General features: G+C 45.5%; 4 protein-coding genes, 1 non-coding gene and 1 pseudogene across 6 annotated transcripts; 5 read left to right on the top strand and 1 right to left on the bottom strand.

Moving 5' to 3' along the window:
* The first annotated feature begins 673 nt into the window (after nucleotides 1-673).
* LOC130838113 (carcinoembryonic antigen-related cell adhesion molecule 21-like) lies at nucleotides 674-5,500 on the top strand. Its single transcript, XM_057710875.1, is given in 3 exon segments — nucleotides 674-692; nucleotides 5,188-5,229; nucleotides 5,232-5,500. Coding segments are annotated over 3 exon segments (330 nt in total).
* A 46,063-nt stretch (nucleotides 5,501-51,563) lies between these two features.
* On the top strand, nucleotides 51,564-61,863 carry LOC130839064 (C-X-C motif chemokine 17-like). Of its 2 annotated transcripts, none has more exons than XM_057712892.1 (4): nucleotides 51,564-51,844; nucleotides 58,295-58,363; nucleotides 59,017-59,118; nucleotides 61,362-61,863. In XM_057712892.1, exons 1-4 carry the CDS (start codon nucleotides 51,769-51,771, stop codon nucleotides 61,457-61,459), a joined length of 345 nt encoding a protein of 114 aa, XP_057568875.1. In that variant the 5' UTR covers nucleotides 51,564-51,768; the 3' UTR covers nucleotides 61,460-61,863. The 2 variants fall into 2 exon arrangements, with proteins under 2 accessions (XP_057568875.1, XP_057568874.1); XM_057712891.1 differs by having other exon boundaries at nucleotides 58,295-58,375.
* Nucleotides 61,864-65,463: 3,600 nt separating this feature from the next.
* Nucleotides 65,464-68,062, top strand: LOC130838112 (Y-box-binding protein 1-like; annotated as a pseudogene).
* Nucleotides 68,063-69,352: 1,290 nt separating this feature from the next.
* On the top strand, nucleotides 69,353-72,779 carry LOC130838111 (hormone-sensitive lipase-like). The gene is made up of 6 exons (XM_057710874.1): nucleotides 69,353-69,412; nucleotides 70,315-70,405; nucleotides 70,491-70,636; nucleotides 70,832-71,017; nucleotides 71,209-71,503; nucleotides 72,577-72,779. Exons 1-6 carry the CDS (start codon nucleotides 69,353-69,355, stop codon nucleotides 72,777-72,779), a joined length of 981 nt encoding a protein of 326 aa, XP_057566857.1.
* A 7,940-nt stretch (nucleotides 72,780-80,719) lies between these two features.
* Nucleotides 80,720-119,142, top strand: LOC130838110 (carcinoembryonic antigen-related cell adhesion molecule 7-like). The gene is made up of 8 exons (XM_057710873.1): nucleotides 80,720-80,727; nucleotides 80,842-80,908; nucleotides 82,899-83,094; nucleotides 83,878-84,237; nucleotides 85,239-85,517; nucleotides 86,968-87,250; nucleotides 100,069-100,076; nucleotides 119,036-119,142. Exons 1-8 carry the CDS (start codon nucleotides 80,720-80,722, stop codon nucleotides 119,140-119,142), a joined length of 1,308 nt encoding a protein of 435 aa, XP_057566856.1.
* Nucleotides 116,592-116,716, bottom strand: LOC130839428 (U6atac minor spliceosomal RNA). The gene has a single exon (XR_009049830.1). It is a non-coding gene; the product is annotated as a U6atac minor spliceosomal RNA (small nuclear RNA).
* Nucleotides 119,143-144,179: the final 25,037 nt, after the last annotated feature.

The following is a 144,179-nucleotide window of genomic DNA, read 5'->3' as shown; positions in this document are numbered from 1 at the left end:
ACACCCACTTCTGCCTGGTGCCAGCCCACCCTGCAGGTCCACCCATGACCTAGTCTGCACTTTCCATCCCCTGTAAACAGATCACAAGGAATCCCCATGAGCGCATAAGTGTGGGTGGAGGAAGAGGTGGGTGCCATGGGTGTCTGAGCCACCTGCTGGGGTGTCCAGCTGTGCCCTCCATTCCTGCTTGAGCCTGATCTCATACACGCCTTCTCCATGGATGGTGGATGCTGCTGTGCGTGCCTAGCATTATGGTTTGGTAGCTTGACTGCAGCCAGTGTGTGATGTGCAGTTCAGGTCACAATGCACTTGGTGTTGGCGGCCAGGTGTCGCTGTCAGTTTGAACTTGTATAACAGAATATCATGGCTTATCAAGAACAAAACTATTTCTCGCACTTTTGGAGGCTGGAAGTCCCAGATCAGGGTGCTTGTGTGATCAGGTTCTGGTGAGGGCACACTTCTGGATTGCAGATGGTAGATTTCTCCTTGTATCCTCATGGTTGAAAGAAAGCCAATTAGCTTTGCCTTTTTCATAAAAGTGCACTGTAGTGGTTAATGTTCAACTTGACAGTTCTAATTAATTGCTCAGACAACTAGTAAAATATTATTTCTGGGTGTTTCTGTGAGGGTTTTTCCCGAGAGAATAGCATTTGCATTGGTGTACTGAGTAAAGATGGCCCTCACCAAAGCTAGTGGGCTTTTTCCAATCCATTGAGGGTCTGATTAGAATAAAAAGGTAGAAGAAGGGAGAATTTGCTCTCTTCTCCTGCCCTGGGACATGAGTCCTCTCTGTTTCAGGCCTTCAAACTTTTTAAATTAATTAATTAGTTAATTAATTGGCTGTGTTGGGTCTTTGTTGCTGCGTGTGGGTTTTCTCTAGGTGTGGTGAGTGGAGGCTACTCTTCGTTGCAGTGCACGGACTTCTTGTTGCAGTGGCTTTTCTTGTGGAGCACAGGCTCCAGGCGTGCAGACTTCAGTAGTGGCAGCACGCAGGCTCAATAGTTGTGGCTCTTGGGCTCTAGAGTGCAGGATCAGTAGTTGTGGCACATGGGCTTAGTTGCTCTGCCACATGCGGGAATCCTCCTGGACCAGGGCTCGAACCTGTATCCCCTGCACTGGCAGGCAGACTCCCAACCACTGCACCACCAGGGAAGTCCCCAGGCTCTCAAACTTGAACTGGCACTTACACCACTGGCTACCTGGCCTGAGGTTTGAACTGGTACTGCCAGCTTTCCTAGGCCTCCAGCTTACAGACAACAGGATCCTGGGACTTCTTAGCCTCATAATTGCATGAACCAATTCTTCACAATAAATCTGTTTCTATATATATCCATATATACCCTACTGGTTCTGTTTTTCTGGAGAACCATGACTAATACAGGCACTAATCCCATCATTAGAGCTCCACCCTCAGGACCTCCCAAAGACCTCAATTCCAAACACCTTCCTACTGGGATTAGTGTTTCCAGTGCACCAGGCATCCAGACTCCATGGGGGCCCAGTAATAAGACTAGAGCCCCTTTCCAAATGTCTGATTGCAATCTTCAGAAGAAGGCATGGATTTTCTTCAAAACGTGGAGTTCTGCACTGTGTTTCTCCTATTGGACCTTGTAAGATGTTCCGTATTGTAATATACTGGGTTTGAAACATGGACACTCTTACTGTCATTATTTTCTAAATACAGTCACCCAGGAGTTATTTAGAAGAACATTTTAATATTTACAACTGGGAGATTTTGGTGGAAGGAGGCTAGGGTTATTTCCTAGTATAATTCTTCTGTGGTTTAAATGGTTTATTTCTTTTTTATAATTTATAGCGACTTCCTATATGGCCTATTGCTTACTAACTCTACTGCTTGATATTAAAATGTATCTGCATTTATCAACACTTGATTTTACTTCTTCAGAATCAGTTGAGCATTAGCCAAGTCTGATTTCCTCTTACAGTAAGTTAAGGGTTTTTCCCAATTGTATTTATGAAACAAGGTTATAAGGTTTTAAAAATCAATTTCGGAGAAGTTAATTTGCGAACTGGGTTCCGGCTTCTCCATTCTTTGGCAATTGAATAAAGCTTGTTCTATTCCAGTCTCAAAAAAAAAAAAATTAAAAAAATCAATTGCAAGTCACTGACTCATTGCAAAAAATCCAACCGTGAACTTAAAAAAAAAAAAAAAGTATTGGAATTTAGATTTTTCTTGTTTATTTGTAGAGCCTTGAACCAGTTAATGCTCGTTTGGTTTCTAAATTATTCATGATGGGTCTAAAGTCAATTTCAGTCAACAAAGAACCAACTTTTAAAGCTGTTTAACTTCTGCTAGTTTGAGTTGCAAAGGTGGAGGGGAGAGAAAGGGGGTTAAGAAAAAGAGAGAGGAGAAAAGAGAGGAAGAGGGAAAGATAAAAATGAAAAATAGAAGCAAAAGAAAATTAGCTAAGAATGGAGAAGGAGAAAAACAAGAAACAGAGACACAATGAAGTTCAGGTTTGTAATATCTAAAGACCTGCCTCTCTTCTGGACATTGACCTCTAATCTGATCCCAGAACCATAATGATTCTTAACTCTGACCCCATACCAAGGCCACATTCTGGCCATAAAGATCTTTTCACAGTCAGTTCCTAACCCTGACCAGGCTAAGCCCTTAACCCTGACCCCAAACCTTGATTCTATTATTTGCACTACAGACTTGAACTTTAAAGAATCTAAAATAGTCATTCCCCAAGTGGACATTCACATCCAGATATGGTTTTTCATGGGATTACAGTGGGTGAGGGAGCCTGTGCCCTGCCAGCCTTCAACTTCCCCCTCTGTCTCCCACCCCCCACATTCTCTAAAGCCACTTACTGAAAAAAATCACTTCTTTGGTCTTCCATTCCTTTCACTGCCTCTTCCCTTCTTGGTCAAGCATCTTCAACTATCTGGACACTTTTTTTTTTTCTTCTATGTTTTCAACTTCCACTCACTCCTCCATGCCCTCTTTCCATCTCTTCTTTCTCTAAAATTGCTTTTACCAAGGTCACCAATATCTTCTTTTATTGCTAAACCTGCAAGGTGCTCCTCAGGCTAGTTTTGCAAGCTTTGACATGATATACCACTTCCTTCCTGGAATAACCCCTGTGAGGGAAATACAAGTTGAAAAAGAGAAGTTTATTTTTCCTAGGGCAAAAAGAGAAAGAAATTCCCCTTTCTTTCAGAGCATTTTCTTTAGAAAATGTATCATAGTAAATTCTTTCTCTGTCCCTTTGAGATGTATGTGAATCTGTAAAAAATCTAAATAAGACTCTTGCCAGCTTTCCAACCCAGGCAGTATCTTTCTCAAGGACCTGGGAGCTATCATCTTGAAAATGTAATCAACAGGGAAGATGGCACCCCATCTCCCAGTTTCTGGGGGAGGATAAGAGCCGAAATGAGGTGGACATCTCACTCTAGGTTGCAAAACTACCTCCAGTTATGAAGATGAGAGTTTATTTTTCCTTTGGACACAGCTAATTAACTGATACAGATGATCACCCCAATTAGCAGATGAATTTAGGGTATGTGACAAATGGTGCTGGTCAAGTTCTCTTACTTGAGGACTAGTTATTATTTATCTTGAGAACATGTATGTAGAGGGTTTTATCTGTCTGGCTATATAAGGGAGTGAGCTTTCTGTCTTTGCAATTTCTTAGCAGACTGCCAGTAGGGCACATCACATTCTGGTTTAATGCTATAATAAAACTTTTTTTTCCCCTCTCTTCTACTCTGTGGAGAGGTTTGCTGGGTTGAGAAGAACCTTTGTTTTTCTTTTTTTTTCTCTTTTACATTGAATATGTTTGACATATAACACTTCAAATATAAGGTGTATAATATTTTAATTTGATATATGTATATGATTGCCATTGTAGCAATATTTCACACCTATATCCCATTACATAATTATCTTTTCTTTTTAGTGGTTGGCATAATTAAGTTCTAGTCTTTTAGAAAATTTGATGTGTTGTCTATATTCATCATACTGTGTGTTAGAGCACAATGGCTTATTTACTACTTGTTGCAAGTTTGCACCCTTAAACAACATCTATCTTATCTCCCGAACTCTATCTCCTTGTTATGGACCAAGGTTCTTGGCCTCCTTAATCAATAGAAATTGATCAGAGGCCAGACAAGAAACTCAGGCAAGGTTTTATTGGGGCCCCTGCTGCAGCAGGGGGCAACAAGAGCAAGTAACAGATTCCCTTGCTAGCTTGCTCACTGAGGTGGGAAGGTGAGCTGGTGCCTTACATGGTGTGAGTGTAGGGATGTGTCTAGGGGTTAGGCCAGTTGGGTGGCCTGGTGGTTTGCCCACCCCTTAGGTGGTGTTGTGTGCAGGGGGCATGTGCAATACCCTGATTTTGCTCCCAACCCCCTGCTTTTGTTCTAGGCTCTTCAGAAGTGGCAGTTGGGCTTTTTGGTCTCTTTGTATCTTGTTGTCCAGAATTTGCCCCAACTGTGCATGTGAACAGTTATTTTTAGTCCCTTATAGTTACTTTGTATTTTGTTCCTCAAGGAGGTGTTTGTCCAGGTGCAAGCATTGCAGCATAGGGTCCCAGGTCCCAGCCTGTCTCCTCCTGGTAACCGCCATTTTTACTCTCTGTTTTTATGACGTTGGCTTTTTAAGATTCCACACAGGAGTGATATCATACAGTACTTGTTTTTTTCCGTCTGACTTATCTCCCTTAGCACCATGTGGTGAAGGTCCATCCGTGTTGTCACAAATATTAGCAGGATGTCCTTTCTTGTGGCCGAATAATATTCCATTGTATATACAGACCGCACCCTCTTTATTCATTTATCTGTTGATGGGCTTTTAGTTTGTTTCCTAATCTTGGCTATTGTGAATAATGCTGCAATAAACATGGGAATGCATATATCTCTTTGAAATCCTGTTTTCATTTCCTTTAGGTCTATACCCAGAGGTGGAACTGAGCGATTTTATTTTAATTACGTTTTCCCAACACCCCAACCTTTGAATTTCTAAGATATCACCCTGCTGGCCAATCCTGAGAGAGGAAGTGCAGACCTTTCCTTACAGATTATCAACGAAGGGAGAGTCACGACTTTGATCACAGGGTCAGGACCATCCTCTAGGTCACCTTTACAGAGCTAATTGGGCCTTGGAAGTACCTGAGATCTCTGAGGGAGGAGTATGGCCCCAGGACCCTGACCTATTCTCAGTCACTCACCTCCTCTGTTTCTCCACAGAATCAGTGGCACAGCCCTCATCCAAGCCAGCAACACCACAGTCACAGAACATAAGGACCCTGCCATCCTGACCTGCATCACAAATGACACTGGGATCTCCATCTACTGGTTCTTCAGTGGCCAGAGTCTACTGCTCACAGAGAGGATGAAGCTGTTCCCAGACAATAGCACCCTTACCATAGACCCCGTCAGGAGGGAGAATGCTGGGGATTATCGGTGTGAAATCTCCAACCTGGGCAGTACCAACAAAAGTGACCCTCTCAGGCTGGATGTGAAATGTAAGTGACCACTTGCACCATGCTACATCTTTCCGGGAGGATTACTCTACCAATGGTGTGCAAAATGAATAGAAGTCACAATGGGCAGACTATGAGTTAAGAGACCATTATAATAAACAGAATGGCAAAACCTTAATGGCTCCATCTCTGAAAAAAAACAATTAGTTTCTAATCCTGCCTGGCATTTACTCTGTGACCTTGCACAATCCTTTTTTTTTTTTTTTTTTTTTTTCTGGAACACTTTCTATACATGGTTAAAAAAAAAAGTATGTAAGATTTACCATTGAAACAATTTTTAAGTTTATAGCTCATTGGGGGGGAGTGAATTGGGAGATTGGGATACCAAATTGTATACTCTAAATATATGCAGTTTATTGTCTGTTAACTGTATCTCAATAAAAGTTCTTAAAAAAAAAAGTTTATAGCTCAGTGGCCTTAAGCACATTCATATTGTTTTAAAATCATTACCCATACACATCCACTACATTTTGGTTAGTATTTTTATCTAAACAATGTTAAGTCTTCCAGCACATGAATACAGACTGTCTTTCCAATTATTTACGTCTTCTTTAATTTCTTTTACTATGTTTTCTCCTTTTTAAAAGTTGTTTTTCAGTTTTTCTGTGTACAAGTCTGTCACCTACCTGGTTAAGTTAATTACTAAATATTTTATTCTTATCAATACTGTTATAAATGGAATTTTTAAAATTTCCTTTTCATACTGTTTACTGTTCATGTATAGAAATACACTGTATTTATGTGTTGGTTTAGTATCCTGCAGCTTTGCCAAATTTGTTTATTAGTCCTAACAGTTTTTTTGTGGGATTTTTAGGGTTTTCTATATAAGGTCATAGCATCTGCAAACAGTTAACAGTTTTACTTTTTCCTTTACAATTTCAATGCCTTTTCTTCTTTTTTTTCGATAATTGGTCTGGCTATTATTTTTAACGCTATTTCGAATAGTAGCGGCGAAAGCAGGCATCCTTATTTTGTTCTTGATCTTTTGTCAATTTTGTCAATCTTTTTTTGAAGAACCAATTTCTGGTTTTATTGATTTTTCTCTGTTATTTTCCCATCTCTATTTTACCTATCTCCACTCTAATTGTTATTATTTCCTTTCTTCTGCTAGCTTATGGTTTGGTTTGTTCTTCTTTTGCTAGTTCCTCTAGTTGTAAAGTTCGGTTGTTGATTTGAGATCTTTTTTAATGTAAGCATTTATGATTATAAACTTGTTACACAAGATTCTTAACTTCTCTAAACCTCAGATTCCTCCACTGAAAATTGCAATAAAAGTCTCTGCTTCATGGCATTGTTTCAAAGATTTAAACCTTTAGTGAAATGCCACACCCTTAGGAAATGTTCCATAAATGTTAGATGCTATTATTAATACTATTACCATTAGGCTCTATGAAATCAGATATTCCTAGAGGCAAGGACTACCTGACTCTAGGTCCACCTCTTATTAGCTATTTGACTTTGGGCAAGTTTTTCACCACTGGAAGCCTCAGGTTCTTCATCTGTTAAATGGAAATAATGTCAATCTGGCAGGGTTATTGTAGTGGGAACTCTAGGAACTTCAGGACCCAGAGGCCATAATTCAACCAGAGAGAAACAAAGCTGAGTCCAGTTGTTATCTATACGTGCCTGCTTACCCCACAACTCCTGTTGCATGTTTTCTGCATATCTCTGTTACTATGTAGCCCTTGTAACTCTGAAGCTGCCCCAGAGGCCCTAAGAGAAGAGTATCCAATCAAGTCACATGCTACCTTCTGTGTTACCTTATTTGGGGGACAAAGAAAGCCTAATTATAGAAAGTTAACAAAAAGTATAAAAGAAATAGCCCCACTTTGTTCAGGGCTCAGCCTCTGGATACAAATCCTCTGGGCCTATGCCGGCATAAATAAATAAATCCTCTGGGCCTATGCTTCCTGATATAGCCTCGGTGTCGCTTCACTCTGTTAAAATCTTGCAACACTGCTATATGAATCAAGTGAGATATATGTAAAGTACGCCTGTATACTCATAGCACAGAGCCTGGCACGTAATAAGTACTTCATAACAATAGCTAACATCAGCATTAATCTTCAAATTTGAGTTGACTGGTGAGGGCAACAGAAATAAAAAAAGAAACAGATGCAAAAGGTATTATATACTTGAGGGGGAGGGAAGGCATAACACAAAAGACCCATAGGGAAATGTTACTGACTAAATATGGGAGAGAAAAAAAGGAGTTGAGGAAAAGTTTCACATCTGGTATGTTAGTTTTCATTTTGTGAGATGCAGTCAAGATGGGATTAGATATACAAGACATTTATTGGGGAAAATGCCTGTGAAGGAAACTGGGGGATGAGTGGGAGGAGCCTGGGAGGGTCCTCAGACCAAGATGCATATCTGACCCCTGTGAAAAAGAAAGAGAGTGAAGGAAGTTTTAGATTGCAGCCCAGTTTTAGAGTGTCCGCAAAGCTGATGGGGAGTCCTCGAGCTAAAGTCACTAAAGGAAGAAGATCATTCATTTCTCACAGAATTGGGATTGATATCATATCCCTACTGGGATAGGGAGCCTGTGTGAAGGGTGGTCTCTGCGCAAAGGGGCAGTGAATTCAAAGGGCCCTCCATCAATATATCCCCACCACAAGACACTGGAGAGGCACACATTCATGGCTACCACACTTGATACCCAGAGGAAGATGCAACCATGAAAACGTGGGAAGTTATAATGTATAACAATGGCCATCGGCCCTTCTTACATTTGAAAGTCTTCAAAAATATCTGAAGGCAGACAGGACAGGTTAGAACTGAAGCAAGTCTGACCACCAACATAGAAATACACTGAGAGATAAAAACAAAAAATCACAGGGATATAGGCACCTTATCATCACACAGCAAGCTTCCCACAGAAAATTTCCTTGAAGGAACAATTAGAGACTACTTCAGGTTGACAGCTGTTTTGCAGAGCACCTCCCACCATAAAATAATGTCACCTTCATTTATTCTTCTCTTTTCTTTCCATAACAGTTGATTCAATACAAGGAAGTTCTTGTGGCCTCTCATGTGGTGCTATTGCTGGTGTATGACTGGAGTCCTGGCTGGTGTAGCTCTGGTAGCAGCCCTGGTGTATTTTCTGTATAAGAGGTAGACTAAAGGGTATGATGTCTTTCTCTTGTTCTGTTTTCTCCAAGCCTAATCGTCATGCTTGGGAGAGGGAAGGAGACTTCACCTCTGTCTCTGGCCTGGATCTGCTCCTCATTCTTCCTAAAGCCTTGCGTCTCGGCTCTAATTCTTATGGGTCTCTTCTTCCCTGGTCTTCATGCTTCCTGTGTGTCACTCTCTCAGACATGGTTATTCCCAACCTCATCTGGTTTAGAGGGGGCAGAGCCCATTATGTTCCTCTGTCCTCAGTCAGGAAAGCCAAGGTCCAAGAAGGAAAACTAAAGAGGAAATGAAAGGAGAAGCAGGAGGAAGGGAGTCTTGTGCTCTGTCGACAGTAGTAGCAGGAGAGGGGAAGGATAGGACAGGAAGCGAACCTAAGAAAAGCAAGAGCAACCAAAGGCCTCTTGGGCAATAAATAAAGTGAGAAAAAAGCCAGCAACTACCTACACAAGGGGAAAGGTATCAGGGTAGAAATAGGCTCAGAAGCAGTTGATGTGAATGGCCCTAGATGTGAACAGCCAGTAAAAGGAGAGGAGTAAACACTAGAAGAGATGATAGGCAGATTGAAGAAGGAGGTCCTCAGAGGAAAGAGGACCAATGAACATTGAGGAACCCCAAGGAATCATGCTGACAGTGTCCTTCCTAATTCAAGATGCAAAGACCCTGGGCCTGGGAATGGCAGTCACAGTGTCTGATATTTATTTCTGGCAAGTGACTAGCAAGATCTCACAGAGCACAGATCCTCAGACCACAATCACAGTAAGTGAACCTGCTCACTCAGTGAGAGCTGGTATGTTCCAACACATGCCCTGCCCTAGCAGGGATCCTGGATTCCCAAACATCTCCCTACCTTCTGAAGTATTAGAGGGAATCTCAGTTTCTCAACCTTAATTTGGCACAGGTTCTCGCACCCTTCATAGCCATGTAAGATTCCCCTGAATCACTCACCCTCCTGGGCCGGCAAGCCAGGCAGGCCATGAGATGGACATGTCTCCAGGAGCCATTTCCTCATCCTACCTCCTTCCCCCTTTTGCCTCTTTTACGGATGTGGGCATCTCCTTTGATGAGACTTTCCCTGCCTTTGGTGCTCTGGGCTGTGGACTCAATGTCCATCCGTGCCACTGTAGCCTGTTGCTGAGATGTGCACCTGGGCAAAACTCAGGCCTTGTGAACTGGAAGAAATCTTCAGAAGTGCGCTGAGGCCTCCCACCACCCCTCCTTGGTCTAATGCCCTGGGGTCTGGACCACAGACTGAGGGAAGCGAATTCCTTAAGTCTTAATCATGGGCCACCTCTCCACCCCACCCTCTCCCCACCTGCCACCTCCTTCATCTAGAAGTACTACAGCTTAGGAACACCACGTTCTGAGGCCATGAGTCAGGTCTGCATTTTCATGGGTTGATAACTCTACTTTTGCTTCCCCTAGTCAAAGGGGACTGACACTCTGACAACTCGCCTAACAAGGTAAGCACAGTCAGTTTCACTGGATCCTTTTCTCATGGAAATATCTCTGTGTAGAATGGGTTATTCTTTTTTACAAATTATTTTTATTGAAGTATAGTTGGTTTACAATGCTGTGTTAATTTCTGCTGTACAGCAAAGTGATTCAGTTATACATGTATATATTATTTTTTTATATTCTTTTCCATTATGGTTTATTACAGGATATTGAATATAGCTCCCTGTGCTATACAGTAGGACCTTGCTTTTTTTTTTTTTTTTTGCTGTGTGCGGGCTTTCTTTAGTTTCGGTTAGTGGGGGCTACTCTTCATTGTGGTGCACGGGATCCTCATTGCCGTGGCTTCTCTTGTTGCGGAGCACGATCTCTAGGCGCATGGGCTTCAGTAGTTGTGGCACATGGGCTAAATAGTTGTGGCTCACGGGCTCAATAGTTGTGGCTCACGGGCTGTAAAACACAGGCTCAATAGTTGTGGAGCATGGGCTTAGTTGCTCTGTGGCATGTGGGATCTTCCTGGTGCAGGGATCGAACTTGTGTCCCCTGCATTGGCAGGTGGATTCTTAACCACTGTGCCACCTAGGAAGCCCCAGTTGGGCCTTGTTTTTTATCCATCCTATATACAGTAGATTGCATCTGCTAATCCCAAATTCCCAATCCTTCCCTTCTCCAACCCTCTCCCCCCTTGGCAACCACAAGTCTGTTCTCTATGACTGTGAGTCTGTTTCTGTTTCATAGATAAGTTCTTTTTGTGTTATAGAGTGCAAGTATAAGTGATATCATATGGTATTTGTCTTTGTCTGACTTACTTCACTTAGTATGATAATCTCTACATCCATTCATGTTGCTACAAATGGCTTTATTTCATTTGTCGTGGCTGAGTAGTATCCCATTTTATATATATACCACATCACTTTTATCTATTCATCTGTTAATGGACATTTAGGTTGCTTCCATGTGTTGGTTATTGTAAATAGTGCTGCTATGAACATAGGGGTGCATGTATCTTTTTGAATTATAGTTTTATCTGGATATATGCCCAGGAGTGGGATTGCTGGAACACATGGCAACTCTCTATTTTTAGTTTCGAGGAAACTCCATATTGTTTTCCACAGCAGCTGCACCAATTTACATTCCCACCAACAGTGTAGGAGGATTCCCTTTTCTCCACACTCCCTCCAGCATTGCTATTTGTAGAATTTTTAATGATGGCAATTCTGACTAGTGTAAGGTGGTACTTCACTGTCGCTTTGATTTGCATTTCTGTAATAATTAGCGACGATGAGCTTCTTTTCTTGTGTCTATTGGCCATCTGTATGTTTTCTTTGCAGAGAATGGGTTATTCTTGAAGACACAAATATGAGATCAAGTTTGGGTCAAAGTTCCTCACTTCAGCAACAAACAAAGAAGTATTGCTTAATCATTCCCATGGGTCTAACTCATGTGAGAATGTTGACTTTGGAAATATCCCCATTCTGTGTTTGAATCTTAGCTGTGTCCTTGAGCAAGTAACTTCCTCAGCTTTGTCCTCTGTAAAATGGGCATGCTGCCTACTTCAAAGAGAGTTTCAAGGAATTAAATGACATGACAAAGGTAAAGGACCCAGCACAATGCCCAGCTCAAGGAAGGCACTAGATCATTTTCCTTCCTCTGCCTCCAATCTGACCCTGCTCTTACTGTCAAATGATCATTTCCATTCCAATGAGTCTGAGGTCTTAGTTCCTTTACTGTCTATTAATTTTACTGAATTTTCTCATCTTAACCTTCAACAGAATACACATATATACTTAAAAGTGCTTAAATCATATTTTAACAATCTATGAATTTTCAAGAGTTGAACAACCCATGTAAGCAGCACCCAAATCAACAAATAAAACATCATCCCCCCCACCAAAAGAAGACCTTCAGTTACTTCCTTTCACAGAGTAAGCACTATCCTCACTTCCAATGCACTAGATCATCTTCCCTGATTATGCTCTTACATAAAGGAAAGACACAGTGTGTCCTTACCTGTGTTTGGCTTCTGTCACTCAAAATTGTTTTATGATACTCATCCATTTCATTGTGTGTCTTTGTGGTTCATTTATTCTCATTGCTGTATCATTGTATTACATTGTAGAATTCCATAATTTATCTAATGATCATTCAACAGGATGTCAGCAAGCAGAGAAAATGCGTAATAAAAGCCCTTCTCTGAAGCTAAAAGTTTCAAAGTGGTGAAAGCATGTGATGCTGAATCACACTGGACAAGGTGAGGGCCTGGCCTCTGACACTGATTTAAATGACTGCTGTTCGTGCCTTTCAGATTGTTGAAATCGCATATTCTTCCCAGAACTTCAATGCCCAGGAATCAAAGAAACCAATCTCAGCCTCCCCATCCCCAACAGCCAGAGAAACTGTTGGAGAAATTTTATTGAGAAATTAAAAAAAAAAAAAGTAACGCAAACTGTCCTGCTCGCGGCACTGCTGACTTATTCCCATCCTTAGGAGATCCCTTTGCCCTCAGGGAAAATGGGAATCATGTCTTCCCTGCCCCCCACCTCAACCCCCTAATGAGGCACATCCTGGTTGCCTGGTCACAGCCCCTTCCTCCTTCAGTGTCAGTAGATGAAAAGGTACATCCAGGTGGAGGTCTGTAGGAAACTCAAGCTTCCTTGTCACTGAAATTTGGCAAAGCAGATGTTGGGAGACAGTTGCCAGAACCTCCGCCCCTCCCCATTTGCTGACCTAGACTGGTTTAAGTTTGTGTATTCAGAGCACACTCATTCCTTCCCACCTCAGTCCTGTCCTACTGGAGTATATAACTTGAAGTTGCCACAATCTTGAGAGTTATGTCCTTATGCATGTGCCAGAAAAGAGAAAAAAGGAAACGAAATAGCTTCTCTTAGCTCTTCAAAGTCTAATATGAACCCAACATCCACAAGAAAATACATATATAATCAATTTAGGACTGCAAATTCTATATCTTTTTCTACTGTCAGGATTGTCTACCTGCAAGACCAGGGCCTAAACACCTTGCTGCTTACCTAGAATACCACCGAGGCCCTCTGGAAAACTTTTCTTAAGAGAACCTACTACAAGCAACTAGAAAACTACTTGGCAAGATCAACTCTTAATAAAAAATACAAAAAAATGCAACTATAATAACTTTATGGGCCTTATCCCAGGAAATGCCCACAAAGGAAGGAGTTACTGCTTTATGGGACAATCAACTCTTTTTTTTTTTTACCTTTTTATTTTTTTATTTTTTACAATAAACTGCATATATTTAGAGTGTACAATTTGGTATCCCAATCTCCCAATTCACCCCCCCCCCCAACCCTCCCTGCTTGCCCCACTTGGTGTCCATATGTTTGTTCTCTATATTTGTGTCTCTATTTCTGCCTTGCAAACCGGTTGATCTGTACCATTTTTCTATAGTCCACGTATATGTGTTAATATACAATATTTGTTTTTCTCTTTCTGACTCACTTCACTCTGTATGACAGTCTCTAGGTCCATCCATGTCTCTACAAATGTCCCAGTTTCATTGCTTTTTACAGCTGCGTAATATTCCATTGTATGTATGTACCACATCTTCTTTATCCATTCATCTGTTGATGGACATTTAGGTTGCTTCCATGTCCTGGCTATTGTAAATAGTGCTGCAAAGAACATTGGAGTGCATGTGTCTTTTTGAATTATGGTGTTCTCTGGGTATATTCCCAGTAGTGGGATTGCTGGGTCATATGGTAGTTCTATTTTTAATTTGGCAAGGAACCTCCATACTGTTTTCCATAGTGGCTGTATCAATTTACATTCCCACCAGCAATGCAAGAGGGTTCCTTTTTCTCCACACCCTCTCCAGCATTTTCTGTTTGTAGATTTTTTCATGATGCCCATTCTAACCGGTGTGAGGTGATACCTCATTGTCGTTTTGATTTGCATTTCTCTAATAATTAGTGATTTTGAGCAGCTTTTCATGTGCCTCTTGGCCATCCGTATGTCTCCTTTGGAGAAATGCCTATTTAGGTCTTCTGCCCATTTTTTTATTGGGTTTATTTTTTTGATATTGAGCTGGATGAACTGTTTATATATTTTGGAGATTAATCCTTTGTCTGTTGATTCGTTTGCAAATATTTTTTCCCATTCTGAGGGTTGTCTTTTCGTCTTGCTTATAGTTTCCTTTGCTGTGCGGAAGCTTTGAAGTTTCATTAGGTCCCACTTATTTATTTTTGTTTTTATTTCCATTATTCTAGGGGGTGGATCAAAAAAGATCTTGCTGTTATTTACATTGAAGAGTGTTCTTCCTATGTTTTCCTCCAGGAGTTTTATAGTGTCTGGCCTTACATTTAGGTCTTTTATCCATTTTGAGTTTATTTTTGTGTATGGTGTTAGGAAGTGTTCTAATTTCATTCTTTTACACGTAGCTGTCCAGTTTTCCCAGCACCACTTATTGAAGAGGCTGCCTTTTCTCCATTGTATATCCTTGCCTCCTTTGTCATAGATTAGTTGACCATAGTTTATCTCTGGGCTTTCTATCCTGTTCCATTGATCTATATTTCTGTTGTTGTGCCAGGACCATACTGTCTTGATCACTGTAGCCTTGTAGTATAGCCTGAAGTCAGGAAGCCTGATTGCCCCAACTCCGTCTTTCCTTCTCAAGATTGCTTTGGCTATTCGGGATCTTTTGCGTTTCCATACAAATTGTAAAATTTCTTGTTCTAGTTCTGTGAAAAATGCCATTGGTAATTTGATGGGGATTGCATTGAATCTGTAAATTGCTTTCGGTAGTATAGTCATTTTCACAATGCCGATTCTTCCAATCCAAGAACATGGTATGTCCCTCCATCTATTTCTGTCTTCTTTGATTTCTTTCATTAGTGTCTTATAGTTTTGAGTACAGGTCTTTTACCTCCTTGGTTAGGTTTATTCCTAGGTATTTTATTCTTTTTGTTGCAATGGTGAATGGGATTGTTTCCTTAATTTCTCTTTCTGATCTTTCATTGTTGGTGTATAGAAATGCAAGAGATTTCTGTGTGTTAATTTTGTATCCTGCAACTTTACCAAATTCATTGATTAGCTCGAGTAGTTTTCTGGTGGCATCTTTAGGATTTTCTATGTATAGTATCATGTCATCTGCAAACAGTGACAGTTTGACTTCTTCTTTTCCAATTTGGATTCCTTTGATTTCTTTTTCTTCTCTGATTGCTGTGGCAAGGACTTCCAAAACTATGTTGAATAGTAGTGGCGAGAGTGGACATCCTTGTCTTGTTCCTGATCTTAAAGGGAATGCTTGCAGTTTTTCACCATTGAGAGTGATGTTTGCTGTGGGTTTGTCATATATGGCCTTTATTATGTTGAGGTAAGTTCCCTCTATGCCCACCTTCTGGAGAGTTTTTATCATAAATGGGTGTTGAATTTTGTCAAAAGCTTTTTCTGCATCTATTGAGATGATCATGTGGTTTTTATCCTTCAGTTTGTTAATGTGGTGTATCACATTGATTGATTTGGGTATATTGAAGAATCCTTGCATTCCACGGATAAACCCCACTTGATCATGGTGAATGATCCTTTTAATGTGTTGTTGGATTCTGTTGGCTAGTATTTTGTTGAGGATTTTTGCATCTAAATTCATCAGTGATATTGGTCTATAGTTTTCTTTTTTTGTAGTATCTTTGTTTGGTTTTGGTATCAGGGTGATGGTGGCTTCATAAAATGAGTTTGGGATTGTTCCTTCCTCTGCAATGTTTTGGAAGAGTTTGAGAAGGATGGGTGTTAGCTCTTCTCGAAATGTTTGATAAAATTCACTTGTGAATCCATCTGGTCCTAGACTTTTGTTTGTTGGGAGATTTTTAATCACAGTTTCAATTTCATTACTCATGATTGGTCTGTTCATATTTTCTATTTCTTCCTGATTCAGTCTTGGAAGGTTATACTTTTCTAAGAATCTGTCCATTTCATCCAGGTTGTCCATTTTATTGGCATATAGTTGCTTGTAGTAATCTCTTATGGTGCTTTTTATTTCTGTGGTGTCCGTTGTAACTTCTCCTGTTTCATTTCTAATTTTATTGATTTGAGTCCTCTCCCTCTTTTTCTTGATGAGTCTTGCTAGAGGTTTATCAATTTTATTTATCTTCTCAAAGAACCAGCTTTTAGTTTTATTGATTTTTGCTATTGTTTTCTTTGTCTCTGTTTCATTTATTTCTGCTCTGATCTTTATGATTTCTCTCTGTCTACTCACTTTGGGTTTTGTTTGCTCTTCTTTCTCTACTTTCTTTAGGTGTAAGGTTAGATTGTTTATTTGGGATGTTTCTTGTTTCTTGAGGCAGGATTGTATTGCTATAAACTTCCCTCTTAGAACTGCCTTTGCTGCATCCCATAGGTTTTGGGTCATTGTGTTTTCATTGTCATTTGTCTCTAGGTATTTTTTGATTTCCTCTTTGATTTCTTCAGTGATCTCTTGGTTATTTAGTAGTGTATTGTTTAGCCTCCATGTGTTTGTGTTTTTTACAGTTTCTTTTCCTGTAATTGATTTCTAATCTCATAGCGTTGTGGTCAGAAAAGATGCTTGATACAATTTCAATTTTCTTGAATTTACCAAGGCTTGATTTATGACCCAAAATGTGATCTATCCTGGAGAATGTCCCATGTGCACTTGAGAAGAATGTGTAATCTGCTGTTTTTGGATGTACTGTCCTATAGATATCTATTAAATCCAGCTGATTTATTGTGTCATTTAAAGCTTGTGTTTCCTTATTAATTTTCTGTCTGGATGATCTGTCCATTGGTGTAAGTGGGGTGTTAAAGTCCCCCACTATGATTGTGGTACTGTCGATTTCCTCTTTCATAGTTGTTAGCATTTGCCTTATGTATTGAGGTGTTCCTATATTGGGTGCATATATATTTATAATTGTTATCTCCTCTTCTTGGATGGATCCCTCAATCTTTATGTAGTGTCCTTTCTTGTTTCTTGTAACATTTTTATTTTAAAGTCTATTTTATCTGATATGAGTATCAGTACTCCAGCTTTCTTTTGATTTCCATTTGCATGGAGTATCTTTTTCCATCCCCTCACTTTCAGTCTGTATGTGTCCCTAGGTCTGAAGTGGGTCTCTTGTAGACAGCATATATATGGGTCTTGTTTTTGTATCCATTCAGCCAGTCTGTGTCTTTTGGTTGGTGCGTTTAGTCCATTTACATTCAAGGTGATTATCGATATGTATGTTCCTATTACCATTTTCTTAATTGTTTTGGGTTTGCTTTTGTAGGTCCTTTTCTCCTCTTATGTTTCCCGCTTAGAGAAGTTCCTTTAGCATTTGTTGGAGGGCTGGTTTGGTGGTGCTGAATTCTCTTAGCTGTTGCTTGTCTGTAATGGGATCCTTGCTGGGTAGAGTATTCTTGGTTGTAGGTTCTTCTCGGTCATCACTTTATTTTTTTTATTTTTATTTTATTTATTTATTTATTATTTTTGGGGGGGCACAACAAGTTCAATCATCTTTTTTTATACACATATCCCCGTATTCCCTCCCTTCCTTGACTTCCCCCCCCTCGAGTCCCCCCCACCCTCCCCACCCCAGTCCTCTAAATATATCATGCCACTCCCTTCTGGCTTGTAGAGTTTCTTCTGAGAAATCAGCTGTTAACCTGATGGGAGTTCCCTTGTATGTTATTTGTCGTTTTTCCCTTGTTGCTTTTAATAACTTTTCTCTGCCTTTCATTTTTGTCAATTTGACTACTATATGTCTTGGCGTGTTTCTCCTCGGGTTTATCCTGCCTGGGACTCTCTGCACTTCCTGGACTTGGGTAGCTATTTCCTTTCCCATGTTAGGGAAGTTTTCAAGTATAATCTCTTCCAGTATTTTCTCGGATCCTTTCTCTCTCTCTTCTCCTTCTGGGACCCCTATAATGCAAATGTTGGTGTGTTTAACATTGTCCCAGAGGTCTCTTAGGCTGTCTTCAGTTCTTTTCATTCTTTTTTCTTTATTCTTTTCCGCATCAGTGATTATCACCATTCTGTCTTTCAGGTCACTTATTTGTCCTTCTGCCTCAATTAATCTGCTATTAGTTCCTTCTAGTGTATTTTTCATTTCACTTATTGTGTTGCATATCTCTGTTTGTTTGTTCTTTAATTCTTCTAGGTCTTTGGTAAACTTTTCTTGCAACTTTTCGATCTTTGCATCCAATCTTTTTTCAAAGTCCTGGATCATCTTCACCATCATCATTCTGAATTCTTTTTCTGGAAGAGTGCCTATCTCCTCTTCATTTAGTTGTTTTTCTGGTGTTTTATCTTGTCCCTTCATCTGGTACAAAGTCTTTTGCCTTTTCATTTTCTCTGTCTTTCAGTGGCTGTGATTTTCAGTTCCACAAGATGAAATAGCGCTGATACTGCTTGATTCTGCTGTCTGCCCTCTTGTGGAGGAAGCTGTCTAGGAGGCTGGTGGGTGCTTCCTGATGGGAGGGACTGATGGTGGGTTGGGCTGGGTGGGTGGAGCTCAGTGACACTTTAATCTGCTTGCCTGCTAATGGGTGGGGCTGTGTTCCCATCCTGGTGGTCGTTTGGCCTGAGGTGAGCCGGCACTGGAGCTTACAGGCTCTTTGGTGGAGCTAATGGTGGACTCTGGAAGGGCTCACGCCAATGAGCACTTTTCAGAACCCCTGCTGCCAGTGCCCCTGTCTCCTCAGTGAGCCACAGCTGCCCCCCACCTTTGCAGGCAACCCACCAACACCAGCAGGTAGGTCTGGTTCAGTCTCCTATGGGGTCACTGCTCCTTCCCCCTGGGTCCTGGTGAGCACACATTTTTGTGTGCCCTCCAAGAGTGGAGTCTCCGTTTCCCCCAGTCCTGTGGAAGTCCTGCAATCAAATCCCACTGGCTTTCAAAGTCTGATTCTCTGGGGATTCCTCCTCCCGTTGCTGGACCGCCAGTTTAGGAAGCCTGATGTGGGGCTCAGAACCCTCAGGACTTCTGCGGTATAACTGTTCTCCAGCTTGTGAGTCACCCACCCAGCATTTATGGGATCTGATTTTAACGCGATTGCACCCCTCCTACCATCTCGTTGCGGCTTCTCCTTTGTCTCTGGATGTGAGGTGAGTTTTTTTGGTGAGTTCCAGTGTCTTTCTGTCGATGGTTGTTCAGCAGTTAGTTGTAATTCCGGTGCTCTTGCAAGAGGGAGTGAGCGCACGTCCTCCTACTCTGCCATCTTGACTCTTCCGGCAATCAACTCTTAACTGAGACAATTGCTGGGACTTGGGAAAGGAATCAGAAAGCTACCCTTCAGAGATTATCTAAATAATCATTAAAAAATGCACAATTTGTGGTACTGAGTTTTTCCCCTTCCTTTTGAGATATTCTGCCATTTTGATGAGAAAGGGGTTATGTTTAATTTCCTGTATAAGCCAATCTGACTGCCTTGGGTGAAAGAAGCCACCAAAACCTCTCAAGTCCCTCTGTCAAGGACCTCTTCAAGCCTTTTATGTCAGAGGTTCCACATAGAAAAGAAGAAGAAGCAGTTTTCTACATTCATGGCCAGAAATGGATCTCACTCAGTTTCTAGGCATCTCAGACCAATCATCAGCACCACTGCATTCCGTGTTTCTGCCTGTGCATGTTCCATCTGCCCCACTCACCTTCTCAGGAAACCTTGGCCTCTGCTAAGGTGTGTTTTGTCCTTGAGAAGCAGGAGCGCCCTGAAGGGAACACAACCACCCACGCTGTTGCCATTGTTTACAGCCTAGAAAGCTGCACTGGTGCGGATGCTCCTTAGGAGACAAGGGGAGAATTATAACTCAGCCCTTGGCTTCCTGAATAACCTCTGAAGTTTGTTTTCTCCCATGGGGTCTATGAGACCCAAAGTGTCAGCATAAAAAGGAAGGGCAGGAGAAGGAGAGGCACGTCTACTTCCCACCCAGCTGCCTTCTGCACAGATGGAATCTCCTTGGGGCTGTTGAGAGAAAGCTTTTATTCCATATTCATTACCTGATCTCATGCTGTGTGGAACTGGCCCCCTCAAAGAGGGGGGGTTGGGAGTTCTCCGTACTCAGGTACCTCTTTCAGGGTTTTCTAACCCTGACACAGACTGTATATACCTCCCACCATCCATGCTATTCGGTGTAATTTAATTTTGCCCAGCTAAAGCCACTTCTGAATTATTTGTAAAATTTGCTCTATATTTACGATAAAAATCACATCTCAGACATCAACATGCTGCCTCACAGTTGGCACTATTTTCTACAATGTCTTCTTTACAGGCAGAAGAAACAGATTTTGCCTAACTGGGAGTCTGAGTGAGCCTGTTTCTAAGTCCACGGGTATCTGATATAATAATCGAGAATTTGCTACATTCATTTGCACACCTGCTAACAAAGTGAGCCTATCTGCAGCAACAGGCCACAGCTCCAACTGGCCTGGAAGAAACTGCCTGTCTTCCTCTGGGAAAGAAGATGGTTTCATGAGTAAAAGATCTCCTGGCCTCTTTGCTAGGGACAAATCACACTTCCCACACAGATGGCTCCAGTGAATCAGATGCAGGAATACAGCTTTCACTCCAACAGTCTCCACAGGTTCAGGCGTATAGAAAGCTCTAGCACCCTCCCTCCTCCTTGTACCCTGTTCCCTTTTCCTGCCCCTCAGGGGTCAGAGCTCTTCTAACCTGGATAACCTTCATTTATTAATTCCACCAAGTATTAGCCTGTTATCTCATTCCCTTCACTACCAAGCAATTGAAACGTGTGCTGTCTTTCTCCTTCCTCATTCCCTGATTTCTCCTGGCCTCTGCAGCGGTGCCTCCGTTCCCCAGACTGCTGGAAGCAGCAGAAAGTCAGTACCCATCTCTTGGCCAATTCAAAGGTACTTTCACTGTCCTCATGTTGTTCACTTTTACAGCATCCGGGCCACAGAGAACTTTCTCCTTCTGGACATTCTCCTCCTACCAGCCCCACCTGTGCATTGCACCCCCCACATCACATTTCCTACTCAGACCTGCTTGTCTTGCTCCACACCACCCTCTTTCCACAGCTTCCATGACCTCTCCGCAGGTGGCTCCATCTATATATCTAGCCCCTACTACTTCCCAGAACTCATGACACTCACATCCAAATACCTTCTGAAATTATTCCCCATCTGAACTGGCTTTCCCCCACAGCTCACTCATTTCTCTCAATGACCCCACTTATTCTTCAGCCCTTGTTCTTTTGTTTCCCATATTCGATACATTGTCAAAGCCTGTTGATTCTTTTTAAACTTCTCTCAGTTATGTGGTTCTCTCCATTCCCATATACCTACATAACCCAGGCCCTCAACACCTCTGCTGGAAGTATTGTTTGAATTCTGGTCTTTGGTCTCTGCTGATATCATCCTTACACACCCCTGCCTCGTTAACCATCCTAAAAACTTGTTCACTTATGCAAGAGCCTACAGTGGCCTCCTCTGGCCTATTGGAAAAGTTCAAATTTCTTCCTCTTTACTAATATTTCTTTCTTTCCCAGTGTAATTCCTCCATTCTAATTAGATCTATCTCCTTATCTATTCCTGCTCCTCTACCCCGTACACACATAGAATCCTTAGTTTCAATAATATGCCCGAAATCCAACACCAAACAGGGCAGAGTCCTTTCTGTTATCTCACAGAGCAGTTACCTACACCAGTCATCACAAGCAACAATTCCAACAATGGGGAGGATGAGGACCCTATAGCATTAAAGTGTAAACTTCAGATTCAGGACACAACCAACATGTGACTGAGACTCTTTTCCTGATGACCAGTTTATGTGTTCATGAAACCCTTATGAAGCACCTACTGTGCTACAGGTCTCAATGTGAAACTCCATGAAATATACAGAAATGAGAAACGCAGGGTCCCTGCTCCAGGGACTATAAAGCAGGAGACAAGAGATAAGACATAAAAAATTGTAATACAAAGATAGAAATGGAAAATGCCTCAAGAAAAGAGAGGAAGAAATCCAATGGGAAATATGACTACACATTAAATGACTGGCAAAAATTTTAAAACAACTAGTATTCAGACCCCACCCACAGATTCTATTTAATTGGTGTGGGGTGGAACCCAGGCACTGGTAATTTTTTAAGTTTCCAAGATACTTTTAATGTGGAATCAGGATGGAGAACCTCTGCTATAAGAGATAGGACTTAAGTCTAAAAGCAGCGGTTTTTCGCTAGGAGTATAAATTAGAATTACCTAAGGAATATTTTCAACATACATAATCCTATAAACCATCACTAAAGAAGCTGATACAGTATGTCTAGAGTGAGACTTGGGCTTTATACTTGAAAAACTCCCAGGTAATTCTCACATGTATTTTATGTTAGGAAACCTAAAACATACAAAATGTGATTGATATACAAAAATAAACTCAAAATGGATTAAAGACCTAAATGTAAGACTGGATACTATAAAACTCCTAGAGGAAAATGTAGGCAGAACACTCTTTGACATAAATCACAGCAATTTTTTTTGGATCTGTGTCCTAAAGCAAAGGAAGCAAAAGCAAAAATAAACAAATGTGACCTAATTAAACTTAAAAGCTTGTGCATAGCAAAGGAAACCATCGACAAAATGAAAAGACATCCTACTGAATGGAAAAAAATATTTGCAAATGATATAACTGATAAAGTATTAACATCCAACATATATAAAGAGCTCATACAACTCAACATCAAAAAAAAATAACAAACAACAATGCAAGGATTCTTCAATATACGCAAATCAATCAACTTGATACATCATATCAACAAATTGAAGGATAAAAACCATATGATCATGTCAATAGATGCAGAAAAAGCTTTTGACAAAGTTCAACATCCATTTATGATAAAAGCTCTCCAGAAAATGGGCATAGAAGGAAATTACCTCAACATAATAAAAGCCATATATGACAAACCAAAAGCCAACATCATTCTCAATGGGGAAAAACTGGAAGAATTCCCTCTAAGAACAGGAACAAGACAAGGGTGTCCACTCTCCCCACTACTATTCAACATAGTTTTGGAAGTTTTAGCCACAGCAATCAGAGAAGAAAAAGAAATCAAAGGAATCCAAATTGGAAAAGAAGAAGTAAAATTGTCTCTCTTTGCAGATGACATGATATTATATATAGAAAACCCTAAAGACTCTACCAGAAAACTGCTAGCATTAATTGATGAGTTCAGTAAAGTAGCAGGATACAAAATTAATGCACAGAAATTTCTTGCATTCCTATACACTAACAACGGAAGAGCAGAAAGAGAAATTAAGGAAACTCTCCCATTCACCATTGCAACAAAAAGAATAAAATACCTAGGAATAAACCTGCCTAAGGAGGCAAAAGATCTGTATGCAGAAAACTTTAAGACATTGATGAAAGAAATCAAAGATGACACAAACAGATGGAGGGACATACCATGTTCCTGGATTGGAAGAATCAACATTGTGAAAATGACTGTACTACCCAAAGCAATTTACAGATTCAATGCAATCCCGATCAAATTACCAATGGCATTTTTCACAGAACTAGAGCAAGAAATCTTACGATTTGTATGGAAACACAAAAGACCCCGAATAGCCAAAGCAATCTTGAGAAGGAAAAATGGAGTTGGTGGAATCAGGCTTCCTGACTTCAAACTATACTACAAGGCCATAGTGATCAAGACAGTATGGTACTGGCACAAAAATAGAAAGGAAGATCAATGGAATAGAATAGAGAACTCAGAAGTAAGCCCAAACACATATGGGCACCTTATCTTTGACAAAGGAGGCACGAGTATACAATGGAAAAAAGACAGCCTCTTCAAGAAGTGGTGCTGGCAAAATTGGACAGCAACATGTGAAAGAATGAAATTAGAACACTTCCTAACACCATACACAAAAAGAAACTCAAAATGGATTAAAGACCTACATATAAGGCCAGACACTATAAAACTCCTAGAGGAAAACATAGGCAGAACACTCTATGACATGCATCAAAGCAAGATCCTTTTGGACCCACCTCCTAGAATCATGGAAATAAAATCAAGAATAAACAAATGGGACCTCATGAAACTTAAAAGCTTTTGCACAGCAAAAGAAACCATAAACAAGACTAAAAGGCAACCCTCAGAATGGGAAAAAATAATTGCCTATGAAACAACGGACAAAGGATTAACCTCCAAAATATACAAGCAGCTCATGAAGCTTAATACCAAAAAAGCAAATAACCCAATCCACAAATGGGCAGAAGACCTAAATAGACATTTCTCCAAAGAAGACATACAGATGGCCAACACACACATGAAAAGATGCTCAACATCACTAATCATCAGAGAAATGCAAGTCAAAGCCACAATGAGGTATCACCTGACACCTATCAGAATGGCCATCATCACAAAATCTGGAAACCACAAATGTTGGAGAGGGTGTGGAGAGAAGGGAACTCTCCTGCACTGTTGGTGGGAATGTAAGTTGGTACAGCCACTATGGAAAACAATTTGGAGGTTCCTTAGAAAACTACAAATAGAACTTCCATATGATCCAGTAATCCCACTCCTGGGCATATACCCAAAGAAAACCATAATCCCAAAAGAAACTTGTACCATAATGTTTATTGCAGCACTATTTACAATAGCCAGGACTTGGAAGCAACCTAAATGCCCATCAACAAATGAATGGATAAAGAAGATGTGGCATATATACACAATGGAATATTACTCAGCTATAAAAAGGGATGAGATGGAGCTATATGTAATGAGGTGGATAGAACAATCTGTCATACAGAGTGAAGTAAGTCAGAAAGAGAAGGACAAATATTGTATGCTAACTCACATATACGGAATCTAAAACTGGTACTGATGAACTCAGTGACAAGAACAAGGATGCAGATACAGAGAATGGACTGGAGAACTCGAGGTATGGGGGGGGGGCGGGGGGTGAAGGGGAAGCTGAGACGAAGTGAGAGAGTAGCACAGACATATATATACTACCAACTGTAAAATAGATAGTCAGTGGGAAGTTGTTGTATAACAAAGGGAGTCCAACTTGAGGATGGAAGATGCCTTAGAGGACTGGGGCAGGGAGGGTGGGGGGGACTCGAGGAGGGGGAGTCAAGGAAGGGAGGGAATACGGGGATATGTGTATAAAAACAGATGATTGAACTTGGTGTACCCCCAAAAAAATAAAAAAAAAACAAAACAAAACAAAACAAACAACACAATTAAAAAATGGGCAGAAGAACTGAATAGACATCTTTCCAAAACGGAAATGCAGATGGCCAAAAGGCATATGAAAAGATGCTCAACATGGCTAATCATCAGAGAAACGCAAATAAAAACCACAATGAATTCAGCATAGTTTTGGAGTCCTAGCCATGGCAATCAGAGAAGAAAAAGAAATAAAAGAAATCCAAATTGGAAAAGAAGAAGGAAAGCTGTCATTGTTTGCAGATGACATGATACTACTATACATAGAAAAATCCTAAAGATGCCACCAGAAATCTACTAGAGCTAATCAATGAATTTGGTAAAGTTGCAGGATACAAAATTAATGCACAGAAATCTGTTGCATTCCTATACACTAACAACTAAAGATCAGAAAGATTAAGGAAACAATCCCATTCACCACTGCAATAAAAAGAATAAAATACCTAGGAATAAACCTACCCAAGGAGGCAAAAGACCTGTACTCAGAAAACTATAAGACACTGATGAAAGAAATCAAAGACGAAATGAACAGGTGGAGAGATATACCATGCTCTTGGATTGGAATAATCAATATTGTGAAAGTAACTATACTACCCAAAGCAATCTACAGATTCAGTGCAATTCCTATCAAATTATCAATGGCATTTTTCACAGAACAAGAACAAAAAAAATCTTAAAATTTGTATGGAGACACAAAAGACCCCAAATAGCCAAAGCAATCTTGAGAAAGAAAAATGGACCTGGAGGAATCAGGCTCCCTGACTTTAGACAATACTACAAGGCTAAAGTAATCAAGACAGTATGGTACTGGCACAAAAACAGAAATATAGATCAAAGGAACAGGATGGAAAGCCCAGAGATAAACCTACACACCTATGGTCAAATAATCTATGAAAAAGGAGTCAAGAACATACAATGGAGAAGAGACAGTCTCTTCAAAAAGTGGTGCTAGGAAAACTGGACAGCTACATGAAAAAGAATGAAATTGGAACACTCCCTAACACCATACATAAAAATAAACTCAAAATGGATTAAATATCTAAATGTAAGACTGGACACTATTAAAACTCTTAGAGGAAAACATAGGAAAAACACTTTTTGACATAAATCACAGCAAGATCTCTTTTGACCCACCCCCTAGATTAATGAAAATAAAAGCAAAAATAAACAAATGGGATCTAATTAAACTTAAAACTTTTGCAAAGCAAAGCAAACCATACACAAGACGAAAAGACAACCTTCAGAATGGGAGAAAATATTTGCAAACGAAGCAACAGACAGATTAATATCCAACAACATTGTTAAATTTATACCACAATTAAAAAAACAACCACAATGAGATGTCACCTTACACCTGTCAGAATGGCTATCATCAAAAAGAACACAAAAAACAAATGTTGGCAAGGATATGGAGAAAAGGAAACCCTCCTACACTGTTGGTGGGAATGTAAATTAGTGAAACCACTGTGGGAAACAGTACAAATCTTCCTCAAAATCTAAAAATAGAATTACCATATAAGCCAACAACTTCACTGCTGGATATATATCTAAAAAACCCCCCACAAAAACACCAACTTGAAAAGATACATGTAGCCCAATGTTCAAAGCAGCATTATTTACAACTCCCAAGGTATGGAAGCATCCTAAGTGTCCATCAACAGATGAATGGATAAAGAAGTCACACACACACACACACACACACACACACACACAGAGGAATATTATTCAACCATAAAAAAGAATGAAAATTTTGCTGTTTGCAGTAACATGGAAGGACTTGGAAGGCTTTGTGCTAAGTGAAATAAGTCAGACAGAGAAAGACAAATACTGTATATCACTTATATGTGGAATCTAAAAAATACAACAAACTAGTGAATAAAACAAAAAAGAAGCAGATTCACAGATATAAAGAACAAACTAGTGGTTACCGATGGGGAGAGGAAAGGGGAGGGGCAATATAGAGGTAGAGGGTAAAAAATGAAAATGTTATTATGGGATTAAATGAAATCATGTGTGTTAAACTTTTGAAAATTGTAAAGCACTATAGAATATAAAGACACATTCAATAAAAATTTAGTTTTAATTTAACTTAACTAATACAGTTAAGCAAGAGAAAAAAAGCATAGGGTTGAAAACTCTTGAGTTGGGAAAGCATTGCAGGAGATGGATGTGAGGATGAATAATTATTTTGCAGGCAGAGAGAAGTACGCAAAAGAAATTTCTGGCAAACAGCTAAACTTTTTTTTTTAATTGAAGTGTGGTTGATTTACAATGTCGTGTTAATTTCTGCTATACAGCAAAGTGATTCAGTTATACATATATATAAATTCTTTTTATGTTCTTTTTCATTATGGTTTATCTCAGGATATTGACTGTAATTCCCTGAGCTATACAGTAGGACCTTGTTTATTCATTCTATTTGTAAGAATTTGCATCTACTAATCCCAAACTCCCAGTCCACCACCCTCCTGCTCCTGGCCTGGCGGCCACAAGTTTCTTCTCTATGTCTGTGAGTCCAAACAGCTCAACTTTATTTTGTTTTTTTAAAAAATATTTTTTTACTTATTTGGTTGCACCGGGTCTTAGTTGCAGTTCTCAGGCTCCTTAGCTGTGGCACGTGAACTCTTAGTTGTGGCATGCGAACTCCTAGTTGCAGCATGCAAACTCTTAGTTGCGGCATGCATGTGGGATCTAGTTCCCTGACCAGGGATTGAACCCAGGCCCTGTGCATTGGGAGTGCGGAGTCTTATCCACTGCACCACCAGGGAAGTCCCAAACAGGTCAACTTTAAAAGGCTAATGATACTAAGTGTTGTGAGGATGGGAAACAACCAATATTCTTACATATTGTTGGTAGAAATATAAAATGGCACAACCACTCTGGAAAAGAGTTTGACATTTTTTTATAAAGTTAAAAGTATTTATACAGTCCAGCAATCCCACACCTAGGTATTTAACTAAAAGAAATGAAAATAGATAACCACACAGAGTCATACATGAATGTTCATAGCAGCATTATTCATAATAGCCCCAAAGTAGAAATAACCCAAATACCCATCAACATGTGCATGGCTAGCCAGACTGTGGTATATCCATACAATGGAATACTAAATAACAATAAAAAAGGGCACAAACTACTGAGTGTCTAAAGCATTATGCTATGCAAAGAAGCCAGACACAAAGGAGCACATACTGTATGATACCATCTTAATGAAGTTCAAGAATAAACAATATTAATTTATGGTGTTAGAACTCACTATAGGGGGTGGAATTAACTATAAAAAGGCACACGGGGGCTTTTGGGGCTGATGGAAATATTCTACATCTCAATTCAGGTGGTGGTCACATGGGTGTGTACAGTTACCAAAAATCAAACTGTACACTTAAGACCTGTATGCTTTTCTTTTCTTTTTTTAATAATGATATCTGTTTAAAAATATTTATTTATTTATTTGGCTGTGCCGGGTCTTAGTTGTGGCATGAGGGGTCTTCGTTGCAGCATTTGGACTTCTTATTTGTGGCATGCATGTGGGATCTAGTTCCCTGACAAGGGATTGAACCCAGGCTCCCTACATTGGGAGCATGGAGTCTTAACCACTGGACCACCAGGGAAGTCCATGTATGCGTTTCAATGGATTGTAATTTTATCTCAATTTTTAAAAATAAAATAAGCAAAGGAGCAGCTAGTTCAACATATTAGGGACAGAGCACCTGTATTCATTTTCTATTTTTGCAAAACAAATAAGCACAAATTTAGTGGCTTAAAATAACACCCATTGATTAGCTCACAAAATTTGTTCCCTTGAAGTTATAAGACCGAGGTCTCCATCGTCCTGGTACAGTCTCAGCTACTACAGGACCTTCTCAGGTCCTAGGCATGAGGTCCCCTCTATTTCAGCGATGGAGAACATCCCTTACATCCAATCCTTCTTCCACTTTTTTAAAAATTAATTAATTTATTTAATTGGCTGTGTTGGGTCTTCGTTGCTGCACACGGGCTTTCTCTAGTTGCAGCAAGGGGGAGCTACTCTTCGTTGTGGTGCATAGGCTTCTCATTGCGGTGGCCTTTCTTGTTGCAGAGCACAGGCTCTAGGCGCGTGGGCTTCAGTAGTTGCGGCACATGGGCTCAATAGTAGTGGCTCACAGGCTCTAGAGCACAGGCTCAATAGTTGTGGCACATGGGCTTAGTTGCTCCGCGGCATGTGGTATCTTCCTGGGGCAGGGCTCGAACCCGTGTCCCCTGCATTGGCAGGCGGATTCTTACCCACTGCGCCACCTAGGACGTCCCCCTCTTACACTTCTAATCTCTCTGATTTCCCCTTCTGAGACGAGCTGGAAAAACTGTCTGCTTCTAAAGGGCTCCTGTGATTACATTAAGCCCACTTAGGCCATATCTCTTTTTGTTAAACTCAGAGTCAACTAATTAGTAACCCTACTTATATCTGCAAAATCCCATTTGCCACATAAGGTAACATAATCACATGTATGATTACTCATCATATATTCACAGCCCAGGGATTAGGAGTAAATCTTGTGGCACCATCCTAGAATGTTGCCTACCACAGCACCACATGAAAGCTGTTCATGCTCTCAGGGAGCTCCTTCAGGGTCCCTGTTCTGAAGAAATGGCAAAAAAGACAAAAGTGGTTGATTCACACTCAACTTGATGTTACAAGAGACTAAAGATAAAAAACAGACAAGAAGGTTAGGGCCCATTTCCTGCTAGCCTGTAAATCTGAGTCATAGGTGCATTAATTGCCCTCAAACCTTTAGTAATGTTCACAGGCACTGATAGTAGCTAGCATCAAAGTTAACCCCCACCTGAAGTTACCAGAAACCAAAAGCCATCCCCACAAACCAACCAAAACTGACAGTAAGGCTGCACTAATCCAACCAGGGTATTTTATAAGACTTAGGATGATTCATTCATTCAACATCATTTACTGAGGATTTACCATATGTCAGGCACTAAGCCACTTGCTGAAAACAGCGTGATGATTATAAAATAAAGCCCTCTAGATAGACATTTTTCCAAAGAAGACATGCAGATGGCTAACAAATACATGAAAAGATGCTCAACGTCACTAATCATTAGAGAAATGCAAGTCAAAGCCACAATGAGGTATCACCTCACACCGGTCAGAATGGCCATCATCAAAAAATCTACAAACAATAAATGCTTGAGAGGGTGCGGAGAAAAGGGAACCCTCCTGCACTGTTGGTGGGAATGTAAATTGATACAGCCACTATGGAAAACAGTACGGAGGTCCCTTAAAAAACTAAAAATAGAACTACCATATGACCCAGTAATCCCACTACTGGGAATATACCCTGAGAAAACCATAATCCAAAAAGAAACATGTACCACAATGTTCATTGCAGCACTATTTACAATAGCCAGGACATGGAAGCAACCTAAATACCCATCAACAGACGAATGGGTAAAGAAGATGTGGCACATATATACAATGGAATATTACTCAGCCATAAAAAGGAATAAAATAGAGTTATTTGTAGTGAGGTGGATGGACCTAGAGTCTATCATACAGAGCGAAGTAAGCCAGAAAGAGAAAAACAAACACCGTGTGCTAACTCATATATATGGAATGCAAAAAATTGGTACTGATGAACCCAGTGACAGGGCAAGAGTAAAGATGCAGATATAGAGAACAGACTTGAGGACATGGGGAGGGGGGTGAAGGGGAAGCTGGGACGAAGTGAGAGAGTAGAACTGACATAGATACACTACCAAATGTAAAATAGATGGCTAGTGGGAAGTTGCTGCATAACACAGGGAGATCAACTGGATGATGGGTGATGACTTAGAGGGCTGGGATAGGGAAAGTGGGAAGGAGTCACGGGAGGGAGGGAATATGGGGACATATGTACAAATACAGCTGATTCACTTTGTTGTATAGCAAAAACTGGCACAACACTGTAAAGCAATTATATTCCAATTAATAGCTTAAAAATAAAATAAAGCCCTTATTAGGATCTTTATTCAAAAAATTCTACTATAAAAAGGGAGAGGAGAGATAGGAAGAAATGAAAGAGTAAAGAAAAACAAGAAGGGAAGGAAAGGGAAAAATTATGAGAAAACTGCCAAAATTCAAACATTTAATACTTTATGATGCTGAGGAAGTATTACTTTTTAGTATGCAGTGGTACTGTGATTATGTTTTTTTAAAGAGCCCTTATATTTTAGTAACACAACTGAAATATTTACAGATGAAATGATTTGATATCTAGGCTTTGCTTCAAAACAATCGAGGGATGGGGAGGGGGGAAAATGTGACAAGACTAGCTATGAAACGATAGTTGCTGAAGCTGCATGATGAGTACACATAGATTCATTGTACTATTTACTTTTGCAACTATTCCAAATTTTACAGAATAAAAAAGTCCTTGCTCTCCAAAAGCTTATAACACGAGTCAGATATTCAAACAAACGAACTGCTAAGTAGCTCAACAAAATTTACACAAAGTGCAGTTTATTGTATGTCAATTATATATCTCAATAAAAGTTCTTAAAAAAAATTTACACAAAGTGCTTGTCAAGCTGCGAGGGCAGTGACTGCCTCGGGACAGGCAGGAGGAATTAGACAAGATGTCAAAGAAGCAGCTCCCTTGACCAGATTCTATAAGGAAGAGTCTTCCTGGCAGAATGGCAGACAAGTGGGTACAAAGGAATGTGGATGTGAAGCCACAGAGCTTCCATACACTCTTCGGATGACTTACTAGAGGCCATGTTACTTAAGAGCACATGTTCTAGAGCCAGACCAGCTGTGCTAAAGTGCCTGCTCCTGAGTCCCTACTGTGTGTCCTTAGGCAAGCTGTCTGTAATGTCTCTGTGCCACAGATTCTTCACCATAAAAGGGGATTATAACAATACTTACTTCACAGGGCTGTTGTCAAGCATCAATGAGTTAATCTGTGTAAAAAGAGCTTAGAAGAAAATGGGTGAAGAATCAACATTAGCTGTAGAAGCAGTCCCTTAGCCCACAACACCACACATCTTGAAAATCTCAGCTAATTTCTATTTGTTACTTATCTTCTTTTGGTTCGACTGTACATTTGTAAAGCAGGGACTATGTCTGTTGATCTCTGCAGCCCAGAACCTACGCTAAGGCCATGCCCATAATAGGCACCAATCAGGCAACTCTTCTTTCAGGCAGTAGGGGTGGGACCACCCAAAGGCTCTGTTGAGCCCCCTCTTTATTCCCCTATGGATTAGATTCTCAATTCCTACAATTCTTTGGCTTCCTTTCACTTCCTTCCTTGTTTGCACCTTGTCCCTTACTCTGCTCCAGAGATATTCATTCACTAATGGTGCTCTCTGGTTCCCTCCCTGGCAGGTGATCCAATGCTTCTTTTGTCTCTCTCCCCACTGCTATATTATGTAAACAGAGACAACAACACTTATTCTGCAAATAATAAAGGGTGAAAGGAGGATGAACCTATAGACAATCGGCCTCATACCTATTTGTGAGAAGTAGACGCCTCTGGAAAAGAAAAAAGAAAGATGGTAGCCAGAACATAAAGCCTTCAAACCTAGCCCCACCACTGAGGAGATCCCACAGACATGTTGGTACAATCAGTTAACATCTCACTAAGGTCTGGGAGTGCTCAGAGGCTTCTGGGGAGGAGAGGGAGGCACAATGGGCAGGGAGTTCAGCATTATCTTAATTTTTGCTGTGTAAACTAATTTCTTTTCCTCCACTGGTAGACATCCTTATTTCCTCCCATGAACAGACAGGAAGAGTATATGAGGATCTAGAGCCTGAGAACTGAGAAGATACAAGACCACAAATGAATATAGATTCTAAAGATGAAGTACAAAGCTCAGATGCAGGTCTCTCTTGAATCACAACTGTCTCTATAAAGTGCCCTCTGCCCTGAGCAGTGAAGTGGGGCTGGAACATGATCCTGGTCTCCCCAAGAGTGGGAAGTGCTGGTAGAACATTAATTAACTACCCAGGAGCAGAAGGGTATGGAGCCCTCTGAAGGGCCTCTCTCTACACATTCTCCCCAACTTTCCTCTGGGAACAGGACAATTCCAGGCTATGTCCCAGCTGTAGGATTTGATGGTTCTTTTCTGTTAAAAAGGTGGGGGAGGGATCACAAATCAGAAATGGGACATCGGAAAGGACAGACTAAAAAAGGTGCTTAAGCATGCTTTGTTTAAAGGTCGACGTCTTGTGAATCATGCCAACTTCCCTTCCCTGCCTGGGCTCTCTATGATGATAAGCCTTGCCCCATACTTGGAGCCACCTTGAACCCAGAACTCTTCTTGCTTGGGGACTAGAGCAACAAAGGAAAAAGGGAACTGGGAACAGGAAGACAAATAAATACAAGCAGAGTGGCAGGACCCCTGAAATACTCAGTGTGATTACAAGGAGGTGAAACTGGTCTTCTTGTAGGGCTCAGACAGGTTTTGAGAGCAACTCTGCATGTTAAGTGACCAAAATATTTTTGACAGAACTTTTGGAATAAATGCATAGCCACTAAGGACAACTACTTCTTAGGTGCCCACATATGTATCTGGATATGATATACTTATAAAAGGAACCCTATAACTCATGCAAGTCTCATAACTTTATTGTCTTAACTTACATAGGACCGAGGAACAGTTCAATACAACCAGAAGTTTGAAGAAAAAGGGAAAAGTAGGAATGAAATAGGAGTATATACGGTGGCAGAGATGTGTGAAAAATAAAAAAGAAGAGCCAAAGAAAAGAGTAATAGAAATGGAACAATAAATTCCCATCATAAATAAAGAGAAGGAAGCACAGTGTTAATTATGGCTAAAATCAGCTAACAGGCCCACTATCCCAGTTGAAGCTCTCCCACTTCCATTAAAACCCAAGAAGGGCTTTATTACCCTACACTGGAGTGTTAGACTTTGTGCATTTGTTGGCTAGTTTACATTAGGCAGAGAAATTTGATTAACATCAATTCTTCAAAGAACCAAATAAAAACTTGCCTATCATTAAATTAACAAAGAGCAAGAGTTATTCAAAGTGCTTCATGGGTTTGTGAGCTTATTCTCTAAGGCAACCTCTCTTCTTAAGAATCCTAAGACCTCCATATGACCCAGCAATTCCACTCCTATGTTTACAAGCAAGAGAAATGAAAACATATGTCCACATCAGGACTTGTACACAAGATTGGAGGGAGATCAAGATGGCAGAGTAGAAGGACACAGAACTCACCTCCCCGTGTGACACATCAAAAATACATCTACATAGTGAGACTGGCAGAAAGACACAACCAAAGTTGTGAGAAAGATGTACACAGAATCCAGCAGGCAGAGAAGAGAAGCAATCAGGTCAGGACCTGCACCCCTGGGAGGGGACACAGAAGAGCAGGGGGATTATATGGGCTCAGAGATTCTCCCTGGGGGTTGAGCAGTTCAAACCACATACTGGGTGCCACAGGCGTGGGGTCCAAAACTGGGAGGATGAGTTTCAAAACCAGTGGGGCTAACAGTGGGGCTGTTTAAAACCTAGCTTCATTGGTGAATAATGCGCACAGGCTTGCTCACTACCCAAACAAGAAGGAGGAAGCAGATTGAAACTGCCCAGGACTCTGGCTGGTTTCCTGGGACTGCCCTGGCACATGACCCAGCCCCAGCCAGCACCTGGCCCAACTGCTCTTGCTCCAGCACTGCTCCCCTCTGTGAAGAAGGTGCCAGTGCTGGGAAGGGGAGGGACAGCACACACTTAGAGGGAATGGAGCCAACTTGTATCAACACTCAGGGCTTCTGCTCCAGCAACTTGTGACTCACCTCCATCCCCAACAGGAGGGTGCTGGCAACTGAACAGAGGGGAAGCCGCAGCTTGCACCTGGCTCTGGCTCTATGCTCTCCGCCTCCTACCAAGCTGATAGCTGTCAGCACACCTTGGGGGAAGACAAGTCTCACGCTCACATCAGATTCAGCCCTCCCACCAACCACTGGGCACACGCATAACATATAGGGATGCTCCTGCACAAGGACACACTTTCAAGGCCGGGATAGGTTACTGTTTCACCTAATTTCACAGCGACAGAGAAAGTTAAGAAGGAAAACGAGAAGATAGAGGAATTTATCTCATTTGAAAGAACAAGAGAAAACCTCTGAATATACAACTAATGAATCAGAAATAATTTACCAAATAAAGAGTTCAAAGCATTGGCAATAGGAATGAAACTGAATTACAGAAAAGAATAGATGAACACAGTGAGAATTTTAACAAGGAATTAGAAAATACTGAAAAAAACAGAACTGAAGCATACAATAACTGAAATGAAAAACATACTGTATGGAATTAACTAGGTGATACAGGATAATGCATAAGTGCTATGGAAGATAGAATAATGGAAATTGCCCAATCAGAATAGCAAAAAGAAAGAAAAATTTAATGAGAGCAGCTTAAGGTATCTCTAGAACAACATCAAGCATTCACATTGTAGAGGTCCCAGAAGTAGAGAGAGAGAAAGTTTTCCAAAAAGCATCTGGTGAAATAATGGCTGAAAATTTCCCAAACCTGAAGAAGGAAACAGATATTCAGGTACAAAAAGCACAGAGGGTCCCAAACAAGACGAACCCAAACACCTAGATGTACCGTAATGAAAATGGCAAAAGTTAAAGGGAGAATTCTAAAGGCAGAAAGAGAAAAAGAGTCACATACAGGAGAACCATCATAAGGCTATCACCTGATTTTTCTGCAGAAACTGTGCAGGCCAGAAGGGAGTGGCAAGATATTCTTAGACTGCTAAAAGGGGAAAGCCTACAACTTAGGATACTCTACCCAGCAAGATTATCATTTTGAATTGAAGGAGAGAGAAAGAACTTCTCAGAGAAGCAAAAAATTGAGTTCATCAATACTGAACTTACCCTAAAAGAAATGTTAAAGTCTTCTGTAGGTGGAAAAGAAAAATCTACTACAAGAAGTAAGACTCTATAGGAAAGAAAAAGATCTCACTGATAAAGGCTGTCTATCAACCATTTAAGTATGAAGATGAAAGGACAAAATATTGTAAAATCAACTATAACTACAACAGTGAAGGAATAAATATGGAGACTTTCTCATGGTAAAAAAGGAAACTGGTCGCTTAGCTGGCTCAGAACCTCTCCTCACTCCCAGTCCAGGGCCCTGGCCCACCTCTGGATGTCCCCAAGGACCCAGTGTGTGAACATCCCCAAAACTGAACTCTCTAAACTCTCGGTTGTCCTCACTCAAGGTAGGCAGTGTAACTGCATCAGCCCTCCAAACGAGTAGTGGATGGTTCATATTTCCTCCTGTTCATCCGCATTGCCTGGCTCAGAGCCCTGAGGGAGACTAACCCTCCATTTCAGAAAAGATGGGGGGCACGCAGACCTCTGTGCAGGTGACGGGATTTCCACGTCACATGCCAGGCTACAACTCCACCATCACCACTGCTGTTCCCAGCATGTCCCTGCTCTTCATGGGGTGAAGCAGCTGAACTTCATGGAAAGCTCCACCTCCACATCGAGTGTGGCAGGGCCTGAGAGGAACAACAGTGCAACGGCTCCTGTCCCAGAACTCATCCCCCTGAGCACCAAACCACACAGGTGGTGCCTCGCCTTCCCCTAGTCTGATCCCACACAGGTGGTAAGCCACCCTGGGACAGGCAGAGAAGTGAAACCCACCCCTGAGGGGGAGAAGGTGAGGAGGGGTTAGAAGAGAAGAAGAAGCAAATGAAGGGTGAAAGGAAAATGGGGATACAAGCCGCTGTCTCAAAACACCTCCTCTAGCATAAGCGTCAGCATAATTTCATCCATTCTCAGAAGGGAACATACCCCTCCAACAGCCCAGGGAAAGAAAGGAAGCAGAGACTACAGTGTCGACCTCACAGAGGGACGAGACTCAAACTGCAGGTGACTGGAGAAGGCAGGATTCCATTGCCTTCCAGAACCAGACATCCAGTCCCAACTCAGTCTCAAATATCAGTGTTTGAGATTCTGCTTCCAGTTGCTCCAAGGTGAGACCTACACATCTCAGTTTTTAGCAAACATCCCAGGTAACTCTGATGCAGATGTTCTGAAGACCACCCTACGAGAAGTCCCACCTCATCACTGCCCCACAGGACTGCTGAATGGTTAAGAGCACAAGTAGAAAGTCCCCCAGGCGACTTGGCTTCAAGTTCTGGCTCAAGCACTGCAGCTGCAAGGCCCTGGGCAACAGACTATACTTTAGTCCCCTCAACTGTTAAAAGGGCTAATAAAAGTACCTACCGCATGTGGCCTTGTGAGGATCAAGTGAGGTCGTCTGGTTATTCAAAGTGTTCAGCACACTGCCTGGCCTGCAGTAAGCACACAATGTTTGTTGATTATTAGTTGTTCTATTCATATACGGCTAGGGGTTCTAGTTGTCAATTGTACTGTAATTATTAGCAAGCAGGCTGAATTTGTTGGCTGTTAGGAGTTCATATTGCAACATGTACATATAAAACTCATTATTCCCAAGAAATTGACAGGTGAAGTAATTTTTCAGCAAAAAGGAGCCTTCTGAGGAGCTTTCTAGACTAGTAGCCTAGCTACTGGCTTCATCCTTCTAAGATACTTCTTCCCTCTGTCCTCCCAGTCTCCCCCCTCTCTCTTCTGCCCGTGGACGCGGTTTTCTCAACAAAACCTTCCATTCACATTGTGCTCTGTGTTTCTTAATGAATGTTACAGTGCTTCATAGTGTGTTTTGAGGGCCTGCCCTTCTCTCCCATCTTCTCCAGAATCCTTCCTTTCCTCCTCCCTCTCCACCTCCCCTGTCGTCGACTAGCTCCCATTTTCCAAAAGACTTGCCGGTGGTTAGCATGTGACCCCAGATTAAGAATATGTATCTGAGAAAAACCCTGAGAAGTCACTCTGAGCAGAGAAAAGGTTGATGAATAGCAGAGCTCAGCCCTCGGCCTTGTGACAAGGAGACCAGGCTGAGCAGCATGGCACAGGCACAGACTCTGGGCTCACTCCCTCTCCTCCACCTCGGCCTCCCCTGCTCACTCAATGCAGCCCCCGCCTCCCTGTAGAGCTCTTCCCACTGCCCATACAAGATTTCCACCAGCACAGTCCACAGGCAACTTATCTAAACACATCCAAATCTGAGTTAGCATCTCGGTCCCTAGACAGCCACCCCTCAACCTTGTCTCAGGGCTCATGACATCGGATCACCCAACAACACAAACTGGGTGCAGCTCCCACTCATTTTCAGTCCTCCCCTTCACCACCCTCTCCTCTCCGGTCACACCCCAAGGCCTGCCAGGTCTTCACAAGCTCTCCTGTCCCCTGCTCTCCGTGCCCTCTGCTCTCCCACTTCAGACCTTAGACTCTCATGGGGACTCTCCACAGCCACAGTTCTCCCAACATAACAGCTGCCAGAGAGCATGTCCCGAAACACAGATCTGACCTGGTCGCTTCCCACTTAAAGCCTCTGGTAGTTCCCCGCTCACGAGAGTCCAAACTCCTTAGGCTGCTCATCAAGACCTTCACAGTTTCATATGACCCTACCCCTCCTGCCACCAAAGAGGGCCCCAAATAAGACCAGGCCAAAAATATCCACTGCTTTCACTCTGTCCTAAAACACCAGCAACCGGGTACATGATACCTGGGAGTGGGTCCCCTCTCATACAGACATTAGTCAAATTTATTTTATCTGATGGTAGATCCTTGGGCCCCAAAAGGATAATACAGATTTCAATAAGGAAGAAGAAAGAAAATGCATGGCAGGCTGTTCAAGCTGGAGGGCTTGAGTTCATCTAGTCAAATCTCATTTTGCAACAGGTAAGGCTAAGGCCTAGAGAAACAAATCTACCAGTTCAAGGTCATACCTCAGTCACCAGCCCCAGGGCCCAGGTTCCCTGGCCCACAATTCTGCTTCTTCTGCAAACAGGCCTAGAAATCTCTCCCAAGCACAACTGTATGGGGTTCCCACAACCTTCCACTTTCCCTGCACACAACTCAGGACCCCCTACCCCACCCCACAAGCTTGCAGATTCTAAGATGACCTGGAAGACACAGAACAGGGAAGCTCAAACTGTGGTACCAGTTCAAAGTGGAACTCCTGGAGACAAACACCAAGGCCACTGACTTTAGAGGAAAAAATAGGCTCCTTGTCTTGATGGGTGGAATCAAACCATAGTAGGATCAAGGAAACCAGTTTTATACCCAGGGATCAGGACTTGGTACTACAATATCAGGGTGGAGAGGAAGCAAGGGAGAAACACATACTCTAAGAAAATAAAGGCAATTATGACAGTTCTTACTCCTGTTTTTTGTTTGTTTGTTTGTTTTTTCCCACATACAGCTCTGCATGGCCTCTGAGTCCCACAGGATCTAGGAGGGCCAGGGAAAGGAATGGTTCCCTGAAGGGTGGAGGACTCAGGATGAGATTTGATGGTTCTATCTCTACTGTTAGTAGAGAAAGAAGTCACTCTATCATTTCCTTAACTGCTGGTGAGAGAAACAAACAAACAAACAAAAAACCATTCCACCCCTAACAAAGGAAACAAACCCTCCTGCAAAATACAGGGGATTTATTTGGGGACCAGGGACCTGCCCACCAGTACTTCAAGAAACAGAAGGAAGGAAAAGCAGAAAAGCCTGAGCCTTAAACAACAACTATTTCGTGAGCACATCCTCCGCAGCCACCAAGTCTGAAGCTACTTGACATGATTTCAAATTACCAGAATGTCTTGTTTCGCCACCTAAAATGTCTCTGATCATATTCCTTGATGCCTAGAGATTCATTCCTTTGGGTGTGCACCTTTGAAGTGATTGAACATTTAGACTGAAGCACAAAGTCTCATGCTCAGCCCCAGAAAGAGTTTATCATTTCCTCATTCCTGCCCTGGCACAAGCTGTTCCTCTATGTGTAACATCCTTCCTTCTCCTGCCCTTGCCCTCAGCAAACTCAAGGGGCATGCCCTCTCAGAGAGCAGGAAGGGGCACCACAGGCAGATGAGTAGTGGTACCCTCTCTGTGCTTCCACAGTTCATTGGACATACCACTATTATAACATCATGAAGTAATGATATTTAATTTTTTTATTTTTGAAAAGTATGAAAAAGGAAACTATCACCCCATCCCATTTTCCTCCCATAATCTAGACTTCATCATTGTTTAACAATTTGGCATATTTCTTTCAGTCTCCTTTTCTGGGTGGCAAATTGTAACCTCCAGGAATGCAATGATGATATACTTTTTTTTTTTTTTTGGCTGCACCACACAGTATGCAGGATCTTTGTTCCCAGACCAGGGATGGAACCCGTGGCCCCTGCAGTGGGAGTGTGGAGACCTAACCACTGGATTACCAGGGAATTCCCAATGACAATCTACTTCCCCTCCTCCCCTGTTTGTACAGTTCTGGAGGTTAGAAGTCCAAAATGGGTGTCATTGGGCTAAGTTCACAGTGTTGGCAGGATGGCATTCATTCTGGAGATCCAAGGGGCGAGTCCTTTCCCTTCCCTGATCCAGTTTCTAGAGGCCACCCCCATTCCTTGGTGCCCAGCCCCCTTCATCTGCAAAGCCAGTGACGGCTGGTGGAGCCTATCTCACTCTGTATTATTCTCACCCTGACTCTCCTGCCTCCCTCTGTCACATGAGGATGGATGCCTGTGATGACATCGGGCCCACCTGGACAATCCAGGATACTCTCACCATCTCAAGATGCTGAACTTCATCACATCTGCAAAGTCCCTCGTTCCCAATAAAGTAACATTCACAGGTTCCAGAGATTAGGATGTGGACATTTGGGGAGAACCATTATCTGCCTAAATTTGACCCACACCCCAAATTTGCTTTGCTTTCCTTCTCTTCCACCCTTCTTCTGATGCAGAGGCAGGAGCATAGACTTTGAGGTGAAACACAAGCTCTGTCATTAACTTGCTGGATGACTCTGGACCAGTCACTTCACCTCCCTTAGCCTCTTCTTCCTCATCTGTAACACAAGGATAATTCTTACTGCATTAGGAAATGACAGTAAAAGAGTAGGTGAGCTATCTAAGGTATTAAACATGCAGGCTGGTATGCGATGAGCCCTCAGTAAGCTCAGTAAACATTCCTTTCAACCCGTGCCTTTTTCCATCCCATTTTCTCTCCCCCACATCCATTTTCTCCTTTGTCTCTTTTCACTTCAGTGACTCAGTTTAACCATTCAGCCAAAAAGGTCGTACATCCTTCTCTTGTGATTCTGCTTCAGTCTTTCTTTGGATGGAGTCTGGTATCACTCAGGATAGCCCACTATATTTATATGGAGAAATCTGGTTTTTATAAAGTCCTTTTATATTCACATGAAGCTTATATATACCTCCTCGTAATTTATATCTGCCAGTCCTAATTCTGCCCTGTTAATTTCTACACTCATTTTCTTATTTCATCCTCTTTCATTCTTTCTCTTTACAGCTTATGAATAAGGATAGTGCATACATTAAAGTAATGCCTGGGCCACAACAGGAAACTCCTTAAGCAAGATGAGTGCATTTAGCAAGACATTCCCTGAAGCCTGGGTCTAGGCTTGGCTTTCAGCAAAACCATTTAACTCTAGGACACATTCCCAGACCCCCAGGGACGATAACTGTGACAGAAAACATACACCCTCTGGATAGTCCTGCCTTTGGATTAAGACATTTTCCAGAAAGTCATTCATGACTTACTGCTTCCAAACCCCTCCTGTCCTGCAAGGTAAGACTCGCCACATCACGTGCGTCTCCAGCTGCCCTGCCCGGACCCTGGCTTCAAGATGCCTCCCCCTAGATGACCAGGGTGACACCTTTGCCTATTCCCATAATTAGAAGAGCTCATATCCACTCACACTCACCATGTGCCAGGCAAATACTATGAGCATTACCACCCATGTTTTTAGAAATTAATAAAACTGAGACAGAGACGTTAATTCACCCAGCATTTTATAACATAATTTAACCTCCTCTCCCACCCAAATAAATGTTAATGATTCAGTCTGGCAGAGGACACCCTAAGATTTCTCAGGTCTCCTGAATGAAATTCACCTTCCAGAATGATCTTTGTCCCCTTCCATTTCCAGGATTCAATAGTCAGCCTTTTGTTTTCTGTCTTGCCCTTCACTTATGCACCTGTTCCCTAATAGCACACACATAATTACACGTCCCATCATAAGAGCTTGCTTTTATGAACCTCAGCCTCTTTGGGGGAAGAAACAGGATCAGGTTCCCAGTCCCCATAAAAAGTCATTTCTACTTAATTGCCAACTGTTTGCACAACCATTCTCTAGCCATAGAAGGGGTGCACTAGGAAAAGAATGTGTAAAGAGAAAGAAGCAGGAGTGGGGAGAGTCCCTGGAAGGAACACAAAGGGGAGGAGATTCCAAATGCAGAAGCAGTCAGAGAACACACCCAGAGATTGTGGCTTTTGAACAATGGCAGCCCCATCTGCCTCCTTCCATGCCTGTTGGCTTCTGACTTCCTCCTCAGCCTGCCCCTCCAGGCCCTGACTTCTTAGTCCGATACTAGAAGCCTGAGACCTGAGGCTGAACCAGATCCTCCAACACTGAGCTGTGTGGGTGGAGGGAGCAGAAAGCGATGAAGTACTCAGCTCACAGGGGACCTGACTCACCTGTGTACACATCACTTGGGCATGGAATGGATTAGTGAAGGGTTGCTATGCAGGACTCATGGTTTAATTAGTCTTACTAAGGATTCTATTTCCTCAGTGCTGTCCTGCTGAGAGCAGAGGTGGGTGTGGGAGACATCACAGATTTCCTCCCATTTATAAACACATTGTCCACCAACCCCCCGCCCCCCAACCCTCTGTTGGGTTATATTCTTCTATGTGTAGGTCATTTATTTACTGAGTTGGTTTCCAGGAAAAAGAATCTCAGTTTAATTCCTTAGCCCCAAGCACTCAATTCAGTTCAAATGTCATCTTAGTGATGACCAGACACAAATATCTTTTACATGCTCTGGAGGAAATTTTGACAAGAGCCTTTGCACCACTCACTATCCCTTTGGGGAGAACTGAGCTACAAACAATAGAAGGAAGGAACCTCTTGTGTGCTGGGGACCTTTATGTTTGTACCTCATTAATGCTCACAATGACCCTTTGAAGTAGGTACTATTACCTTATCTGGCAAATGAGAAACCAAAACTCCAAGAAGATCAATTAACTTGTCCCACATGCAAGAGCTGGTAAGAGGTAGAACAGGATTAAAGACTCACATATTTCTGAACCTAAAGCTCATATTTTCACTCCATACCATCCTACCTACCAGAATTCAAGGACAGGAAAGATGACTGCTTCTAACAGAAATGCTCAAAAAAGACTTCAATGAAGGGACAGGATATGAAATGGGCCTTAGGATGAAAAATAATTCAAGAGGCTCAGTAGGAATGGAAGGGTATTATAGGAAGAAGGAAAAGAATTAGAATAAATGCAGACACGGGAATGTAAAATGTGGGTTCCGGTCTTACTGCATAGACCAAAGAAGCAGATGGGGAACATGCTATGGGGGCTTTCAGTGGCAACCTAGAAATTTGAACTTCATCTTATAGAAGCCAGGAGTCACTGGAAAACTTGGACAATGTCAGAAAAAAGGACAAAATAGCATTTTTCAGGACGACTGCTCTGACAGTATTAGGCAAGATGAGTTAGGAAAGTGGTTCACAACTCTGGTGACTCAATCATCTGGAAGTTTTCTTTCTTTGTTTTTTTTTTATATTTTATTTTAACATGTGGCACCACCAAAAAACTACTAGAGCTCATCAATCAACTCAGTAAAGTTGCAGGATACAAAATTAACTTACAGAAATCTGCTGCATTTTATACACTAACAATAAACTATCAGAAAGAGAAATTAAGGAAACAATCCAATTTATGATCTCATCAAAAGGAATAAAATACCTAATAATAAACCTACCTAAGAAGGTAATAGACATGTACTCAGAAAACTATAAGATGCCAATGAAAAAAATTGAAGAGAACACAAACAGATGGAAAGATATACCGTTTTCACAGAAGTAATATTGTAAAAAGGCCCATACCATCCAAGGCAATCTTCAGATCCAATGCAATACCTATCAAAATATTACAGGCATTTTTCACAGAACTAGAACAAATAATTTTTAAATGTGTACAGAAACACAAAAGACCCCAAATAGCCAAAACAATCTTAAGAAAGAAGAACAGAGCTGGAGGAATCATACTCCCTGAATTCAGACTATACTTCAAAGTTACAGTAATCAGAACAGTGTGGTACTGGCACAAAAACAGGCACATAGATCAATGGAACAGAATAGAGAGCCCCAAAATAAACCAGTAAACACACTTGCAATCAATTGATCTATGACAAAGGAAGCAAGACTATACAAGAAAGAAATGACAGTCTCTTCAATAAGTAGTGCTGGGAAAACTGGACAGCTACATGTGAAACAATAAAATTGGAACATTTTCTCATGCCATATACAAAAATAAACTCAAAATGAGTTACAGGCCTAAATGTAAGACTGGAAACCATAAAACTCCTAGAAAAAAATTGAGGCAGAACACTCTTTGACTTAAAAATCATAGCAATATTTTTTAGATCTGTCTCCTAAGGCAAAGGAAACAAAAATAAATAAATGAATAAATGAATAAATAAATAAATAAATAAATAAATAAATAAATAAATAAAACCTATCTAAACTTCAAAGCTTTTGCATGGCAAAGGAAACCATCGACAAGATGAAAAGACAGCCTACTGAATGGGAGAAAATACTTGCAAATAATGTGACTGGTAAGGGATTAATATCTAATAAACAGCTCATACAACTCAATACCAAAAAAAAAACCCAATTGAAAACAGGCAGAAGACCTGAATAGACATTTTTCCAAAGAAGACATATAGATGGTCAACAGGCACATGAAAAGATGCTCAATATTAATAATAATCAAAAAATTGTAAGTCAAAATCACAATGAAATATCACCTCATACCTATCAGAATGGCTATCATCAAAAAGACCACATGGGACTTCCTAGGTGGCACAGTTGTTAAGAATCTGCATGACAGTGTAGGGGACACAGGTTCGATCTCTGCTCCAGGAAGATCCCACATGCCACGAAGCAACTAAGCCCATGAGCCACAACTATTGAGCCCATGTGTGGCAACTACTGAAGTCCGCATGCCTAGAGCCTGTGCTCTGCAACAAGAGAAGCCACTGCAATGAGAAGCCCCTGCACCACAATGAAGAGTAGCCCCCGCTTACTGCAACTAGGGAAAGCCCATGCACAGCACCGAAGACCCAATGCAGCCAATAAATAAATAAATAAATAAATAATAAATATATATATATACATATATTTATATAAAAAGACCACAAATAACAAATGTTGGCAAGGATGTGGAGAAAATGGAACCCTTGTACACTGTTGGTGGACATGTAAGTTGGTGCAGCCTGGAAACAGTACGGAGTTTCCTCAAAAAACTAAAAGTAGAACTACCGTCGATCCAGCAATTCCACTCCTGGGTATACACCTGAAGAAAATGAAAACAATAGTTCAAAAAGATAGATGTGCCCCAATGTTCATAGCAGCATTATCTACAACAGCCAAGATAAGGAAGCAACCTAAGTGTCCATCAACAGATGAATGGATAAAGAAGATGTAGTAAATATATACAATGAAATATTACTCAGCCATACAAAAGAATAAAACTTTCACATTTGCAACAATATGGGTGGATGTGGAGGGTGAAATAAGTCAGAAAGAGAAAGACAAATACTATATGTTATCACTTATATGTGGAATCTAAAAAAAAAAAAAGCTAGTGATAACAAGAAAGAGACTTGCAGATATAGAGAACAAACTAGTGGTTACCAGTGGGAAGAGGGAAGGAGGAGGAGAAAGACAGGGGTAGAAGATTTAGAGTTACGAACTACTATGTATAAAATACATAAGTTACAGAATAAGGTACAACACAGAATATTTCATAATAACCAATATTTCATAATAACTAATATGTAGAATATATTATAAATATTGGTTATTTCATAATTATATTATTTCATAACTATAAGTAGAGTATATTATTTCATAATAACTATGAGTATAATCTATAAACATCAATTTCTTAATAAGTATTTCATAATATTTCAATATCACTTCATTGATGACTATAGCCAATATTTTATAATGACTATAAGCAGAGTATAATCTATAAATATATCTAATCACTAAGTTGTACTCGAATCTAATTTAATATTTTAAATAAAGTATACCTCAATGAGAAAGAAAGAAAGAAAAAGAAAAAGCAAGCAAGCAGGTGGGGAAAGAAAGAAGGGGGAAGAAAATAAAAAAGTAAGGGAAAGAAGGAAAGGAGATAGGGCACTTAAAAAAAACATTAAATCCCTGCCTTCCTGGGACACCAGTGCTAGTACTCCTTGATGATAAGACTCCCTTCCCAGGTCCCAAAGCCATACTGACTCTGCTGATCTGTTGTTAATTAATTGATTAATTGGCAGCATTGGGTCTTTGTTGCTGTGCCGGGCTTTCTCTAGTTGCAGCGAGCGGGGGGCTAATCTTCATTGTGCTGCATAGGCTTCTCATTGCGGTGGCTTCTCTTGTTGCAGAGCACAGGCTCTAGGCATGTGGGCTTCAGTATTGTGGCTTGCGGGCTTAGTTGCTCCGAGGCATGTGGGATCTTCCCAGACCAGGGATCAAACCTATGTCTCCTCCATTACATGGTAAATTAGGTCCTAAGGCCAACATAGAGTCCTTGTTATAGTAAATGTCTTTAAATACTGTTAATCTCTAAATTTTAAGGGAAATAAACTGTAGCTTGTTTTTCAGATAGAGTTGCTAAGAGGCAATTAAGTCATTCTTCCAATTGTTAACCTTTCATGTAACCACATTCTCTCATGATTTACAGGTGGTCTTTTTTTTTTCTTCACATGTTTAATTTATTGCTGTTTTGTTTAAATTATAGCATTTAGATAACAGAAAAGTGAGTAAGAAGTAAAGAATCTGTTTTGATTCATAATTAAATAATTCTTCTATAGCATTGAAAATTTATAGAAATCTATGTGAGAAATTTTGATAATACCACTTGGAAAACTGAGCAATTTTTAAAGAACCCCAAATTTCTATGCTTCTGAATACATAATTTTGATTAATCTATTTATAAATACAAAGGTCAGGGTAAGTATAGCATCATTAAAATGATATACAGGTGGTCTTTTTAAAAATTGATTTAAAAATTTTTTATTGAAATATAGTTGATTTACAATGTTGTGTTAGTTTCAGGTGTACAACAAAGTGATTCACTATACATATTCTTTTTAGATTATTTTCCATTATAAGTTATTACAAGATATTGAGTATAGTTTCCTGTGCTATACAGTAGGTCCTTATTCTTTATCTATTATACATAGTAGTGTGATTTTTGGTTCTTTTGTTTGTTTGTTTTTGCCACTCAGCATGTGGGATGTTAATTCCCCAATGAGGGTTCAAACTTGTGCCCCCCAAATTGGAAGCACAGAGTCTTAACCACTGGACTGCTAGGGAAATCCCGAGTCGTGTGAATATTTTAATCCCAAACTCCTGATTTATCCCTCCCCCCACTTCCCCTTTGGTAACCATAAGTTTGTTCCCTTTGTGAGTCTATTTCTGTTTTGTAAATAAGTTCATTTGTATCATTCTTTTAGATTCTACATATAAGTGATATCATATGATATTTGTCTGTCTGACTTACTGCACTTAGTATGATCATCTCTAGGTCCATCCATGTTGCTACATATGGCATTATTTCATTCTTTTTGTGGCTGAGTTATATTCCATTGTGTATATATACTACATCTTCTTAGGTTGCTTCCATGTCTTGGCTATTGTAGACAGTGCTGCTATGAACATTGAGGTGGAAGTATCTTTTCGAATTACACTTTTCTCCATATATGTGCCCAGGTAAAAATGACTTCTAAGGCTTTGCTATTCAAAGTGTGATCAAATAACCAGCAGGAACAGTATCCCCCAAAAGCTTATTAAAAATGCAGAATCTCTGGCCCCACAAGAAGAATCAGATTTGAATTTAAACAAGATACTCAGGAGATGTTAGCACATTCAAATTTGAGTCACTTCTCTAAGGTGTCTGCCACTGCGAAAATGCAATGGTTTCAGACTCACCTCAACTCTGTCACTTAGCAGGAAAAAAGAAAGTTTACCTAGTCACTTCATTTTTTTCCTTTTCTAATCCCAACCAGGGCTCTTACACTTGCCCACAAGCCAGCATAGCCTTCAGAAACACGGGTGGGGCAACGCTGCCACCTTGTGGTCATGATCAGTAAATGCACTTGATCTTACCATTTCCACCAGTAAAGGAGGCAGGAAGGTGGACAGAAGGGGTGAAGTCCAAGTCAGATTAGATAGGAGAATCACAACCGCCTAAAATGACTGGAAGTAACTGTCAGACAGACCTGGGCCTACATCACAGAGTAATGTCAGCTTTCAAAGGGCAGTTTTTATAATACCTAATATTCAATAAAATGTGGTATTAGTAGGAATCCTGGGTTCCAAGCCAAGCTCTTCCCTTGGAACTGTCAAGAAAAAAAATCACTGTGACAGTATTTTAAGATATCCAGCCTCTGCCTGAACTCTGTCAGAAAACTTGTAATTTTCAAAGGAAACTTACTTTACTCACAGTTCTTTCTCATCCTGGGCCAACAAGTGTCTGATGCAGACTCACCAAGCCTACTGCTACTCTCTGTAGTCACAGGAATAAGTCTCATAACTTTTCACACAACAGACCTTCAAATACTTGTGAACAACCACCACACACCCCTCCATCTTCCCTCAGCTATTTCCAAATTTCCTCATTTCAAGCTCAAAATGAAAAAGAAAGAGAATGCAAATGTCCTGGATTTTTACAGTCCAGGTTCAACCAGACACTTCCCTCTGGATAATCCAAGATGTTGGTGGGCTCCCACTTCATTCTGACGTCCTCTCTCTCCTACAAGAGCTCACCACATTAGCACAGGCAGCAGCCAGGCAGCTGCGCACTAACAGACATTCCAGCAAGTCAGGAAACTTGAGCTTTTCTCCCCTGGCTTTGAGGCTAACTCTGATCCTGAACGAATCACATAACTTCCCTGAGCTTTCATTTCCGTTTCCATGAAACAGTTGGACTAACTCTCCATGGGTCTACCTGTGCAGTGAGAGCTCCTCAGAGACAGCATCACACCTTCTTCTCAGGAGTCACTACTGGGCGTACATTAGGGACTCAAATGCTCACTGAATGTATGTATGGATAAATGACTCTTCTTAGAGCAACAAGAAGCATGGCAGATACAATCAACAAGCATTTTTGAACATCTACTGAGCACACTGTAGAGTGGGGAAACCAAATAACAGTGGGAGAATGGTTGTTTCTCCCACTTTCCCCTTACCTCCTTCCTGGAGGGGGACCTTTGTAAGTCACAAAGACTGTGTTAACACAACTAATGATTTCAAGATGAGCTCTAACTAGTTGTCAGTATTAACAAGAAAAGAGTCTCTCTTGGGGGTGTTCTATATCAATGGACCTGAGGGACCCAAAGCCCCCTACCGTGGAAAACAGGACCCGACACCCCATTCCAAGTCCATAGACAGGAAAACCAGATGCAGTGAACTGACAGGGAGCCAGGCCTGAGGAGACCAGAGGGGTAAACAGACTGAGGGGACCTAGAGGAAGGTGTGAGGAGGAGCTCCCTGATCCCGCAGCAGCCTTGGGGTGGACGGGTAGATGAATCCAGGGGAAAGTAAAACACCGCCTCAGGCTCCACCTGTGTGCATGATCTTCTATCAGAAATGCTTTTCTGGTAATGGACTGCATTATCACATGCTTTCTAACATAGCAGGCCTACTAAAATGGTTACAAAAATATCGTTCAATTCAACAAACATTTAGAGAGTACCCACAAGGTGCTAGACCCTACCTAAGCTCAGGCACATAAAAATGAACAATTAACAGGCCCCATCTCAAAAAACCCCACCCAATCAGCTCCATACTCCTTCTCGGCCCTGCCCTCCTCTCTGCCCTCCACCAACACAAATCCTACCCCACCCTCCAGACCCAGCCCAAGTTCCACTGAACCCAGAGTCCCTCCTCACAGTCCACAGTGAACTGCTGCCACTTCTGAACCTAGGTTGCACTATAGCTCTAGGTTTTATGAAGTGTGTATCATCTCCCTGGCTACACTTCAGCTGCCTGAGGACAGAGACCACCGTTAGAGTTTTCCAGGGAGGAGTCACATGGGTGGTTTACATCAGACCAAGCTCAGACTCAGCCTTCAACTCAAGGACAGTCTCCACTGCCTAGCACAGTGCCTGCTGCCTGCAGATGCTTTATAAGCTCTGTAGTAGCAAAGTCTGCAATCAACTCTCCAACATGTCCATAGGCAGAAATAATTTGAAGTTGAGAGGGTAAGAATGAGCAAACAAAACCATGCCCAGTCTCTTCCCTCCCTTGGCTGCAACAAAATCACACCACCTTTACTCACTCCTGCCTGGAGGAGCCTGGGAGGACTTCCTTGTTAACCTTCCCCTCAGCCCCACAAATATCACCCAGCACTCAAGGCCACTTCTCCTCTGTCTTTGAGCCCATTTCCTGAAGTCTCTGGAATGAGTCACACTCAGTAAGTGCTGATGTTCTGTACCCTTGATGTTGGCTCCAAGTAGTATCACTTCCTTCTTTTGCTTTGGGCTCTTTCCAAACAAGGTCTGAAACAAGAGCCCCAGCAGCAGGGGCAAACACATTCCCCACTCTGGCTCCTGTTTCTCAAAACCTCTTGGACCTGAAGCCTTGAGGGTCTTCCACCAACCCAGGTCCCTCTCCTCTAGGTGGAAACCACAAGGCCACAGCCACCTGCCTGACCAACAACAAGGAGGCTTGCTTTGACCCAGTGCTCCAGGGCAGGTTCAGGGCAAGAAAGAAGAGCCTCTCCTGCTTGATCCTCTCTGCTTCCCTCCTTATGTGGCCACAGAATTGGAGGAAACTGTAAATAGTGGGGACACGGCAACTTTCCAAACAACAACACTGCTATTGCTAATACTGTGCCAAGGATGGGAATGGGGAGGACAGAGGGGAGACAGCCCGTGCCATCCTCTCCTTGCAAACCCTTAGCACTCACTTTCCTGCCAGATACTGAGCTAGAAAATGTCACTCAAATGTATAAGGAAATTCAAACAAGCAAAAAGACTTGGGGGAGAAATCATAGCCCATTGAGGGGTAGGGAGGTGGGAGGGAGGAGGGGAGGGGCTGAGGACTGCTGCCAAGTTATCAGTCACCCTCTCAGGTTGCTAAGAATGCTTCACTCCTTCTGTTTGGCTAGTTTTATCTCCCAGATTCTCATAAAGCACATGGTCCAACCTGTTACCTAATGAGACCAGCGTCACTTAGCCGTTCACGCCCTCTAATGAGAACACTGGCCTAGGAGGAAAGGGCAGACCCCCAAGCCACGTACCACACACGGCCTGAGCCACCCCAAGAAGTCGGGACCCTCTCACGGCGAACCTTCCACACACTCTTCAAGCGACGCACAGCAGCACCAACAGTTGAAATGAAAGTTCTAATCTCTCCCCTCCTGTTGCTGCCACTGATGCTGACGTCCGCGGTCCACAGCAGCTCAAATACAGGTAAAAAAATTCATTTTCTATGAAAGATAGAAAGGGGGGAGAAATGTGGCAAAACAGAAAAGAGCATGACCACACATGCAGTAAAATGTCTCCCCTTTAGGCTACAGGGATTAGGGGCAAGTTAGCCTGTCTCAGTGCCCGTCTCTTCATTGATAAAAAGGAAAGAACTGTACATAAATCCAAAGAGTGTTGTGAAAGGTAAAGGAGCCCGTGTGTATGGAAGTGTCTGCAATTGTAGCTGGCGGGGGAAGGAAAAATAATGGCCCAAGAAAGATTTGCTGACTTACCTCTCCCCCAATCCCTGTTCCAGAGAGTAATAAATGTCCCCAGGGCCAGCCTTGGAGGCAGTGGTGGGAGGGTGTTGAAGGCAATTGTACATCCACAGATGATAAATCATCCTCGATTAGATTCTTTCTACTGCACCAGATGCGCCCCAACAATTTTTAATGCTATTTCATGGTAAGGTGATAAACTAGAAAAATCACACCACCAGGCAGTACCCATGTTTGAAGCTGTAGCCACACCAAGACCTGTATGAACAGCTCACCTTTGGGAAGCACAACTTGGGTTAGGGGTCCTGAATCAGCTCCACTTTTCACTACAGCTGAAGTGGCCTAGCCCTTCACAGAACAACTGTGCAGAAGAGACCCCATCCCCACCTACGTTCCCACTCAAGGGGAACATCCCCCCAAGGGCTACTTTGAGGTGAAATAGCTTTGTTACATACTCAGCACTGACTCGGTCCTAAAATCAGGAGTTCACCCTACTCCACCCCAATTTCCAACCTTCCCTCCCTTATTGAGAGAGCTCTCTGGAAGCTGCTGGGCCCCTCAGCCCTGGGGCCTGGACCACCATTCTGGAAGCGAAGGCTTTTCCACCATTATGACAGACACCAAGGCTAGAGTTCTCAGCCTGGATTGCAAGCTCCAGCCACAGCTGCCTTTCCAGTCCACTCCTCGCACTAACAAGCGCTCTGCGCTCCACTCAACTAGACCTCGGGCTGCTCCCGAGCTGGTCTTGTGCTTTCCCACCAGCTCAACTTTGCTCACACAACCTGCCCAAAACCACCTCCTCCCACAGCCTCCCTTGATTCGTCCCAGGACAAGATGTGAACCCTCCCTCCTGGGAACATGCTTAGCCCTAACTGGACTCTCTTTCTGAACTTTTCATGATCTGCCTTGAGGTGTTGGTGTGCCTCTCCCCTCCCCCAGCCCTGCCCTTCTACACTGTACCCTCCCCACTGGCACAATGTGGTGTATTGTTTCCACATCCCTCACACTATCCCACACGGTGCTCAGTAAATATTTGCTAAGTGAAAGAATAAATCCTCAGGTTTCTAAGCTCAAAATGTTGCCCTTAGGTGACTCGACACCTGAGTTTCATAACAGCTCTATTGACATTAGTGCTGGATAATTCCTTGTTGGGGGGTGGGGTGGGGATTCTGTGCTTTGTAATCTGTTTAGCAACAGATTACAGATTCTGTGTGGCCTCTACCTGCTAGAAGCCAATAGCAACCTCTCCCCACCCCCCACTTCCAGTTAATATAGCCCAAAATATCTCCAGACATTGCCAAATGTCCCCTGGAGGGGGAACCACTCCCCAGTGGAGCCACTGCTCTCTACCAACAATTCTCAAACATGGCGACATGTTTAGACTCTCCTGGACCTTCAGACTCAGACTTGAATTCAGGGAAACAATAATCCAAATCCTGGTTCTGCCACTTACTTTGTAACCCTGGACATGCTGAACGTTTTTAAGCCTCAGTTTTATCATCTTAAAAGTGAATAAAATACTACTTTGAGTGTACAACTGTTGTGAAGAGTAAACGATGGATAATGTGAAACTAGTAAGGGTTCAGTAAATGGACTGAATAAAATTTCTGAAGTAACTACTAAGGCACAAGGGCAGCAAGCTGGGAAAAGCTCGCTGAGCCGCCAGGTGGCACATTACAAACCAGAGGGGACCAGTGGTGGCCAGTTTTAATTCTTGTTTCCCAGGTAAGGGTAGTTTGCAATGTTGGACCAAGTCTGGAGAGAAGAAATAACATTACGCAATCCTCCTGCCCCAAAATTCTCCAAATAAAAATCTGATCTTGCTTTCTCTCTTCAAATAATCACATACATGATTAATATGCTTTTCATAAGGAAAAGGAACAAAAAGAGAAATAGCTGAGAACCAATGACAATGTTAGGAAATAAATTACTTACAATAATAGAATACTCATTCCACATAAGATTACTTATCAATTATAAAATTACTTGTAATAAATAGCTCCCGTGTGTTAAACAATCCTATGTGGCAGGCTTCTCCTAAGCACTTTATACATACTACTTCATCGTGTCCTCACAGAAATCTAATGTACTTTTTTATTTTTAACTTTACACTTTTCAGACTAAAAAATGTTGTAAAAAGAATCAGAGTTCCAGTAGATCCAAAAACTCCACCCAGTTTTTTTCAAATAACACCATACGTAACTGTAATATGATTACCAAAACCAGAAAATTAGCAATGATACCATCCTATTAACTAATGCACAAATTTTCAGAATTTGCTAATCATCCATTGATGTCCTTTTCCTGGTTGGAATCCAATCCAGGATCCTACACTGAAGAAAGTTATCATCTCTCCTGGTCTCCTCCAGTCTAGGACACTTTCTCAGCCTTCCTTGTCTTTCAGGACCTTGACATTTTTAAAGAGTACTGTCAGTTAATTCGGAGGATGTGCCTCAGTTTGGGCTTATCTGATGTTTCCTCATGACTGAATTCAGGTTATGCATTTTTGGTGCTAATACCACAGAAGTGATGTTTGCCTTATGAGTGCAGCACATCAGAGGGCCCACGGTAACAATCTCTCTCATGATGGGTGATGTGAAGTTTGAACGCTAGTTAAGGTGGTGTCCATAAAGACACTATATGCTCATTGTAGTTAATAAGTATCTCCTGGAGAGATACTCTGAGACTATGCAAATAACCTATTTCTTCTCATTATAATTTTGCCCATTAATTTTTAAAACCCATTGATGATTTTTGCCTACAACAGGTATCACTATGGTTGTAGCAAAACAGTGATTTTCTGTTTCCATCATTCCTTCTACATTTATTAAAAATTCTACTATATGAAAGAGCTGCTCCTTCTCTCCCATTCATTTAGGTATTCAATTATGTATTTACATAAGTGAAGACTCAGGGATATTTGTGGATTATAATCCATTACTATCCTTATTTACAGCGTTGCTCATGTTGTCCCAAAGCTGGCCACTGAGCTCCAGGTGACTTTGGTATCTTTTTGACACGTCATTTCCTTAGCAGTTCCTGACTTTCTCACACCACAAGATGTTGCAGGCTCATCTTGTACTTCCTTTCCACAGCCCTGGAGTCAGCCAATCCATGGTTCCTTTCATGGGAGAAGGATATTCACAAACCTTGGGCACTAGGTATTGTCCATGGCTACTAGGGCTATTGTGTCTAGGCCCACTGGTGGACAGATGTGTGTATGCATACACACCAATGTACTTTTTAAGCCTCATTTTACAAATTATGCAAACGAGTCACAGAAAAATTAAGCAACTTCTCCAAAATCACAATGCTAATATGTAGTGGAACAGAGAAGTCAAATAATAATAGAATCTACCGCAAAACCTAACAAGTGGAAACAACTTCTTTACACATACAAGTTAGCAAAAAGCTATAAGCCTAACATCCAGCATAGACACTTTCTCTGGGAAATAACTAAAAGTCTGCAATAATACCCACAATGGTAACACATCGTGTACTGAACACCTACTTGGGCCCCAGGCCCACAGTAGCTCCTTTATTCCTAACAACACTGCAAGGTGGATACTAATATTCACTCTTTACAAACCAGAGAATCAAAGATCATAGAAGCTAAGTGAGTTCTCCCAGACTACATAGTTAACTGACAGAGCAAGCAGCTGACCCCCAGTCCGTCAGGAGATAAAGCTATTGCACTGTATCAATATTATCCAAAGCTGATTTTACGTAGAACAAAAAGAAGCTTTTACTTTAATAGTTATACATTTATTTTAATGCATGTTAGAAGAATCTAAGCATGTGTCAAACCCATAATCTCAGAGATAACACTGCATAGGATGAAGCTCTTAGGTAAATTAAATTTATTTAGAAAAATGTATGAAGTAAGTAGTCAAAGAGGTGATATAAGTTATAACAAAAATCATTAAGGTTGTCTAAAAATGTCTGATATTTGGAGAACATAATTCTATAGTAACGGTTTTGTTTTAATGTACATCATGAAATTAGGGTCATGGAGGGCTGCAGAAAGAGCAACAGAGACTTGGACCAAGGTTTTAGCTCCAGATGTGTCACCATTACCTTTGTGAACTTGGGCATTTCATTTGCTCTCTCTAGGCCTCAGTTTTCTCACCTGAAAATAAAGGAGGTGTTGACCTAGTTAATTAGTACAATGCTTTAAAAATAACTTGGTAGTGATACCAAGAAACATAAAATTTTTTGTGACTTCTGACCCATTAATTCCATTTTGGGAAATCTTGCCCAAGGCAACAATCTAACATTTGGAAAACAGTTACAAGCACAAAGAAATTTATCAATAGCCAAAAAATAAAACAGTCTAAATATTCAGCAATGAGAGAACAGTTAAATAATCTGGAGCACATATACTTGAGAGTGTTATGTAGTCATTCAAAATGTTATTATAATATTTTGTTATAAATATTATAAGAAAACACAGGAACAAGCTTATAAAGTGAACAAAAAGAAATTGGCTCACATGCTATGGTTATCACTTCATTAAAAAATGATATGCAGGAAACACACCAAAATTCCAACAGCTGATAAGGGTAAAGATTTCTTCATCTGTACTTTACAAATTTTCCGTAATATAGTTATGTTGCATTAGATGAAAAAGGAAAACTTCTCAGTGAAGGGGATCCACTAATAATCTCCAAGTTTCCTTCTGGCTCTAACATTCTGTGGCTTTTCTCCGGAACCAGAAGTAGAGGTCAGGTGACAGTGATATAGTAGAAAAGTTTAGACGGAAGGGGCTATGCCTGTTGAAATTACTTTACTACCACTCAAAACAGCCCATAAAAACACTTGGAAACCAGCACTTGGAGAAATGATGCAACACCATCCATCTGCGTGGCAGAAAGGGCACGAGTCTGGGAAACAGGGGAGCTGGATTGAACCAGATGCTGCTTGAAGGGCCCTCTCTGGACAATCTGTCCGTCTGCTTATCAAACAAACATTTACCACATACCTACCATGTGTCAGGAGCCATGTAGCTGAATGACTACTAAGCCATTAGTTCAGAGTCTAGTGAGGGAGAAAGATTTTTAGTTTGCTAGGACCACCATAACAAAATACCACAGACTGGGTGGTTTACACAACAGCAACTTATTTTCTCACAATTCAGGAGCCTGGAAGTCCAAGATCAATGTGTCAGCAACTTTGGTTTCTTCTGAGGCCTCTCTCCTTGGCTTACAGATGGCCATCTCCTTGCTATTTCCTCACCTGGTCATTCCTCCATGCACGTACATGCCTGGTGTCCCTTTTGTGTGCCCAAATCTCCTCTTCTTATATATATAACTTATAAGGACTCCAGTCAGATTGGATTAGAGGCCACCATAAGGGCCTCATTTTAACTTAATCATCTCTATAAAGGCCCTAGCCTCAAATACAGTCATTCTGAGTTATTAGGGGTTATGGCGTTAATGAATTTTAGGGGGACACAATTCAGTCCACAACACATTTCAAACAACAAACTATAACTGTGCATGGATAGAACTGCATTCAAATACAATGGGGAACCATGTGAAGGTATAATTAATTTTGGCAGGAAATGTGGACAACTCCTGTACAGAGGAAGCATCATCTGAACCCAGTTCCAGCTCCAGAATCTCTATAAAACATCACACTTGATTGTCATAACAATATTTTAAGTATCACAAAATGGGAACAAGAGAGCATCAGGTGATAAGACAGACTTGAATACAGGCCAAAAGAGGAATGGATTGTCCCAGAGGAACAAAGGTAAATGCCATCCTCTTAGAGTTGAACTAGGATTATGGATTCAAATACCACCAAACATGGAGGTCAGGTGAAGTTCCGGACTGGTTTATGGAATAATCTGCTCCTTGCTCTCATTCCTTAAGTCATGAGGATTTTAATGTGTGTAGGGAAGGATCTTAATGGGGGGAGGTTCTAAGGTCTTGATTGCTCTCCCTTCTACCCAGAAGTCATTCTTTCTCCACCTACTTCCAGCTAAGCTTTTCTCTAGGACAGATTTTAAACCCCAATTCTGTATCCATTTAAAATACTCCTCTCTTGAAGTACCCTAGATCCTTGAGTAAAAAGGAAGAGCAATGGTGCTGACCTAGGTAGTACAGTGATGGGGACCAATTCTCTTGGCCCCTTCCCTTTCCAGTGCCTGGAAGTGACCAGTTTCCTCCTACAGGGATCGCCAGAGGCCACAGGGACCAACACCAGGCTTCGGGGACGTGGCTCCAGGAAGGAGGCCAAGAATGTGAGTGCAAAGGTCAGTAATCCAATATTAACAAGCCGGATGCACCATCAAGATCCCAACTTCCTCTCTTGAGTCCCTCCGAGATTAGAGTAGATGTTATCTGAACTGACCTCACCCTCTCCCCTCTCCACAAGCCCCCACATGCAGCACTACCACTTATCTTTCTTTCTGAGTTTCATGTAAGAGCCAGACTCCTCCAAGGCCCAGGGGAGAGCTTCCTGAATCTCTGGATGCCCCCTCTTCCCTTCCCTCCCCAACAACCCAGGGCTGCCTTCTAAGACCTTCCTGGACCCCATTCTCAACCTTATTTTACTCACAGGTAAGACTGAAATCAGAGAGGCAAAATGGCTTGCTTGAGGTAAAGCAGCCACTAAAAAGCAGACACCTAGGTCTTATTCCTCATTTTTTGGTCTCCCTAATGATACCCTGATGCCTGCTCCAAACCTGCCACTAAATTCTTGCCCATACAGGTCAGGCAGAACAACTTAGAGACCATGGTGCTCATATAACTGGATACCTCCACTGTTCTTGGTTGACACTTCCCCACACCACTGCAGTAAGAAAAAGAACTGGGAGGCAAGGAAGATGGCAAGTAAAGCCCTGCCCTGCCTCAAACACATTAACCCTCCTAAACAGCAACTCCCTTATTCCAGATTGGTTCCTGAGAGCCCCTAAAAGAAAACTCATCACAGTGCCCGGGCTGCCAAAGAAGCCATGTCCCTGTGATCACTTCAAGGGCAGAGTGAAGAAAACCAGTAAGTTGCAAAAGAATGACCTTCCTTAAACCAGAGTCACTCTGTGGAAGCAACTAGGGATGAAGCAGGGGTTGAGAAGAGACAAGAGGGATAAAACGAAGACCAGAATAAGCACACTTATCAACCCTTTCTACTCAAAGTAAACTTGTGGGGAATAGGAAGACAAGAAAAGTAAAACACAATTCTCCTAATACTAGAGAGGTGTAACCAAATTCTTTAATCATAGAATGCCATTGCGTGTCAAAGTGGAGGGAGATGGAGCTGTTGGGGACCTGGCCATTGATCTCTGATGATGACACCAGTGTTGGTGTCAAACAAAATGTGATTCCTCCCTAGTCTAGGTATAATTAAATGTCATATAAAAAGTATATTGGCAAATGTTAAACTGATTGATGTTGTGATATTATCAAGAGTGGGACGAATCTAGATCCTTATTGTGGATGGAGGTAAAATACAACTTGATGATACCTATAAAAAACTTAAATATGTGTATCTTTTAACCAGTAGTTTCACTTCAAGAAGTATCTAGTATAGAATGCTAGCATGGATATTCAAAGATATATGCACAAGAATATTAATTATAGCAGTATTGTATTAACAGATGAATATATTAAATGCTCATCATTAACAGACTTATTGTGTAATCATTTTATAATTCACACAAATATCAAATCATTGTGTTGTACACCTGAAACTAATATAATGTTAGATGTCAATTATACCTCAGTAAAAAAAATTCATCAAGAGAAAATTGGGCAATTCTGCACTTGTCTAAAATAATGAGGTAGGTGGTTATATGTTGATTGGAAAGATGTCCACAATTTATTAAGTGAATAAAAGGTGCAGAGACTCCCTATTTCAAACCCATCACAAAAATAAATTTAAGTGAATTGAAGGTCTATCTCTGAAAGACAAACTTATAAGGGAATATCGGAGAAAAGTCATAAAGGAAAAGATTAATAAATTTGACTTTATTGAAATTAAGAAATTTTAGTCATCAAAAGAAGAAAATGACAATCTACAGACTACGAGGTATGTCTTCAACTTTTAATATCTATAAAGGATTACTATTCAAACTGTATAAGGAATTCTTATAGATAAATGAGAGGAAGGCAGGTAACACAACAAATAGGCAATAGACTTGAGTAGGCACTTCAGAGAAAAGAAATCCAAATAGTTAATAAACATGTGAAATAGCACTCAACCTTACTAGTCACTGGAAAAATATGAATTAAAACCAAACAGAGATCACTCCACATCATATGATTGGCAACAATTTTCATGTCTGACAATACCACATATTGGCAGAGAGTAGAACAGCGAAAACTCTTTTGTCTCCTGCTAATGGGAGTGTAAATTGGTAAATCACGTTGAGAAAGTGCTGGTAGTTATCTACTAAAGTTTAAACTCTGTGACCAAGCAATTCCACTCTTAGCAATTCCACTCTCATAAGAATGCTTGCTTATGTACACCAGGAGAAATGAACAAGGATTTCATAGCAGCGTTGTTCATAACTAACCCAAACTGAAAATTGGTCAATGAATAAATAAGTAGTAGTATATTAGATTATTATATATCTGTGAGAATGGACAATAATAAAGCAATGTAATGTTGACTAAAAGAGAAAAAAATAAGAGAATAGTTATAGCATGATTTCATATACATAAAGTTCAAAATGAGGCAAAATTAAACTAAATTATTTAGGAATGTATAGGTAGGTGGTAAAGACATAAAGAAAAAAATAATGCTTACTGCAAAAGTTGGGATTACCACTGCGAGGGGAGAAGGAGGGTAGTGATCAGATGAGGAGGAGGGTTGTTGGTAGTATTCTATTTCCAGGCCTAGGTAGCAGTTTCATGAATATTTCCTTGTAACAATTTATTGAACTGCACATGTAAGTCTTAAGGACTTCTACAGACATGCCATAATAAAAGATTTGTTAAAGGAACACAGCAAAACAATATGTATAGTATAAACTCATGTTTGGTTTTTAAAGTGAACTATTATGTTAATATACAAAAATGTATGGAAAACCATGTAGCAAACTAGTAACAATAGTTAGCTCTCCCGAATGAGGAGTGGAGGCTGGGATTGTGGCATCCTTTAACTATTACTGAATATACTCTTTCATTTTAATTTCTTCCATGGGATGAGTCTTACTTTTAATATTTTAAAAGCTCTCATAAAAAATAAATTCTAAAAATGTTTTTAACAGTAGTCTTTCCCTTTTCTTTTCACCCTAGGACACCAAAGACACCACAGGAAGCCAACCAAGCCCTCCAGAGCCTGCCAGCAATTTCTCAGACGATGTCAGCTGGCAAGTTTTGCTCTGCCCTTATAGGAGCCTACCCTCGCAATGAAACATTCCCAGTCAAGAAGACAGTGAGCGCACCTTAAGATGCTCTTCTCCCACCTCAAGCTCCCCATCCCGGTCCTCACTCCCTAAATCATCCCAATGTTCTCAAAAGGCATTTCCCCCAAGTCTTTTCCTGGGGCCTCCCATTACCCAGGCTTATCTGAAAGAAACCAGGAATCTCTGGTTGCCCAGCTGGTCCCACCTGATCTTAAATACACCCAAGCAAGTAATAAACAAAAGTCAATAAATATAGTTAAATGTAATGGGTCAATATCACTTTCAAATGGGGTCTGGAAACTCACATTCCACCCAGACGACCCACTTAACCCTACTCATTCCAAACTCAATCCAGATGATATACACGATTCTATCTAACACCACCATCAATCTCTCTCCGCTGCCCAACTTTTTACTCTTTTAATCAAGCAACAAACCTTTCTGAGGTAACAGCTAGGTAGGGCAAAAAAAAAAAAGAAGTTAAAGCAATGAATCAGATATTGTCTTACTAAAGATAATATAGGTTTAAAAAAGCCTGGCGTCATTTCCGGGCACATAAAATGCCTCCAGTATTTACGATCACCATCATCCCCATCGTGAATGGTCATCTGACTCTGTAAGTTTCAATCTAGTATGAGAAGCATATGTGCAGAGGCGTACAACAAGGCTAGAGAGCTGGTGTGGACGGTCTCAAATGCCACTGAAAAGGGTTTCAAGCTGTAACAATGGGAGTATGTCTCTCTTTTTTTCAACATGGGAGTAAAGTGATCAGAACAATAATACAAGGAAACCATTTGAAAGAATGAATAAAGAGGAAACAATGACAACAGGGTAGATCCTGCTCACCTCTCTGACCCTTTCCTCAAACATCAGAAGTGGAGAAAAGCAAAGGAACGCTCATCCAGAATCTGGCTTCTGTCATCCAGATGAAACAGAGGACGAAACTGGGATGTTGGCCTATGAGAAGAAATATTTTAACTGAGCGGTGAGTGGGATGGGGCGGATTTAAGACATAACCATTCTGGTGGGAGAGTGCTGGCCACTCAGCTTCCATCTGTTCCCAATCCCTCTTCCCACAGCAGGAGGCACACAAGTGCTTCACTTGTCACAGGAGTGGGGAGGCAGAATTGGCCAGCCAACTGCCTTCAGAAGAAAGACCAAGGATGCTAGGATGAAGGACTGGAACCCAAATGGAGGTGTCATCATGAGTAACCAATAAGGGATCTGTGACAAAGGAGGTGTGGTGGGGGGCAGAGGGATGAAGCTAGGGAGATCAATATCTCCCTTGAGGAAAAAACAAGTGGAGCCAAGTTCTAAGTCAGTATTTAGGCCCGTTCGAGAATCAAAGCCACACCAGACACCTATCACCCAGCCAGAGCCTGGACCAGAAAAACACACACAGCTCAGCCAGCACCTAAAGATCAGCAGGGACCCAATACCCAACAGAAGCCCACTGCACAGCAAAGACCCTCACTCAGCAGGAGCCCCTTACCTAACATGAAGGTGAATCTCCGCAGGAACCTTAAGCCCCCAAAAAATCTGCTTTGCAGCAGGAATTTCTTGCCCCACAGGAGCCTGAACCACAGCTGTCACCTCTCACCCAAAAGCTGCCCTTCATGAAACAGAAAGCTGTCTCACAGCACAGACCTGAGCCAGGAAAAGAATCTAGTCTAGAACTCAACAGGAGCTGCAATTGAGAGAGGAACCTGTAGCCCAGCCAGGACCCAACCCCGTAGAGCCACCTCTAGCTCCACAAGAAGCTGGATCAATACCTCTGGCCCAGCCTAGACTCAGACCCAAAAATGGACCACCAGTCCATACTCAACCTACATCCCAAGAGAGATGGGGACAGGCAGACCCCACAGCCCAGCACATAGCTCTAGCCCAGGGAGCCAAATCCCAGCAGGGATGGTTGGTCCAGCGGAGATTTCTCTCAAAATCAAACCAACCATCCTACAGAGTCCCACTTCAGAGCGGAAGGCATTTCTTGAATGGGTAATAGATTCTGGTGCAGATTCGGATTTGGGGTTGATGTTAGACCAATTCGCCAGCTAAAAGGGGTTAACAGGGGCCCCTGGAATGAAGCTGGCCTTCATGGGGAAACCTGGTTATGAAGTGATGTCAGGGTTTGGTGGGACATCACTGCCCAGAAAGAAAACCAGCAGCCAGAACCCCAGACACGCCCGGAACACAGGGAGGTGAGCTTGGAGAAGGGGGGCCTCCCAGGGATGGTCATTCATTTGGTCAAGAAGAACTAAGACCTGCCAGAATGTCAGGTGAGCTCAGGTGATCCCTCAACAGTCCTGCCAGACACAGATCAGCAGCCCCACTGGCTGCCTCCCCGCGGGGACCCGGGGAAAGTCAAACAGAAACTGAAAAAGGCTCTGGGCGAGGGCCCCCAACTCTCAGCACGGCTCTGGGGCGGGCTCCGTGCCGACCGCGGACCCTTACCCTCGGCGGGTGTCCGCGCGGGCCGGGCCGGACACCGGGCAGGAGCGACCCCTGCGCTCTCGGGCTTGTCCGGGGGCAGGAAGGCACTCGTCCCCAGGGAGCCCCCGTCCCGCCAGGGCCCTGGCCGCGCGCGTGGGGATGGCAGGAAGGGGGGGCCCGCGAGAGGCGCCGGGGCCCCGCCGAGGCCCCACGCAAGGTGGGGAGCGGCCGGGCGGGCCGCGGGCACCAGCCTCCGCGGGCGGCAGCACCCCGCCCCTCCCCCGAAGCCGCGACGGGGCCCCCGGGGAGCGGCCCCGGCCCCGCGCTCCTTCCCTGGGCTCCGAAGGCCGGCCCTGCGCAGGGCGCGCCCGCACGTTCTCGCCAGGGACCGCGGGGGGACGCGGTGAACGAGCCAGAGGGGAAGGCAGTGCGGCCCCAACCCCGAAGCGGAGGGCGCCGTGAGGACGGTTAGTCCGAGGGCTGGCGATGCGGGTCTCGGCCCAGAGGCCCGTGTCCCCCGGAAGGGCTGGGCCGTCTCTCTCAGGACTGAGGAGAAGAGGGTCATCGGTGTCTCTCGGTGCCAGGGCTGCGCCTGCGCTTTGGGAGCGGGGAGGAGGCGCGGGATGGTACTTCTGGTGCTAACGGTAAAGAGCGGTTTCCCTGGGCCTCCCGAACCCAGTCTCAAGGGACGCCCTCACCACAGCGCTGCCACAGCCAAAGCCGCCTCACTCCCAGCGCCGGGAAGGCAGTTGAGTGTGTGCGCATGCGCGAGCCTCGCGCCTCCTCGGTTTCCCGCCTTTTCCCAGGCTCGAGCCACGCCCTCTACTGCAGCTCCCTCCCGCGAGGCCGTGCGCGGCTCCCGACCAGTGCGCAGGCGTTGATCACTCACATCTGCCATCCACTCCCTTCCATTCTCGCCAGAAGGGAGGGCGCAGAGAAAAGAACCCTGAGACAGAACAATAGGACTAGAGGACAGAAGGCGGAGGAAAAGGCGGGCCTTCCTCCTCCACAGGCTCCCAGACAGAGGATTGACCTCAGGTACTGTCGCCCTGTTCTGGTTTCCAGTTGCCTGAGGACCTGGCTGGCCCATAGCCCCTAGAAGGAGGCTCAGCAGCAGCACTGTCTCCGGCTCCAGCGGGCGGGGTGCGTTCTAGATGATTCCTATGTGGAAAGTGTAGTGGGAAAATGACGCTGACAGACAACTCGTGAAAAGTCGGGGATTCCCTGCTGGAGAGACCCTCCCTGGACTCCCCACTACTTCTGCCCTAAGGACGCTTTGCCGCCTCAAGGGCTGCATTTGTTATTGGTCGTGGTCTCCTTAATGCTCGTGAGGGGGCGGAGCCAGGCCTCAGTCCTTAGCCGTGGGGGGCGGGGCCCGTCGTGGAGTGAAGCCAGGATCGCTCAGGGGGCGGGACCCAGAGAGGAGCAAGTCCGGGACTGGTGGTGTGGGGGCCCGACCGACAGTGATCTATAGCGAGGGTTGGCTTTTGGGGAGGAGCCTGGAGGCTGGAATCCGTGCAGGCCGCTGGACTTGCCCCGGGATCGTGGATCACATAGGGCTGATGGAGTAAGCTAGGGGGACGCGACCGCCTTGGCCGGTGAGGCCCCGGCCTCGCAAAGGGCCCAAGAGGGGTCCAAGAGCCATAGGTGCCGGCGGTGGCTAAAAGGCAAAGCCAAAGTTGAGCGAGTGGGGGCCAGCAGCCCTGAAGGAGCTGTAGACATCCTGCGGGAAACCGGACCCAGTGCACTGACCCACTGGCCCATTGGCGCATGCTGGGTGGGTGCAGGGATAATCCTTGAGAGAAGCGGGTGATGTGAGAGGGAAATATCACACCCAGCAGAGGGACTATCGGACCTTGGGAGGATAGTCCAGAATGTGAGTTTCCTGTACCAGGATTCCTGCTCCCACTCCCGAATCGCTGTATGACCGTGGGCAACTACTGACCTCAGTGTTTCTAACGTGGGAAATGGTTCAAGCGGGATTTTCAGGTCTCTGACAGTCTCCTTTTTTTTTTTTTTTTTTTAATTGTTTGGCCTCCTCCGTGGGGCATGTGGGAATCTTAGTTCCCCAACCAGGAATCGAACCTGTTCCCCCTGTAGAGGAAGCGGGCAGTCTTAACCACTGGACCACCAGGGGATGATGGTGGTCTTGCAAGGATAATGGGGAAGAGGTTTAGAAGCTATTGTAGGAAAAGGAAGTTTAGAGGTGAGTCAGGGAAAGGTAGGAGGAAGGGGTGCCCCATAGTGGGGAATGCCTGGAGGAGGGGGTGCAGTACAGCTCCAAACAGTCCTGTCCCACCATCCTTCATTCAGTCTGCTCATCCATTTGTCGTCAGTCCAGCAGCCTCAGCCTGGCTGCCCTAGGACCTAACTTCCTGAGCCCTACTCCTAGGACTAAAGGGCCCTGGGTTGGCTTGGGACAGCCTAACCTTCACTTGGGAGAAGGGAGGGCTGTCACCTGGGTCCCCTAGAATGTCACATTATTTACAGATCTCAGGAGGCTGGAGAAACCGACAGACCAACAGAGATGCTGCAAGCCTCAGGCAGAGGCACACATTAAATCCTTGCTGGATAAGGAGTATGTGTCGATCCAAGTGAGAACCCATGGAATTTCCTGTGCAGGAAAGACACTTGCATAGCCCTCAGCCTCGGAGACCCCAAACTCATCATCCTCCCTGTCATCGACATCGTCATTAGCCGAGGATAGAACTGGAGTTGGCTCCAGACGCACACAGGAAGGCTCAGACAGGCTCAGAGCTCAGACTGGGCCCCGAGGCCATTCCCCGTCACACAGCAAGACACAGCCTCACAAACAGGACAGCGTGCCCAGAGGCAGTACAGACCATGGCCAAGAAATGGGCTTTGGGGACCTGGTTCCTCAGGCTATAAGGAGTAGAACACTAGATAGAGGCTCCCTCCTTCCCTACTGCAACTTTCTGAGCTATAAAATGGGCATGATGATAGGAGTGCCTATCACTGGACTGTTGTGAGGTTTGGGTGAGTGTAGTAGTGTGTTTGGTCCTGTCACACAGCAAGCCCTCCGGAGGGGTGGAGGTTATCCTTACTGTTACCCTCAGCGAGACAGTGAGTTCCCTGAAAGCAGGCCTGTGGCTTCCTTGTTTACCCCACAACTGCAGAGCCTCATATGCCAGGCACTTAGGCACTCAAACATTCATTCAGTTAATAAGTGAAGGAATGCGTGAACTGTGACACAGAGATGGTAATAATAATCGTGCTGCCCTTAGGGTTGTTGTGAGGAGTTAGACTTCTCTTGGGTAGCGCCCTCTGCACAGGCCTGAGCCACGGGCCCATCTACTCTCAAAGTCACCATCACCGCAATTATGAGCAGTGAGGTGGAGACCCAGCTCTCCTGCCCTCAGTGCCACAGCAGGCAGCCTCACATTGGCAGCTGGCAAGGACAAAGAAAGCATCACAAGGATGGTTTGGGGAACAGAAAAATGGTTCCATGTAAGAAACATATGGTTTCATCAACAAAAATTACATCAAGGAAGATGTATTTGTACACCAGACTGCCATAAGGGAGAATAACCCCGGGAAGTACCTTTGCAGTGTAGGAGGTGGGGAGACCATGGAGTCTGATGTTATTGGAGGTGGAAAGGGTGAAGAGGCAGCAGATGTTACAGGGCAGGTGGAGTTCCAGCACAAGGCAGTAAATATAGCAGATGGTAATCATTATGGACACTGTCCACATCTCAGGGGTCCTCTATGCAATTACCAGCAGAATTACCACAATAGTGAGAGTTGGGGAAAGAATGAGGGATCAGAGTGCTCCCAAAAGCCAGGCCCTAAGGCAGCCAAGGGCTCCACCTTACTACATCCGGAGACCCTATGGGCGCCGACCACAGGTATTCCAACACTCCTGTGCAGGGAGGAGTGATGGAAGGTGCTGACAACCAGGGGCAGGAGAACAAGGTAAACCAGTGAGACAGAATATGTTTTGGGGTTACATATAGACCACGATTCCACAGGGGCCCTCCTCGCCAAAGACGGCCCAGATAGGACAGCAATGAAGAGATAAGGAAAATTAAGGAGATGAGGCCTGAGGTTAACGGCTACCTCAATGTTGGTACCGCAGCAACTTCAATTACCAGACGCCCAGAAAACCCTAAACCACAAAATGGCAGTAGATCCAGCAGCTGAGAATTAGTCCTCTCCAGAGGCTGAGCAGGGCGGGGCTCAGTCATTTTAATCAGGTTTCATCATCCAGCAGGAATAAATTAAATAAAATTTCAGCAATATAAAATGAACAAAAGGGGACTTCCCTGGTGGTCCAGTGGTACAGAATCCACCTTCCAATACGGGGGGCCCGGGTTCCATCCTTGGTCAGAGAGCTAAGATCCCACGTGCCGTGGGGCAATTAAGCCTGTGCGCCTCAACTAGAGAGCCTGTGTGTGGCAAACCACAGAGCCCACGCACTCTGGAGCCCGCTTTCCACAACTAGAGAGAAGCCCACACACTCCAATGAAAGATCCCACATGTCTCAACGAAGATGCTGCAACTAAGACCTGATGCAGCTAAAAAACCAACCAAACAAAAAAACCCAAAAGATTGAAGCTAAAAGCCTTAAGTGCTTGCTTTTGGCCTGCTGACCAGATAACTAGAACTACCTGCATTATCTATGCAAATGGGGTTTTTATTAGTTTTACCTAAAAATGTCTCTTTTTGGTAATGACAAATGTGGGGTTTTTTTGTTTTGGGGTTTTTTGGGGGTTTTTTTTAGCCTGGTTTTTCTCAATACACCTTTACAGGTTTTTAAGTTATTTCATATCTGGTCAAGTTGAGATTTTTAAGAACCTCATTTTTAATTTGTAAGGAAAGTTTACAGCTTTATTTTTTCAAAAAATTCAACAAACTGCAAGCACCTGCAAAGCACCTGTTAATAAACCTCTTAAATTAAAGGAGAGAGAGAGCATGCATGCCAAATAAGAGAAAACAGGGACTCCCAGAGCCTGAAGAAGAGGGTTTTGAGCAGCAGGGCACCAGGCTCAGAGCCGAGGCCCAACTTGCCCCCGCCTAGGGTCAGTGCTGGGTCCACCCGTCCCCAGCCACATCTAGGAACCCCAGCAGGAGTATCTGGAGCTGTGTGACCTGGTACCCCTTCAGACTCTCTCTGGGCCACCCCCGGCCTCAGTGTAGCTGAGCTTGGCAACTCTTTCAGCCTCCGTCCCGCCCCACCCCACCTTTCTCTGCTTCCACGCAGGGCAGCCTGTCCTCACTGACCTGGGTGTTCCTGGGAACTTCCCCTCGCCTAAACTGAACCCACAAATATTGATTAGCCCAGTTGGCTCAGCCTCTTCCTCCCTGTGAACCGGCCGTGCCCTCGAAGCTCAGGAGTGAGAACCTGGGGGGATCTAAGCCAGCATCCCAGCCCCAAGGGCCAGGCACTGCTGTGCTCGCTGGCCCACTGGGCCCCCAGCCAGGGGCAGGGCCATGCCTGACAGCTACTCTCTGAGGGCCCAGCTGCGCCGTGTTGTGGGACAGCCTCCCCCTGTGAGATGTCAGCCCCGGGGGTCACAGGCCCCCTCTGTCTAGGTCTCGTTCAGCCCCTGCTCCAGCCCAGTGCCTAGCACGCCATAGGACCCAGGCCAGTATTTGCTGAATGAACAGAAGAACCCTGCTGTCCCCTTGCCCAGCCTCCTGTGGCTTTTTTTCCCCTCTCATCTGGTCTCTCTATTGTCTTTTCTTAGCTGCCTGGCTCCTCTCTCAGATGCTGGGTCTTCACATTTGACTCTTTCCGCCTCAGGATGTCGGGCCCTGTCTCTGACCTCTCCTGTCTCTGTCTCCCTGCTGCTCCTTAACTGGTCCCCTCTGCCTGTCTCACCTCATCTCTGTCCTCGCTGAGTTTCAGGGATCCCTGCATTGTCCTCCTCCCAGCTCACAACCCTCTATGGCTCCATCCACATCCAGAACAAATCCAAATCCTCAGGCCCCAGGTGAGCCCCCTTTGCTTCTCTGATCTCACCCCCTGCCCCCTCCCCTGGCTCACTCTACTCCCGCCACACACGACATCCACGCCGAGCACGGAGCCACCTCAAGGCCTTTGCATGTGTCCTGCCCTCTGCAGGGAGCAGCCTTCCCTCACTTCATTCCGATCCCTCCTCAAGTCCCCTCCTGCAGGCTCATCCCTAAAAGGAAGCGGACCCCTAGTCATCACTCTGTCCCCACCACCCATCTTTTCAAACACTGATCATTACTTGACATTACATGGCACGGTTTTGAGTAATGTCTGTCTTTTTGACAACATCAGCTCCATGAAGGCGCCTAGAGCAGAGCCTGGCGCACAGCTGGAGCTCACTAAATGTTTGCTGAGTGACCACATCTACCTGCCCCCATGTCTCTGCCCCCTACTCCTGCCCACCCCTGGTCCCTGACTTGGAGGCATCTCTCCACAGTTCACGCCCGCCATCCGGCCATTCCTGCAGACCATCTCCATCGGGCTGGTGTCCTTCGGGGAGCACTACAAACGCAACGAAACTGGCCTCAGTGAGTCCCTGCAGGCCCCTCCCCTCCTGTCTGTCCTTCCCACCAAGGCTTCCAGGGGCTCCCTGACCCCTCTCTGGACCCCCAGGTGTGACAGCCAGCTCTCTCTTCACTGGCGGCCGCTTTGCCATCGACCCAGAGCTGCGTGGGGCCGAGTTTGAGCGGATCATACAGAACCTGGACGTGCGCTTCTGGAAAGCCTTCTGGAATATCACCGAGATCCAGGTGCTATCGGTGAGCAGGGGGCGCAGTGAGGGGCCCAACCTGGTACATGATGGGGACACTGTGGCCCAGAGACACGTCCCAGGCCTGCAGTGTTCCAGGCCCAGGGATAGCACAGGAGGGAAAAGACTGGGGGGCGGAGGGAGGTGTGAGGGGAGCCCCTGCCGGCAGCCCCTCCCAGTGCTCCTTTCTGTTCCCTCCCACCAGTCTCTAGCAAACATGGCATCGGCCACCGTGAGGGTAAGCCGCCTGCTCAGCCTGCCCCCCACCGCCTTTGAAATGCCGCTGACTGCTGACCCCAAGGTCATGGTCACCATCTCACCCCCGCTGGCCCACACCGGCCCCGGGCCCGTCCTCGTCAGGCTCACCTCCTATGACCTACGTGAAGGACAGGTAGGGCCCTTGCCTCAGCTAGAGCAGGTGTAGAGCTGAGGAGCATGGCAGCGCCTCCCCCCGATGTCCTCCCGCCTCTCACTGCTCACACCCGCCCCCACTCCTGTCTCTTTAAGCACAAACCCTTGGTGTGGGGTGAGGCCCAGGCAGGCCGCCCCCGCCTGACCCACCTCCTCCTTCCGCATCCCCAGGACAGTGAGGAGCTCAGCAGCCTGGTGAGGTCCGAGGGCCCCAGGAGCCTGGAGCTGCAGCCACGCCCCCAGCAGGCACCCCGCTCGAGGTCCCTGGTAGTGCACATCCACGGCGGCGCCTTCGTGGCTCAGACCTCCAAGTCCCACGAGCCTTACCTCAAGAGCTGGGCCCAGGAGCTGGGCACCCCCATCCTCTCCATCGACTACTCCCTGGCCCCCGAGGCCCCCTTCCCCAGGGCGCTGGAGGAGTGCTTCTATGCCTACTGCTGGGCCATCAAGCACTGTGGCCTCCTTGGTGAACCCGAGGCCCTCACTGCCACCAGCTCCCTGGACCTGCCCCAGCCTGCTTTGCCCTCACCTCATATGCAGGGGGAATGAGCCATTCATTGCTCAAGCCTCAGTCTTGCACGCCCTGCCTCCCCTTCCATCTCCTACCACCCAGCCCTCTGCCACCTGCTCACCAGCTCTGCCCCAGTGCTCCCACCTTCCATCTCAACCATTTCCTCCTGCCTCCTGCTTCCCCCGACTCTAGCCCTGATACTCTGTCCCCCACCTCCCCATGTTCCTGACCTTTTCTTCCCTCCTCTTGTTTCTTTTCTTTTCTGTTGTTGGGTTTTGTTTGTTTGTTTTGTTGTTGTTGTTGTTTTTGGCTGCATTGGGTCTTCATTTCTGTGCAAGGGCTTTCTCTAGTTGTGGCAAGTGAGGGTAGTTGCAGCACACGGGCTCAGTTGTTGTGGCGCAGGGGCTTAGTTGCTCCATAGCATGTGGGATCTTCCTGGACCAGGGATCAAACCCGTGTCTCCTGCATTGGCAGGCGGATTCTTAACCACTGTGCCACCAGGGAAATCCCCCTCCTTCTGTTTCTCTGCCCCCTGCTGTCCTGTGCTGGCAGCCACCTGGCCTTGCTTCAGCCCATTCTCCCTGCTCCTCCAACCTCCCACTTCCCACGGCTTGGGAGGCACAGAGCAGGCTGAGGAGGTGCCTCAGGTCACAGGGCCCGTGGCCCTTGCGTGCAGTCAGCCTGAACCCTGGCTTTCATCTCCTGGCCTCGATGCCCCTCCCTCCTGAAATGGGCCCTTGGTCTCCCCTTTCCCACACCCCTTCCCCCTTGCTTCTGACCTCCAGCCTCCTAAGCTTCCCCAGAGCTCCCTGATCTCCAGGCCTCTCCGTGTCCTAAGCCTACCTGATCCTCTGGCTGCTATCTTCCAAATGGGTCCAAATCCCTGCCTTAGTTTACCCATCTGTGAAATTGCAGTTGGCTAGACCTTGGGGTTGGGCCCCCCACACCCGACCTCTGAGAGCCCAGTGCTCCTGGCCCAGAGCTCCAATTCCTCCCTGCCAGGCTTGACCAAGCCCCCTCCCAACCAGGCTCAACAGGTGAGCGGATATGCCTCGCAGGAGACAGCGCAGGTGGGAATCTCTGCTTCACCGTGTCCCTGCAGGCAGCAGCCTATGGTGTGCAGTTGCCAGATGGCATCACAGCAGCCTACCCCGCCACAATGCTGCAGTCTACTGCACTCGAACCTATAATGCCTCTCTCAGTTGGAGTCCATTTGCCCTTCCGTAAATGAGAGATGATGATATTGTTACCCAGGCCTAAAAAAGCAGGAAAGTACAACAAACCCTTCCAGGTTAATAACACAGTAAATTCCTTCCCCAGTGTTTGGAAAAATTGTAATTTCCAAGTTAACTAGACTTTCTGCATAGGAGGAAGCTTTCTAATACAACCCAAATATTGAAAAAAATCTGCCTTCTTTAAGTCACCCTTACTTTAACACAATCTGTCTCCTAGACTTAAGGGTGGAAAGTCCTAGCTCTAAATTACTGGCATTTTACAAGCTCAAGATACAGAATGGGAGGTCATTGGTTTTCATATTCATCTACTTTTAAGTAAAACAAAGGCAGTTAAATGTGTTAATAGAAAAGCATTCACTGATTTGGGTGTATATGAATAGAACTAACAAGCTAATTTCTTTTTACTTTTTAAATATAGTGTATTAGTGTGTTATGGCTGTTATAACAAAGTCCCACAAACTGGGTGGTTCAGAACAACAGAAATTTATTGTCTTACAGGTTCCTGGAGGCCAGAAGTCCAAGATCAAGGTATCAGTAAGCTAGTTCCTTCTGAGGGCTGTGAGAAAAAAATCATGCCACTCTCCGAGCTGCTGATCGTGTCCCTTGGTTTGCAGCATAACTGCAATTCACATGGTGTTCTCCCTGGGGATCTGTCTCTGTGTCCACATTTCCCCTTTTCATAAAGACACCAGTTTCATTGCATTAGGGCACATTCTGATGAGGTTATCTTAACCAATTACAGCTGCAATGCTCTATTCCCAAATAAGATCACTTTCTGAGGTACTGGGGTTAGGACTTCAGTATATGAATTTGGGGAGGGAGAGACAAAATTCAGCCTGTAATGTAGCTACTAGAAAACTTACAACTGCCTGGGCATCTTGCCTTTATTTTGATTGGACAGAGCCGGCCTAGGTAATCAGTTAGTCTTGCCTGTTGACCTGAAGCTGTTGTGAAGTGCACATCCAGGTGTCCCATGGGTACCTGAGGGGGGTGATTATTACATGATTCGGCACTAGAGGGCTAGCATAGGACAGTTGGCCAAAACATCATTCCTCCTCCCAAGGCAGGGAGGTGGGAGTTTGCAGTTTGGTGAGGGAGGCAGAAGACAGCCAGTTACCACTCAATGGCACAGTAGGATAAGTGTTATAACAGACAAGTCCAGGTGTGGTGGTGTTGAGCTTCACCTTCACCTGGTGCTTCTGGAAATCAGAGATGGTCAGGAACTCACCCACCCTTCTGTGTCCTCTATGTCCAGGGAAATGGAACCTACTGGACCCTGTACAGCGCCAGGCAGGCATTAGGAGCAAAGCAGAGAGAGGGAATGACCCACCTGATGTCCTGGGACAGTCACTCAGAGTCTGCTGTGAGGGCTGAGATGGGACTGTGGTAGGCAGATGGCCTCAGAGGGGTGGGGACTGCAGGGATGAGGCGGGGAGGCCAAGCTCAGGAATAGTGTCCTGAGAGGCAGGGTGGCAGGACCTCACACTCCCAACACCCTGGGTCCTGATCTGGAGTTGACAGTAAACCTGGGACACCACCTGCTCCCTCAGGCCCTGAGAGAACCTGTGTCACAGTGATGGGCATTTCTCTCCTGATTCTTCCCAGTATGAAGTACATGGGAGGACTGCTTCCCTGCTGTGGAAGGCCCAGTCTGGAATATTCCACAGCAGCCCAGCCAAGGCCACATGCACAGATCCTAAGTGACAGGCCCTCAGGCTCGCAGCCATTTCCCCCAGGGCCAGTGCCTGTGGCATCGGTGTCTGGGCGTGAGTGTCCAGCCCACACTGCCCACTCTGCCTGGAACCATCCCCTCACCGGTGACTTGGGTCCTGGGGTTGGTTCCAGGTCACCAGTCCATCCTGCCACATCCTCCAAATGAGGTTCTTTCCAGGGGATCCTAATGTCTGTCCCAGGAGATTTCACCCCAAGCAAATCTAAAGCATATTTGAGGGCTGGTGGTTGTGGCAGTGACACTTTCATTTTTCTCAGGTGCTGGAAAAGGAGGTCAAGGTGAGCTCAAGGAGGAGCATGAGTGCCCTCTAGTGGACTGTTTCTGCTAGAAGAAGAGCAAAGACAGGCCTGTAGAGTTGAGCGATTAGGGCTGACCCTAGACAAAGGGCACATTTGGATTCAGCAGGAGGCATACTTAGGGGTGATTAACTTAGGGCTGCCTGTAGCTCGCAAGCGGGAAGACTGGTTTTTTTCAAAGGGTGTAACCACAAATCAGAATGTCACCCTCTGGATTATACTGAAAGTTGGATGATGGAAATTCTGTAGACATTGGAAAGAAAAAATACATAACAAATCTACATTCTGTGTCATTTGACAGACAACTCTGATGTTCTTACCATCTTTGGAGGGGTCTTAGCAATGAATGCAAGTCACTGATATCATTTGGAAGATGTACTAAGAAGAAAATTATATCAAAGGGATTTCTCTTTATTTTTCAGGACCATATACCTTGGCATCATTAATTATGAACCTACACCCAAAAAATGGACTGAGTCTGTGACAGGCAGTGTCAGGTCTCATTCCCAGCACCTATAGACTAACAGCACCTGCCCCCCAGCCCTGGGCCCCTCTGTCAACGACTAGAGCCTCTGATGCTCCCTCCTTAGGAGGGGAGGGGGATCTTGTTAGTGTCCTCATCATTCACCTGTCCCCCCAGTGCTTAAACTACTAACCACTTTTTCTGACCTTCTTCCATCTCAACATTGTGACAGACCCAGGAGGTGCCTTCTGCTCATGGTTCTGAGAGGAAATTTCTCAAAAGCAGTTCCCTTCACCCACCTTGAGCAGACCTCCACCATGAGTGCCATCATCGTTATCCAGCAACATTTGGACACTTTTTTAGGTAGTCAGATGCTTTCCAGCTCTTAGGGGAGAATGTGACTCTCTGTGTACAGGACAAGGAGGAATGGGCAAGGAGGAATCACATTAGTGTTCACAGCTGATGATCTATGTGAACTCATGGAAGCCTGAGAGTACGGGAGAGTCCACGTAAATCACCACTCCCATGCTCACACGTGGACGGTGGTCAGCCCTCTCCATTTCCTTAAGAGCTAAACTGCATGAAGTGACATTCACAGTGAGCTAGAGAGTAAAACATGCATCACAGTCACTGATAAAACAGTTTTTTGTTTTTCTTAAAAGAGCATTCCAGTGGGTTATGTTTATTTTTACCATGATGTAAGAGTGCCCTTGTGTTGACAGGCTATCTACAATTTTGTGATCTGGTGGAAATTCATACCCTTTTTCCTTTCAAAATCAGATAAAAAAACAAAAGGTTGCTCCTGGGTCCTCTCCCAGATCCAGCTGCCTAGGACCGGCAGCAGGAAGAGCTGGGGCTCAGTCTCCCCTGGTCCTCAAGGCAACAGAGAAACCACTCCCGCCCTCCCCCCTGAGCTGGCACTGTGCCAAAAGTCCCTGCATCCTCCAGGGTGCTGATTGGTGGATGTGGGCCCCTGTGGTGGCCCGAGGGTTCCCAACTCTCTTTGTGGCTCAATCCAAACCATCACCAGAGCCATAAGCTTCACCTCCAGTGCTGTCCAGGGACATCGGAAGTTCTTGAGCCTAATCCCTACTGGAAGGCACCGATTCCATGCTCAGCTCTCACGGGCAGCTCCTGGATGCACCCGAGCACCACCAGCACCTGGTCTGCTCCACCTGCCAAGATGCCACTGGAAGGGACCCATCAGTCCCCTCAGGTGGCAGTCGCCAAGGCTTGGAGGCATTTTCCCACAAGGTGCCCAATACCATCACCCAAACTTTCTCCCCAGTACTGTGCAAGCGTTAAGTGAGGCACTGGGTTTTGGTCAGCTCGGCTCCAGAGAGCACCCAGCACCCAGACTGTTGTGCCAGGGAGGCCGTGTGAGGCCTCAGGCAACTGGAGGATGGGAAACATGGGTCTAATGAGGACTCACTCTTCTTTGAGAGCCCTGTGAGAGCAGGAGGCAGAGCCAGGACTCAGAACATCCTGGATTAAGCCCCTGATGACAAATGTGTTCGTCCCTTCCTTGTGCCCAGGCGAAACTCTGAACAGAAGTGTCTGCACCAAAACAATGTCTACAAGAATGAGATGGCAAAACCAGGCAAAGATGTCACAAAAAAAGAAAACTACAGACCAATATCACTGATGAATATAGATGCAAAAATCCTCAACAAAATACTAGCGAACAGACTCCAACAGCACATTAAAAAAATCATACACCATGATCAAGTGGGGTTTATCCCTGGGATGCAAGGATTCTTCAATATACGCAAATCAATCAACGTGATACATCATATCAACAAATTGAAGGATAAAAACCATATGATCATTTCAATAGATGCAGAAAAAGCTTTTGACAAAGTTCAACACCCATTTATGATAAAAGCTCTCCAGAAAATGGGCATAGAAGGAAATTACCTCAACATAATAAAAGCCATATATGAAAAACCAAAAGCCAACATCGTTCTCAATGGGGAAAAACTGGAAGAATTCCCTCTAAGAACAGGAACAAGACAAGGGTGTCCACTCTCACCACTATTATTCAACATAGTTTTGGAAGTTTTAGCCACAGCAATCAGAGAAGAAAAAGAAATCAAAGGAATCCAAATTGGAAAAGAAGAAGTAAAATTGTCACTCTTTGCAGATGACATGATATTATATATAGAAAACCCTAAAGACTCTACCAGAAAACTGCTAGCATTAATTGATGAGTTCAGTCAAGTAGCAGGATACAAAATTAATGCACAGAAATCTCTTGCATTCCTATACACTAACAACGGAAGAGCAGAAAGAGAAATTAAGGAAACTCTCCCATTCACCATTGCAACAAAAAGAATAAAATACCTAGGAATAAACCTGCCTAAGGAGGCAAAAGATCTGTATGCAGAAAACTTTAAGACATTGATGAAAGAAATCAAAGACGACGCAAACAGATGGAGGGACATACCATGTTCCTGGATTGGAAGAATCAACATCGTGAAAATGTCTGTACTACCCAAAGCAATTTACAGATTCAATGCAATCCCGATCAAATTACCAATGGCATTTTTCACAGAACTAGAGCAAGAAATCTTACGATTTGTATGGAAACGCAGAAGACCCCGAATAGCCAAAGCAATCTTGAGAAGGAAAAATGGAGTTGGTGGAATCAGGCTTCCTGACTTCAAACTATACTACAAGGCCATAGTGATCAAGACAGTATGGTACTGGCACAAAAATAGAAAGGAAGATCAATGGAATAGAATAGAGAACTCAGAAGTAAGCCCAAACACATATGGGCACCTTATCTTTGACAAAGGAGGCACGAGTATACAATGGAAAAAAGACAGCCTCTTCAATAAGTGGTGCTGGGAAAATTGGACAGCTACATGTAAAAGAATGAAATTAGAACACTTCCTAACACCATACACAAAAATAAACTCAAAATGGATTAAAGACCTAAATGTAAGGCCAGACACTATAAAACTCCTAGAGGAAAACATAGGCAGAACACTCTATGACATACATCAAAGCAACATCCTTTTTGACCCACCTCCTAGAATCAGGGAAATCAAATCAAGAATAAATGAATGGGACCTCATGAAACTTCAAAGCTTTTGCACAGCAAAAGAAACCATAAACAAGACTAAAAGGCAACCCTCAGAATGGGAAAAAATAATTGCCTATGAAACAACGGACAAAGGATTAACCTCCAAAATATACAAGCAGCTCATGAAGCTTAGCACCAAAAAAGCAAATAACCCAATCCACAAATGGGCAGAAGACCTAAATAGACATTTCTCCAAAGAAGACATACAGATGGCCAACACACACATGAAAAGATGCTCAACATCACTAATCATCAGAGAAATGCAAATCAAAGCCACAATGAGGTATCACCTCACACCAATCAGAATGGCCATCATCACAAAGTCTGGAAACCACAAATGTTGGAGAGGGTGTGGAGAAAAGGGAACTCTCCTGCACTGTTGGTGGGAATGTAAGTTGGTATAGCCACTATGGAAAACTATTTGGAGGTTCCTTAAAAAACTACAAATAGAACTACCATATGATCCAGTAATCCCACTCCTGGGCACATACCCAAAGAAAACCAGAATCCCAAAAGAAACTTGTACCATAATGTTTATTGCAGCACTATTTACAATAGCCAGGACATGGAAGCAACCTTAATGCCCATCAACAAATGAATGGATACAGAAGATGTGGCATATATATACAATGGAATATTACTCAGCTATAAAAAGGGATGAGATGGAGCTATATGTAATGAGGTGGACAGAACTACAATCTGTCATACAGAGTGAAGTAAGTCAGAAAGAGAAGGACAAATATTGTATGCTAACTCACATATACGGAATCTAAAAATGGTACTGATGAACTCAGTGACAAGAATAAGGATGCAGATACAGAGAATGGACTGGAGAACTCGAGGTATGGGAGGGGGCGGGGGGTGAAGGGGAAACTGAGACGAAGCGAGAGAGTAGCACAGACATATATATACTACCAACTGTAAAATAGTCAGTGGGAAGTTGTTGTATAACAAAGGGAGTCCAACTTGAGGATGGAAGATGCCTTAGAGGACTGGGGCAGGGAGGGTGGGGGGGACTTGGGGGGGGGAGTCAAGGAAGGGAGGGAATACGGGGATATGTGTATAAAAACAGATGATTGAACCTGATGTACCCCCCCAAAAAAAATAAATAAATAAATGAGCACCAAAAAAAAAAAGAATGAGATGGAAGCCAAGCCAGATATCCAGCCAACCCTGAGCATTTAGTAATAGATGTTCAATCAATAGTCATAAAATGGATAAGGGATACCACACAATGGAAGCCTGTCCCCAAAGTGTCACACCTAAGGGTCAGAGAATATTCCCTGTACACACAGGGACACTGGTATTAGTCTGGGTGGAGACCTGTAAGTGCCCACGGCTGCTCAAGGATGGGTCTTTATTCCTCCTGAAGTCAGGAGGGAGGACAAGGGCTTCCTAACCATGAGGAGTCAGACCCCAACTCATTCCCAGAAATTCACACCCCCTCCCATCTCTACCTTGTGAGACACTTCTAGTCTCCCTGGAGGGCCGGGGCCAGCACCCCAAGTCCTTCCTCTTCTCACAGAGACCTGACCTGGCACCAACTCTGGATCCTCCATCCCAACTGGAGTCACCACAGGGGAAGAGGGAGCCCAGCATGAACTTAAAGGAATCAGGGGGCAGCTCCTCATCCTGAAGGACCCTGATCTTTGGAGACACCTGGCTATGGTCGCCTGGAGACACAGCTCTCCAAGGCATCCAGGGGAAGGAGGGGAATTTCCTGTGCAGGATGGAATAGGGGAACCCAGCATCTACAGTAGCTCCACCTCAGAGGTGCTAGGGTCCCATGGGGGCCTCCCCTGCACTAATGCAGGAAACCACAGGCTTCTCTGACTGAACCTCCAGGTGGAGCTGCCCTGTGGGGAGGCCCATGAGCAGACAAGTGACAGGGACACATATTACTTGGGTGCAGCCCCCAGTGCTGTGAGGGAAGGAAGCACAGGGCCTTCTGGGGTCCAGCCCACAGCCTGATACCCTCTCCCAAATGCCTCAAGAGACCCCCTCACTGGTCCCTTCCTTTGACACCTCAGGGACAGAGAGCTCCTCCTGAGGCACATGTCCGCCTGGGTGGACAGTTTTCCTGCCACTGAATCAGGAGTCCTCTGGACAACACCCATTCTCTCCTTGGGCTCACCCTGCACTGGGCAGTCAGGAAGCCCAGGGACCAATAGTGACCAGGACCCAGGCTCACAGGTCCCTCAGTCTGGAGGGCAGACCCCACCTCTGCCCTGGGCTCAGGGCCAGCTCACATCCTTTGAAGCCTGGTCAGCACACCTGGTGCAGCCCCTGACATTGGCCCCAGGTCTGCTCATGACCTCCAGGGGGTGACAATGGGCCATACAGACAACACATAGGAAATGAACAGGTGAGCTTGGCTTTGCGTAGGAGGTGGAGGAGGAGCCTGGTTTCCATCCCTCCCTCTAACAGACCCTTCTGGGCCCCTCCTGTGTGCCTGTTCTATCCCGCCCACTCCTTCTAGGGGCCTAGGAGCACCCTGCCATGCCACCTCCCACTCCCTGCCTGGTGCCACCCATGGAAAGTTCAGGGTGAGCACAGGAAAATCAGCCAGGCTGAGGACACAGGGCTCCCAGTATTGTCAGGGAGACAGTTTCTGAGCCCAGGCACAGCCAACAGACATGAAGAGGGAGGGTGTCCCTGAAAACCTCCTCCGAGGACCAAGGGGCCCACAGCCACCCGACCTCCCAACACCACCATCCTCTCTGCCCAGGACACACAGGAAACCTTTCCCTTAACACCTGAGAACTGCAGCTCCTTCTGACACCCGGTCCTGGGTCTCTGTCCCTAGAAACAGACACCAGGCTGGTGACACTCAAAGGTAGTGGTTAGGTGCCCTCACTAGTCATCACTCAGTTCACCCCTTTCTCAGCTCCAGAGGCATCTGTGACCTTCCTGTTGGGAGTAAATCCAACCTTCCCAGATATTTGAGAACACTGGCAAGGCCCCGGGCGCCCAGCTGGGTTTCTGTGTCACAAAGGGAAATTATCACCAGGGTCTCTGTGTGGTGCTGACAGACCCCAGTCCAGAACACAGCAGACACCAACACTGGGTGGGCGGGGGGTGGCCTCTCAGGTGACAGGAGCCCCATCAGCCTTGCTGTTGAAAGTGAGCTCCACAGCCCACTATGATCAGCATCGCCGGAGAGCTTGTTAGATGCAGGCTCTGGGGTCCACCCCACACCTGCTGAGGCAGACTCTGCATTTTCACAGGATCTTATGGCTCTGAACAGGATTGGGGAGCGTCCTCCCCGCCCCTCACATTACGGGGTCCCAGCCAGGCTGGGCATGCATATGAGCTGGGCAGCTGCCAATGCAGCATTTCTAAAGTATAAAGTTCCACAGCCGATTCTGATGCACCATGGGGCTGACATCCCTGTGACAGGAGTTCCTGACACAGCCCCCAGGCTCTTGCTCTGAAGGGAAAAGCCGATGGGGTTTAAGAGAGCTGTGAGGGAGGATACTGTGAGCCCCCACCCGATGCTCTTGGGAATTCCAGGACGCCGAGGCCCCAGGCTTGTGCTTGTCCAAACAAGGGTGTGTGTTGGGGGGTGGGTGTCACCCCAAACCATGCCCATATAAGAGAGCAAACTTGATAGAGGTTGTGTGTGTTCTGAGTGCTCTACCGATGGGCCCCTTACCCCATCTCTCTCCCCCCTCCTCCTTCTGCCTATTCCCTGAGACACGACAATATTGAAATTAGGCTAGTTATTAACCCTACGCTGGCCTCTAAGTGTGTAAGTGAATGAAGAGTCAATCAACGCAGCAAACTTCACTACTCTCTTATTTCAAGAAATTGCTATAGCCACCAACCTTCAGCACCCACCACCTAGATCAGTCAGCAGAAATCAACATCAAGGCAGGACCCTCCAGCAGCAAAAAGATTACAAATCACTGAAGGTTCAGATGAAGGTTGGCATTTTTGGCAATAAAGTACTTCTAATGAAGGGATGTTCACTGGTTTTTCAGGCCTAATGCTATTGCACACTTAATAGACTACAGGATAATGGAAACATACCTTTATTGTATGGAAATAAAGTTGATTTACAATACTTCAGGTGTACAGCAACATGATTCAGTTATACATATGTATTTTTTCTTTTTCAGATTCTTTTCCACTATGAGTTATTACAGGGTACTATATAGTTGCCTGTGCTATAAAGTAGGTGCTTGTTTTTTATTTTAAATATGGTAGTATGTAGCTGTTAACCCAAAACTCCTAATTCATCCTTCTCCCCTCTTTCCTCTTTGGGAACCATATGTTTGTTTTCTATGTCTGTCAGTCTCTTTTTGAGTGGGAACAGATCTTTAAATGCACTGAGAAGCCAAAATATTTGTGTGACATGCTTTATTGCAGCAGTCTAAAAGCAAATCACAATGTCTCTGAGGTATGGTGTATAGAAAGAAGGAAAAGGGGAAGAGGGGGCCAGAGAGGCAGGAATGAGAGGGAAAGGAGAGGGAGAGCCCTGGGCTGAGATCCCACCCCCAGACCACGTGACCCAGGGACGTGCTCCTGCCCCAGGACGAGGCCCAGCACAGAGGGAGGAAGGACAGCAGAGCTCACACATCAGACAGCAGTGCTTGTGAGCATTTCTGGAGCCGAAGCTCTTCTCACAGAGGGAGGGACACAGCAGACAGCAGACACCATGCAGCCCTCCTCAGCCCCCCCCCCCCCGCCCGCAGAGGGCGCATCCCCTGGAACAGGCTCCTGCTGGCAGGTGAGAGGGAATAGAGGGCTTCTGTTTGGACCTGAGAGTAGAGGACACGGGAACAAGGTAGAATGGGGGACCTTGGGGCTCAGCAACAGGAAAACCTAAATTACTGTAGGTTTTACAAATTTTTCTTCACTGAGTAATAATTGTGGAAAACTGATGACAATGATAAGAATTTAAGTCAGGGTGTCACTCCAAAACAATAAACATAATCAGGAAACTAAACATTGTCCTTACCTACCACCCTTAGAAATTGACAGATAAACATCAGGCAGTGGAGCCCTGGGCATACTCACTCCTTCATCACCAGGTATTTGGAGTCTGGTCCAGGCACTGGGTTACAACCAGGGTCAGACAAGTCTCCACCCTCACAGAGCTCACATTCTATGGGGAGGAAGACAGACAAGCAAAGAGATCTAGAGTGTTCTGTCAGGTGCTGACAAGTATCATGAAGGAAACAGAGCAGGGCAAGGTCAGAAAGTGAAGACAGCGGTTTTTAGAGCAGGTGTCAGGGAGGGCAGCTGGGCAGTGAGAGAGTGAGCCAGGCAGAAACCTAGGGACAGAAAGGAAATAACAAGCTCAGAGGTGCTGAAGTAATGGGGGTCATGCTGCTGACCTTGAACCAGTAGGACAGACACACATACACACTAACACACACATATACACACACGCTGCAAAAACACACACCAAAGCTGAGGGATGAATAGACCTGCTTAGGACAGAGGCACCATTTTTCCATCTCAACACACAGATCAGAATACTGACTAATTTCTCTCTGTTGCCTCCTAGTCTCAATCTTAACCCTCTGGAAACTGCCCACCACTGCCCAACTCACTATTGAATTGGTGCCCTTCAATGCTGCAGAAGGGACGGATGTTCTCCTACTTGTCCACAGTGTGACGGAAGATATTCTAGGCTATGCCTGGTACAGAGGAGAAAGGGTACAGAGAAATCAACTAATTGCATTATGTAGAATAGACAGTAGTGCAAATGCCACTGGGCCTGCACACAGCGGTCGACAGACAATATACGCCAATGCATCCCTGCTGTTCCAGAACATCACCCAGGAAGACACAGGATACTACACGCTGCTTGTTATAAAGACTGATTTACAGACTGAAAGTGTAACTGGACAACTCCGCGTATACCGTGCGTGATTCCTCTCTGACCTCTGGGTGTTGGGTGGGGTGAATTCTATTCACACGCAGGATAGACAAGCCTGGACTGTGCCTCCATCCCCCTTTGCATTACATTCCAGGTTGGGGTTTGAGCATTTAGTGCAGGACACACGCAACAAACACAAAAGTCAAAGGATCAGAATTCCTTCCTGGAAGCCGGACCCTGCAGACATTCTGTACAGAAAGAAGGATCAGTCTGTTGGGAGTAACTCAGCAGAGGGAGATCAGTCTCAGTCCAACACCCTAGCCTGCTCCCTGTGCCCATGACCCTGAGGAAGACCCTGTAAGACTCAGTAGGGGTCTGGCCTGAGAATTCCAGGGATCCCCACAAAGAATCTCAGCCCTGGGAAGCGGCTCCCCAGACCCTGTCCCAGGGCTCCTGTGTCCAGTGACACTGGGGGGCCTGTGTCACGTCTCCAGGCCCCTGACCTGGTCACCAGCCAGGGCTCAGCCCCAAGAGCTACACCTGGGCAGGGGCAGAACCTGGTACTGCACCTGAGACTCAACATGGGAAGCACAGATGTACGAGGTCCCCAGGCCATCAGCCAGCTGCCCTGGGGGATTGGGGGACTCCAGAGGAAGGTCAGGGTCCCCAGAGAAGAAATGAGGGGAGAAGACGCTCCTGGCAGCTCCTTTTCCACCAGGGAGCAGCCTGGGGGCCCTCTCATGAGGTTGGTCAGTGAACCAGGACCGGCGCCAAATGGTCTCTGAATCCCGCCCTGTTCTTTCCACAACTAAATACTGCTGCACGACTAATGCCAGTGGAAAGCTGTACTTCTCCCAGACATAGAGCAGGTGGCCTCACAACCTCTGAGCTCCGGTCCTCATGCATTTGTCCTCTGGTACACCGACCTCCCTTTTCTTTAATGATCCAGGTTGGCTGAGAGGTGAGAGATGCCAACTCTGATTGAAGATGCTTGTAGAGGAATCACAGGTATAAAAGGGGCAGTGTTCTCTCTGTTGTCTACACAGCGGTGTTACACACACCTGTCATCACCAGCAACAACTCCAACCCCAAGGAGCACGAGGACACGGTAGTGTTAACCTGTGGACCTGAGACGCAGAACACCTCCTACATGTGGTGGATCAATAATCAGAGCGTCCCTGACAGCACCAGGATGGAACTGTCCAAGGACAACAGGACTCTCCTTTTATTCCATGTCACAAGGAATGACGCAGGTCCCTATGTGTGTGAAACCCAGAACCCAGTGAGTGTCGGCCTCAGTGACCCATTCACCCTGAATGTTTTCTGTGAGTAACTTCACTTCTTCCCATGTGGCCTGAGCTGCCCTCCCAAATCCATGCTGCCAGAGGCCAGGCCACACCCATCTCTCTCAGGACCTAGTACCCGGACCCTCACCCCTGGACACCCAGGCTGGGCATAACTTTCCATCTCAGGCAAATTTGGGCAGACCCAGCCTTCAGCCAAGACTGAGAAGAGATGGGCTGCTGTGTCCTGAGAGGCTTAGGGTCACTCCAGTGTGGCGAGAGAAATATTAATGAATCAGACTCAGGATGAGTGAACATGAGGGGTTATGTTTAGAATGTTTTAAGACAAGATTGTGACTGGTGCAGAGGGACACTGTGGCCCTAATACCGAACAAGAATTTCCCTTCCTCTGACTGCGTCATGTGTGGCTTTATCCTCTTGCTCCAGATGGCCCAAACATGCCCACCTTTTCCTCCTCAGACTCTGATGCAAACCTCATCTCTCCTGCCACACAGCCTCTAACCCAACCACTCAGTGCTCTTGGCTTATCGACAGAAGGACGGAGCAACACACACAGGTTCTCTTTGTCCCAAATCATACCATGTAATAGCAGATCCTATCTATATTCTCTGACTGGCCTGGATAGCAGCACAGTCAGAAATCAGAGTCTCTGGCAAGTGCTCCCTGGAATAATCGTAATGAGCCTCAGGTGGAGATCTCTCTGGTTTTCTAAAAACATCCTAGAAGTAATTATTTGCCAAGGTGTGTCCCACAGGACAGTGCCTCAAAGTGAATAGTTTATAGGAGGACTAAGTGGACAGCCTTTTGCTAAAAACATAACCACTTCTCTCGAGAGATTTCCCTCACTGTGATATTCAATCCACAGACCAGCAATAAAAGACCTCTTCAGATTAAGAAATCATTCAGTTAGAATCTCCCCATGTCCTAAGGTCATTAAAACTAACTGGACCATCTTCATTCCCCACCAAATTATTTCACACAAAGGAACACCTTCCCTAATAATATAAAGCTGTCCTGCCCAAAATATGGAGAGGGCTGGCAAGCCTGCCTCCCCGATACACAGAGATGTATATACTGGATGAGAGGGCCTAATATTTATGAACTCACAGAAGACCTTAGGAAAGGGTCACACAGAGAAATCAGAGAAAGTTTCCACCTGATGATGAGGTGAACACATGGGCTGGGAAGAGGTTCCTGGTGCTGATATTACAGAGCTGGCCAATACTACACTGTTGTCCCAGCAACCAGGCAAGGCTCACCCTGAGATGATCTGGAGGTCAGGGGAGATGTGCAGTCATCTCTCTAGCACTGTCACCTGAACAAAGACACAGGGCCTTGGACGGAGGTCAGGACCTTCCTCTGAGTCACATTTGCAGAGGTCCCTGGACTCTTGGAGAGTTTGAGGTCTCTGAGGAACAAGCATGGCCACAGGCTCCAGACCTATTCTCAGTCAGTCGCCTCCTCTCCACAGACCCAGTGGCACAGCCCTCCATCGCAGCCAGCAGCCCCACAGTCGTAGAACATGAGGATACCGTGGTCCTGACCTGCCTCACAAATGACACTGGGATCTCCATACACTGGTTCTTCAATGGCCAGAGTCTACTGCTCACAGAGAGGATGACGCTGTCCCTGGACCACAGCACCCTCACCATACACCCTGTCAGGGGGGAGGATGCCGGGGATTATCAGTGTGAGGTCTCCAACCCAGGCAGTGCCAGCAAAAGTGACCCCTGTAGGCTGAGTGTGACCTGTGAGTAACCATCATTGTCTCTATGAGTTGTTAAAGTCTAAATCTCCTTTCTCTTGTATGTACAATGGTGTTTATGATGCACTTTAGAGAGTTTTGTGAATAGGCCATCAAATGAAGGCAGAAACCACATAGCAGACATGTACTCAGGCAATAAGGGCTCAAACTGCCCATTGGCATTGTTGTTATTACTGGCTACTGTCACACTCAACTCCAGGTCCCTCCACATGTCTTTCTCAGTTGCACCATTGTCTCTACAGTGGAAGTGACACCATTTCCTCACGGGATGGCCGGTGGTTGTCTGTGATGACGGGTGGGGGTCTTGAGTACTGTGCCTTGTACAGGATAAACTCCTGTGATTCTGTGTTCTGTATTGGTCTGTTAGGTCTCATTGGGTTACAGTGCTTTCACGTCCTCTCTTTCCTCACTGAAATTCTGTTTGCCTGCTATCTCCGTCATTGAAAGTGGGTGTTTTAGTCTCACTATTATGACAGAACTGTCTATTTCTCCCCTCATTTCTGTCAATTTTTGATTCACAACTTTGGTGCTGTGTTGTTAGGTGCATATATGCTTATTATTGTTAGATTTCCTTGATGAATGGAAACTTGTCTTGATACACAAGGTCCTACTTTGTATCATAAAGATTTTCTGGTTTGCAGATTATAATATCAGACACTCATACAGCCAACACAGTTCTCTTTTATTACTATTTGCATGGAATATCTTTTGCCGACCTTACTTCCACCTTCTGTGTCTTTATATCTAAAACAAGTCTCTTGAAGAGAGCATAGAGATGGGTCATAGTTTTTGTCCATCTTGTCAAGCTCTGCCTTTAATTTGAAAGATCAAGCTATCTGTGATTCAAACACTTACTGATAAGGAAGAGCTTCTGCCATTTAGCTATTTGTTGAATGTCCTACATGCCTTATTCATTAATTCCTCTATTACTTGCTTTTTTGTATTTAAATGATTTCCTTTGTTATGTGTCCTTTTCATTCTGTTCTTTCCCTTTCCACATATATTTTCGTTCTGTTCTTAGTGGTTAACTTGAAGATGACAATTAACATCTTAAACATATATCTACCTAGTTGGAGTAACCCCACTTAGATTCTGTAATATAAAAACACTGTGCTCCTATACGTCTCCATTCCTCCCATTTTATACAGCTATTGTCATAGATTTCATCCATCCTTATACATTGTGTGCCCATCACCATAGATTTATAAATATTGCTTTATACAATACCTTTGAAGTCAAAAAGAAAAAATAGCAATTACAAAATAAACGATAATAAGACTGGCTTAAATAAGATATTTACCTATGGAGTTACTTCGAACAGTGTTCTTTATATATTCCTATGGCTTTGAGTTCTGTCTAATGTTTGTTCAGTCACCTTAAAGGATTCCTTTTACATTTCATATATGGCACGTCTCCGAAGAACAAACTCCCTTGCCTATTGTTTATCTGGGAATGTCCTAATTTCTCCTTCATTCTTGAAGGAGAGTTTTTCTGTATAAGCTTTCTTGGTTGACACTCTTCCTTTCAGGACTTTAAATAGGCCATCCCAATACCTTCTGGCCTCCATGGTCTCTGATGTGACATTTGCTTTGAATCTTATTAACAATTCATTGTACATGATAAATCACTTCTCTCCTGCTGATTTAATCATTTTGTCTTCTCTTGGCCTTACAACATTTTGACTATATTATGTCACAGCACGTATATCTTGAGGTATCCTTCTTGGAGTTTTTTAACCATCTTTGATATGTGGTTTCTCATCTAACTTGAGAATTTCTAAACCATTAATTTCCAGATATTCTTTCTATGCTTTTCTTGCTTTCTTCTACTTCAGGCATTGTTGTACTTTCTTTGTTTGTCCACTTGATATAGTTCTCCATATCACTTTGCCTGGGTTCACTTTTCTTCATTTTTTCCCCTTCTACTCCAAGTCTAGTTAATTTCATTTTTTTCTATCTTCATGTTCAGTGATTGTTTCTTCTACCTGCCCAAAGGTGCGGGTGAACCACTCTTGTAAGTTATTGCTATCAGTTCTTATCTTTTGGCTCCAGATTTTCTTCAACCCTGGATAAATCATTTAACAATGAGCAAGAACACATCCTTCTTGAGAAGCAGGTTGTCCTTAGAGAGGCCGATTATGAAGATGGACATCCTCCCACCAGAAGCACTCCTGTGCTTTAGACATGGACGCTGGTCATAAAGCAACCTGGGTCAATCTCAGACACACACATTGGGAGTAGAAAAACACAGGACAGAGGGGAGGCCAGTTGTGGGCCTTGGGGAGGAAGGCGACGGTGGGTCATGCCAAGGAGTGCTCAGACGTCATCAAGTGAGGAATGGGCCTTGTCCACATGTTGACATACACTCTTGCCCTTCTACATGCTCAGGAACCAGACAAGGATTGCCCTCTTCAAGCAAAACTCTCCCTCTTAGAATTCCCCTGAACCTTCCAATCTGGGTGCAAACTGGCCAAGTGATACAGGAACGTGCATCCAGTGGTCGGTCAATCAATGACAAGAGTTTGTGACTCTTTGAGGGGATGATTCTGCCCTAGGACAATCAGCAGTGTCAGGAGGAGGATGCAGGCTCCCATCAGTGTGAGGTCTCCCCCCGAGTCAGTGTCTGCAGATGTGACCCCATCTGTCTGACTGAACACTATGCATGACCCTCAACACCCATACAGCTTCCTTTGTAATTTCACTGGAAGTGGATGTGTAATGAATGCAAGTAATGAGGATGTGGGTGGTCTCCCGTCAGAGCCTGTAGAACAATGAGTTTAATTAAGCATGAAGACCTAGCTAATACTGTCATTGTTTGGTTATTATTTATGCCAGCTGTTTGACTGTGGGCAAGACACTCAGCCTCCTGCGCCTCAGTTTCCTCATCTGTAAAACTGGAAAAGAACAGCTGGATCTTAGGGCTGCTGTGACGATGTTTACTAGGAGGTTGATGAGATGAAAGCCCTTAGATAGGGCCCTATACAGAGTCAGGGTGCAATACATGCTTTTGGAAGTCATATTTTGTTTTTTGACATAGTTGTTACTGACTGCAAATTCACACAAAACTTGGTTACATTTTGTTTTATTGACTCCTACTTCTATGAGCTCCGTTGATTCATATATAAGCACTATGGGTCTCAGATCTACCTATGCACAGCGGGGATGACACACCCCCACCCTCATGGGGATGGGAAGTTCAGAGCAGATGGATGTAAGGGATTTCCCACTGTACCAGCCACATAGAAGGACCTGGAAACTGTTGTTTATCAGTAATAATATCAGTAATATTATTTCTGATCAGTGTTGAGTGGGCTGGTAAGGGCCTGCCCTCTAACTGTCCATAGTGATGGAAAGAAAAAACAAAGGGAGGGGCCGTAACGTGAGAGGAAAAGTGACCTCAAGGGAAAAATGAACAGGATGTGGAACTGGCTACATGTGAGAGACTGTAGAGATAGAGCAAGTCCAAGGTTTCAGATGTGAGAAAGAGAAAATGATGCAACCACCTGTAGTGGGAGAGTCGGGAGGACGTGGTGATGACAAAATGCACACACCACACACAGACCTCAGAGCATTTCCTTCCTCCCTAAACAGGCCCTCTCCCTGTAAGACTTCTCGTGGTTTCCTCTCCAGTGGACTTGGGCATTCATTTACCCCCACTCTTTCTCTTCTCCTTTCAGGGCAAGAAAACAGCCCAGCCATCACTGTGGTGGCCACCATCGGCATCGTGGTTGGGGGCCTGGTTGGGGTGATATTGGCAATCGCTCTGGGGTGTATCCTATGCCTCAGAAGAACACGAAGGTATGCTGGCAATTCCCAGAGGCTGCCCCTGTTCCCCAGGCTGACCCCAGGCCAGGAGGGAGGACACCCCATCCTCAGATTCGGGGTCTGGCTCTCCACAGCCTCCCCACATCCCTATGGATATTCCCTCTCATCCATCAGCTCCTCCCTCACCAGGTGCTGACCTGGGGTGTCTTCTCAACGCCTCCCTCATCTGTAAATTAGACACAGTTAACCTCCCCTCCTCCAGGGTTGTCCTGATCCCCTGAGCAGACCTGCAGCTGTGCTGGCTCAGTAAGCAGTATGTCCTGCTGTCTATTTAAATCCAACCACCCTGATGAGGGAGATTCACAGCCTCAGGATTTGAGGGTCATCCTCCAAGGTCACATAGCAGAGAGTGGAAGCCTGGGCAGGTCAGGTGGGTTCAAATGCCCCCATGTGGCAGATGTGTTAACCACAGGCCCTGATGCACGAGGCAGGAAAACATAGCAAGGAGGTCAAGTCCTGGGATGTCTTTATGCCCCTTGTCCAGGCGGATGGAGACAGAGGAAGAGGCCGCTGTCACATTTTAGCATCTCCTGGCCTGAGGGTGGGTCTGGTCACAACAGGGGTGCTGCATTCAGTCAGATCCTACACAAACTGGCTCCCCAAATGTCCCGTCCACCCAGTGGCCCTGCTTGCCTCTGTGGGCCTGACCCTTCCACTCAGTCAAAGCCTTTGGTCTGATTCCTTTCCTGGGTCTTGGTCCTTTCTCTGGCCACTTTCTCCTGGACCCCATCAGCCTGGAAGTCCTTCCTCTCTGGGCTCAAGACAGATGTGGCTTCTTATAGACGTTCCTCAGCTCCCTCACTGGGCCCACCCCTCCTAAACAGCATTGGTGGAGATGCAATTGGTGGAGCCCTTTTCCTCTGCTTGGAAAAGGAACCCTCCTTGTCCCATGTTCTGACATCAAAGCAGTGGCCTCTCCCTGAGCCCTTCACAAAGAAGCCTGACCTTTCCTAGGGCCAGTGGTGGGCGGGACTTCGGAGACCACCGGCCCCCAAAGTCGACTCTGGGTAAGTGTCTATTTAGCCCTGGAGAAGGCGGGAGCCCCTGGTCCTGTCTCACACTGTCCACTCCTGCCAACTGTTGCCAGGGCCTCTGGCCCTCTCCCTGGGGCGTCAGCACAGGGGACCCCACCTGGCTAGTCTGAAGGACCTATGGGCTTTGGACCATGAGTCACCTCCTTGTTCACACTGGACCCTAAATTGTCAAAGGGTCTCTCCCTGGGCGGTGCTCCTTCTCCAATGGTTCTCCAGGAGCGGAGAACCCCCAGCCCCTCCTGGGAGAATGCGCCAAGAATCCTCACCCCCCTGGGTGCTTAACTCCTGTCTCTATTCCCAGAGCATGGTCCCTCTGGCAGCTCTGTCTCCCCGGTAAGCACATCCCTTCCCTGTCCCTTCACCCTGGGGTCCCAGCTGTGCAGGCTTAGGGCAGGGAGACCGTCAGACACTGCAGCACAGCACAGACACCCCTCCCCCCACAGTAGCCAGGACAAGGTGAGCCCCACCCTGGCCTGGAGCTGGGCCCACTTCAGGGGCTGAACTACACCCCACCCTGTCCTTAGCAAAGCCTGGTCCCTTCATTTGGCCTCAGGAGGACCTTGGAGTCCAGCCAGGAGAAGAGTGCACTGGGCACATCAGGCAGGGGTCCCAAGCTAACAGGTTTGGGAGGATGCAGCATGGATGGGGATTGGAGTTGGGCCTTCAAGCTTGGAGATAGCTGCTGAGGAGGCAGAGCTGGTCACTCCTGAGGAGAAATGACTGTCCATCCCTGTCCTCTGATGCCTACTCTCTCCCCTGCCTAGGCCTCCCTACCTGGACCCATGACAACTTTTCCCATCTATGAGGTGTGTGTGGGGATGAATGTTGCAGTCCCACAGGCGCAAGGGGCCCCATGAAATGTCCACAGGCCTCCCTGGGGTCCAAGAAACAGCAGCAAAAATGGAAAAGGGGATGATGGGAGGAAGGAGGGGTCTGGGGCCAGGAAACTTCTGGCACAGCCAGGCTCCACACAGAGCAGCCCTGGGGCCCAAGGCCTGGAAATGCTGGGGCATCTTTGGAGAAGGTTACAGAGCCTAAAAGGCCTCTTCTTTCTTTTCCAGGAAGTACTAGACCCCACAACAGACGTTTACTGTGAGATCAACCCCAAAGCAGATGTGGCTTCTTAGCTGTCTCCAGGAACTTCTCCTTAAAGGCTGTGAGAAAGAGCTCACCTGGTGGGGTCAGGAGGCGGAGCCTGAGGCAGAGAACCAGATCTGAGCCCTGAGGATATTCGGGAACCTGGGCCCAGCGTCGGGGTCCCTCCCGGATTTCTGGAGCCCTGACAGGCTGCCCTGAGCCCTGGATGGACCTGAACTCAGGCTCCCATTCCCACAGGAAGTAGGGAGCTAACAGGGCAAGTGACTGGGCCTGTGATGCACTGTGGACCACCCAAGAGCTCTGAATAAAGGGCACCTTCCTCTTCTTTGCCCTTTACTGCCCAAGAGATCTTGTCCAGGGAGAAATTCACCTGAATCTCTGCTCCATTCTCTCCTGGGTCTCCCAGGGAAAGCATTAGCTCTAAGTTACCCCCACCTCCCCATCTGTTCCCTGGGGGAGAGGATGGCTGAGTGTGTGGAGATGGTGGGGGAAATCATGCAAAGAGGAAAGGAGAGTCATAAGACCCCTGCCCAGCCAGTAGGGCACTCGGCTGTCCTCACACTGCCCTGGGGTCCTGGACACCTCCCAGGGTGTGCTCCTTCGCAAGTGTTCATTGAGTGTCTGGAGCACAGAATATGGGGGCATCTGAGGTGCACTAAAATATGAGTCAGGAGGGAAGGAACAGCCAGGGGTGGGGAAAATGTTATGGGTGAGGCCCCTCTGCAGCCTCTTGCTGTCCCGAACTCTCTGGCCCTCCTCACCAGACCCAGTGGTCTTGACTGGTGACTGCCTCAAATGAACTTGCCTGTCCTCAAATCCAGGTTCCAGGATCCAAGATGCCTGTTCTGTCCATGGGCTTCTGTTGTGTCCCTAAGGTCAGCCCTCAGGACATGGTTCTCCCTGCGGGGACACAGAGAGGCAGTCAGAGTTACAAGGTGGGAGAGACCCAGAATCTCTGCCCTGAGCTTTACAGTATTGTGTTGGTTTCTGCTGCGCAACAAAGTGAATCAGCTATATGTATACATATATCCCCACATCCCCTCCCTCTTGAGCCTCCCTCCCACTCACCCTATCCCACCCCTTTGGGTCTTCACAAAGCATCGAGCTGATCTTCCTGTGCTCTCTGGCAGCTTCCCACTAGCTATCTAGTTTACATTCGGTAGTGTATATATGTCACCCCGCCCCCTCAGGCTCCTGCTCTGAAGGGAAGGGCCAGGAGGAGGTGACAGGGCTTTGGGAGGCTGAGTGTGCATCCTGATCCAGAGCAGAGGGGAGCCCCGGACCTGGACACCCCAGGGCTGTGCTTGTCCAAACAAGCCTGTGTGTGTCTGTGTGTGTGTGTAGAATCACTGCTAGAAAGGGGAGAGGACTTGGCAGTGTCCAGGGAATAGAAATACAGACAGAAGGGGAAGGAGGGCACTAGGGAGGAAAGGCTGAGAGGGGAGGGAGAGGGAGGGTCCTGGGCTGAGACCCCGCCCCCAGCCCATGTGACCCAGAGAGGTGCTCCTGCCCCAGGAGGAGGCCCAGCACAGAGGGAGGAAGGACAGCAGAGCTCACACATCAGACAGCAGTGCTTGTGAGTGTTTCTGGAGCTGAAGCTCTTCTCACAGAGGGAGGGACACAGCAGACAGCAGACACCATGCAGCCCTCCTCAGCCCCCGCCCGCAGAGGGTGCATCCCCTGGAACAGGCTCCTGCTGACAGATGAGAGGGGAGAATCTTCATGGAGTGGGCAGAGGTGGGAGAGCAAGAGACTGGCTGGGGGTGACAGGGCTCTGAGAGGGGCCAGAGGGTTTCTGTTCGTATCTGAGAGAGAGAACAGGGGACCAGGATAGGATGGGGGGAGGGGGCTCGGGGACAGGAAAATCTCAGTGAACTGGAATTGGTGAGGGGCAGGGAAACCTCAATTACTGTGGGTTTTACAAGTTATTCTTCACTGAGCAGTAATTGTTGGAAACTGATGACATTGATAATTTATGTCAGGGTTAAGCCTGGAAAAAACGTAACCAGGCACACTCACCATTGTTCATACCCACCACCATTAGAAACTGAGGAATAATCACCAGGCTATGGAGGCCCTGGGAATACTCATTCCTTCATCTCCAGGTTTTCGGGTACAAGAATATGAGACAAGTCCCTGCCCTTACAGAGCTCACATTCTATTGGGGGGAAGACAGACAAGCAAAGAGATCTAGAGTGTGCAGACAGATGCTGACAAGTGTCATGAAGGAAACAGAACAGGGAAAGGTCAGAAAGTGAAGACCAGGGTCTTTAGAGCAGGTGTCAGGGAGGGCAGCTCCCAACAGGCCCCTGAGTGTGAGCAGGCTGTGAAGGCAGCCAGGGAGTGAGCCAGGGAGACACCTGGGGACACGGGGGAAATAACAAGCTCAGAGGGGCTGAAGTAATGGGGGTCATGCTACTGACCTTGAACCAGTAGGACACAGACACATAGACACACACATAGACACACCCACACACACCCACTCAATACAAAAACACACACCAAGGCTGAGGGATAAAGAGACCTGCTCAGGACCCAGGGCACCATTTTTCCATCACCAGACATAGATCAGAATATTAATTGATGTGTCTGTCTCTGCTCCTAGTCTCACTCTTAACCTTCTGGAACCTGCCCACCACGGCCCAACTCACTGTTGAATCAGTGCCCTTCATTGCTGCAGAAGGGATGGATGTTCTTCTACTTGTCCACACATGACAGGGGATCTTCTAGGCTATATCTGGTACAGAGGAGAAAGGGTAGAGGACAACCAACTAATTGCATCGTATAGAGTAGACACTCAAGTAAATACACCAGGACCTGCACACAGTGGTCGAGAAACAATATACCCCAGTGGATCCCTGCTGTTCCAGAATGTCACCCAGAGAGACACAGGATACTACACCCTGCTCATTTCAAAGAGTAGTTTACAGCCTGAAAGTGTAACTGGACAACTCCGCGTGTACCGTGAGTGATTCTTTTCTGACAGCCTTTTCTGACACCTGCAACCAGCACAGGGTCCACATGCAACACACTCAGCTGCTTTTATGAAAGAGGGAAGGGGTGAATTGTGTGGGTGTGTCCCCCACTGGAGGGAGAGGGAATGTTTGTGGACAGACCCCCCAGATCTTGCACCCAAGATGCGGTCTCTGAAGAGAGTATGGGTCATTCATTCACTCACCATCCCCTCCATCCTGCCTGTCTGCTCACTCTTTTCTCTCTTTATTTGTTGGACTCTGCTCTACCATTTATGGGGTCACTGTCTCATGCCAGTCGTTATCAAACACCTGGACAGAGCTGCCCCAACTGCAGGCCCTGCAGCCTGAGTGATGAACTGATCTCTGGGCTTGCTCCTGGTCTCTCCATGTGTCTCTCTGCTCAGACCCCCAGTTCCCAGGCCAGGCTAGTCAGTGAAGAACGAGGACAGGCACCAGGTGGTCTCTGAATCCCATGCTGTTCTTTCACAACTAATTGACTCCAGAGGAAGTCTGTGCTTTCTCCCAGACATAGAGCAGGTGGCCTCACATCCTCTGAGCTCAGGTCTTCATGCATTTGTCTTGTGGTACACCGACCTGCCTCTTCTTTAAGGATGCAGGTTGGCTGAGAGGTGAGGGATGCCAACTCTGATTGAAGATGCTTGTAGAGGAATCACAGGTATAAAAGGGGCAGTGTTCTCTCTGTTGTCTACACAGCGGTGTCTTAATTGCTCCTTCATTCTTAAAGGAGAGTTTTTCTGTATAAGCTTTCTTGGTTGACACTCTTTCTTTCAGGACTTTAAATAGGTCATCCCAATACCTTCTGGCCTCCGTGGTCTCTGATGAGAAACAGGCTTTTAATGTTAATCAAGATCCTTTGAAATGGGAAGTCACTTCTCTCTTGCTTCTTCAATCATTTCCTCTTTCCCTTGGCCTTTCAACAATTTGACTATAATGTGTCACATCTTGTATATCTTTGAGTTATCCATCTTGGAGTTCTTTAACATTCTTTGATGTGGATTCATCTTTTTCAGTTTTGAAAATGTGAAGTCATTATTTTTGTAAATATGTTTCCTGTGTTTTCCTCTCCCTCTTCCACTTCAGGACCTGCCATACTGGTCTGTCTGTCCACCTGAGGGAGTGCCGCATATCCCTTTGGCTGCATTCACTTTTCTTCATTTTGTTCTTCTTCTACTCCCCAGACTAAATAATTTCATTTTTCTTATCTTCACATTCAGTGATTCCTTCTTCTGCCTGCTCAAAGGTGTTGTGGAACCCAGCTGGTAAATTATTAATTTCAGCTCTGATACTTCAGCTCCAGATTTTCTTCAATCCTGGATAAATAATTTAATAAAGAGCAAGAACATGTCCTTCTTGAGAAGCAGGTTCCCTTCAGACAGGCCCAATATGGAGACAGCCATCCTTTCAATGCAAGGCCACCAGTGTTTTAGACATGGACGCTGATCATAAAGTGATCTGAGTCAATCTCAGACAAGCACATCGGGGAAAGGAAAACACAGGACAGAGGGGAGGCCAGTTGTGGACCTTGGAGAGGAAGGTGATGGTGGCTCATTCCAAGGAGCGCTCAGATGGCATCAATCAAGGAACTGGCCTTGTCCGCACGTTGACATTCACTCTTCCCCCTCTACATGATCAGGAGCCAGACAAGGATATCGCCCTCTTCAGTAGTCCAGCCCTTCCCCTCAGAGCTGCCCTGAGAGCCTCCAACCTGGGCCCAAACAAGCCGAATGATGTAAGAACATGCATCCAGTGGTCAGTCAATCAATGACCAGAGTTTATGGCTCCTTGAGGGGATGATGTTGTCCTGGGACAATCAGCAGTGTCAGGAGGAGGATGCAGGCTCCCATCAGTGTGAGGTCTCCCCTGAGTCAGTGTCTGCAGATGTGACCCCATCTGTCTGACTGAGCACTATGAGTGACCCTCAACACCCATACATCTTCCCTTGTAATTTCACTGGAAGTGGGTGTGTAATGAATGCAAGTAATGAGGATGTGGGTAGTTTTCCTTCAGAGCATGTAGAACAACGTGTTAAGTGTGGAAGACTAGCTTAGTAGCTAACCTTGCCACTGTTTGGTTATTATTTGTACCAGCTGATTCACTGTGGGCAAGACCCTCAACCTCCTGTGCCTCAGTTTCCTCATCTGTAAAACTTGAAGTGAACAGCTTGATGTTAGGGCTGTTGTGAGGCTGTTTATTAGGAGGTTGATGAGATGAAAGCCCTTACACAGGGTCCTGCACAGAGTCAGGGCACAAGAAATGATTTTAGCTAGTATTAATTTTAACATTATTGTTATGAGCTGTAAAGTCAATCAGGACCCTACTTAAAATTATGTCTTTATCAATTCCCAGGTGTATGCTTTCATTTGATTCACTCAAGCCTACGTCTCTCAGATCTGTCTGCACCCTGGGGATGACATCCCCTTCCTCACGGGGATGGAAGGATCAGAGCAGATGGATATAAAGGATTTCCCACTGTGTCCGCCACACAGAAGGGCCTGGAAACAGTTGGCTAATATTATTATTACTAATCAGTGTTGAGTGGACTGGTAAGGACCTGCCCTCTAAGGAAGATGAAAGAAGAAACAAAGAAAAGGGATATAATGTGAGAGGAAAAGGGACCTTAAAAGGAAAATGAAAGGGATACGGAACTGGCTACATGTGAGAGCATGTAGAGGTAGAGGAAGTCCAAGGTTTCAAGTGTAAGGAACAGAAAATGACGCAACCACCTGCAGTAAGACGGTCGAGAGGACGTTGTGACAACAAAACACACACACCATACACAGACCTCAGAGCATTTCCTTCCTCCCTAACCAGGCCCTCTCCCAATAAGGCTTCTCATGGTTTCCCCTCCAATGGACTCGGGCTTCCATTTCTCCTCTCTCTTTCTCTTCTCCTTTCAGGGCAAGAAAACGCCCCAGCCCTCAGTGTGGGGGCCATCGTCGGCATCGTGATTGGGGTCCTGGTTGTGGTGACACTGGTGGCTGCCCTGACGTGTTTCATTTTCCTGGCAAGGATGTACAGGTATGATGGCATTTCCAGGTGCTGTTCGTGTCCCCAGGTTGGCCCTAGTCCAAGAGGAAGGACACACCATCCTCCGATTCTGGGCCTGGTTCTCCACAGCCTCCCCACTTCCCCATGGATATCCCCTCTCGTCCACCCAGCTCCTCCCTCACTAGATGCTGACCTGGGGCAGCTTCCTTAACACCTTCCACATCTATAAGTTAACACAATGAAGATGCCCCCCGCCTCCGCCACCTCAGTGTTGTCCTTGCTCCCTGAGCAAACCCACAGCTGGGCTGGCAAGTAGTAGGTACTCAGAAAAAGATACCTCTTCCTGTTTAAGTCCAACTACCCTGATGAGGGGGATTCACAATCTCAGGATCTGAGGGTCATCCTGGCCAAGGTTAGAAGACAGCAGAGAGTGGAAGTCTGGACAGGCCAGGTGGGGTGAAAGGCCCTCGTGTGGCAGATGCAGTAATGACAGCCCGATGTGTGAGACAGAAAAATGTGCCAGGACACAGGCATTGGGGTGTCCTTTATGCCTGTTCTCCAGGCAGATGGATACAGAGAACAAGGCCACGGTCACATTCTAGCATCTCCTGGCCTGAGGACAGGTGGCCTCAGTAGTGGCACTGCATTCAGTGAGACATTGGCTGCCCAGTTTTCCTCCCCAGGCACTGGCCCTCCTCTCTTCTGTGGGCCTGATCCTTCCAGTCAGTCAAAGCCTTTGGACTGATTCCTTTCCTGGGGCCTTGGTCCTTTTCTTGAGCCACTTTCTCCTGCACCCCATTAGCCAGTGGGTCCTTCCCCCCTTAAAGGATGTTCCTCAGCTTCCTTACCGGACCCTCCCCTCCTAAGCAGCACTGGTAGAGAACGAAAGTCTCCACCCTCTGCTTGGAAATAGGGATCCTCCCTGTCCCATGTTCTGACACCAAAGCTGTGACCTCGCTCTCCACCCCTCACAAATAAGCCTGGCCTTTCCTAGACCCGGTTGCCTGCACAACAACAGAGAAAACTGGCACCCAGCGTCCAGCCCAGGTGAGTGACTGTTCAACCCAGGACAGCTGGGAGCCCCTGCTGGTGCCCTGCCCTGTCAGCTCCTGCCTGCCACCCCCAGGGCCTCTGGCCCTCTCCCTGGGGTTTCAGCACAGGGGATCCCCACTGACTAGTCTCCCACACTATGGGATCTGAGCCATGGGCCACCCCCTCACCCTCACTGGACCCTGAAATTTCCGGAGGGTCTCTCCCGTGGTGGTGATCGTTCGCCCATGGTTCTCCGGAAGTGGGACCCCCAGCCTCTCCTGCTTGGATGGCCCTAAGCTTCCTCACAGCCCTGGGTGCTAACTCCTGTCTCTGCTCCTAGGACATGGTCCTTCAGGCAGCTCTGTCTCCCTGGTAAGCACATGCCTTCCCTGTCCCTTCACCCCAGGGTCCTGGCTGCACAGGCTCAAGGCAGGGGGACTGTGCAACCCTGCAGCACAGCACAGACCCCCTTCACCCCAGAGTAGCCTGGGCAAGGCAAGTCCCACGTAGCCAGGAGCGGGGCCCACTTCAGGGGCAGGACCACCCACCACCTTATCCTGAGGCTGCCCTGGTTCCCCTCCCTTGGCCTCAGGAGAGCCCTGGAGTCCATTCAGGACCAGAGGGGCATGGGGGACATGAAGCAGGGGTCTCAGGCTAACAAGGGTGGGGGGTGCAGCATAGACGGGGTTTGGGGTAGCGGCTTCAGGCTTGGAGGCGGCTGCTAGGGAGGCAGAGCTGGTCACTCCTGAGAAGAAATGACTCTCTTTCCCTGTCCCCTGACCCCACTCTCTCCGCTGCCCAGGGCTCCTTGTCTGGTCCTAGCCCAGCAGTTCCCACCTACCAGGTGAGTGTGGGGATCCATGTTTTGGTCCCAGAAGCCCAAGGGACCCTGGGAAATGCTCCCAGCATGCCTGGCTGTGTTTTGAGGTCTAGGAAACAGCAGCAAAAATGGTAAAAGGGATGAAGAGGAGGGAGGGGTATGGAGCCAGAAAACCTCCAACACAGCCAGGGCCCCCAGAGTGCAACCCTGGGGGCCCAGGACTGGGAAGATCCTGGAACAAGTTCTGAGAAGGTTACATGTGGTCAGAGGCCTCTTCTTTCTTTTCCAGGAATTACAACACCCCACCAATGACATTTACTGTGGGATCAACCACAAAGCAGGTGTGGCTTCTTAGCTGTCTCCAGGAACTTCTCCTTTAGGGCTGTGGGAAGAGTGCACATGAGACCTCAGAGGCTGGTGGGGTCAGGAGGTGGAGCCTGAGGCAGAGAACCAGATCTGAACCCTGCGGATACTCGGGAACCTGGGTCCAGGGTCAGGGTCCCCCTGGATCACTGGAGGCCCTGACAGGCTGCCATGAGCCCTGGATGGACCAAGACTCAGGCTCCCATTCCCACATGTAGTGGTGGCCTAACAGGGCAAGGGACTTGGCCTGTGACCCACTGTGGACCACCTGAGAGATCTAAATAAAGAGCACCTTCCCCTCATTTGCGCTTTACTGTTCATGGGATCTTGTCCAGGAAGAAATTCACCTGAATCTCTGTTCCATTCTCTGCTGGGCCCCATAGGGAAAGTATTAGCTCTAAGTTATCCCCACCTCCCCATCTATTCCCTGGGAGAGAGAATGGCTGAGTGTGTGGTGAATGGGGGACCATGCTAACAGGAAAGGAGGATCACAAGAGCCCCTGTTCAGCCGGGAAGGCACTTCCCTGTCCTCACACTGCCCTTGGGTCATGGACACCTCCCAGGGTGAGCTCCTTTGCAGATGCTCATGGGGTGTCTGAAGCACAGAATATGAGGCCATCTGAGGTCCATTAGAACGTGAGCCAGGAAGGAACAACCACGGGTGTGGAAAATGTTATGGGTGAGGCCCCTCTGCGGCCTCTTGCTGTCCCGAGCCCTCTGGCCCTCCTCACCAGACCCCAGTGGTCTTGACTGGTGACTGCCTCAAATAAACTTGCCTGTCTTCAAATTCCAGGATCCAGGATCCAAGATGCCTGTTCTGTCCATGGGCTTCTGTTGTGTCCCTAAGGCCAGCCCTCAGGACATGGTTCTCCCTGCGGGGTCACAGAGAGGCAGTCAGAGTTACAGGGTGGGAGAGGCCCAGAATCTCTGCCCTGAGCAAGAGCCTCCCCGGAACTTCCCATGACCCCTACCCTCCACTTTCTGCTGGTTTCCGCTTTGCTCTCCGATGTGGATCTTATTGAATTGAGCCTCCTCCCCACACATGAGCCTCAGGGCAGAGGTGCAGGGCTCTACATAAAACTCCACCTGGCTACCATGGCAAAGGGACAAACTGTCTCCTCAAAGTGACCCAAGGGCCTTTCCCACCTGGGCCTCACCTGTAGCCCCCACCACACACCTGGGCCAGCAGTTCACAGTCCATCCCTGAGGTCCCTGGGATGGGTGCTGTGCCCATACAAGAGCAGTCAGATGAGGTGCCCACACTTACACAAATATAGCCGGTCTGTGCATTAAGGCACAGAGCCCATAGTTCACAGCAATATTCTGCCAATGCCCAAGTATCATTTTCCCTGAGATGAGAGGTAAGAAAACTATCTGCAAAGCTTCACAACTTGATTTAGGTCTAAATTACTCTTTGTCCCACATGCACACAGTCTTGGATTAGACAAGGTCACACCTCTTGTAGTTCCTCATTGCTGCTGTAACAAATTACCACAAACTTAGTGGCACAAATCTACACAAATCAAGGCGTCAATACGACTCTGTTCTTTCTGGAGGCTCTACAGAAAGTTCGTTTCCTTGCCTTTCCGAGCTGTTAGAGGATGCCTGCTTTCCTTGGCTTGTGGCCCGTTCCTCGATTTTCAAAGCCAGCGGTGTGGCAACTTGAAGTCTCTCCATGTTCTGCTTCCATCATCACATCTCACTCTCTGGCTCTGCCTCTCCTGCCTCCCTCTTTCATTTATAAGGACCCTTGTGATTATACTGAGCCCAGCCAGATAACCCACCATAATCTCCCAGTCATGGGATCCTGGATTTCATCTGTAGGTTTCCTTAATCATGGGGCATATCCTTGGATTCTGGGCATAAGGATGTGGACACCCTTGAGAGGTCCTTTTTTGGTGTACACACCTCTCGAGGCCATGGTCATCATCTTTTTCACTACAATCTGCTCTGGGCAGCCTGAACTTTGTCATCCTGATGTGAGGTCAGGTCCTGCCATGATGTCCACCACACCCTCACTACCCCTGAGCCATGGAGACAGAAGCCAGTCTACACGTCCTGCAGCTCTCTCCAGCTCTTCCTTTCTAGCAATGCTCAATTTTTAAGAATGAAAAGAAAGCAGATGCAACTCAAAGACCACAGCTCCCAAGCCGCTGGGTAGCTGGTGTGCGTCAGCACCACGGACAGTGTCTCTGCTGTGCCCATCCCAGGGGCTGCAGCAGGGAGGACTCAATGAGAAGGGACTGCTGGAAATCCCGCCCATTTCTATTCTCTCTGTGAGAAAGATGCAACACGGCACAATGTTTTAAGGGATAACCCAGTTGGCTCTAATTTATAAATCGTGAACATCTTCTCCTGTCTGGACGTTAGCTGTAGGTACACCCGTGTCAACTCCCCAGGTGGGTATCCCTGCACCCAGAGGGTGTCCTCAGGGAGGGGGAGAACTTACTCTGGCCTCTCAGGGTACCTCCCTGCCTCTGAGAGTCAGACTACTGTCTTGTCCACAACATGGAGGCACTGTTTCATGATTAACTCCTGATCCTGAGTGCCTGAGCCTGGAGACACACCCGGCCTGGAGCTCCCCTGAGCAAAACCTCTTTTCCCCCAGGCCCCAGGTGAGCGCCCCCGCACCCCACCCCAGGCAGCAAGACTGAGCAGAGCTCTCGGGCCGCCCTCCCAGCTCCTCCAGGATGAGCCCTCAGCCTGGTGTCAGAGCCTTTGCAATCTGTCCATCCTTCCAGCAGAGCAAGATCCTCCTGAAGGACAAGTGGGGCACGAAGACCAATATGCAGGGTAGAACCCATCGCACAAGGCCTCCAACATTGGCCTGTGGGCTCCAGGGGAAGAGAAGGAACTAGGGCCCTCACAGTCACCCCCAGCTTCCTCCTCCCCATACCGGTCCCACTGACGGAGGCAACTCTGACACCTCAGACCCAGCCCCATACTTCCCAGGGGCTCAGGTCTAACCCATCCAGCATCCCAGCCAGTCATTCAAAACACTCAATTTACCCAGTGTAATGGTCACCTGGCTACTAGGGGGCCTCCCCTATCTTTCATGGGGACAGTCTCTTCTCATATCCCACATCTAAGCAGCCACATAGCTCCTCTGTGCCCTGTTGTGCACCCCCTTTTTCTGCCCTGGGTCAGCCCCATTTTCTCTTCTGGACACACACACAGCTCCTGTCAGGGGGAATTGAGGATCTGTCCCTCCATAAGTCCTTTGCACTCTGACCATGTGAACCCATGCTCAGTCCCATCTGACACCTCCCCTCACTATGGCCTTGGCTCGGAGTCCCTGGACACTAGGGTCCCCTTCATTCAACCGCAGAAGAAGGACAGCCATCATTGCCATGACATCCTCCGCCAAGGCGTGTGTCTAAAGAGAGTCACCAGGATACATGCCTGCAGGTCCACACATCTGAGCCATAGGTGTGTAGTGGTGTCCTCATCCCTCTCCTCCCTCCCTGATGTCAGTGGGCACCACAGGCTGCCTCACAATACCAGGCCCTCACCCCAGATCCATCCTGACCCTCTATATGGAGAGGTACTGGTTAAACAAGATATTAAGGGACTCCCAACCCTCAAGGACCACCCCAGACCTCAAGCCTCTTCATACCTACAGTGGGTACAGACACACATATCAAACGCCTGCTCATCCATCCAGCCCTTAAGTTCAACTGCAAGTTCAAAGCTTCAGCCAGGATGACTTGCTTCCTGGCTTTGGTCATGCAGGAAACTTCCAGCCATTGCGTTGCCTGCAGCACCCTCCCTCCCCTTCCTTATCAGCCCAAACCTACCTTAATGTCCACCTGACTTACTCCAAACTCGTTAGCTACCTGCTCCCCTCAGTCTTTCCCAAGTCTCTTCATGGACCTGCTGATCCCTCCTAGAACCTCTACCAGTCAATACTCAGCCTTGGGTGGTGTCACAGGCTCTGCAGGGGTCACCTGTGCCCAGGTGCAACACCTGTGGAACCATGATTTTTAGAGGGAGCAGCAGAGGGAGCGGCTTAGGGCATCTCAGAGCCCCCTGGCATCTGGTCAACCACAGCGACACAACCAGAGCGCTTACTGAAAAGATGAATGCAAGGATGGTCAAGAGGATAAAGGAGGGATGGGGTGTGTGCAGATAGATGGACATATGGACACATGTGCTTTCTACTCACAGAATTAGTCCATAAAAGAGAGGATGTTAGAAAAAAACATTTTCCTATCCTCCTGATAGGGTTGCAGCTTAGTACGTACAATGACATTGGCTTTTTAATGTTCGATGTGCACATGCATTGACCAGCACCCCAGTTCTAGGAGCACCCTGATCTGGGAGCTCAGAGAAGGAAGGATACGCCTGCCTTGTCTCTGCTGAGTCCACTGACCAGCCCCAGGCCTGGCACAGGGAGCTTCACACCTGTGTGCCAGATGAATGAGCTCCTGGATCACACTCCACATGGGCAGAGATGTGTGTGTGAGGATGTGCACTGCTGAATTGATGGTCAGTGTGAAAAGCGGGGTACACGCGAGTTGCTGTGCCAGACAAAATTAACTAAAACAAATTTACAGTGAAATCACGCATGTGGCAGAGCAGGTCCTGAGCCTGTTGAAAATCAATGTTGAAATGGTGTTCTGGATCTTTGAGAAATAAAGACATTAGAAGAAGGACTGGGGTCTTCCTAGGTGGTGCAGTGGTTGAGAATCTGCCTGCCACGGCAGGGGACACGGGTTCGATCCCTGCTCCCGCAAGATCCCATATGCCACGGAGCAATTAAGCCCGTAATCCACAACTACTGAGCCCATGTGCTGCAACTACTGAAGCCCACACACCTAGAGCCCGTGCTCCACAACAAGAGAAGCCACGGTAATAAGGAGCCCGCGCACGGCAACCAAGAGTAGCCCCCACTCACCACAACTAAAAAGAAAGCCAGGGCACAGCAAAAGAGACCCAACACAGCCAATAAAATAAATAAATAAATTTATTTATTTATTTATTTATTTAAAAAAAAAAAAAAGAGGAAGAAGAAGGCCTGGGGCTTCTGTGGTGGTGCACAGGTTTAGGATCCGCCTGCCAATGCAGGGGACACGGGTTCAAGCCCTAGTCTGGGAAGATCCCATATGCTGCGGAGCAACTAAGCCTGTGTGCCACAACTACTGAGCCCACACACTGCAACTACTGAAGCCTGCGCGCCTAGAGACCGTGATCTGAAGCAAGAGAAGCCACTGCAATAAGAAGCCACTGCAGAGCGATGAAGAGTAGTCCCTGCTGCCTGCAACTACAGAAAGCCCGCGCCCAGCAGCAAAGACTCAACACAACCAATAAAATAAAAGATAAATAAATAAATGAAATTATTAAAACAAAAGAAGAAGAAAAAGAAGACCCAACAACTTCTGAATGACATTTAATTCTAAACTTCCCTCAGCCTGTAAGTAGACACTGATTCATCACAGCCACCCCACACACGAGGCTTCCACATTTGAGTTTGGGTAGGTAAACATGCGATGTGTGTCATCCTTTTTGAATTTGTAAGCACATAACCATCTGCACTGTGTTCACTCATCCTGAGGCTGTGACTTTGCCTGCAGAACTGTTGCTGATATACATTTGTCCAAACCCATGCAATGTACAGCACCAAAGTGAACCCTAATGTGAACTATGGAATCTGGGTGCTTTTCATGTGTCCATGTAGGTTTATCAGCTGGGAAAATGGCCCGTCTGGTGTGGAATGTTGAATGCTGGGGAGGCCCTGCACTTATGGGTAGTGCGTATCCAGGGAAATTCTGCACATTTCTCTCACTATTGCTGTGAAACTGAACCTGCTCTAAAAATTAGTCTTTGGAAAACAAAACTCCTTGACACCATTCTCGCCCAAGTTTGAGGAAGATGGAAATTCACCCTCTGAACCTTCAACTTTCAAAAGGGAAACATAAACAAAAGAATCTAACACTCATATTAGAATGCAAAGAAACCATTAGTTCTTCATAAGTCAGTTACTAGAACTATTGACTGCATTTTAAAGACTTTGCTCACTATGGCATAGACCATATGACTCTAAGTTGTCAGGGTTTCTGGAAATCCCAAAACCTCTCTGTCCATGTGAGCAAACACATAGAGGGCAGCAGTGAGAGAGCAAGGCTGACAGGTAACCCTAACTGCTCTGGGCTGGACACACACAAATCAGGATCAGACATAAGAGCTTGGACGTCCTTAGCCAACTCTATTAACCCCAGCCAGCACAGTTGACTGCACCCAGGAGTGGAGGCCAGCCCGCTATAGCGGGCTGTGGACCTGTTGCCTGTCCAGCCCCACACTCTACCACCACTCCCGAGACAATCTCCCTGTCCCCTCCCTGCATGCGAAGCACAGGGTATGACCCTCTCATCTCCCAGGCCCTCAGCTTAGTTGTGAAAGACTGGAAGGCAGGGAGCCTCTAAATGACACACCCACAATTCTGTTGGTTCTGGAAGGAGCTGGAGACCAGGTGACCAGATCACTAGCAGAGACCCAAGGAGCTCATCTTCTCTGAAGAGAGGTTGGGAGACTAGAGGTGAGACGGGGGACAGGGACACTGAGTCCAGGGCTAGGATGCTTGACCCCTGATGTTTCTTCTGCTAAAAGAATCTCCAGTCAGGCGTCCCTAGGGAAGCTCTGCCTTTCCACATTGAAGCCCAGGTCCCCTGAGGGGGACAGAGGCAGGGGAATTCCCCAGAGGGAGGGAAGAGGAGGCCCCAGCACCATCCCTGGTCTTCTGATTCCATCTGGCCCTGGCCCATTGCAAAGTTACCACTGGGGTCAGAAGAGCAAAGAAGAATGAAGAATGAAGCCTTCTCCACATGACCCCTCTGGCACAGGGAGGACACAGGGATGTTTCTCCTCCCTTCTACTTCCAGATGTTCCAGTCCTGCCCCACGGCCATGAATGTTTCATTGGATCCCCTTCTGCGGACAGAAATTGGCCTGGTATCAGCACAAATCAGAACTGGATGAAATCTTGGTGGGGTATGTAAGACAAATTCTTGAATGAGAGAGGTTGGAAATTCAAGAGTGGGTCGTGATTCAGCACTAAAATGATATGGAAACACCTGACAAATGCCTGAGATGTCTTAGGAGAAAACCTACCTGGGGTAGTAACTTGCCCTTCTACACTTCCCTCATTGTCCACAAGAGGGCAGCAGAGCTCCCCCAAGCGGGAGCCTCCCCAGGGAGGCTCACCCCCTTCCCCTTTAGCATCTGCCACCACCCAACAGGGTCTGACCCTCACCAGCCTCACGCAGTCCATGGTCCTCCTCGCTCTCCCAGTTGCCCACACGGGACGCTGTCAGCTTCTCCACCCAGCCAGGCCCACCTGAAGGCCAGGCCCTCCTCAGACAGCTCCTCCCTCTGAGGCCCCTGTCCTTCTCTGCTGAAAGTCTGCTCACACTTCAGGTCTCAGTCAAAAGGTCACTTTCTCAGAGGTGCCCTCCATGACCCCCAGTCCAGCTGAGACCACATTACAGGCTCTGGATGCACCAGACCCTTCCCTTCATGGTCCTTCCCTCCATTATAACTAGCTCCTTTATTCCAGGATTTTCTCTGAGTGCCTGTCTCTCTCTCACAAGATCAAGTCTGTGAGCCCAGGGCCCAAGTGTGTCCTGTTCTCTGTGGAGTCCAGGACACAGCCCAAATCTGACATGTCACACATGCTCAGTAAATACTCCTTAAGTGGACGAGGGAATCCACGTAACAGAAGCCTCTCCCCCACAGTGTGATATCTAAAGAGCAGAGGTTTCCTGTAGACACAGGGACACTGGTATCACCCTGTGGGAGACCTGTAACTGCCCACCGCTGCTCAAGGATGAGCCTTTATTCCTCCTGGATTCGGGACAGAGGACAGGGGCTTCCTGTCCATGAGGAGTCAGACTCCCACTCATTCCCAGAAATTCACACCCCCTTCCATCTCTACCTTGTGAGACACTTCTAGCCTCCCTGGAGGGCTGCGGCCAGCACCCCAAGTCCTTCCTCTTCTCACAGAGACCTGACCTGGCACCAACTCTGGATCCTCCATCCCAACTGGAGTCACCACAGGGGAAGAGGGAGCCCAGCATGAACTCAAAGGAATCATGAGGGATTGGAGGGATTGGCAGCTCCTCATCCCAAAGGTCCCTGATCATTGAGGACTCCTGGGTATAGTCCCCTGCAGACATAGCCCCCTAAGGCATCCAGGGGAAGGAGGGGCATTTCCTGTGCAGGATGGAATAGGGGAACCCAGCATCTACAGTAGCTCCATCTCAGAGGTTCTAAGGTCCGTTGGGGGCCTCCCCTCCCCTAACAGAGGAAACCACAGGCTCCCCTGATGGAGTCTCTAGGTGGAGCTGCCCCAGGTCCTGAGTCCTGTGGGGAGGCCAAGAGCAGATGACTGACAAGGACACAGCTGACTTGGGTGAGCCCCCAGTGCTGTGAGGGAAGGAAGCACAGGGCCTTCTGGGTGCAGCCCACAGGCCGCCACCCTCTCCAAAAAGCCTCAAGAGACCCCCTCACTGGTCCCTTCCTTTGAAGCCTCAGGGACAGAGAGCACCTCTTGAGGCACATGTCCACCTGAGTGGACAGTTTTCCTGCCACTGGACCAGGAGTCCTCTGGACAACACCAATTCTCTCCCTGCGCTAACCCTGTACTGGGGAGTCAGGAAGCCTCGGAACCCATACTGACCAGGACCCAGGTCCCTCAGTCTGGAGGGCAGACCCCACCTCTGCCCTGGGCTCAGGGTCAGCTCACACCCTTTGAAGCCTGGTCAGCACACCTGGTGCAGCCCCTGACATTGGCCCCAGGTCTGCTCATGACCTCCAGGGGGTGACAATGGGCCATACAGACAACACATAGGAAATGAACAGGTGAGCTTGGCTTTGCGTAGGAGGTGGAGGAGGAGCCTGGTTTCCATCCCTCCCTCTAACAGACCCTTCTGGGCCCCTCCTGTGTGCCTGTTCTATCCCGCCCACTCCTTCTAGGGGCCTAGGAGCACCCTGCCATGCCACCTCCCACTCCCTGCCTGGTGCCACCCATGGAAAGTTCAGGGTGAGCACAGGAAAATCAGCCAGGCTGAGGACACAGGGCTCCCAGTAATGTCAGTTACTGGACAGTTTCTGAGCCCAGGCACAGCCAACAGACATGAAGAGGGAGGGTGTCCCTGAAAACCTCCTCTGAGGACTAAGGGGCCCACAGCCACCCGACCTCCCAACACCACCATCCTCTCTGCCCAGGACACACAGGAAACCTTTCCCTTAACACCTGGGAACTGCAGCTCCTTCTGACACCCGGTCCTGGGTCTCTGTCCTTAGAAACAGACACCAGGCTGGTGACACTCAAAGTGGAGGTCAGGTCCCCTGACCAGTTGTCACTCAGCTCACCCTTTTCTCAGCTCCAGAGGCATCTGTGACCTTCCTGTTGGGAGTAAATCCAACCTTCCCAGATATTTGAGAACACTGGCAAGGCCCCGGGCGCCCAGCTGGGTTTCTGTGTCACAAAGGGAAATTATCACCAGGGTCTCTGTGTGGTGCTGACAGACCCCAGACCAGAACACAGCAGACGCCAACGCTGGGTGGGCGGGGGGTGGCCTCTCAGGTGACAGGAGCCCCAACAGCCTTGCTGTTGAAAGTGAGCTCCACAGCCCACTATGATCAGCATCGCCGGAGAGCTTGTTAGATGCAGGCTCTGGGGTCCACCCCACACCTGCTGAGGCAGACTCTGCATTTTCACATGTTCTTCTGGCTCCGAACAGGATTGGGGAGAGTCCTCCCCGCCCCTCCCCGCCCCTCACATTACGGGGTCCCAGCCAGGCTGGGCATGCATATGAGCTGGGCAGCTGCCAATGCAGCATTTCTAAGGTGTCACCTGGGCCTTCACGGTCTTCATGAAGTTCCACAGGTGATTCTCATGCACGTGGTGGATGACACCCCTGTGCCAAGCATTCCTGATGCGCCCCCTCCCCCCAGGCTACTGCTCTGAAGGGAAGGGCCAGAAGGAGGTGACAGGGCTGTGGGGGAGGCTGAGTGTGCATCCTGATCCAGAGCAGAGGGGACCCCAGGACCCGGACACCCCAGGGCTGTGCTTGTCCAAACAAGCCTGTGTGTGTGTGTGTGTGTGTGTGTGTGTGTGTGTGTGTGTGTGTGTAGAATCACTGCTAAAGAGGGCAGAGGACTCGGCAGTGTCCAGGGAATAGAAATACAGACAGAAAGGGAAGGAGGGCACTAGGGAGGAAAGGCTGAGAGGGGAGGGAGAGGGAGGGTCCTGGGCTGAGACTCCGCCCCCAGCCCATGTGACCCAGAGAGGTGCTCCTGCCCCAGGAAGAGGCCCAGCACAGAGGGAGGAAGGACAGCAGAGCTCACACATCAGACAGCAGTGCTTGTGAGTGTTTCTGGAGCTGAAGCTCTTCTCACAGAGGGAGGGACACAGCAGACAGCAGACACCATGCAGCCCTCCTCAGCCCCCGCCCGCAGAGGGTGCATCCCTTGGAACAGGCTCCTGCTGACAGGTGAGAGGGGACAATTTTCAGGGAGTGGACAGAGGTGGGAGAGCAAGAGACTGGCTGGGGTCTCTGGGGGCGACAGGGCTCTGAGAGGGGCCAGAGGGCTTCTGTTCGTATCTGAGAGAGAGGACAGGGGACCAGGTTATGATGGGGGGACGGGGCTGAGTAACAGGAAAATCTTAGTGAACTCGAATTGGTGAGGGGCAGGGAAACCTCAATTACTATGGGTTTTACAAGTTATTCTTCACTGAGCAGTAATTGTTGGAAACTGATGACATTGATAATTTATGTCAGGGTTAAGCCTGGAAAAAACGTAACCAGGCACACTCACCATTGTTCATACCCACCACCATTAGAAACTGAGGAATAATCACCAGGCTATGGAGGCCCTGGGAATACTCATTCCTTCATCTCCAGGTTTTCGGGTACAAGAATATGAGACAAGTCCCTGCCCTTACAGAGCTCACGTTCTATGGGGATGAAGACAGACAAGCAAAGAGATCTAGAGTGTGCAGACAGATGCTGACAAGTATCATGAAGGAAACAGAGCAGGGAAAGGTCAGAAAGTGAAGACCAGGGTCTTTAGAGCAGGTGTCAGGGAGGGCAGCTCCCAACAGGCCCCTGAGTGTGAGCAGGCTGTGAGGGCAGCCAGGGAGTGAGCCAGGGAGACACCTGCGGACACGGGGGAAATAACAAGCTCAGAGGGGCTGAAGTAATGGGGGTCATGCTGCTGACCTTGAACCAGTAGGAGACACACATACACACACATACGATAGAAAAACACACACCAAGGCTGAGGGATAAAGAGACCTGTTTAGGGCTCAGGGCCCCATTTTCCATCCCAACACATAGGCCAAAATATTAATTCATTTGTCTGTCTTCCTTCCTAGTCTCACTCTTAACCTTCTGGAACCTGCCCACCACGGCCCAACTCACTATTGAATCGGTGCCCTTCATTGCTGCAGAAGGGATGGATGTTCTTCTACTTGTCCACAATGTGACAGGGGATCTTCTAGGCTATATCTGGTACAGAGGAGAAAGGGTAGAGGACAACCAACTAATTGCAGCATATAGAATAAACATTAGTGCAAATGCCACTGGGCCTGAACACAACTGGCGAGAGACAATATACCCTAATGGATCCCTGCTGTTCCAGAACATCACTCAGAATGACACAGGATACTACACCCTGCTCATTGTAAAAAATGATTTACAGACTGAAAGAGTAACCGGACAACTCCGCGTATACCGTGAGTGATTCCTCTCTGACCTCTGGTGTTGGGTGGGGTGAATTCTATTCACACACAGACGATTGACAGGCCTGGACTGTGCCTCCATCTCCCTCTGCATTACTCCTGAATTGGGATTCAGGGCATTTAATGCAGGACACACACACAGAAAAAAACTTCAAAGGATCAGGGTCCAGAACCTGGAGTCCGTAGGCATTCTGTGCAGAAACAAGGACCAGTGTGATAGGAGTAACTAAGCAGAGGGAGATCAGTCCCATTCCAACTGCCTGGGCTGCTCCCTGTGACCATGACCCTGAGGATGACCCTATAGGACTCAGTAGGTGCCTGGCCTGAGGGCCTCTGGGATCCCCACAGAGAATCTCAGCCCTAGGAAGCCCCTCCCCAGACCCTGTCCCAGGGCTTCTGCCTCCAGTGACCCGAGAGAATCTGTGCCACTGTTGGGTTTTGGCCTCCTGGGCAGGGCTGACTGGGAGCAATGATTTCCCAGCTGCCTGAGTCCAAGGCTTCTGAGCTTGTCACCAGCTGCGGCTCAGTCCCAAGAGCCACATCTGAATAGGGGTGGAGCCTGTTCCTTCACCTGAGACTCAGCACGGGAAAGCAAGGCACGCTAGATCCCCAGGTTCTTAGCTGATCACCTGGGGGACTAAGGAGACTCCAGAGGAAGGTCAGTGTCCCCAAGAAGGAACTAAGGAGAGAAGATGCCCCTGGCAGCTCCTTGCCCACCAGGGAGCCCTCTCCTGTGGTTACAAACAGTGATAGTTTATTTGACAACTCCTCTATGCCCAGCTTTATGTCGTTAATTATGAATGATTTAAGGTTAATGCAGTAGGCAGACAACACGCCAGTCCAGAGACAACTTACCATTTATACTATTTTACTGAAGGGAAACTGAGGTACAGGGGGATGCAGTCACCAAATCAGAGTCACACAGACCATGACTGGCCAATCAGAGTCACGCCAAGATCACAGCCCCACCCTCCCCTCCACCCCAGGGGCCTTATTGTGCATCTAGGAACCCAGAAACCGGCTGTTGGTTCACATCCTTTCTTTTGGGGCATCCCCAACTCAGAGGGAGAGAGTGTGACCTGAGAAGTGAACACAAGTAGAGAAATAATTCTGTTTATTCTAGAATTAAATTTCCCACATCAGTGATCACAGTCAGTGACAGGGATATCCAGCCTCCCCTCCTCAGGTAGCTGATGCAGAAGCTTCTTGCACTGAATTAGAAATCACTTGTTCCTGGATGTGTTGGGTGCCACTCCCTCTGGAGTAACGTGGAAAGGACTTGGTTTCCTCACTCTCCAATCTACACCTGCAACCACCACAGGGCCTAACTGGTAACAAATTCTCAATTTTTCTTTGATGAAGGAAGGATGGAAGGAATAAAAATGAATGAATGATCTATAATCTCTTTAGGCACTGGAATCTGATCTGAATGCAGAGTCCTAGGAGGTTCTGGCCACACCTGTTGCCTGTCTCTCCAGGGATGGGATCCATGTTCCACCCTCTGACCACCTGCCCCTAAAGCACGCTGGGAGCTGTGCTGTGGGGCTGCCCAGCCGTGGGAGGGTTTCCAGGGCGGCAGAGGTCCTGCTTCTGGGCAGTGGAGGGGCTCTGGGATCTTTGGATCTTTGAAGTCACTTGTAACCCCCACTTTGAAGTCACTTGTAAATGGACATTTCTCACTGTCTCTGCTCCTTCCATGTCTCTCATCATCCTCTTCCTTCATGCCAGACAGGACTGGCCCTGCTCTGCACAGCTCCCCCACGCTTAAGCCTTCCACCGATATTTCCCCAAATGGCTGACTGCCCTGTTCCTGTCCTGCTAACATTGTGGCCAAGCCAACCCTCCCAGGCAATAGTAAAGGACACAGAAATCAGTGGGAGCAGCAGCCTCTGCGAGGCTCCAACACGAGCCAGTTTCCCCAGGTCACCAGGAGAATGAGCTTCTGCTGTCACCATCCTGTGATGGGAGAAACACATTAATGTCTCAGACTCAGAGTGATGGAAAATGAGGGGTGGCTATGGTTGGAAGTTTTTCAAACAAGATTGTACCAGGCTCAGAGGATACTGTAACCATGTACATATAGACCAGGAGACTGGACAGGGCTGTCCTCATTCCCTAATAAGTTACTTAACAAGAATTAAATGCCTTCCCTTCTTTGTGTAAAGTTCCCTTGGTCCCACAGATACACAGGGATGGCAAGACTGTCTTCCTTAACATACACAGAAGCACATATACATAGGGATGGGACCTGAACTTTTTAGAGCCAAAGAAAGTTCTAGGAAAGGGTCAAAAAAAGTTCACAGGAAAAATTTTACTTGATAATGAGGATGCTGGACACATGGGTTGAGAAGATACTTCAGAGATTCTAGGGGAAAGGTTAGGGGTCATTCTGAGGTATCTGGAGGTGAGAGAGGAGGTGTAGCCATCTCCATACAGATCATCAATGAAGAGAGACCCATGGCCTTGTTTACAGGGTCAGGGCCATCCTCTGGGTCACCTTTACAGAGCTCACTGGGCCCCGGGAGTGGCTGAGATCTCTGAGGAAGGAACGTGGCCCCAGGACCCTGACCTCAGTCAGTCACTTTCTCTGTCTCTCCACAGGCATACTGGTACAGCCCTCCGTGCAAACCAATAAAAGCATAGTCACAGAACATAAGGACCCCGCCATCCTGACCTGCCACACAAATGACACAGGGATCACCATCTCCTGGTTCTTCAATGGCCAGAATCTACTGCTCACAGAGAGGATGACGCTGTCCTGGGACAACAGCACCCTCACCATAGACCCCGTCAGGAGGGAGGATGCCGGGGATTATCAGTGTGAGGTCTCCAGCCTGGGCAATTCCACCAAAAGTGACCCCCTCAGGCTGGATGTGAAATGTAAGTGACCACTTGCCCCATGCTGTATCTTTCTGGAAGGATTACTCTACCAATGGTGTGCAAAACGGATAGAGGTCACAGCAGGCAAAATATCAGTTAAGAGACTATTACAGTAAGCAGAATGGCAAAATCGTAATAGCTCCCTCTCTGAAAAAAATACAGTTAGTTTCTAATCCTGGGTCCGGCATTTACTCTGTGATCTCGCACAAGATTTTTTTTTCTTTACATGGTAAAAAAATATATGTAAGATTTACCATTTAAATAATTTTTAAGTTTATAGCTCAGTGGCATTAAATACATTCATATTGTTTTGCAATCATTACCTGTATACATCCACTATACTCTGGTGAGTATTCTCATCTAAACAATATTATCTTCCAACCCATGAACACTTTCCATTTATTTATGTTTTCTTTAATTTCTTTTACTATATTTTTTCCTTTAAAATTTTTTTTTAGCTTTTCTGTGTGCAAGTCTGTCAGCTCCGTGGTTAATTCCTAAATATTTTATTCTTATTTATGTTGTTATAAATGGAATTTTTTTTTTTTTTTTGTAAAAACAGTGGTTAGATTCCACAAAGCAGGTGGAAATGCCTTAACTGTATGCGTTTGTCAGGCTGGAGGGCCTCTTCCATCCTTGGCAAGGGGAGTGCTAATCTTCTCTCCTTTCATACAACACATAAAGAGAAGTTTTTAAATTCCCTTTTCATATCGTTCATCATTCATGTATAGAAATACAACTGTATTTATGTGTTGGTTTAGTATCCTGCAGCTCTGCCAAATTTGTTTATTAGTCCTAACATTTTTTTGTGAGATTTTTTAGGGTCTTCTATATAAGGTCATATCTTCTGCATACAGTTAATTTTGCTTCTTCATTTACAATTTTGATGTCTTTTATTTCTTCTTTTTTTTTTTTTGCCTCATAGTTGGCATCCTTATCTTTTTCTTGACCTTATCCTTATCTTGTTCTTGTTCTTAATCTTAGCAGAAAAACTTTCAGGCTTTCACATTTAGAATGATGTTAGATACACATTTTCACATGTGACCTCTATTATGTTGCGGTGGTTTCCTTCTATTCTGAGTTGGAGTGAAAGGTTTTTTAGTCTGAGTTTTTACAGTGAAAGAATTTTGAATTTTGTCTACTTCTTAAACTGATTTAATAAACTTTGTTGTTATAGGTCTATTCATATTTCCATGTTTTTGTGATTCCACCATGGTAGCTTTTGCATTTTTAGGGGTTCGTCCATTGCACTGAAGTTATGCAATTTGCTGGCATACAATTATTCCTAGGACCCCTGTAATTCTTATTATTTCTTGAGAATTGGTAGCAATGTTCCCACTTTCATTTCTGATTTTAGTAATCTGAATCTTCCCTTTTTTTCTTGATCAATCTAGTTAAAGTTTTGTCAATTTTGTTAATCTTTTTTGAAGAACCAATTTCCAGTTTTAACAATTTTTCTCTATTATTTTTCTATTCTCTATTTTATTTATCTCCACTCTAATTGTTATTATTTCATTCCTTCTGCTAGCTTACAGTTTGGTTTTTTCTTCTTTTGCTAGTTCCATAGGTTGTAAAGTTCGGTTGTTGATTTGAGATCTTTTAAGATCTTTCTTCTTCTTTAATGTAAGCATTTATGATTATAAACTTCTTACACAAGATTCTTAACTTCTCTGAGCCTCAGATTCCTCCACTGAAAATTGCAATAAATGTCTCTGCTTCATGGCATTGTTTCAGAGATTTAAAGTACCATTCAGTTAAACCCTTAGTGAAATGCCACACACAGAGGAAATGTTCCATAAATAGTAGATGCTATTATTAATACTATTACCATTAGGCTTTATGAAATCAGGTACTCCTAGAGGCAAGGACTGTCTGACTCTAGATCCACCTCTTATTAGCTATATGATTTCGGTTATGGTTTTTCACCACTGGAAGCCTCAGGTTCTTCATCTGTTAAGTGGAAATAATGTCAATCTGGCAGGGTTATTATATGCATCAAATGAGATATATGTAACGTATATAGCATAGAGCCTGGCACATAACTACCTCATAACAATAGCTAACATCAGTATTAATCTTCAGATTTGAGTTGACTGGTGAGGGCAACAGAAATAAAAAGAAGCAGATGCAAAAAAAAGTATTATATATGGGGAGGAGGGAAGGCATAACACAAAAGACCCACAGGAACATGGTACTGACCAAATATGGGAGAGAAAAAAAAAAAGAATTTGACTGCAAAATTTCATGTCTGGTATGATAGTTTTCATCCTAGAGATAGAGCCAAGATGGGATTAGACATACAAACATTTTTTGAGGAAAATGCCTGTGAAGGAAAGTGGAGCAGGAGTGGGAGGAGCTTGGGAGGGTCCTCAGACCACGATGCATATCTCACCCCTGTGAAAAAGAAAGAGAAGGAAGGAAGTTTTATAGCGCCATGCAGTCTTAAAGTGTCTGCAAAGCTGATGGGGGTCCTTGAGCTAAAGTCACCCAAGGAGGAAGATCATTTCTCACAGAATTGGGATTGATATCATATCCTTACTAGGAGCCTATGTGAAGGGTGGTCTCTGGGCAAAGGGGCAGTGAATTCAGAGGACCCTCCATCAATAAATCCCTAACACAAGACACCTGAGAGGTACATATTCATAGCTGCCACAGCTGGTACTCAGAGAAAGATGCAACCATGAGTAGGTGGGAACTTATACAAAAATGGCCATCAGCCCTTCTTACATTTCCAAAGCCTTCAAAAATACCTGTGTGCAGAAAGGTCAGATTGGAACTGAGGCAAATCTGACCACCAACCTAGAAATACACTGACAGAAAAAAAATCACAAGGATATAGTCAGGTAATCACCACACAACAACTTTCAGAAATACAGAAAATGTATTCCTTGAAGGCACAAGAAGAGACTACTTCATGTTAATAGTTGTTTCACAGAGCACCTCCCACTGTACAATAATGTCACCTTCATTCATTCTTCTCTTTTCTTTCCATAACAGCCCCTTCAACTGGCCTCTCAGGTGGTGCTATTGCCGGCATCGTGACTGGAGTCCTGGCTGGTGTAGCTCTGATAGCAGCCCTGGTGTATTTTCTGTGTATGAGATAGACTGAAGGGTATGATGCCTTTCCTCATGTTCTGCTTTCTCTGAGGCTAACCGTCATGCTTGGGAGAGGGAAGGAGACTTCTCTGTCTCTGACCTGGATATACTCCTCATTCCTCCTAAAGCCCTGCTTCTTGGCTCTAATTCTTATGGGGCTCTTCCTCCCTGGTCTTCATGCTTCCTGTGTGTCACTCTCTCTCAGACGTGATTATTCCCAAACCCCATCTGGTTTAGGGGAAGCAGAGTCCATTATGTCCCTCTGTCCTCAGTCAGGGAAGCCAAAGTCCAAGAAGGAAAACTAAAGAGGAAACGAAAGGAGAAGCAGGAGGAAGGGAATCTTGTGCTCTGTTGACAGTAGTAGCACAAGGAGTAGCAGGAGGAGGGAGGGATAGGACAGGAAGAGAACCTAAGAAAAGCAGAAACAACAAAGGCCACTTGGGAAATAAGTAAACTGAGGAGAAAAAGAAAAACAAAACAGCATCTACCTACAAAAGGGGAAAGGTATCAGGGTAGAAATAGGCTCAGAAGCAGTTGATATAAATGGCCCTAAATGTGAACAGCCAGTAAATGGGAGAAGAGTAAACACTAGAATGGATGATAAGTAGATTGCAGAAGGAGGTCCTTGGAGAAAAGAGGACCAACCAAGGTATAAATGAACATTGAGGAGCCCCAAGGAATCATGCTGACAGTGTCCTTCCTAATTCAAGATGCAAAGACCCTATGCCTGGGAATGGCAGTCACAGTGTCTGATATTTACTTCTGGCAAGTGACTAGCAAGATCTCACAGAGCACAAATCCTCAGACCACAACCACAGTAAGTAAACTCACTCACTCATTTGAGAGCTGATATGTTCCAACACATGCCCTGCCCTAGCAGGGACCCTGGATTCCCAAACATCTCCATACCTTCTGAATTATTAGAGGGGATCTCAGTTTCCCAACCTTAATTTGGCACAGGTTCTCGCACCCTTCATAGCCATGTAAGATTCGCCTGAGTCACTCACCTTCCTGGGCCAGGCAAGCCAGGCAGGCCATGAGATGGACATGTCTCCAGGAGCCATTTCCTCATCCTTCCTCCTTCCCCCTCCTGCCTCTATTACGGATGCGGGCATCTCCTCTGATGAGACTTTCCCTGCCTTTGGTGCCCTGGGTGCTGTGGGACTCAGTGTCCATCCGTGCCACTGTAGCCTGTTGCTGAGACGTGCACCTGGGCAAAACTCAGGCCTTGTGAACTGGAAGAAATCTTCAGAAGTGCACTGAGGCCTCCCCCCACCTCCTTGGTCTAATGCCCTGGGGTCTGGACCACAGACTGAGGGAAGTGAATTCCTTAAGTCTTAATCATGGGCCACCTCCCCACCCCACCCTCTCCCCACCTGCCACCTCCTTCAGCTAGAAGTACTACAGCTTAGGAACACCACGTTCTGAGGCCATGAGTAAGCTCTGCATTTTAATGGGTTGGTAACTCTTCTTTTGCTTCCCCAGGTCAGGGCCACCTAACAAGGTAAGCACAGCCAGGTTCACTGGCTCCTTTTCTCATAGAAATATCTCTGTGTAGAATGGGTTATTCTTGAAGACACAAATGGAAGATTAAGTTTGGATCAAAGTTCTTCACTGCAGCAACAAACAAAGAAGTATTGGTTAATCACTCCCAAAGGTCTAACTCATGCAAGAATGTTGACTTTGGAATTTTTCCCATCCTGTGTTTTAATCCTGGCTGTGACCTTGAGCAAGTAACTTAACCTCTGTGATCCTCAGCATTGCCCTCGGTAAAATGGGCATGCTGCCAACTTCTAAGAGAAGGTCAAGGAATTCAATGTCATAACAAATGTAAAGCACCCAGCACAATGCTCTGCTCAAGGAAGGCACTAGATCAGTCTCCTTCCTCTGCCTCCCATCCGACCCTGCTCTTACTGTCGAATGATAATTTCCATTCTAATGGGTCTGAGGTCTTAGTTCCTTTATTGTCTATTAATTTTACTGAATTTTTCTCATCTTAACCAACAGTAGAATACACATATAGACTGAAAAGTGCTTAAATCACATTTTAACAATCTATGAATTTTCAGGAGTTGAACAACCCATGTAAGCAGCACCCAAATCAATAAATAAAACACATCATCCTCCCCAAAAGACCTCCAGTTACTTCCCTTCAGAGAGTAAGCACTATCCTCACTTCCAATGCACTAGATCAGTTTCCCTGATTATGCTCTTACATAAAGGAAAGACACAGTGTGTCCTTACCTGTGTCTGGCTTCTTTCATTTTGTGAGATTCATCGATCCTGTTATGTGCCTTTTGTGCTTAATTTATTCTCATTGCTGTATCATCATATTCCACGGTAGAATTCCATAATTTATCTCTTCCCATGATCATTCAACGGGATGTTTAGCAAACAGAGAAAATGGGTAATAAAAGGCCTTTTTGAAGGTAAATGTTTCAAAGTGGTGAAAACATATGGTGTTGAACACACTGGACAAGGTGAGGCCTGGCCTGTGACACTGACTAAATTGACTGCTGTTCATGCCTTTCAGATTGATGAAGTTGCATATTCTTCCCGGAACTTCAATGCCCAGGAATCAAAGAAACCAACTTCAACCTCCCCATCCCCAGCATCCAGAGAAACAGTTTATTGAGAAGTACAAGAAGAAGAAGAAACAATGCAAGAAAAGAACAAGATGTAGTTCTCACTGCCCTACTGTCTTATTCCAAGCTTCTCATCCCCATCCCTAGGAGATCCCTTTGCTCTCAGGGAAAATGGGAAGCGTGTCTTTCCCCCTCTTAACCCCCAATGAGGCTCCTCTTGGCTGCCTGATGACAGCCCCTTCCTTCAGTGTCAGTAAATGAAAAGGTACATCCAGGTGGAGGTGTGTAGGAAACTCAGCCTTTGTCATTGAAATTTGGCAAAGCAGACCTTGGGAGACACTTGCCAAAACCTCCGCCCCTCCCCATTTGCTGACCTAGACTGGCTTTAAGCTTGTGTATTCAAAGCATACTCATTCCTTCCCACCTCAGTCCTTTCCTACTGGAGTCTAACTTGAATTTGCCATAAGCTTGAGAGTTATGTCCTTATGCACTAAAACACATGTGCCAGAAAAGAAAAGAGAGAAAAAGGAAAAGGAAAAGATTCTCCTAGCTCTTGAAAATCCAGTATGAACCCAACATCTACAGGAAAATACATATATAACCAATTTAGGACTGCAAATTCTACACCATTGTCTCCTGTCAGTATTGTCTGCCAGCAGGATCAGGGTCTAAACACCTTGCTGCTTACCTAGAAATCCACCTAGGCCCTTTGGAAAGCTTGTCTTCAGAGAATCTACTAGAAGCAACTAAAAAACTACTTGTCTAGGTCCAAAGTAATTCCTAATAAAAAAAAATGCAAAAATTGCAGGTACATTTAACTAACTGTACAGGCTTTATTCCAGGAAATGTCCACAGAGGTATGAGTTATTGCTTTAGGGGGCAGTCAGCTCTTAACATAAACAATTTCATGGGACTTGGGAAAGGAATCAGCAAACTACCCTTCAAAGATTATCTAAATAATTGTTAAAGAATGCACAATTTGTGGTACTGAGTTTTTCCCTTCCTTCTGAGACATTCTGCTATTTTAATTTTTGTGTTAACTCCTTTTTATGAAAAAGGAGTTATGTTTACTTAATTTGTTGTGTAAGCCAATCTGACTGCCTTGGGTGAAAGAAGCCATCCAAACCCCTCAAGTCCCTCTGGCCAGGACCTCCTCAAGCCTTTTATGTCAGGGGCTCCACAAAGAAAAGAAGCAGCAGCAGTTTTCTACATTCATGGCCAAAAAATGGATCTCACTCAGTTTCTAGGCATCTCAGACCAATCATCGCACCATTGCATTCTGCATTTCTGCCTGTGCGTGTTCCATATGTCTTTCCCACTCACCTTCTCGGGAAACCCTGGCCTCTGCTAAGGTGTGTTTGGTCCTTGAGAAGCAGGAGCGCCCTGAAGGGAACACAACCACCCACGCTGTTGCCATTGTTTACAGCCTAGAAAGCTGCACTGGTGCGGATGCTCCTTAGGAGACAAGGGGAGAATTATAACTCAGCCCTTGGCTTCCTGAATAACCTCTGAAGTTTGTTTTCTCCCATGGGGTCTATGAGACCCAATGTGTCAGCACAAAAAGGAAGGGTGGGAGAAGGAGAGGCACGTCTACTTCCCACCCAGCTGCCTTCTGCACAGATGGAATCTCCTTGGGGCTGTTGAGAGAAAGCTTTTATTTCATATTCATTACTTGATTTCAAGCTGTATGCAACTGGCCCCCTCAAAGAGGGTTGGTTGGGAGTTCTCTGTACTCAGGTACCTCTTTCAGGATTTTCTAACCCTGACACAGACTGTATATACCTCCCGCCATCCATGCTATTCTGTGTAATATAATTTTGCTTGGCTAAGGCCACTTCTGAATTATTTGCTCTATATTTGCAATAAAAATTTTATTAGACATCAACATGCTGCCTCACAGTTGGTACTATTTTCTACAATGTCTTCTTTACAGGCAGAAGAAACAGAATTTGCTTAACTGGGAGTCTGAGTGAGCCTGTTTCTAAGTCCACGGGTATCTGATATAATGATTGAGAATTTGCTACATTCATTTGCACACCTGCTAACAGAGTGAGCCTATCTGCAGCAACAGGCCACAGCTCCAACTGGCCTGGAAGAAACTGCCTGTTTTGCTCTGGGAAAGAAGATGATTCCATGAGTAAAAGATCTCCTGGCCTCTTTGCTAGGGACAAATCACACTTCCCACACAGATGGCTCCAGTGAATCAGATGCAGCAACATAGCTTTCACTCCAACAGTCTCCACAGGTTCAGGCGTATAGAAAGCTCTAGCGCCCTCCCTCCTCCTTGTACCCTGTTCCCTTTCCCTGCCCCTCAGGGGTCAGAGCTCTTCTAACCTGGATAACCTTCATTTATTAATTCCACCAAGTATTAGCCTGTTATCTCATTTCCTTCACTTCCAAGCAATTGAAACGTGTGCTGTCTTGCTCCTTCCTCATTCCCTGATTTCTCCTGGCCTCTGCAGCGGTGCCTCCGTTCCCCAGACCGCTGGAAGCAGCAGAAAGTCAGTACCCATCTCTTGGCCAGTTCAAAGGTACTTTCGCTATCCTCACATTGTTCACTTTTACAACGTCTGAGACCACAGAGAACTTTCTCCTTCTGGACATTCTCCTCCTACCAGCCCCACCTGTGCATTGCACCCCCCACATCACATTTCCTACTCAGACCTGCTTGTCTTGCTCCACACCACCCTCTTTCCACAGCTTCCATGACCTCTCCGCAGGTGGCTCCTTCATCTATATATCTAGCCCCTATTACTTCCCAGAACTCATGACACTCACATCCAAATACCTTCTGAAATTATTCCCCATCTGAACTGGCTTCCCCCCACAGCTCACTCATTTCTCTCAGTGACACCAGCCCTTCCTCAGCCCTTGCTCTTTTGTTTCCCAGATTCAATACGTCCTCAAAGCCTGTTGATTCTTTTTTAACTTCTCTCAGTTATGTCCTTCTCTCTATTCGCCCTCAACACCTCTGCTGGAAGTACTGCTTGAATTCTGGTCTTTGGTCTCTGCTGAAATCATCCTTGCACACTCCTGCCTCATTACCTTCCTGAAAACTGGTTCACCTATGCAAGAATCTACGGTGGCCTCTCCTGACCTATCAGATAAGTTCTAATTTCCTCCTCTTTACTAATATTTCTTACTGTCTTTCCCACTGCCCTCTAGTATATAATTTCTCCATTCTAATTAGATTTGTCTCCTTATCTATTCCTGCTCTTCTACCCCATACACACATAGAATCCTTAGTCCCAATAATATGACTTAAAAAAAAACAACAACGACAAACAAACAGGGCAATGTTCTCTCTGTTATCTCACAGAGGAGTTACCCACATCAGTCACCACAAGCAACAACTCCAACCATGGGGAGGACAAGGACTCCGTAGCATTAACGTGTAAACCTCAGATTCAGGACACAACTGACTTATGATTCAGAATCTTTTCCTGATGACCAATTTATGTATTCATGAAATCCTTATGGAATTTGCTGAATGATTAAATGAGTGGTGTTTTCTAACTCAAAAAAAAAAAACAAAAAGAAAAGAAAAGAAAAGAAAAGAAAAGAAAAGAAAAAAAGAAAAAAGAAATCCTTATGGAACACCTACTGTGCTACAAGTCTCAGTGTTAGACAACATGAAGGATACAGATATGAGAAATTCAGGGTCTCCACCCCAGGGAATATAAAGCCTAAGACAGGAGACAAGACATAAAAAATTATTGTAATACCAAAACAGAAAGGGAAAATGTCACAAGAGAAGACAGGGAGAAATCCAATATGGCTACACATTAGAACTGGGAAAATTCTAAAAACAGCTGGTATTCAGGTCCCACCCACAGATTCCATTTAATTGGTGTGGGGTGAAGCCAAGGAACTGGTCATTTCTTTAAGCTTCCCAGATACTTTATTTTTTTATAAATTTATTTATTTATTGGCTGCATGGGGTCTTCAGTGCTGCACATGGGCTTTCTCTAGTTGCAGTGAGCGGGGGCTACTCTTCATCGTTGTGCGCGGGCTCCTCATTGCAGTGGCTTCCCTTGTCGCGGAGCACAGGCTCTAGGCATGCGGGCTTCAATAGTCGCGGCACACAGGCTCAATAGTTGTGGCTCATGGGCTCTAGAGCGCAGGCTCAATAGTTGTGGCACATGGGCTTAGTTGCTCTGTGGCATGTGGGATCTTCCCAGAGCAGGGATCGAACCCGTGTCCCCTGCACTGGCAAGCAGATTCTTAACCACCGCATCACTTAGGAAGTTCTTCCCAGATACTTTTAAACAGAGTGTAGTCAGAATGGAGAAATTCTACTATTAGGTAGGACTGAAGCTGAAAAGCAATGGCTTTTAGCTAGGAATAAAAATCAGAATTACCTAGGCAACTTTTTTAACAGACACAATAAGCCTATAAATCATCACTAAAGAAGCTGATATAGTATATCTAAACTGAGACTTGGGTTTGCATATTCTGAAAAACTCCCAAGTGAGTCTCACATATATTTTATGTTAGAAAACACCTAAAACATAGGTATGATTGATATACAAAAATAAATTCGGGGCTTCCTAGGTGGTGCAGTGGTTAAGAATCCGCCTGCCAATGCCAGGGACATGGGTTCGAGCCCTGATCCAGGAAGATTCCACATGCCGTGGAGCAACTAAGCCCATGCGCCACAACTATTGAACTTGTGCTTTAGAGCCTGTGAGCCACAACTATTGAGCCCATGTGCTGCAACTACTGAAGCCCACGCACCTACAGCCTGTGCTCCGCAACAAGAGAAGCCATGGCAATGAGGAGCCCGTGCACCACAACGAAGAGTAGCCCCCACTCACTGCAACTAAAAGAAAGCCTGTGTACAGCAAAAAAGACCCAACACAGCCAATCAAATAAATAAATAAATAAATAAATTTTAAAAAAATAATAAATAAATAAATAAATTCAAAATAGATTAAATTCAAAATGGAAGACTGGATACTATAAAACTCCTAGAGGAAGACATGGGCAGAACTCTCTTTGACATAAATTGCTGGAGTATATTTTTGGATCTGTCTCCTAAAGCAAAGGAAACAAACGGAAAAATAAACAGATGGACCTAATTAAACTTAAAAGCTTTTGCGCAGCAAAGGAAACCATTCACAAAACGAAAAGACAGCCTACTGAATGGGAGAAAATATTTGCAAATGATATGACTGATAAGGGATTAATATCCAACATATTTAAACAGCTCATACAACTCAATATCAAAAAAACAAACAACCCAATTAAAATGGGCAGTAAAACTGAATAGACATTTTCTCAAAGAGGACCTGCAGATGGCCAAAAGGCACATGAAAAAAGGCTCAACATGGCTAATCATCAGAGAAATGCAAATCAAAACCACGAGATATCACCTCACACCTGTCAGAATAGCTATCATCAAAAAGAACACAAATAACAAATGTTGGCAAGGATGTGGAAAAAAGGGAACCCTCTTACACTGTTGGTGGGAATGTAAATTGGTGCAGCCACTGTGGAAAACAGTATGGAGCTTCCTCAAAAAGCTAAAAATAGAATTACCATATGAGCCAACAATTTCACTGCTGGCTATATATCTGAAAAAAACAAAAACACTAATTTGAAAAGATACTTGCACCCTAGGAACTTCCATCGTGGTCCAGTGGTTAAGAATCCACCTTACAGTGCAGGCTACGTGGGTTCAATCCCTGGTCCGGGCAACTGGGCCCATGCGCTGCAACTACTGAGCACACAGGCCACAACTAGAGAGAAGCCCTCCCACCAGCAGAGGATCCTGCATACCGCAACTGACTGGATGCAGCCAAAAATAAAATAAATAAATATATTTTTTTAAAAAAGAAAAAGAAAAGATACTTGCACCCCAATGCTCATTGCAGCACTATTTACAATGGCCAGGACATGGAAACAACCTAAATGTCCAACGACAGATAAATGGGTAAAGAAGATCTGGTACATATATGCAATGGAATATTATTCAGCCATACAAAGGAATGAAATTGGGTCATTTGTAGAGAGTGGATAGACCTAGAGTCTGTAATACAGAGTGAAGTAAGTCAGAAAGAGAAAAGCAAATATCGTATATTAACACACATATGTGGAATCTAGAAAAATGGTACAGATGAACCTATCTGCAGGGCAGGAATAGAGATGCAGGCATAGAGAATGGACATGTGGACACAGTGGGGGAAGGAGAGGGTGGGACAAATTGGGAGATTACGAATGACATATATACACTACCATGTGTAAAACAGATATCTAGTGGGAACGTGCTATAAAACACAGGAAGCTCAGCTCAGTGCTCTCTGACAACCTAGATGGGTGGGATGGTGGGGGGACAGTGGGAGGGAGGTCCAAGAGGGAGGGGTTATATATAGCTGACTCACCTCATTGTACAGCAGCAACTAACACAACATTGTAAAGCAATTATACTCCAATACAAAATTCTTAAATAAATAAAATAAAAATAATCAATCAATCAATCTAGGTCTGGTCTTCCTGATTCCAGAGGCACATGAACATCTGACACATCCCAGTGCTTAAAGCCTCTCTCTGTCTCTCTTCTTGTCTCTGTCTTTCTCGATCTCTGTCTCTGTCTCTTGGTAAACTGTCCTAGGGAGCAGCTGGGTGGTGAAAGAGATAGAATAGGACCCAGGTTTTAATTAAGTTCCTGGAGTCATCCAGGAGAGGTAGAAATGTACAAGGCCCAGAGCCAATCCTAGGAATGTAGGGTCTGGAAAACTTTCACTCACGCTACCCCCAGTGATTTTACACAAGTACATCAGGTGAAAGTGAATATCCAAGGCAGTATTAAAGGGGAAAAGAAGCCACACAAGGGCTCCACGAAGCTTGAGCAGAATAGATCTTCAGCGCAGAGGGGAAGTCACACCAGAACTGACTTGGTGCCTTGGTGTGGTCGAGGGGATATGAGCTTAGTATGGGAGCCTCAGACAAAGTTTTGGCACAGTTGCTCTGAGCATTTTTGTGCATACTTCTCTCTACCCCACCCTTAGCCACTGCCCATCCTCCTGTCCTGAACAGGTAACAGGTAAAGAAACTAGTTCCCTAGAGACAATTCCACGGGGCCCCACACTGCCCTGACTTCTCACTGCTATTGTTCTTAACAGTGGCTAACAAATCCTGTTTCCAGGTCCCCAGGGAACACCCACTCATCTCCATCTCTGGCAATGCTTGGGGCAGGCTCTCGTATCTCGGGGAGCTGCCGTCCCTACCACATCACCTATTGCAGCATCTCCTAAGGAGCCCAGTTTCCTACTTCCCGTCATTACTGTGCTGCTGAAAAGGGAAGTTAGAAAGTGCCAGGAGCTGGGTTCCTGCTCCAGGAGAGTGGTCTCCTCCATCAGCCGCTCCAGCACCTGACCACGCCTGTCTCGTTCTGAGAGTCCCCAAAGGCTTCCTAGCGAGACACACTTGGGAACCATGGCAATTTGGCCCAGAAAGCCTTGTTCAAGAGAAGACCGACTATTAGCTCCTGAGGACAGGGACTGAATTACATTTAGCTTTGAATATTCAGCACCTGGCAGTTGGGAGGTAGGTGACAGTATCAGTGAAATTGTTTTAAAGGTCTGAATGCCTAAATATTGGCTAGAAACAAGCCACAAATGTGGCCTGTTTCCTGCTTGTCAACGTGCCTCTAACCTTCCCAGAATAGGATGACTCCTCTGTCATAGAAGCTCTCAAATCCTCTGGGTCCTACTCACAAATCCATGGGTGGTGATGGCTAAATACTCAACATCTAATTTCTGAGAGCTGACCTCAGACTGTTCAAGTGGTGTTTCATCCTCCACTCTCCACACCCTCACACATTCCACACCCAAGAATAAAACAAGGTGAATTTCACACTGGATTAAGGAAACTTATAACACCCTTTTAATTAGCCTTTTAAAACACACATGACCAGTATGTTGTATTAAAAGCAGAAACCTAAAGAGCAAAGCCAGCTCCTGAATCATTTCCTCTCACCATCAGCTGCCATTGACCCCACACTCTGACCCACACGCACACACCCAGGCACATGTAATACTCTCCTGCTCATTCCCAGCACCCACTCAACTCTTTTTTTTAATTGAAGTATAATTGAATTACAATATTATATTAGGTTCAGGTGTACAACATAGTGATTCAACTTTTTTTATATAAATTTATTTACTTATTTATTTTTTTATTGGCTGCGTTAGGTCTTCCTTGCTGCGCGTGGACTTTTTCTAGTTGGGGCGAGTGGGGGCTACTCTTCATTGCCGTGCGTGGGTTTCTCAGTGTGGTAGCTTCTCTTGTTGTGGAGCACGGGCTCTAGGCACTCAGGTTTCAGTAGTTGCAGCACACGGGCTCAGTAGTTGTGGCTCATGGGCTCTAAAGCTCAGGCTCAGTAGTTGTGGTGAACAGGCTTAGTTGCTACGTGGCATGTGGGATCTTCCTGGACCAGGGCTCAAACCCGTGTCCCCTGCATTGGCAGGTGGTTTCTTAACCACTGTGCCACCAGGGAAGTCCCTGATTCAATATTTTTATACATTATATTCCATTTAATGGTATTACAAAATAATGGCTATATTTCACTGTGTAGTACAATACATCTGTTATCCAACTCAGGTTTGGCTTCTCGCCAGTTGAAAGCCAGTACTCAAATTTTGATAGGAAAGGAAAGGGTGTTTTATTTAGGAGGCCAGAAACCTGGGGAGATGAACTCATGTCCCAAAGAACCAACTCCCCACTGCTGATCAGGGGGCAAGAGCCTTTAAAGGGGAGTTTCAGGGATGTATAGGCAGAGGGAGGGGGCCACGTGCAGAACAGCACAGTCAGCTCCAACAACCGTCCCGAAACTGGTCATGTGGTGGTCTGATCAGCATCATCTTGATTGTTTTAAGTGCAGTTAATCTTCAGTTCCAGGGTCTGTTTGTTCCCATTTCCTTGAGGCCAGATGGAGCACTTATGTCATGGCTACAGCCTGGTCATCATGTAGTTAACTTCTTCCACCTGGTGGGGGTTAGTTATCTGCAAAACAGCTCAGAGGATATTGCTCAGAATATTATCTTTAGCCCTTGTGGAGGAACTAAAGGTCCTTGAATTTCTTTAATGACTAAACTACTATTATTTTGTCTTATTTGACTATTTTCCTTTGCTTATGCATTTTCTCTTTATCTAATTACATTTATTCTTTGGCTAAAGGTTTTCTACAGAACTCATCCCCCTGAGCACCAAACCACACAGAGGGTGCCTCGCCCTCCCCTAGTCTGGTCCCACACGGGTGGTAAGCCACCCAGGGATAAGAAGAGAAGTGAAACCCACCCCTGAAGGGGAGTGGGTGGGGAGGGGCTATAAGAGAGGAGAGAAGCAAATGAAAGGTGAAAAGAAAATGGGAATAAAAGCTGCTGTCTCAAAACACCTCCTCTAGCATAAGCATCAGCATGACTTCATCCATTCTCAGAAGGGAACGTACCCCTCCAACAGCCCAGAGAAAGAAAGAAAGCAAGACTACAGTGTGGCCCTCACAGAGGGACAAGACCCAAACTGCAGGTGACTGGAGAAGGCAAGATTCCATTGCCTTCCAGAACCAGATATCCAGCCCCAACTCAGTTAGTCTCAAATATCAGTGTTTGAGATTCTGCTTCCAGTTGCTCCAAGGTGAGACCTACACATCTCAGTTTTTAACAAACATCCCAGGTAACTCTGATGCAGATATTCTGAAGACCACCCTATGAGAAGTCCCACCTCATCACTGCCCCACAGGACTGCTGAATGGTTAAGAGCACAAGTAGAAAGTCCCCCAGGCGACCTGGCTTCAAGTTCTGGCTCAAGCACTGCAGCTGCAAGGCCCTGGGAAACGGACCACACCTTGGTCACCTCATCTGTAAAAAGGGCTAATAAAAGTACCTACCGCATGTGGCCTTGTGAGGATCAAGTGCGGTCATCTGGTTAATTAAAGTGTTTAGCACACGACCTGGCCTGCAGTAAGCACACGTTTGTCAATTATTAGTTGTTCTATTCGTACACGACTAGCGGTACTGTAATTATTAGCAAGCAGGCTGAATTTGTTGGCTGTTAGGAGTTCATATTGCAATACGTACATCTAAAACATATTACTCTCAAGAAATTGACAGGTGAAGTCAATTTCTTCTGCAAAAAGGAGCCTTCCAAGGAGGTTTCTAGACCTAGTAGCCTAGCTAGTAGCTTCATCCTTCTAAGATACTTCTTCCCTCTGCCCTCCCAGTCTCCCCCCTGCCTCTTCTGCCCGAGGACATGGTTTTCTCAAAAAAACCTTCCATTCACATTGTGCTCTGTGTTTCTTAATGAATGTTACAGTGCTTCATAGTGTGTTTTGAGGGCCTGTCCTTCTCTCCCATCTTCTCCAGAATCCTTCCTTTCCTCCTCCCTCTCCACCTCTCCTCTCGTTGACTAACAGCTCCCATTTTCCAAAAGACTTGCAGTCCATTAGCATGTGAGCCCCAGATTAAGAATATCTATTTGGGGACTTCCTAGGTGGCGCAGTGGTTAAGAATCCGCCTGCCAATTCAGGAGACATGGGTTCGATCCCTGCTCCAGAAGATCCTACATGTCTCGGAGCAGCTAAGCCTGTGAGCCACAACTATTGAGCCCACATGCTGCAACTATTAAAGCCTGCGTGCCTAGAGCCTATGCTCCACAACAAGAGAAGCCACTGCAATAAAGAGCCCACGCACCACAATGAAGAATAGCCCCGGGCTTCCGAGGTGGCACAGTGGTTAAGAATCTGCCTGCCAATGCAGGGGACACGGGTTGGATCCCTGCTCCAGGAAGATCCCACATGCCACGGAGCAACTGAGCCCATGCGCCACAACTATTGAGCCTGAGCTTTAGAGCCCGTGAGCCACAACTATTGAGCCCATGTGCTGCAACTACTGAAGCCCATGCGCCTAGAGCCTGTGCTCCACAACAAGAGAAACCACAGCAATGAGGAGCCCGCGCACCACAACGAAGAATAGCCCCCACTCACCGCAACTAAAAGAAAGCCTGCACACAGCAAAAAAGACCCAACACAGCCAATAAAATAAATACATAAATAAATTTATATAAAAAAAAAGAATAGCCCCCACTCGCTGCAACTAGAGAAAGGTCACATGCAGCAATGAAGACCCAATGCAGCCAATAAATAAATTAATTAAATTTAAAAAAAGAATATGTATCTGAGAAAAACCCTGAGAAGTCACCTGAGCAGGGAAAAGGTTGATGAAGAGTAGAGCTCGGCCCTGGGCCTTGTGACGAGGAGACCAGGCCAAGCAGTACAGCACAGGCACAGACTCTGGGCTCACACCGTCTCCTCCACCTCGGCCTCCCCCGCTCACTCGCTGCAGCCCCCACCTCTTCCCACCGCCCATACAGGATTTCCACCAGCACAGTCCACAGGCATCTTATCTAAACACATCCAAATCTGAGTTAGCATCTCGGTCCCTAGACAGCCACCCCTCATCCTTGTCTCAGGGCTCATGACATCGGATCACCCAAGAGCCCAAACTGGACGCAGCTCCTACTCATATTCAGGCCTCCCCCTCACCACCCTCTCCTCTCTGGTCACTCCCCAAGGCCTGCCAGGTCTTCACAAGCTCTCCTGTCCCCTGCTCTCCGTGCCCTCTGCTCTCCCACTTCAGATCTCAGACTCTCATGGGAACTCTCCACAGCCACAGTTCTTCCAACATAACAGCTGCCAGAGAGTATGTCCTGAAACACAGATCTGACCCAGTCACTGCCCACTTAAAGCCTCTGGTAGTTCCCCACTCATGAAAGTCCAAACTCCTTAGGCTGCTCATCAAGACCTTCACAGTTTCATATGACCCTACCCCTCCTGCCACCAAAGAGGGCCCCAAATAAGACCAGGCCAAAAATATCCACTGCTTTCACTCTGTCCTAAAACACCAGCAACCGGGTACATGATACCTGGGAGTGGGTCCCCTCTCATACAGACATTAGTCAAATTTATTTTATCTGATGGTAGATCCTTGGGCCCCAAAAGGATAATACAGATTTCAATAAGGAAGAAGAAAGAAAATGCATGGCAGGCTGTTCAAGCTGGAGGGCTTGAGTTCATCTAGTCAAATCTCCTCATTTTGTAGCAGGCAAAGGTAAAGCCTAGAAAAGTAAATCTATCAATTCAAGGTCAGAGCTTAGTCACCAGCCCCAGGGCCCAGGTTCCCTGGCCCACAATTCTGCTTCTTCTGCAAACAGGCCTAGAAATCTCTCCCAAGCACAATTGTATAGGGTTCCCAGAACCTTCCCCTTTCCCTTTCCCTCACCCCACAAGCTTGCAGATTCTAAGAAGACCTGCAAGACACAGAACAGGGAAGCTCAAATTGTGGCACTAGTTAAGGGTGGAACTTCTCGGGACAAACACAAAGGCCTTTGACTTTAGAGAAAAAATAGACCCCTTGTCTTGATGGGTGGAATCAAACCACAGCAGGATCAAGGAAACCAGTTTTATACCCAGAGATCAGGACTTGGCACTACAGTATCAGGGTGGAGAGGAAGCAAGGGAGAAACACATACTCTAAGAAAATAAAGGCAATTATAACAGCTTCTTACTCACCCTTGGTTTTTGTTTTTTGTTGTGTTGTTTTTGCCCCACATACAGCTCTGCATGGTCTATGAGTCTCCCAGGATCTAGGAGGGCCAGGAAAAGCAGTGGTTCCCTGGAGGATGGAGGACTCAGGATGAGATTTAATGGCTCTATTTTATGACTCTACTGTTAGTAGAGAAAGAAGACACTCTACCATTTCCTTGAGTGCTGGTGAGAGAAACAAACAAACAAAAAAAACCACTCCAGCCCTAACAAAAGAAACAAACCCTCCTGCAAAATACAGGGGACCTCTTTGGGGACCAGGGACCTGCCCACCTCAGTACTGCAAGAAACAGGAGGAGAGAAAAGCAGAAAAGCCTGAGCCTTAAACAACAACTATTTCGTGAGCACATCCTCCCCAGCCACCAAGTCTGAAGCTACTTGACATGATTTCAAATTACCAGAATGTCTTGTTTCGCCACCTAAAACGTCTCTGATCATATTCCTTGATGCCTAGAGATTCATTCCTTTGGGTGTGCACCTTTGAAGTGATCAAACATATAGACTGAAGGACAAAGTCTCATGCTCAGCCCCAGACAAAATTTATCATTCCCCCATTCCTGCCCTGGCACAAGCTGCTCCTCTATGTGTAACATCCTTCCTTCTCCTGCCCTTGCCCTCAGCAAACTCAAGGGGCATGCCCTCTCAGAGAGCAGGAAGGGGCGCCACAGGCAGGTGAGTAATGGTACCCTCTCTGTGCTTCCACAGTTCATTGGACATACCTCTATTTATAACATCACAAAATAATGATATTTAAATTTTTTATTTTTGAAAAGTATGAAAAAGGAAACTATCACCCCTACCCCATTTTCCTCCCATAATCTAGACTTCATCATTGTTTAACAATTTGGCATATTTCTTTCAGTCTCCTTTTCTGGGTGGCAAATTGTAACCTCCAGGAATGCAATGATGATATACTTTTTTTTTTTTTTGGCTGCACCACACAGTATGCAGGATCTTTGTTCCCAGACCAGGGATGGAACCCATGGCCCCTGCAGTGGGAGTGTGGAGACCTAACCACTGGATTACCAGGGAATTCCCAATGATGATCTACTTCCCCTCCTCCCCTGTTTGTACAGTTCTGGAGGTTAGAAGTCCAAAATGGGTGTCATTGGGCTAAGTTCACAGTGTTGGCAGGACGGCATTCCTTCTGGAGATCCAAGGAGCAAGTCCCTTCCCTTCCCTGATCCAGTTTCTAGAGGCCACCCCCATTCCTTGGTGCCCAGCCCCCTTCATCTGCAAAGCCAGTGACGGCTGGTGGAGCCTATCTCACTCTGTATTATTCTCACCCTGACTCTCCTGCCTCCCTCTGTCACATGAGGATGGATGCCTGTGATGACACTGGGCCCACCTGGACAATCCAGGGTACTCTCACCATCTCAAGATGCTAAACTTCATCATATCTGCAAAGTCCCTCGTTCCCAATAAAGTAACATTCACAGGTTCCAGAGATTAGGATGTGGACATTTGGAGAGGAACATTATCTGCCTAAACTTTACCCACACCCAAAACTTGCTTTGCCTTCCTTCTCTTTCACTTTTCTTCTGATGCAGAGGCAGAAGTACAAGCTTTGAGGCAAAACATACTAGCTCTGTCATTAACTTGCTGGATGACCCTGGACCAGTCACTTCACCTCCCTTAGCCTCTTCTTCCTCATCTGTAACACAAGGATTATTCTTACTGCATTAGGAAATGACAGCAAAAGAGTAGGAGAGATATCTAAGGCATTAAACACGCAGCCTGGTACGCGATGAGCCCTCAGGAAATGTTCCTTTCAACCCATGCCTTTTTCCATCCCATTTTCTCTCACCCTCGTCCATTTTCTCCTTAGTCTCCTTTCACTTCAGTGATTCAGTCTAACTTTTTAGCCAAAAAGGTCATACATCCATCTTTTGTGATCCTGCTTCAGTCTTTCTTCAGATGGAGTCTGATATCACTCAAGATAGCCCACTATATTTATATGGAGAAATCCGGTTTTTATAAAGTCCTTTTATATTCACATGAAGCTTATATATAAGTCCTCATAACTTATACCTGCCAGTCCTAATTCTGCCCTGTTAATTTCTACATGGGTTTCCTTATTTCATTCTTTTTCAGTCTTTCTCTTTACACCTCATAAATAAGGATAGTACACAGACAAAAGTAATGCCTGGGTCACAACAGGAAATTCCTTAGGCCAACGAGTGCCTTTTGCAAGACATCCCCTGAAGCCTGGGTCTAGGCTTGGCTTTCAGCAAAACCATTTAACTCTAGGACACATTCCCAGACCTCCAGGGACGATAACAGTGACAGAAGACATACACCCTCAGGATAGTCCTACCTTTGGATTAAGACATTTTCCAGAAAGTCATACATGACTTACTGCTTCCAAATCCCTCCTGTCCTGCGAGGTAAGACTCGCCACATCATGTGCGTCTCCAGCTGCCCTGCCTGGACCCTGGCTTCAAGATGCCTGCCCCCAGATGACCAGGGTGACATCTTTGCCTATTCCCATAATTATAAGAGCTCATATCCACTCACACTCACCATGCGCCAGGCAAATACTATGAGCATTACCACCCATTTTTTTAGAGATTAATAAAACTGAGACAGAGAATTTAAGTAATTCACCCAGCATCGTATAACATAATTTTACCTCCTCTCCCATCCAAATAAATGTTAATGATTCAGTCTGGCAGAGGACATCCTGAGATTTCTCAGGTCTCCTGAATGAAATTCACCTTCCAGAATGATCTTTGTCCCCTTCCATTTCCAGGATCCAACAGTCAGCCTTGTTTTCTGTCTTGCCCTTCACTTATGCACCTGTTCCCTAATACCACACACACAATTACACCACCCTTCATAAGAGCTTGCTTTTATGAACCTCAGCCTCTTTGGGGTAAGAAACAGGGTCAGATTCCCAGTCCCCATAAAAAGTCATTTTTACTGAATTGTCAACTGTTTGTACAACCATTCTCTGGCCATAGAAGGGGTGTAGTAGGAAAAGAATGTGTAAAGAGAAGGAAGCAGGAGTGGGGAGAGTCCCTCGAAGGAACACAAAGGGGAGGAGATTCGAAATGCAGAAGCAGTCAGAGAACACACCCAGAGATTGTGGCCTTTGAACAATGGCAGCCCCTTCTGCCTCCTTCCATGACTGTTGGCCTCTGACTTCCTCCTCAGCCCGCCCCTCCAGGCCTTGACTTCTTAGTCCAATACTAGGAGCCTGGGACCTGGAGCCGAACCAGAACACCCAACACTGAGCTGTGTGGGTGGAGGGAGCAGAAAGCAAGAAAGTACTCAACTCACAGGGGACCTGACTCACCTGTGTACACATCACTTGGGCATGGAATGGATTAGTGAAGGGCTGCTATGCAGGACTCATGGTTTAAGGAGTCTTACTAAGGAGTCTACTTCCTCAGTGCTGTCCTGCTGAGAGCAAATGTGAGTGTGGGAGCATCACAGATTTCTCCTAACGTTTCTAACCCATTCTCTACCTTTCCCCAATCCCATTGGGTTACATTCCTCTATCCATAGGTCACATTTCTGAGTTGGCTTCCAGGGCAAAAAATCTCAGTTGAATTGCTTGAAGACCCATGAACTTAATTCAGTTCAAGCGTGTCTGTCATCTTAGTGATGACCAGACACAAATATCTTTTACAGGCTCTGGAGGAAATTTTGACAAGAGCCTTTGCACCACCCACCATCTCTGTGAGGACAACTGAGCTACAAATAAGAGGAATAACATGTCTCCTGTGTGCTGGGACCTTTATGTTTGCCCCTCATCTAATGCTCACAATGACCCTTTGAAGTAGGTACTATTATCCCTATTTGGCAAATGAGAAACCAAAACTCCATGAAGATCAACAAACTTGTCCCAGGACTTCCCTGGTGGTCCAGTGGCTACAAGTCTGCACTCCCAATGCAGGGGACCTGGGTTGGATCCCTGGTCATGGAACTAGATCCCACATGCCACAGCTAAAGATAGTACCTGCTGCAACTAAAGATCCTGCATGCCAAAACTAAAAATCCTGTGTGCTGCAACAAAGATCCAGTGTGCCACAACTAAGACCTGGTAGAGCCAAATAAATAAATATTTTTAAAAAAAACAACAAACTTAAAAAAAAAAAAAGAAAAAAAAGAAAAACAACAACAACAACAACAAACTTTTCCCTTATGCAAAAACTGGTAAAAGGTAGAACAAGGATTCAGACTCACATATTTCTAAATATAAAGCTCATATTTTCACTTTACACCATCCCACCTACCAGAATTCAAGGACAGGAAAGATGACTGCTTCTAACAGAAATACTCATAAAAGACTTCAGTGAAGGTGCAGGGACAGGATCTCAAATGGGTCTTAGGCTGAAAAATAATTCAGGAGGCTGACCAGGAATGGAAGGGTATTATAGGAAGAGGGAAAAGAATTAGAACGAATGCAGACACGGGAATGTAAATTGGGGTTTGGGTCTTACTGCATAGACCAAGGAAGCAGATGGGGAACATGCTATGGGGGCTTTCAATAGCAACCTAGGAATTTAAACTTCATCTTACAGAAGACAGGAGTCCCTGGAAAACTTTGACAATGTCAGAAAAATGACAAAATAGCATTTTCAGGAACATTGCTCTAAAAGTGGTTCTCAACTCTGGCAACTCAGTAATTACCTGCAAGCTTTCTTTCTTTGCTTTTCTTATATTTCATTTTAACTTGACACCACCAAAAAACTACTAGAGCTCATCAATCAACTCAGTAAAGCTGCAGGATACAAAATTGATATACAGAAATCTGTTGTATTTTATACACTAACAATGAACTATTAGAAAGAGAAATTAAGGAAACGATCCAATTTATAGTCTCACCAAAAGGAATAAAATACCTAGGAATAAATCTACCTAAGGAGGTAAAAGATGTGTACTCAGAAAACTATAAGACAGTGATAAAAGAAATTGAAGAGAACACAAACACATGGAAAGATATACCATGTTCATAGACTGGAAGAATTAATATTGTCAAAATGCCCATACCACCCAAGGCAATCTTCAGATCCAATGCAATCCCTATCAAAATACCAAGGGCATTTTTCATAGAACTGGAATAAATAATTTTAAAATGTGTATAGAAACACAAAAGGCCCCAAATAGGCAAAACAATCTTGAGAAAGAAAAGAGTTGGAGCTATCACAGTTCCTGACTTTGGACTATACTACAAAGTATACTACCAAGTAATCAGAACAGTGTGGTACTGGCAGAAAAACAGACACATAGATCAATGGAACAGAATAGAGAGCACAGAAATAAACCAATGAACACACTTATGGTCAATCAATCTATGACAAAGAAGCAAGACGATACAATGGAGAAAAGACAGGCTCTTCAATAAGTGGTGCCAGGAAAACTGGACAGCTACATGTGAAACAATGATTTTCTCAAACTATATACAAAAATAAACTCAAAATGAGTTACAGACCTAAATGTAAGACTGGAAACCATAACACTCCTAGAAGAAAACAAAGGCAGAACACTCTTTGACTCAAATCATAGCAATATTTCTTTTTGGATCTGTCTCCTAAGGCAAAGGAAACAAAAAAGAAAAAAACAAATGAAACCTAACTAAACTTAAAAGCTTTTGCACAGCAAAGGAAACCATCAACAAAACAAAAAGACAACATACTGAATGGGAAAAAATATTTGCAAATTATATGACTGATAAGGGATTAATATGCAACATATAAACAGCTTATACACTCAACATCAAAACAAACAAACAACCCAATCAAAAACTCGGCAGAAGACCTGAATAGACATTTTTCCAAAGAAGACATGTTGATGGCCAACAGGCATATGAAAAGATGCTCAATATAACTAATCATCAGAGAAATGTAAATCAAAACCACAACGAGGGGCTTCCCTGCTGGCACAGTGGTTAAGAATCTGACTACCAATGCAGGGGACATGGGTTAGAGCCCTGGTCCAGGAAGATCCCATATGCTGTGGAGTAGCTAAGCCCATGCGCCACAACTACTGAGCCTGCGCTCTAGAGCCCGCGAGCCGCAACGAATCAGCCCACATCCCACAACTACTGATGCCCATGTGCCTAGAGTCCGTGCTCTGCAACAAGAGAAGCCACCACAATGAGAAGCCTGCACATTGCAGCGAAGAGTAACCCCCACTTGCCGCAACTAGAGAAAGCCCGCGCACAGCAACAAAGACCCAACACAGCCAATAAATAAATAAATAAATGTTCTTAAAATAAAAACCACAATGAGATATCACTTCAGACCTGTCAGAATGGCTATCATCAAAGAGACCACAAATAACAGATGTTGGTGAGGATATGGAGAAAAGGGAACCCTTGTACACTGTTGGTGGACATGTAAATTGGTGCAGCCTATGGAAAACAGTATGGAGTTTCCCCAAAAGACTAAAAATAGAACTATCATCTGATCCAGCAATTCCACTCCTGGTATATATCTGAAGAAAATGAAAACACTAATTCAAAAAGACAGATGCACCCCAATGTTCATAACAACATTATTTACAATAGCCAAGATAAGGAAGCACCCTAAGTGTCCATCAACAGCTGAATGGATAAAGAAGATGTGATTTACATACACAATGACATATTACTCAAACATACAAAAGAATGAAATTTTGCCATTTGCAGCAACATGAATGGACGTGGAGGGAATTATGCTTAGTGAAATAAGTCAGACAGAGAAAGACAACTACTATATGTTAACACTTACATGTGGAATCTAAAAAAATAAAACAAACCAATGAATATAACAAGAAAGAAATAGACTCACAGATATAAGAACAAAATAGTGGTTACCAGTGGGAAGAAGGAAAGAGGAGGAGAAAGAGAGGAGTAAGAGATTTATTTTTGTTTATTTTTTAAATTTATTTATTTATTTTATTGGTTGTGTTGGGTCTTTTTTGCTGTGCACGGGCTTTCTTTTTAGTTGAGGTGAGTGGGGGCTACTCTTCGTTATGGTGCACGGGCTCCTCATTGCCATGGCTTCTCTTGTTGTGGAGCACGGGCTCTAGGCGCATGGGCTTCAGTAGTTGCAGCACATGGGCTCAATAGTTGTGGCTCATGGACTCTAAAGCGCAGGCTCAGTAGTTGTGGTGTACGGGCTTAGTTGCCCTGCAGCATGTGGGATCTTCCTGGAGCAGGGATCAAACCCATGTCTCCTGCATTGGCAGGCGGGTTCTCAACCACTGCGCCACCTAGGAAGCCCCGGAGTAAGAGATTTAGAGTTACAAACTACTATGTATGAATCATAAGCTACAGAATTCTATGGTACAGCACACAAAATAGAATATTTCATAACTATAGAGTATAATCTATTAGAATATAAATCACTAAGTTATACACCTGAATCTTATTTAATATTATAAATAAACTACACCTCAATAAGACAGACAGGAAGGAAGGAAGGAAGGAAGGAAGGAAGGAAGGAAGGAAGGAAGGAAGGAAGGAAGAAGAAAGAAAGAAAAAGAAAGAAAGAAAGAAAGAAAGAAAGAAAGAAAGAAAGAAAGAAAGAAAGAAAGAAAAGAAAGAAAGAAAAAAAGAAAGAGAGAGAGAAAGAAAAGGAAGGAGGGAGAGAGAGAAGGAAAGAAAGAGAGATGGAAAGCGAGGGGGTGGGTGGGGGGGACTTCCCTGTTAAGACTCCACGCTTCCATTGCAAGGGGCTCGGGTTTGATCTCTGGTCAATCTCTGGTGAGGGAACTAAGATCCCACATGCTGCATGGCACGGACAAAAATAAATAAATAAAATGAAAATGTTAAAAAGAGAGAGAGAGAAAAGGAAAAGGCAGGGGGAAGAGGGAAGAAGACAGTGCACTTAGAAACAAAAAATTAAATGGCTGCCTTCCTGAGATGCCAGTGCTAGTACTCTTTTAATGATAAGACTCCCTTTGCAGGTGCCAAGGCCATACTGACTCACTGTGTAACTGTTCATCTGTTTCTATTTGAAACCTTGAAGGAATGTAACCCTGACATGTTTGATGGTCTTTCTTCTGACAAGATATAAAACTGTGCTGAAGGGAACTCAGCTCAATATTATGTAACAACCTAAATGGGAAAAGAATTTGAAAAAGAATGGATACATCTATATGTATAACAGAATCACTTTGCTGTACACCTGACACTAACACAACATTGTTAATCAACTATACCCCAATATAAAATAAAATTTTAAAAAAGAAAGTTTATTGATAGGGAGGGGAAAAAAAAAACTGTGCTGAAAACATAGAGCAGTTCCTCAGAGCTATTCAGACACTATCTCCCAGGCTACAATCCTCAACTTGGCTCAGATAAAACTCTTTTCCATTCTTATTATAGATTGGTTATTGATTATTTCTTTAAACAGGAGTAACCAAAGTGATGCCTCCAGCAAAGAACAAAGGGGATGAAATGGGAGTTCTGTTTCCCAAGTTATAGAGATGCCACCACAACAGTAAAAGGGGGCCACACGAGAATTAGTGGAGCAAGTGGACTGAGAGTGAGACGCTTGGACTGAGATGTAGAAAGCTAAGTGCTAAAATCATGGCTATGTCAGGCAAGGCAACTTCTCTCTCTTGACTTCAGTCTTTCTTCATCCATAAATTGAGGGAAGTCAGAATTAATCTAAATGGCCTCTAAGGCTTTGCTATTCAAAGTGGGGACCAATAACCAGCAGGAACGGCGTCACCTGAAAGCTTATTAGAAATGCAGAATCTCAGGCTCCACCAGAAAAATCAGATTTGTATTGAACAAGATATTCAGGTGATCTGTAAGCACATTAAAGTTTGAGACAATTCTCAAAAGTGTCTGCCAATTCTAAAATGGCAGACTCACCTCAACTCTGTCACATACACAAAAAAATTTTTAATCTAGTCATTTCACTTGTGCCCTTTTCCTAATCTCTAATATTTATTAGAGCTCTCAGACTTGTCCATATCCCAGCATAGCCTTCGGAAACACGGCTGGGGCAGTGCTGCCACCTGGTGGTCATGATCAGTAAATGCACTTGATCTTTGTTCTCGCCAGTAAAGGAGTGGGGAGGGCCCGCAGAGGGGCTGAAGGGCAAGTCACATTAGATAGGAGAATCACAACCGCCCACAATGACTGGAAGTAACTGTCAGACAGACCTGGGCCTACATCACAGAGTAATGTCAGCTTTCAAAGGGCAGTTTTTATAATACCTAATATTCAATAAAATGTGGTATTAGTGGGAATCCTGGGTTCCAAGCCAAGCTCTTCCCTTGGAAATTTCAAGAGAAAAAATCACTGTGACAGTTATTTTAAGACATCCAGCCTCTGCCTGAACTCTGGCAGTAAACTTGTAATTTTCAAAGGAAACTTACTTTACTCTGACAGTTCTTTCTCATCCTGGGCCAACATGTGTCTGATGCAGACTCACCAAGCCTACTGCTACTCTCTGTAGTCACAGGAATAAGTCTCATAACTTTTCACACAACAGACCTTCAAATACTTGTGAACAACCACCACACACCCCTCCATCTTCCCTCAGCTATTTCCAAAATGACATATTCTGAAGTGTCCTGCACTCTCCTGTCACTTTCTGGAGGGCAAGTGAAGTGTGTCACCCAGAACAGAAACTCCGAATCCTGGGAGTGTTCCAAGCACAGAAGCAGAGCCACAGGACGACCCACGTCCCCACGCTGAGCACTTCACCTGTACTTAGAAAGCCAAATTCTCAACTTGTGCTGCTGCCCAGTCATCCCATACCCGTGTAGGTATACATTTTTTATTTATTTTGAAGAAGTATCTATCAGAGCCTGCTATACACTGTGTGCTGGAGGCACAAATATGAATCAGACCTGGTCCCTGCCCTCCCTGAGGGCCAGGTGTGGAGGGAACCCAATCCAAAGCCAGAGC

Source organism: Hippopotamus amphibius, chromosome 16, assembly GCF_030028045.1.
Source record: "Hippopotamus amphibius kiboko isolate mHipAmp2 chromosome 16, mHipAmp2.hap2, whole genome shotgun sequence".
NCBI classification, from domain to species: domain Eukaryota; kingdom Metazoa; phylum Chordata; class Mammalia; order Artiodactyla; family Hippopotamidae; genus Hippopotamus; species Hippopotamus amphibius.
This window is presented reverse-complemented; position numbering and strand designations above follow the sequence as displayed.

Excerpts from the sequence above, each read along its gene's own strand:
- LOC130838111 (XM_057710874.1), top strand. The coding sequence starts at position 69,353 with ATGCCTGACAGCTACTCTCTGAGGGCCCAGCTGCGCCGTGTTGTGGGA. Across the intron at positions 69,413-70,314 it reads TTGTGGGACAGCCTCCCCCT|TTCACGCCCGCCATCCGGCC; the intron begins GTGAGATGTCAG and ends ATCTCTCCACAG. Across the intron at positions 70,637-70,831 it reads CCGAGATCCAGGTGCTATCG|TCTCTAGCAAACATGGCATC; the intron begins GTGAGCAGGGGG and ends CCCTCCCACCAG.
- LOC130838110 (XM_057710873.1), top strand. Across the intron at positions 80,909-82,898 it reads CCACCCATGGAAAGTTCAGG|GACGAGGCCCAGCACAGAGG; the intron begins GTGAGCACAGGA and ends CTCCTGCCCCAG. Across the intron at positions 83,095-83,877 it reads GAACAGGCTCCTGCTGGCAG|TCTCAATCTTAACCCTCTGG; the intron begins GTGAGAGGGAAT and ends GTTGCCTCCTAG.
- LOC130839064 (XM_057712891.1), top strand. The coding sequence starts at position 51,769 with ATGAAAGTTCTAATCTCTCCCCTCCTGTTGCTGCCACTGATGCTGACG. Across the intron at positions 51,845-58,294 it reads CCACAGCAGCTCAAATACAG|GGATCGCCAGAGGCCACAGG; the intron begins GTAAAAAAATTC and ends TTCCTCCTACAG. Across the intron at positions 59,119-61,361 it reads GGGCAGAGTGAAGAAAACCA|GACACCAAAGACACCACAGG; the intron begins GTAAGTTGCAAA and ends TTTTCACCCTAG.